Below are 137,427 nucleotides of genomic sequence, written 5' to 3' on the forward strand. Positions count from 1 at the left end.
CCAAACCACCGTAACCGATTTTCTCTCATCTTTCCTTCAATTTCGGCTACTCCTACTTTACCCCGGATATCCTCATTCCTAATCTTATCCTTTCTCGTGTGCCCACACATCCAACGAAGCATCCTCATCTCCGCTACACCCATTTTGTGTACGTGTTGATGTTTCACCGCCCAACATTCTGTGCCATACAGCATCGCCGGCCTTATTGCCGTCCTATAAAATTTTCCCTTGAGCTTCAGTGGCATACGGCGGTCACACAACACGCCGGATGCACTCTTCCACTTCATCCATCCAGCTTGTATTCTATGGTTGAGATCTCCATCTAATTCTCCGTTCTTTTGCAAGATAGATCCTAGGTAACGAAAACGGTCGCTCTTTGGTATTTCTTGATCTCCGATCCTCACCCCTAACTCGTTTTGGCCTCCATTTGCACTGAACTTGCACTCCATATATTCTGTCTTTGATCGGCTTAGGCGAAGACCTTTAGATTCCAACACTTCTCTCCAAAGGTTAAGCTTTGCATTTACCCCTTCCTGAGTTTCATCTATCAACACTATATCGTCTGCGAAAAGCATACACCAAGGAATATCATCTTGAATATGTCGTGTTAACTCATCCATTACCAACGCAAAAAGGTAAGGACTTAAGGATGAGCCTTGATGTAATCCTACAGTTATGGGAAAGCTTTCGGTTTGTCCTTCATGAGTTCTTACGGCAGTCTTTGCTCCTTCATACATATCCTTTATAGCTTGGATATATGCTACTCGTACTCCTTTCTTCTCTAAAATCCTCCAAAGAATGTCTCTTGGGACCCTATCATACGCTTTTTCCAAATCTATAAAGACCATGTGTAAATCCTTTTTCCCATCTCTATATCTTTCCATCAATCTTCGCAAGAGATAGATTGCCTCCATGGTTGAGCGCCCTGGCATGAACCCGAATTGGTTGTCCGAAACCCGTGTCTCTTGCCTCAATCTATGCTCAATGACTCTCTCCCAGAGCTTCATTGTATGACTCATTAGCTTAATACCCCTATAGTTCATGCAATTTTGTACGTCGCCCTTATTCTTGTAGATAGGCACCAAAGTGCTCATTCGCCACTCATTTGGCATCTTCTTCGTTTTCAAAATCCTATTGAAAAGGTCAGTGAGCCATGTTATACCTCAATAATTTGTGAAAAGGTCAGTGAGCTCATAAGGACTACAAATCACATATTAATTTGTGTAAATTTGGTTTTTGCCTCAATAATTTGGCCTACGCTAGGCTATAGCTAGTGCTACGGCATTTTGTTCAGCTATCCAAAAACGACCTTGATGATTGTAAGACTTGAAAACTGTATCAATTTTAAAAATGGTCGGTTCCGATCAGCAGATTTGGAGAGGTGCTATTTTTGTATTTTAGACAAATTAATATATAGAAAATTTATCTCCATTGGCATTGAGACGATTCTCATTAGTTAAAGTGCATCCATGCATTGGTTGGGGACTAAATATGGAAATATTCCAATATTCCAAAATCTTGTAATATGTAGGAATTAAGAAAAGGTCCACATTTTCTTCTCTCAGATGATTTCACATTTATTTCACAAAATTAATGAAGTATATAGGAAGAGGGGTGAACCATATATAATATCACATATGATCCAACGAGGCAATCAAATTAACGAGGGCTCGTTTCCTGCAAATTAATGTTAAAGGGAAAAATGGAGCTGTGTTGTGGTCTATTTTATCTGACAGAGGGACTAGGGCCGGCGGCAGAGAGAGAGAGGAGAGAGATGTGTGTTTGTAGAATTGTAGGGGAATGTGTGTGTTGTTATCCCTCCTACATTGTGCCTTTATTTATAGTAGTAAAGGGAGAGAAGATATTCCTTCTTCTCCAAGTAATACAAGTTGTAATAGGAAAGGATAACTAGAATATAATCTTATCTAGGATTTACACAATCATACTTAAACTAGGAATGTTTACAACACTCCCCCTTGAGTGGGTAAATACTCAAGGTAGATTCAGCATCATGCAGAAGTTAAGGAAGTCGACTCGTCGGCATTGATTCCAAGGAACAACGCTTATTCTCAATAAGGTAGGAACTTGCATAAGTAGTAAGTCTCACTAAAAAACCCTAAGGCTATGGCAAAAACCCAAGTAGGGACAAAATCCATAGACTAAGGAAAAATGCGTGAGAAATGCAAAGTCAAAAGAAACGTCTACAGGACGTCATCAGGGATATGACCAGCCCAAGGTGGGTGCCTCGTTAAAACCTAGTTAGGTAGCAAAAACCCAGTGGGAAAAATGCTCCTAATCGTAGGGAAAAAGAGTACATTAAGATCAAGCAAGTATCTAGAAGATACTCCCCCTGAGTTTGACATAATTCCACAGAGAAATAGCAAAGTTACAACTCAGAAAGTTTACGCACACCAATTCCATGAACAAGCTTCTGAAACGTCGCCTTCGGTAGTGATTTGGTGAAGAGGTCGGCCAGATTGTCTTGTGATCGGATTTGCGTGACTTCAATCTTCTGATGCTCTTGTTGTTGATGTGTAAAGAAGAACTTCGGCGCAATATGCTTGGTGTTGTCTCCTTTGATGTAACCCTTCTTGAGCTGTTCGATGCAAGCTGCGTTGTCTTCAAAAATCGTCGTCGGGGCATTAACGGCGGGATGAAGATCACAGGAGCTTCGAATATGGCCCACTATTGCTCTCAACCAAAAGCATTCCCGAGTTGCTTCATGTAAGGCGAGAATTTCAGCATGGTTAGACGAAGTGGCAACTAAGGTCTGTTTAGTTGACCTCCAAGATATTGCGGTGCCTCCAACGGTAAAGACATAACCCGTTTGAGAACGCGCCTTGTGCGGATCAGATAAGTATCCAGCGTCGGCATAACCAACAAGGCGAGAATCAACCTGATGAGCATAGGGTGCGGCATCACTCGAGGATTCGTAAGGATAGAATAAGCCCAAATCCGTAGTACCCTTAAGGTAACGGAAGATGTCTTTCACGCCAGTCCAATGTCTACGTGTTGGTTCATTGATGTATCTTGCCAAAAGATTAACAGCGAAGGAGATGTCGGGTCTAATGCATTGAGCTAAGTACAATAAAGCGCCTATCGCACTTAGATAAGGAACTTCAGGCTCCAAAATCTCTTCATCATCCTCCTTCGGACGGAAGGGATCTCGCTTTGCATCTAGCGTACGAACGACCATAGGAGTACTCGAAGACTTCGCTTTATCCTCATTAAAACGGCGCAACACCTTCTGGGTGTAGTTCGATTAATGTACTAGGATTCCATCCGAACAATGCTCTATCTCGAGACCGAGACAGTATCGAGTCTTACCTAGATCTTTCATCTCAAATTCCGACTTCAGGTGCGAAGCAGTTCTCGCGAGCTCTTCAGGAGTTCCGATGAGATTCATGTCATCGACATATACTGCAACAATCGCAAATCCGGAATGTGACTTCTTAATGAACACACAAGGGCATAGTTCGTTATTCACATATCCCTGACTAGTCAAATACTCACTTAAACGGTTATACCACATTCTTCCGGATTGTTTCAAACCGTATAGTGAACGCCTCAGCCGAATTGAGAGCGTGTTCCGGGGTTTGGAAATATTTGAACCAGTCAATGTAAGTCCTTCGGGAACTTTCATATAAATTTCCGTATCAAGATCCCCATAGAGATACGCGGTTACTACGTCCATCAGCTGCATATCCAGTTTTTCAGAAACTACCAAACTGATAAGGTATCGAAAAGTAATCACATCCATAACGGGTGAGTAAGTTTCGTCATAGTCAATCCCGGGGCGTTGTGAGAAACCTTGTGCTACAAGACGAGCTTTGTAACGCACAATTTCGTTCTTCTCATTACGCTTCCGAACGAAAACCCACTTGTAGCCAACGGGCTTCACATGTGGAGGAGTAGGAACTACAGGTCCAAACACCTTACGTTTCGCAAGTGAATCAAGTTCGACTTGGATTGCTTGTTTCCAGTTTGACCAATCAGCTCTACGTCGACATTCATCAACGGAACGCGGTTCAATGTCATCGCTCAACATGATCTCAGTAGCTACTGCAAATGCTAATGCATCGTCGACAATCATCTCATTTCTACGCCACACATCATCTAAGCTAGCATAATAGACCGAAATCTCACGATTCTCGGGAGGAGGATTCGTCTCTTCAATGACGCTTCCATAATCTAGAATTTCCTCATGAGTTGGGTAAAATGAGTAAGCGATAGTCGGATTCACGGTAGGCTCTTCAGGACCTTGTGCCGTGGTTTTCCTCTTCCGGGGGTGTGAATCCTTTGAACCAAGAGGTCTGCCACGCTTTTGTGTAGGGGCAGATGATTGGCTAGCCGCTAATGTACGTGGATCACCAGAATTGGCGTCCCGGGCTTCCAGGAGGGTAGTCCGTCGTACATTTGGTACATCCATCTTTGCAGGCGTATTCGCAGCTGGAATATGTGATCTTGTCACGCGCGCTAGATCGGTGAAAGCATCTGGCATGCTCTGAGCTATGCTCTGAAGATCTAATATGCGCTGCACTTCAGCTTCAGACTGAGCGGTGCGGGGATCTAAATGAGACAAAGTGGGAGTCGTCCACGATAATTCGCGTCGTTCATTAGGAACGTTGACGTTCTTATCTCCCCCTAACGACGGGAAGACTGTCTCATAGAAGTGACAATCCACGAAACGAGCGGTAAACAGATCGCCTGTCAAGGGTTCTAAGTAACGAATAATCGAAGGAGAATCATATCCGACATAGATTCCCATCCTTCGCTGAGGCCCCATTTTTGTACGTAAGGGCGGCGAGATCGGCACATAGACCGCACAACCAAAAACGCGCAGATGCGATATGTCGGGTTCTCATCCGGTGACCAACTGAAGGGCACTAAATGGTTGTGTCGCAACAGGCCTCAGGCGGACCAACTTTGCTGCGTGCAATATTGCATGGCCCCAAGCAGCGATCGGGAGCTTGGTACGTATGACCAACGATCGAGCAATCATTTGTAAACGCTTAATGAAAGCCTCTGCCAGGCCGTTCTGGGTGTGAACATGGGGTACAGGATGTTCAACTTCAACCCCAACCGACATGCAATAGTCATCAAAAGTTTTAGATGTGAATTCTCCAGCATTATCCAATCGAATAGATTTGATCGGATAATCAGGGTGGTGAGCCCTGAGCTTGATAACCTGAGCCAACAGTTTGGAGAATGCAGCGTTCCTTGTGGACAACAAGCACACGTGTGACCAACGTGTAGAAGCGTCAACCAAAACCATAAAATATCTAAATGGTCCGCAGGGAGGTTGAATCGGTCCACAAATGTCCCCCTGAATCCGTTGTAGAAAAATGGGAGGATTCGAACGAATCTTGTCATAAGAAGGCTTAGTAATAAGCTTTCCCATAGAACATGTTTGACATGCAATTTCATGGATCGAACCTAAGCTTCGGGTTAGTGGATGCCCGTGTGAAGTTTTGAGGATACGGCGCATCGCTATTCGTCCAGGATGTCCCAAACGATCATGCCAAAGTGTAATTTCGTGCGCGGTCCCTATGGTAGGGCCGGCCACATAGTGGCATTCTATGGGGCGTATGGTCGTAGTATACAGACCACTCGGGTTACGCTCCATCTTCTCTAGAATACGCTTCTGGCCATATTCGTAGGAAGTTACGCACAGAAATTCAACTCCGTTTTCTACGTGGGTTTCAGCGTGGTAATTGTTATCTCTAATGTCCTTGAAACTTAGTAACGTTCTTCCGGAACGTGGAGAATAGAGTGCCTCAGCAATGGTCAAGATTGTACCATTGGACAACATTATACGTGCCTTACCGTATCCTTCGATCAGGTTGGATGGGCCTGAGAGGGTTGTCAGAGGTGCATTCTTAGGTACGAAGTTAGTGAAATAGATGTGTTCACGCAAAACAGTATGCGTGGTTGCACTATCTGCCAGACAACTAACTTTCCCACTAGTCATACCTAGAATGAAAAATTAATTTGAATCGGTCACATGCATAAAAGTTTATAAAAACAAGTATCAATTCAAAATAATTTCATTTTTTCAAGGAAAAAACTTAATATCCAAAATAAATCGCCAACTAATAATCCAAAACATAAAGGAAAATTGTTCAAAATCAACCAAAAAAACAAGGTGGGGTTCGGCCACAAGGTGGAATTCGGCCCCAATTGTCTTATTTTAACTAAAAAATAAGTCTATGTCTAAGATTCTAATCTTCCATAGGAGTGGTATCCTCCTGAAAATCAGAAACCTCCATCTTTGTAGTCTCCGGTTCGTCCACTTGCAGGAAGTTTGATTCAAACTTCGTACGACGAGAATGATATGCATCCACAACCTTCTTGGGAGCACGGCAAATACGGGACCAATGGTCCTTGGAACCACAACGATAGCACATATCGTCATTCATTGTGGCAGGTGCTTTGCCATTATTTTTGAAGTTCGGGGCCTTGGGAGCGAGGTTTGGGCGCTTCTGGGCTTTGTTTCCTCCCTTGGATGGGCCTTGGCTCTGTTGACCTTGGTGGGATGGCTTCTGGCCGCCCTTACCACGCCTCTTTTGGCGTTTTGGGTGCTGATTAGTGCTATAATGTGCTTCAGGCACAGCAGTAGCCCCAGTAGGTCGAGCTTGATGATTCTTCATCAACAGCTGGTTCTGCTTTTCAGCAAGAAGTAAAACAGAGATCAAATCCGAGAACTTAGTGAACTTCTGAGCTCTATATTGTTACTGCAGGACAATATTAGAAGCAGAGAAGGTCGAGTAGGTCTTCTCCAGGAGATCCTCTTCAGTCAAAGTTTCATTGCAAAACTTGAGAAGTGATCGGATTCGACAAACTTCAGAATTATATTCATTCACAGACTTAAAGTCTTGGAAGCGCAAGTGCTGCCAGTCGTGTCTTGCTTCAGGCAAGAATATGTCCTTTTGGTGATCGAAACGATCAGCCAAAGCGACCCATAATGCACGTGGATCCTCCTCAGCAAGGTACTCAGTTTGTAGAGCGTCATGGATATGTCTTCGGATGAAGATCATAGCAGTGGCTTTTTCAGCCTCGCCAACAGGTTTATCTGTTGCTTCTTCAATAGCAGGACGCAAGTTCTTTGCAGTGAGGTGGAGCTTCACATCTTGAACCCACTTGAGGTAGTTCCTCCCAGAAACCTCCAAAGCGGTGAAGTCGAGTTTGTTCAAATTCGACATGGTCCTATCAAAATAGATGGACAAGATGTGGTTAGTGTAATGGAGAAAAATCAATCCATTCACATAGGAGTAGAACATACAGGTTCTAATAGACATGTATTGGTTTAATTTTGCATGAAAAACTTCGGGTTTTCATGGGTGATATGTTTAAGTGAAAACTTCGGGTTTTCAAACAAGGCATGTGTATAAGAAACTTCGGGTTTCAAAGTAATTATGAAATTCAGGTTCATATATTCCTGCAGGCAAACACAAATATATATGCAAACAAATATGCAAAGAATATATGCAAAAATATTGTATAATGATAAGTGAATTAATTTATTTTTGGTCTTCGGGGCCAAATTAAAGTGTGGGTGAAAATATAAAAACCCATATTATTTAAAAAAAATTAAATAATAAAATCTCGGGGCCTAAAAATATAGGCCAAGAACCCTCGGGTGGGATTACAGGCCCACGGGGTGAGAAGAGGGGAATGGGCTGCTGTGTGCAGCCCTAAAAATTTTTTTTTTTTTTTTTTTTTTTTAATTAGATGCATATATAATTCAATGAATCACATATTTACTTTGATGCATATGCAAATAATAGTTTCAATGCATGTACATATGTAAGATTCAATTCATGGCAAATATCAAATTCACATAATTGTAGCAATTTTGATGATGAAGCATACACAATTTATGTAGAATCTAAAATACGTTAAACGTAAAGTTGGGTCATGCATCATGGTGAATGTTCATGCTATCAGGGCTTGTAAAATATCGAGTTAAAAGCCGTTGTTTGGAAAGAACCTGATTGCGTGATGATATGGATGAACTGGTTTGATGCAGAAAAAATCTCCAACGTCAGATTCCTAAGCGCAACGGTAGGAGCGTGCTGATAACGTGTTGTGGTCTATTTTATCTGACAGAGGGACTAGGGCCGGCGGCAGAGAGAGAGAGGAGAGAGATGTGTGTTTGTAGAATTGTAGGGGAATGTGTGTGTTGTTATCCCTCCTACATTGTGCCTTTATTTATAGTAGTAAAGGGAGAGAAGATATTCCTTCTTCTCCAAGTAATACAAGTTGTAATAGGAAAAGATAACTAGAATCAAATCTTATCTAGGATTTACACAATCATACTTAAACTAGGAATGTTTACAACAAGCTGGTATTTGTAACCTAATCAAAGACCAAATATCTTCGTGGAAGATATAAAACCATTGTGCCACTTGGCATGGAATTTTTTTATTATAGTCTTGCTAGGTAAGACCATGGCCAAGATAGAGAGAGAGAGAGAGAGAGAGAGAGAGAGAGAGAGAGAATTGTAGAATACTGGGTAGGTTGAATTGCTGAACTGGTACGTATTAATTAGCTAGGGTTTTGTACTCTGATTTGCAACAAACATAAATATATCCAAAACTTAATTAAGAAACTTCATTCTAATCCTTCTTAAAGATGTTTTTTAGACTAAAATAATGAGTAAGATCAAAATCTAATTAATTTCAATTTTTTGATACATTAATCACCTCATTTATTAATTATATTTTGATGTTTTAATTATTTCTCTTTTTCTTTCTAATTTTAATGTATTAATTATTTTTCATTATAATTTTCATTTTCATTTCGTTTGTCATTATATATTTTGTTGTAAAAATTTAGATAAGCTAATTTACTTGTTTGGCTCGTGGATGTCGTTTTTGCTCTTTATGTAGATGCAGATGCAGGGGCGGAGCACTAAGAAAGAGAAAGTGTTATCACTATACAATATATTTCAATATACTTTGTCTTCTTCATTTGGGTGCATTAATCAATTAAGACATTTTAATATATTTATTTCGGTACACACATTTAAGTACATTAATTTAATATAATACATTTCGATACTAACATTTAAGTGTATTCAATATAATACATTTTGGTACAAACATTTAAGTACATTCATTGAGTCTTTCAAGTTTGAAGAATGTTAAATATAATGGGAAACATTGAAATAAATACACACTAATTAATTTGAATTAAGGATAAATCAAGAGACTACAATCAACATGTAATCTAATACTAAGTTTTTATTAAATTTCAATATTTTTTAAGAATTAAAGTTTAAAAAAACCCCTACTTATTGTAATATAATAATTAGTGATTCCAAATTCGCCTATGAACACGTTTTGTGAACCCCATATGGGTACCTTTTGGGACATAAGCCGTGTTGACTAATGTCTGCACAAAAAAATGCACTTTCTGTATTATCCTCATGGCTCTGCAGAAAATGCGATCAGCCTTACATTCTGTAGTTCTCTATACATTTTCTTATGTTGTTTCCTCTGGTTGTAAATAGTAAAATGTGATCAATGTGGAGTAAAAACTATAATCTAAAAAATTCAGAAGACAACACGTTAACTTTTTTTCAAGAAAGACAAGAATGCCCTTATTAAATGGGCAAATATTCTCACGTGTAACTTAGTATCTCTAGAGGTGACGACGATTGCTCAAACCTCCCCAACTTGTGCCGTGGAAAAATCAAAGGCATTAAAGATAGGATTAATTACTAAATTCTATCTTTAATACATTTTCAATTCAAGATAAACTCCATCAAGTAAAGAATCTCTAACACAATCAATTATGGATGCTTCCATTCCATCAATATCCCAAGATATTATCTCCTAAAAATACCTTGGGAATATTATTTCCTCATTTATCCAACGGATGACACTAATTGGCCAATCGGATGTCGCCATGTGCACTGGCGGATCCATATAGGGACCTGGGAGGTCCTGGGACCCTTCAGAAGCCCAAAGAAATACTTGTGATCAATCTTCGGGACCCTCCAACAATTTGGGCAGGTGCAGTGGAAAGGCTTGTTGCCTCCATGAATGTGCAAGTAGCAGTGTTTATAACAAAGAAGAAGAAGATGTTTTTAATTTTTGTTTTAAAAAACCTAGCCAAAACGACAACGTTTTTTAGCCAAGTAATTATAAAAAATTTAAAAACTAAAATATCTCTGTTTTCTCTAGAGAGCCCGAGAACCCCGGTCTTTTCCAGTATCCCCAAATTATATTTAAGAATTCCCAGCTCCAATCGTCTCAACCTTCCAACTTTAAACCCAAGTAACCCTATTCCCTACCACCATTTATCGTTCCACTGCCCTTAGCTGCCTAATTTTATTTCTTCCAAATTCATATAAGTTTTTTAATCCTAGACTCTAGTCCCAACTCCCAATTAATAATATATATGTTACATTAACAAATGTTATCTTTATAGAGTCACTAATTGCGTTATGTTGCTGAGAAGAATTTGTTGGTTTATTACCTTTTGAGATTAATCTTGATTTATTCAATGAACCAACTTCAGTAGAAAATAGTGATATGGAACCAAATTAGTCTTTTTTTTTTTGTTTGAGCTTTTAAGTTGGGACCCCCCGATCTTGAAATCATGGATCCGTCACTGGCCATGTGTAGGGCAAAACCCTGACCCTATGGTTGGCCACTCCTCCCTATAAATACCTCATTCTCCACTAAATTTTGGTAAGCTTTTGCTACGCATACAAGCCTAAAACTCACTCTTTTCAGAGATATTGACTTAGGCATCAGAGATTCCGGCTTTGGTCTTTTATCAAAGCGTAGGTATAAATTCGTCAAGACTGAAGACTGCGGATTTTTGCTACCACAAATTGGTGCTTCATTGAGGGCACCATGAAAGTACCAATTTGTGGTGGCAAAAATCCGCCGAGTTTGCTTCTGGAGAGTTCCATGCGATTTGTGTGCAGCTGAAGGCTGACTGCTTAAGGACATTGATGCTTGCGCCAAGTTTGTTGATAGTGTCGGGAAGGTAGTTTGTTTGGATGTCTTTGCAAAGCGTCCTGCTAGCAAAGTCTTATGCATAGTAGCGAGCAAAAAAATCTTTCTCGAGCTAGCAGGACGCTTCGCAAAATAATCCGAATGAACTACCTTCCCGACACTATCAATAAACTTGGAGCAAACATCAAAGTCCTTAAGTAGTCAGTCTTCAGCATCACACAAATCTCAAAGAACTCTTCAGAAGCAGACTCAGCAGATTTTTGCAACCACAATCCACTAGCGTCCACTTACACTCCCACTGATTTATCATATATGTCAAAAGCCATCAAGAAATCAATTTATTTTCTTTTCTGCATTTCATCAGTGTTGTATATTTATTTATGTTTTTTTTTCACCTCACTTGTATTTATTATTGAATGTGTTCAAATTAAATTATTTTTCTACATGCATTTATGTGACAAGAATGACCTTTTTGTGGAGGAATTTTCTGTTTTAACCGTGTGCCTTTTATTCTTCTCAAGTAAACGAATGTGATCTGTTTGGGTAAATAATAACGACTACATTTTTAAAAAAAAATTTGATTCATTCAATTTTATAATCATAAGTAAAGAAAAGTATGCGGAGAGAAAAAATGGTGTGTGATATGTAGGGGTGCAACTCGAACGAATTGGACGGTTGGAAGGTCAACCTAATCCTAACCCAACTTTTACAATTCGGGCTCGGGTTTAATTGGGTTAGGGTTTACTTGGGTTGGGTTCGGATTGCCCAATTTTTTCAAGTTTAATCTTGTAACAACTTAGTTTCCAATAATTCCTAAAAAAATTAAGCCAAGTAGCATCAAAGCTAGCTAGCTAACTTTAATTTTCATAAATCCATATATTATAAAGCTTTAGGATATAGAGACTACAAATATGGGCTAACTAATCAAAGTCTCTTATTCCCTAAAAGCTTAAGTAATTATAAAGGGTAATTTATTAAAAAAATATTAGAAAACGCGTTGATTTTTGGACTTGGCCCACTTGGGTGTAGTATGAGAATTAATTGATATGAGTTACAATCTGGTTAGATTGGGGTCGGGCGGGTTATAAGTAAAAAAAAAACCCGCTTGTTCGGGTTTAAAGTCGAGTTGGACATGGGCGGGTTCGGTTTAACCCAATCTAAGTTGCACCCCTACTGATATGACATGCATTTGTGAGTATGCTTTTCATATATGTATGTGTGTGTGTGTGTGTGTTTCAAGTTTGTGCTTCGAAGTGTGATTCAAGATGATGACCTTTACGCACACGGGCTTGACGGTAATTAGATATTATTATTTTTAAAGGGGATGAAAAGTTTCAATTTATTACAATATTTTATAAGATTGGAGAATTTCAAACCTATAACGTATGATTAGAAACTCAACATCTTATCCATTAATGTATTGAACCACATACAAAGATTATTGTAAGACACAAATTGATCAGTCACACAGCACCATGATTGTTTCTGGTTTAGAAATTCCTCTATAATTTAAATTTATTCCATTCTTTAAATTCCAATAATCGAATTATATACTCTTCCACCTCCTTGCCAGCCAAGCAACCGCACAGGCTCAACTGCATGCGCATAACTGTCACCTATTCATACATGCATGGGAACTCATGTAATGTTATATGTATAAATAAGACCTCGAAAATTGAATTTCACACATGATTGCATGCAAATATATATACATATGTGTGTGTATTATTAATAATCTAATACGTAGTTAAGAAGTCCAATATGAACTATTAAGAGTGACTTGTCTCAATTATTTTACATTTCTCAACCATTCGTATATTGTCCACAGTGCACACCATCATAGTTCATCCTAACTCTTTTTCCAAACTAAATAACCTACTTTTTCAAATTATTTGAGGAAATTGCTTTTAGTAACTATGTCCTAGAAATTGTGGATTTCCCAACAATGTTGTTGGTATCGGAGACACCCATTTTTCACTCATTTTATACTCCCACTTTGTAATTTTTTTTTAACGATCCAAACAGTCTATATTTAAATTCATCATTCATATATAAAATCATCCTTAAAAATAATTAAATAAACCCAAAATCATCATGACATTCATTTGTAGTAAAGAAAATGGAAGAATATTATTTGAAAAAGAAACACTAAAATGACTACCATTTAAAGGGTAAAAATATTTCGGATTTAGATGACCTTTGGTAGATATATTTTTGAGAAAAAAACCTAAAAGGTAGATGGTAGCATTCGCATAGTTAATCAAGCCAGGTTTTATGAGTATGACATGCAACGTCAAACTCAGCTCAAATTGTCGAAGGTTGGAAATTCTACCTCATATATACAATAAGGGTTCAAAGTGATTATATATGAATTAGCTGGAAAAATTAACAATTTGGTTTATAATACATACATGTTGGGGCATAATAATAAGAAGAAGAATTTGTAATCCATCTGTTTAGTTTTCTGGTTCTTCATTAATGTACGTTATCCCAACATTAATATGTTAATGCTTAAGTCCTTCACAGTTGATTGCAAGACAAGTCAAAGGTAAAATTAGTAGAACGCCAAAACAAATATTATATCCATCGATTATACAAACTGATTGTGTAAAAACTTGCTTTTTCAAGCAAGAAAAAAAGATGGAATTGTTACAATTCAGAAAGAGTAAATTGGGTTTTGTCCTCCAAAAGAATAAAAGATGGTCCACTGAAAAATAGAAGATAAAAGAGAAGAAACTTATTTCTAGCAAGCCCGCTCTCTCTTTTCCATGAAATTATGTATTCTTGTTAATGCAATCCCAAGTGTCTGCTCACTCATGTTGGCAAAGCACACCCTAAACCAGCCTGGCTCAGAGCAATGACAAGAAGAACCTGGAGATATATTTAGCTTCACTTCATGCAGCATGGAATCCCAAAGAGTCAGTTCACATTCTCTTGTTGGTTCGTCCAAAAATGGACTTAAATTCATCCAGCAAAACAACCCAGCATTTCCTTTCAAACACTCGATCCCCGATTTTTTCAAACCCTCGATGATCATATCATATCTCGTCCTCAGTCTCTCTCTATTTGTCTTTATGTAGTTTCCAGTGAATTCCTTGTCAGATAACATGGAAGCCAAGAGATGTTGTGTTTGAGAAGATATCAAGGTGAAGCTAGACATTCTTCTTGCTGTTGTCACAACCTTGTCATTGTAAGAGTACACAGTGCCAACTCGAAAGCCTGGAAGGCCAAGATCTTTGGATAGACTATAAACAATGTGAACTCTTTCTGCATCCTTGTACTGCCTGTCTTCAAGAATTTCTGCCACACTAATGAATTCGGAGGATGAGAAGGCAGATCCCGAGTAGATTTCATCAGAGACAAGATGGATGTTTTTTTGGGTGACGAAATCAAGAATCTCTTCAAGGACTGCCCTTTGGATTGTTGCACCAAGTGGGTTTGATGGATTTGTGATTAGTACCCCTCTCACTCTCATGTTCTTGGCTTCTGCCTCTTTGTATGCAGCTTCTAAAGCTTGAGGAGTAATCTGGAAGTTGTTTGAGCTTTCACAGTGAATTGGCACAATGTTCACACCAGTCCTCCACCTCAAATCTCTATCAAACCTGAAGAAGAAAATTTAAGCTGACATTAGTTTTTGATGATCAATATGGAAACAAGTCACAGAAAAATTGCATGAAATAATATAACTTCCAAATGATAGCATTCTTTTGTCAGAGAACAGTTGGCATGTTATGTCCAGACTCAATCTGACGTATAAACACTTTGAAAAGGAAAGACATGCGAGACTGTCTGACAAGAGAACGTTTAACTTCCAAGGTCAGTAAGTTTGAGTGATTTAGGAGTATTCTTACCCTGGATAATATGGGGTTGGAACAAGCAAAGCATCACCGGGATCAGCTATGATGAAAGTCAGTAGCTCATTTGCTGCAGTTGCACCTGCCGTTAAGACTACCCTAACAGGGTCAAATTTGGCTCTTCCTCCTCTAATTTGTTCCATAAAATTTGCCATTGCCTTTCTGAAAGACAAAAGGCCATGGTAGTCTTGAAATAAGGCATTTTCTCTAAAGCCAGACACTCCTTTTGATCCCTTTGAACCCCAGTTGGAGGCTTCTGAATTTTCTTCCAAGTGCTTTTCCAACAGATCAAACGAAACCTGTTCAACAAAAAAAGTTAAAATTAGATGAAAATTCTAAAAATTTAAAAAATCTGAATTTTTCTTCTGGATTTTGTTAACCAAATGATCGTTGTACGATCAAGAGAAACACGCACTTGATTTTCCGCAAGTCCCATTTGTATGACTCCAGATGGGTTGCTTGACTCATGATAAGGGTTTTCATCATAAGCTTTCCATCCTGCAAAGTATGGAGAGTCTTCTCCATGAGTATCAGAAACAGCTATTTTTGATAGCCCAGGAGAAGGCTGCTGCCGCTGCTCAATATCTATAGCCATAACTAGGTTTCTTGTAAAAGCACTTTGGCCTTCAAGAAAGCTGTGGGTGCGACTCAGATAGAGAGAGAAAAGAGTTGAATGCGAATTGTTTGAATGAAAAACCTTTGAAATCACCCACTTTTATATATAGGAACGCTTTGGCGAGCAATGGCATAAAACAATAATAAACAAAAATGGTACTCTCAACTTGCCTGTTCTGTATATTGAGAAAACAAAAAGAAGAAGAATCAATCGTTGATTCTGTGACATAGGCAAAATATAGATCAAAGCTGGCCTTTTACATACATAAAGTAGTTTTAATCTCATCACCTACATGTACCCAACAACTGTCAATAATTTTATGCTATGCTCTCAAAGCTTTCTTCTCTCTCTTAATCTTTCTAAGATCTGATTAAGATTAGTCAGAATATATGGTTAGGTTTCTCTCTCTCTCTCTCTCTCCAAATCCCAAAGTACTTCCCAACCTATGACAAGTCAAATCCTTGCTGAGCAAACCCTAAATCCCAAATGATGCTTGAAATTAAAATGCTTGTAAAAATTATTATTTGAAGAGATCTTATAGTGGTTAAGTTTGATTGCCGGACAAAGATACTGAGATTAAGATTCTGATTTGTGTGCAAGATATCTAGGGCTGCATACAATTGAAGCTCCATGAAGATCTGCTGACCCCACACATCACACATGCATCTGTATTAATACCTAGCAACAAAATTCATAACTAGGGTTTTGAGGTTTAAAGCAATAATAATCTCATAATCTAATTAAATTCTCTAAAGAAGTATGTGTTATACTTATAGGACAATGTTTTTTACTATATGTCCATATGTGTGTATTTGTGCAGACAAAATGGTTTCAATGGAAAAAAAATATATAGAGAATATATGGTTTTTTGGGGCTCAAGATGGTGAAAATCCATGTGCAAGAGATAACATGAGATTTGCAATTAATATGTGGAATCCTAATGCATACAACAGAGACAGAACGTGAATGGAATGATGAGATGACGACGACTGGATCAGCCACTTCAGCCTGTAAGGGAGAGACAAGTATCAACCAAAAAGTCTACATCAGATATGGAACTTCATTTATATGTGCATATGGCAATTAAATTAATTGTGATTATGGGTAATTACACTTCTTTCAGTGGAAGGTGCTTTTTATCCTTGGATATGTAAACTTAACAGCAATGGAAGAATGACTTCAAAATGAAAATAGAGGAATTAAAGAAAGGGTATCAAACTTCCTAGTTATCTGGTCTTGATTTTTTATGTGTTTGATTACGGATTTTAACTTATCTTCTCTATAAAAAAAAATTAAAAGCTAAACATAAATTAAGTCAAAATGACACTTATCACTCAAATAGATAGGATTTTTTAACATAAAATAGATAGGATTTTAAGTGTAGAAGTTTTTTTTTTTTTTTAGTACATAAACTCTATTAAATATGGAGAATAGTTAATAAGTAAAATGAATCTCATACTCATATATATTTTAGTAAACGCATAAAACTCAAGAATTTTGAATGACTCTAATTCTTATTCTCTCTATGTAAATCCCAATCAGCCATTGGTTTGGAAATCATTAAAATTATTGGTCATACAACAAATAAAATTAGAAAATGAACCCTCATGGACCACGACAAATATTACATCCCAACTAAAATATTGTTTTAGGATATGTGAAAACTTTCAAGAGCATGATTCCATTTTGTAAGATGTGAGATAGTTGGTGGATCAGATAATATTTCTATGTACAAGATACTCAATTTGTAAGAGAGAAAAGGGAAAAAACAGAGAGAAAATGGATGGTGGGGTTGTCTTTTACCAATTATTAATAAAATTATTTACATGTTTAAAAGAAAATTATTGGAAGCAAAGAGGTAGAACACTTCAAGTCTTCATGTGTGTGTGTTTTATGTATGAAAGTGAAAGTGTTCTTATTTGCATCAAGTTATCAGCTATAAAGTTAATCGATTAGGAACTAATTAAGAAGCTGCATTAGAAGCTCATTGCTGACAAAGTGTTCACATTTCTAAGTGCATTCCAACTGAGGAAAATGTCATGGAATGGAAGCACACCAGAAATTAGGACTGACACATATGAAAAGGACAGACCAATTGGCTGGAACAACTCCACAGTCTGTACTGTCGCAGATGGCCTTTTTGCAGCATCAATGTAGCCTTAACCTAATTTAATCAATTAATTAATTAAACAAGGAAAAAGGCTGTGGGGGTTATATAATTACTTTGATGATTAATGAGATTTTTGTAATCGCATTAGTAGCTACCGTGTCAACATCTTCTGAATACAGGGCCAAAGTTTGTCTTTCAATGTTGCTCTCAAGGACTACATGCAAGTAAGTCACTAAAAGCCAGTTCATTATATAATATGCATCTGCTTAGGTAACTAGTGGTAGGATTAATTTAGGGTTTCCCAAATTGTAAAAAGGAAAAAAAACAAGAGTTGGCATGTTTAATTGTAACCCAATTATCACAGCCCAAAAATCTGGACGTTGTTTTCCGTCCGTATCTCTGAGAAAATAAGAGTTTAAATATCCTAATCTCATTATCCCACATCGACCGTATCTCTGAGAAAAGAAAAGTTTATATATCCTAACCCCTCTCCAACTAACACCGAGGTCTTTTATGATAAAACCTCACTCCACACCTAACGGATTGTGAACTTGGTAAAGTTTACCAAATTGGGTGACAATATCAGTGTTGTTGGAATATCCTTTACCGCATTATATAATGTGCAAGTAGTCGCTAAAAGTCAGTTCATATCTACATTATATAATATGCATCTGCTTAGGTAACATGAGCACATGAAATATCCTTTACCGCATTAGTAGCTACTGTGTGTGTGTGCCTTCAACGTCAATGGGTTGTGTTTTCTTCTGCAACCATTCAAGGCAAATGAATGCAAGTGGTAGTGTGGCCCATGAGATCCCAAACGGTGGCCATTATTTCCCTCACCTCTTTTTTTACTTTCTTGAATTCATTTTTCGTCTAGATTTTTAGATTGCATGAGCACATGAAATATCCTTTACTGCATAGATTAATTTCGATGCAAGAAATTTTCAAGGAAATTTTATACTGTCGAACCAAAAACTAGGTTCAAAGTCGTGTATTACATCTCATTTATGTCTATGATGATCCTTTAGTTGAGGCCACAAACTATGCCCATGTCCACAACCTAATGTAATGAGCTAGCTTCTTTTGTATCTCAATGCTATATATGATTAATCCATGGATTACAAATAAAACAAAAATAAATCTAATGCTAATTTGGATAAGTTCAGACACAACAACTGCTGTATGAATATTTTAATTAGGGTTAAGAACACTTCCAAATTATCAAAATTGCTTTTATTAATATTTGGCTAAAATAGACATATTGCAACATGCAATATATACACATTGAAAACGTATTGATTTATTATAAAACAAGTCCAATTAGATAACACGTACGAATCAAGTTACCCTGTATGAAATTATGAATAATAAGTTAATAACACAAGTTATTTTTTTCTTTCTACATTCCTCACTAAACTTCTTAAACTAATTATTGGTCACTCAATCTTTTAGCTTACTTTCACTTCGTCAACTAGCTATTGGTATAATTATCGTCTCTAGTTTAAGAAGTGAAAAGTGTAACATGACTAGTGTTATTAACTTATTATTCTGTGTAAGATTAGTAAAGCGTTCTTCTTTATTCCTCACTTCTCAATGGTAGAAGAAGTCTCACGTTTAAATCCCCCTAACCTTTATTGATACAAAAAACGTTTCTTTCTTCTTTGTAAGAATACAGAGTTCTGCTTATTTAATTGTAACGAATTTTAATTACCAAATACGAAAGATGGAACTTAAATGACCTTATAAGAGATAAAAGGAAATAAAGAAAGAAGACTATGACATTATGGGTACAATTAGAAATTTGGTAAAGAACGAAAGAAGGCAATTAGGTTTCAAGAACCATCTTAAAAAGCTAATTACGTACTTAGGGAAATCAACAACACAAATTAAAGCATCTTTAAGCAAATGCACTTAGCTTAAATCTTAAAAACACAAAGTCGGCCTTTGTAAGTTTTGTATATCATCCACAAGCTCAATGATAGGGCAATTTAGGAGGTACGTACTACACATATATGATTCAGTTCACATGGCCCACCACTAAGGACCATCAATTAGTGGGCTTTAAAATGCCTTAATTTCTTGTCGTCCAAGTAATTGATTATCCCTAACGGTTCGACTTGTACTGATATGCATGGGATGGACCATTTCCAACCCTAAATTTATAAATGGACTGGCATGCACAAAGTCGGTATCATGATCAGATGGCAGGGAGTCATTAGTCAACAGAAATGGTTCACCAATCAGACAGTCCCTTTGGGCTCACTGTCTAATCATGATTAGTATTATTCCCCTGGGAATGTCTGTCACCAAAAATAGTAAAAAAATAAACCCAGATAAGAGAAAGATTGTGCCAATTCAACAAATTCGATAGTTTACTTTGAAAAAACGAATTTGAATTGTTGATGTTTCGATGTATTGGTGTGTCCCACTTATTGCCCTATCAACATTGTTCGTGTTTGTTCTTCGTGGAAACATTATGAACATTAATATATATCTTCCACGTATAATGTATGTGTTTGATACGATATATACACACACCACATCTTTGTAGTTATATATAGTTGTGTGATTATCTGGGAATATTTGTCACCAAAAATAGTAAAAAAATAAACCCAGATAAGAGAAAGATTGTGCCAATTCAACAAATTCGATAATTTACTTTGAAAAAACGAATTTGAATTGTTGATGTTTTGATGTCTCGGTGTGTCCCACTTATTGCCCTATCAACATTGTTCGTGTTTGTTCTTCGTGGAAACATTATGAAAATTAATATATATCTTCCACGTGTTTGTCCTGCATTTTCTGCTTCTGCATATAAATAAATCGTCAGCCTTGTATTTAGAACGTACACAAATATAATGCTGCCAATATAATCCCATATACCCCTTTGTATACATAATGCTGCCAATATAATCCCATTTTCTTAATGTTGTTTGCTTCGGTTCTAAAGCATGAAATGCGATCCACCGTCGTCCACATAGACTTTGACTCCCAATGCAAATAATAAAATCAAAGTTTTTTATTTGATATAATAGGGATAATTTGATATAGATCCAATTTTGTGAGTCATTACTAGAATTAGTCCACTGCATTGAAATAGGTCCAATAATTGATATTCCATGTAAGCTTATTTATAATTTGTACCATATTTATCCCTTAGACTTATAAATTGTAGTAAATATTCAAAATTTCTTAATTATATGATTATTTGTGGTTTAACTAATCCCTTAATTATAGGATTAGTTATAGCAATAAAATCTCAACCCCCAGTCCGTTTCATGCCTCTTTTTTTTTTTTCCTTCTTCTAAACAATTCCTTTTGTTAGATCATAGAATCAATTCTCCTCTTTCCTCTCTCATCTTTCATGGGTGATATTTTGTGTTCCTCCCTCCAAAATCTTTCATGACAATTTTAGTTTTTACATAGCTTTCACAATTTTTTTACATATTCATTCGGCAATACATTATCAATTGCAAGCAATAATACAATATCATGCATTTATATTTGCTCTATTATATTTTTGTGCATAGGTAAACTGAAACATAGTATTTGTTCCTTTTTTTTGTTTAGTATTTGTTCCTTTAATGGAGGTATATTATATCATATTTCTATTCTAATGTTCTGCCATGGAGGTTCAACATTTTTCTTCCTATACAATAGGTAGTTTATTTGTATTTTGTTGGTAGATTATATCTGTTTTGTAGGTATAAAGCATTTTTCTTCCTATACAATAGGTAGTTTATTTTTGTTTTGCAAGTAGATTACATCTGTTTTGTTGGTATAAAGTATTTTTCTTCCTATAGTTACTAAATTATATCGGTTTTGTAGGTAAACATCATTAGGTGGTTACTAGATAATATTTTAGTTTGAGTATTTAAATATTCAAAATTAAAAACATAATAAATGATACAAAAATTAAAGAATTTAAATATTTTTATCTAAAAGGGCAAAATTGGTATAAAAATATGTAATTGGATAACTGGACTTAGTTCAAAAACTACCTATGTTTTTGGACCTAGATTGAAAAGCCCATTTTTTATTTTCCCCTCAACTTGCAATTTTATTTTGGTTAATTTTTAAGCCTAATACATGTGCGATAACCTGCTTTAGTAGCATGAAGAAAATTGAGGTTCCACCATAAAACTAATTGGTAATATGAGGAGTAAGTTACCCAATTTCTTATAAGCCCTTGCGTAATTTTATCCCTTATCGCTGTGGACATTGTCCTCACATTCTCCTAGAATATATATTCTAAACAATGTCTCTTCATGTGCCAAGAATCATCGTTTTGTGAGAATTTTCTTTGTCCCAACCATGTGCTTTCCTACTAAATTCTCTCTAAAAAAAATGCATGTCTATGGCTATATTGTACGTCTGAGTTTTTCAAAATTATTGCGGGAGTACTAATTACGGGTATATATATAAAGGGGTGTGCTATCCACACACATCTTTTTACTTCTCACACATCTTGTATTAATTTATGTCCCTTGATCTTCTTCAATTTATTCGATCCGACGGTTGAAAATTAAAAGAGTGTGTGAGAAGTAAATATGCGTGTATGAATATCACACCCCGTATATAAATAGTGTATTGCTACGAATCGGTATTATTGAAGTTTCTTGTATTCCTAATTGTGATCCAAGAACCTCCATGCGCACACACAGGCTTAGAGATAAGATTTCTTTCTTGTTTTAAAGTCTTAATTAATTCGATAATACTAAACATGCATATATGATTGATCATTTGATCATATGCACGAATATTGAATGATCATATGCTCTAGTCACACTTTTTATACTCATTCGAGGAGTTTTTGGTTCAAATTTATAGATGAAAGTACTTTTGTATTGAATACTTGTAAAAAGCTAGCTACCTGGCTTGTGGCCTGTTTGAGAATACGTCGCCCAAAAATTAGCCAAACGTACCTTTGTCGCGCGAAGGCAGTGAAGGAAGGGTTTGCGCGACGCAGTGCCTACCTGCGTCGCGCAAAGATACTTTGCGCGACGCTACTTTGCGCGACGTAGGACCTGCGTCGCTCAAACTAGCTTTGCGCGACGTAGGTAGGCACTGCGTCGCGCAAACCTTTTTTTTTTTTTTGTCATTTATATTTTTTTTATTTAATTTTTAATAAATATTATAATTAAATTCTAAACAATAATTAATAAACCAAGAAAAAGTAATTAATTATAGAATATATGAAAATGTACGTTTGTCCGAACAAAAAAAATAAAAAACTACAAGTCTTCTAAGTTTAATACATCATGCTACTCGGTATCGTTTGGGCGAAATGGCTGGGAAGTCGAAGGTGGAGCAACATTAGGTGCTAGCATCGTCGGGATTTGGAGGCCGGACATCGCTAAGGCCTGAACAATCATATTCATCCTCTCGTCCTGGGCCCTAATATGGTCGCCCTGGGCCGCAACCTGACCTCTTAGGGTTGTCACTTCCTCCTTCAAGGAATTGACCTCTCCTGTGGACAATCTGGAAGAAGAGGCACCCGTTTCACGAACCCCCGCCTTCCCCGTACACCGAACAACCTTACCATGACGACGACCGAACTTCTGATCCAGGACCTCAGTCACGATCTGAACATCTGCATCCTTGGGTACAATGACATCCTCGATCGGGGTCTCTGGGGGAAGCTGCGATGTTGCTTCTTGGAGAATAGCAGTGCTCTTTTCCACCATATCACCCTGTAATAATAAAGAAAAAACATATAATGTTTAATAACAAAATATAAATAATATTTGAACGATTCATAAAAATAAGAAAAATAACAATTACATATACTTACATAAAGGTGGTCACTGTTCTCATTGTTGGGATGAACGTAAACATGCTTGAACAGGTCAATCTGTGGGAACTTAGAACCCTCCTAAAGAAAAAAAAAACATTAAGAAAATTTTATTAATCAATAATAAAAAATAAATTGTATAAAATTTCAAAATTAATATACTTTTACCTCACGTCGTGCCTCAACCCTATACGAAAAGGGCTTCGAACCGGAATGGTGGAGAAGTGTCTTTGAGTCCCGAGCTTTCTTGCCAGCAATAGATTTCTTATGTTAAACATACAATATATATGTTAGTGCGACTATTTGAAAGAAATTATTAAAAAAAACTTAAATAAAATAACAAAAACAATAAATTATTATTAAAGTATTATGTACATACCACAAATTTTGGATCTGTAAAATGTGTGCAGAGCCACTCCCAATCCTCTCGCCGCTCCTTATACTCGAGTGGGCAACCCTGTAGGCGAGCAATCTCCGGAGATTCCCATAGCTGAAAATGCTTGTGAAGAGCGCTCTTCCAATCTTTGTACCGGCTTGCTAAGGTCTCCTCTAAGTAGGCACTGACCTCAGGGGATATGTCCTCCATTTCAAAAACGACCTATAAATATGAAAAACAAAATGACAAACAAAATGATATTGATAAAGTTTGTCGGTTTACAATAATAACTAGAATCTTAATTTGTTAGGAAGCAAACAATATAATGTTTATGTTCTGAAAGATCTCAATAGTGGGGTTCTGATCTCCCATGCGAGCCTCTTTCCACCAGTACAGAGACTAAAGGTGGAAATTCAACATTTTATAGAGAGGTTGTAACTGCACTGACTGTAACTCAAGATCAACTATTCCAGTAGCATGCTAAATGATTTGTTAGGATGTAAGCCCACTACTATTATATATACTTTACCTAAAAAGAAAAAAAAAAGTCATGCATGTATAGTTTAATGCAATTCCATAAAGGTAACCGATCGCATACAAGCATTTCATATCCCACTTTAACAATCAGTTAATCACGTTGGCTTCCAAATAGCTGTTACTAAGGACATGCTCTAATTTTTACAACCAAAAACCAATTTACCCCTTAAGATGTGAGCTTCGTTAAAGTAATTTACAACATCATGCCTATTTAAACTGGTTGTGCTTACAATCCAAAAGTAGTAAAACTGACAGAACGAAAATTATGTTGCTGCAACTACAGAAATCAAATTGTGTAACATGTTTATGAGACTCTTGTCCAACTGCAACCCACTAAGAATAGCATGTAGTAAGCATCTCATTTCTGAATGACCCAACAAATATTAGCAGATTCGAAGAAAAACTTCATAAGAAGGTAAGTAAATGTGTAGAAAGTGGTTACAGTAATATATAGGAAGCTTACAAAATTATAAACAATTTTTATATACAGGATCATTGATACTAGTTCGGAAAGCAGTGTCAAACCTATATAATTATTATTTTAACAATGGATCACGGAATTATTTTTCAATTTCCTTCCCAGGAAGCATTCAGACAACAAAGAAGAGTGCCGCAAATCACTGAAATTAACCAAAACTAAAGGACCACACCTGCTCCCAATTATGAACAAAAGAAGAGTGCAAAATACATGACCAAATTATTCACCACAACAACACTCGGCTATCAGGTGCAAAACAATGAAATGCACCTGATTTCTCTTTCCCCCTACATTTTCTTAGGAACCAAACAGAAATTGAGAGAAAGATCTTGACTTTACTAATCAAGATGATGGCCCTGCACTAGTTTAAGCAGAGAAAGATGTTGACTGTGCTAAAAATTAATATGCTAACCTCCAAGTTGTCTCGCACCAGGGTCCTCGTCTCCTCCGGAATTTTTGCCCAACTCCCCCACCGCATAGGACAAAAATTCCTAATAATAAAACCACAGCAATTAACGACGCTGTTATGCTGCTGTGAGGAAACCGCTCCACGATGTCGCTCATCATACGCAATCTTGATCAAGGAGGCAGACATACGTACAAGCTGTAGCTCCTTCAACATTTGATTCGGCCCCCTGGTGTTTTTTTTAGCTGCCCAAAAAAACTTAAATGGTAAAAACCCTAAGCTTAAATTTGTACAAAAAATTCGGCAAAACCTCCCCTAATCATAAAAGTACCTTAAAACAATAATTCACAACCCACAACACATTTTCACAATCATAAAAGTAATAGTTTTGAAATGAAAAAAAATGCAACGTAGTGAGAATTAGAAAAAAAACTACCTGGTTAGGAGGCCCCATCCTCGACTCTGGAGGACGAGGAAGTGTGATCAGAAGGCTCCGGCTCGCGGCGGCACCGGTGAGGCCGCCGTGCACTGAGGAACTCAACTGACACTGATGATGTTGATGATACGGGCACCTGGGACGTCGTAGGAGTAGCCTCCATAAGGGGTGTAGGCTCCCCAATCAATGGAGCACTCACGCCTGGAGCACTAGATGTTGATAATGCAGGAGCTGCATTGGACACACTCCGACGACGAGTGATCAACTGCGACATCTATACAATTTATGAACCATAAAAATATAACATTAGAAACTAATCCTTTCTTACATTTGAAACTAATAAAATAGCAACCAAAGTAATATAAGTAATTAGAGCAATAATATCAATACAAGAATATTTAAACTAATCCTTTCTTGCATCTGAACAAACCCTAAAAAAGAATCACTATAGAAGGTTCAAATTAGTTAAACCGTGGCAGTATGTGTATTTTGTGAGCAAAAATGATAGATTTTTTCACTGATTTGTTCCACCTCATGAAAGGTTTAGAATAAACTTTACATGGGATATGTGGGTTATAATGCAACTGCTCAAAAGTATAGTATTTAAATGGTCGGGTCCTGCACTGCTTAAGTCTTTTCAAGTAAAATTCTCATCTAAGGTAATACCGTAATAGCTCGAGGCAGTGGGTTAAGCAGTCAGGCATATCATATATAAGTATGTGCATCAAATGTTTTCTAGTTTCAATCCCCTGTGAAAAGTTAACACTTCCTACAAATCTGGAAAAGCCATATGCAGGGCTCATTCTTCAGAACAAGAATACAGGTTTTTCACAACAACTATCTAAAAGAACAAGATTTTCCAGAATACATCTAACATGCATGAATACTATATGTAAGTCAATGCCAATTAAATAAGCAAAAGGAAAATTTCTGTTATGCAGAATAAAAATTAACAACATAAAATAAGATATAATAAGGAAATCTTTTACGAGAATAAAATGTTACAAGTTCTTACGTTCTGCAATAAACTAGCCGAAGAACAAAGTGCGATATTATGTCCTTGTTGACGACCTCAGATGCCTGAGGATGCCTCATATTTGTCTTCCATAGTTCTATTGCCTGTAAAATGCCAAAATGTTAATTTTCTAAAAGGGTGCAATAACGGAAATGAAAAGAATTTCAACCTGGAACTACGGTTTTACCAAACTAACAATTATATGAATCAAACTAACAATTATATATACTTCCCAATATACCATTTCGAATAGCAAACTCCCCAGAGCAATCATTTTCATAGACTAAAAAGCCAAAACCCATTTCGAATACCAAACTCCCCAGAGCAATCAAACTAACAATTATATGTACAATCGTGGTACACAACAGGTTTGACACCAGGATCTTTCAAAATCACTATAGCAGGTGTAGATTTTACCTCAAACCTGTTGGAAAGCATATAAGTTCCTATGAAATCAAAGATGCATAATTTTCGGTACCCAATTTATAGTAATAGTTCAAGTTTAAACTCACAATAGTAGTGTTTGTGTTATTTTAGACTCAAGTCACATAATATTTTGAAAATCTGGAGAACCTGGAGAACAGTACTCTTTCAAGAATTAAACCAAAAGGACAATTCCTCTTCTTACCATAGCACGAATGCAAAAGAATCATGACTCCAATAATTTTTAGCAGTTTGGCGTATGAATGGAGCAGCACGCATCCCTGTTTTTGAGAAGAAAATGACTTTTACCTGTGAACCAGAAGAACAAAACCATTATCCAAGCGACAGGTCGAAAGTATTAACAATAGATAGCAGCATGTTGCGAAGGCATCTATTTATACGTTGATCAATTAAAATGCATTAGCAAAATATTGAATCTGCAAGTACCTTGTGAAGACTAACTTTTGCTAGAAACTTTTGCCCCTGAAAATTGAAGTATGCATTCATATCATTTTCAGGTATGTTAAAAGGTGACAGAAAATAAAGAGCAGAAAAGCGAAAAAAGGAAAGGTGAAAATAACACGCGTAAATCAGCTAAGCAAAAATAAAATCATATGAGAAACCAGATTGGAATCATTGGATAACCTTATACTGGATCAACCTTGAGTTATCTTTTGAACAAATGCGTGACTGAATGCGTGACTGAATACGAGGCAAACCAAGTACGGTTGTTGCAAACCAATGCGTGACTGAATCAACTGAAAATAAACAAAAAGGTGCTGTTATCTAATATGAAAGAGTGCATTACAAAGCTTAGATAGGTTGGCAGTTGACCAAACCCAGTGAAGCTTAAGAACTAAAACCCAGATTTGCATCAGACCAACTAAATTCAGTAAATTAATTAAATCAATTCATCCTTAATTTTGCATCAGACCAACTAAATTCAGTAACCAGACCAACATTTGCATCAGAAACCCTTACCTTGATTTTGGGAGTTGATTCCCGTCGGTTTCGATCGTGTGGCTGCCCGTCGTTTAGAACGAGAGGGAAGAGATAGGTATACGGGAAAGAGAGAGGGAAGACAGGTCTGGGTTCAAGATTTGGGGATCAAGGTTGCGAAGAGGAGAGATAGAGGAGATGAGGACTATGGGAAGGGGAGATACGGGAAAGATAGAGGAGATGAAGTCAACAGGGTTCCCAAACGGGAAAGATGGAGCCAGAGGGAAAGATAGAGGAGATGAGGACTATGGGAAGAGGATATGCGTCTACTGGAAGAGAGATGAATACGGTAAAGATGGAAGGGTTCAAGGTTTTCAACTGGAAAGAAAGAGGTGAACGGGTTCAAGGTTCCCAAAATTAGAAAATTGAAAAAAAAAAGCGCCTAACTTTCACTATTTACCTCCAAAATTTTCAACTGGCGCGACGTGGGTATACAATTTGACGTTGCGCAAAGTGATTTTGCGCGACGATTACATTAAAGAGTCGCGCAAAGTAATTTGTTTTTTTAAGAAAATTATTAAAAAATTTATCGCATACGCCAAGTCCATCACTCTTCAGCATACTACCGTCAAACTTGTTTGTATATGCTTCGAGATCGCATACGCCAAAAATGGCAAAAAACAAATATGCAAAGATCAAGTAACGGGACAACAAATTTCGACGGTTATAAAGGAAAAATCACGATTTAACGTTAATTTTAACTCTGATTTTGATGATTTTTTACAACTACACTTCTGGATCCTATATGAATACAATTAACTAATTCGATCATCAATTTAAAGTATTAATACAAGTGGATACCACAAAATCTTATGTTATACTTAATGAAAGTATAAATAAACTCTAAGTGTTAGTGAATCTATCGTTTTGATGGGAAACGCATTGTACGAAACTAATTTGAACGATCCAACCGTCAAACTTGTTTGTATATGCTTCGAGATCACATACGCCAAAAATGGCAAAAAACAAACATGCAGAGATCAAGTAACAGGACAAAAAAAATTGACGGTTATAAAGGAAAAATCACGATTTAACGGTAGTTTTAACTCCGATTTTGATGATTTTTTACAGCTACACTCCTGGATCCTATATGAATACAATGAACTAATTCGATCGTCAATTTAAAGTATTAATACAAGTGGATACCACAAAATCTTATGTTATACTTAATGAAAGTATAAATAAACTCTAAGTGTTAGTGAATCTATCGTTTTGATGGGAAACGCATTGTACGAAACTAATTTGAACGATCCAACCGTCAAACGTGTTTGTATATGCTTCGAGATCGCATACGCCAAAAATGGCAAAAAAAAAATATGCAGAGATCAAGTAACGGGACAACAAATTTCGACGGTTATAAAGGAAAAATCACAATTTAACGGTAGTTTTAACTCCGATTTTGATGATTTTTTACAGCTACACTCCTGGATCCTATATGAATACAATGAACTAATTCGATCATCAATTTAAAGTATTAATACAAGTGGATACCACAAAATCTTATGTTATACTTAATGAAAGTATAAATAAACTCTAAGTGTTAGTGAATCTATCGTTTTGATGGGAAACGCATTGTACGAAACTAATTTGAACGATCCAACCGTCAAACTTGTTTGTATATGCTTCGAGATCGCATACGCCAAAAATGGCAAAAAACAAACATGCAGAGATCAAGTAACGGGACAAAAAATGTCGACGGTTATAAAGGAAAAATCACGATTTAACGGTAGTTTTAACTCCGATTTTGATGATTTTTTACAGCTACACTCCTGGATCATATATGAATACAATGAACTAATTCGATCGTCAATTTAAAGTATTAACACAAGTGGATACCACAAAATCTTATGTTATACTTAATGAAAGTATAAATAAACTTTAAGTTTGATTGCGCGACGCACATTCCTAATGTCACATAAAGTCTCTTTGCGCGACGCACATACGTCACGCAAAGATGTGCCTACGTCACGCAAAGTTTGATTGCGCGACGCACATTCCTAACGTCACACAAGGTCTCTTTGCGCGACGCACATTCCTAACGTCATGCAAGGTCTCTTTGCGCGACGTACATAAGTCATGCAAAGTTTGATTGCGCGACGCGCATGCCTAACGTCACGCAAGGTCTCTTTGCGCGACGTATATACGTCACGCAAACGTTTTTATTTTTATTTTTTACAAAACTATTTTTGATTTAATTTTTAATAAATATTGTAATTAAATTCTAAACAATAAATAATAAACCGAGAAAAAATATTTAATTATAAGCTATATGAAAATGTACATACAAGATGTCCTAACAAAAAAAAGAAAAAACTCAAACAGTCTTTGTGTGACGCATTGGCCCACTCTAGCCTCGCGCAAAGTTATATTTTTAAAAACTCAAAAAGGTGAACCAAAACTCAAAAGAAAAAGATAGCCAAGTTGAATTGGTCAACAACAAATCACTCCTACTTCAATTACTTGATGATTACATAAGAAAAATAGAAAGTAATTGAATCCTCAAATCCTCACTTTCGCCTATAAATAACCGTGTGCAACTTAAGTAGTATACCTTGTGCACGTTGGTTATTTCAACCATGTAAGTTAGTACTCTTAATTTCTTTTCATAGAGGTATTTGTATAAGTTGAAACTTACTAAGTGCCAACAATTCTTTTGGTATTTTCTTCAGTTTGATCATCAACTCCAAACATTATAGCCATCCCAAAATCTGATATTTTCGGATGCATGTTGATGTCTAATAAAATGTTGCTAGCTTTCAAATCATGATGTATAACTCTAAGCCTCGAATCTTCATGAAGATAAAAAATTCCTCGAGCAATTCCTCCAATTATCATGGTGCGGCTCAACCAATCTAGTTGTTCTCGTTTTTTATGTTCTGTAAATTTATCAAGTTCAAGTAGTACTTTTTGTAGTTAAGAACTACAAAGAATTATATATACTGACACAAACATATATGTATACTCATCAAATGATGTTCACATACCAAACAGAAAATAATCAAGGCTTTTGTTAGGCACATATTCATAAACAAGTAAGGTTTCTTCTCTTTCCAAGCAAAAACCTAAAAGCCTGACAAGATTTCTGTGTTGAAGCTTGGCAACCAACACTGCCTCGTTCTTAAATGAAGAAAATACCTTCAAATTCGTTCTTCAATGATAATTGTATACAAAAATCCTGTACAAAACAAATTTAGTAGTTTTAGTTTGAATTCTCAATTCAAAGTTACATATACAAAATCAAATTGCTTACCGGATAGAAAAAGATTGAGGAAGGGAGAGAATTGGAGAAGGTTTTGAAGAGATATGGGGGAGGGAGGTAGCTGCTGCAACTAGTTTGCAGTTTCTACCTCCCAAACTGATTAAAATATGGAAAAAAAGTCGTTGACTTTGCGCGACACTGGTAAACATGCGTCACGCAAAGCTGTTTTGCGTGACGTAGGTGGACCTGCGTCGTGCAAAGTCAACGAAAAATGTGGCAAACCAACTTGGGTTGGCGCCAAAATCTTGCGGGACGCACAAAACGTCGCGCAAACGGCTTTTGCGCGACGAAGACCTACGTCGCGCAAACCAGTTGTGTGCGACGTAGGTCAACTTACGTCGCGCAAAACTAGTTTGCGCGACGTAGGTCTCCGTCGCGCAAAGTGTCGTCGCGCAAAAGCCGTTTGCGCGACGTTTTGTGTTTAGCGTCGCGCAAACACACTTTGCACGACGAATTTTGCTGCGTCGCGCAAAGTGTTTTTTCTACTAGTGAATGGTCTTGTGGAGAATACTAGTACCAATGCTAAAGAATTATCAGCAAAAACTATTTTGCTAGAAACACAACAAAATTTCTATAAAAAAAGAAAAAAAAACAAGTGTTTTACGAAAATCCCTTTAGAAGCTCTTTCCGAATCTCAAAAAGCACTGAATATATATGTGCATCATTGAGACTTCAAAAGTACTTCTTAACCCTTTTAGTCATGCGTCGTAAAAATTATTTATAATTGTCTCAGTCATTTTGATCTTCCTAAAAGAATCTCAAACTAATTCTTAAAATAATAGTCTATCAACATAACAGGTCGAATTCATAGATACATGTAGCCATATGCTCCACCTCCTTGCCAACAAGGCAACCACGCAGGATCAGCTAGCTGATTGGCAATCATCTTATCTCATGTATACATATCCTTTATTTACATTGGAACTCATGAAATTGTTCATAATATTCTAATTCTAGCTAGTAAGGCCTCGTAAATTGAATTCAAACACATGCAAATGCATATATATGTATACCTAAAATTTCTATAGACTTCAGGCATTTTTCAACTATTCCTGAATAACTTGGAGTCAGACCTTTCGCACCATTGCAGATCCAATATTGGAAAGTATCAATTGTCCCCATCGGAAATAGGATTGACTACTGATTTGAACCTAGCACATTGTTTTATAAAACCGTACAATCTGCAATGAATGACATTATTTCATCATACATGCATGCATTATAATCGAATCCACTCATTCTCTTTATTATGATATGAAGATCATATATAGAACAATTTATTCCATTTTGAGGACATATTGTCATCCAATCAATCAAACAAATTAAAAGTTCACCATGAGGATGTTAAAATAACTGTGTCGATTTGTTCAACACATATAATAACTAAATAATATTTTTTCATTAAAATAAATATCTTCAAATTGAATGAATTTTTCTAGAGATGATTGTTAGATGATGATAAAGAAAAAAAAAGGGTTCGGCTTATAACACTTATACAGTGAAATATTTTCACGTCGTGGATAAGGAATGATTTCTCACATACAAGAAGTCAAGTATTGTTCTATATTATATACCACCCTGATGTTATCAACTAAATTGGTAAAATATATCATCAATTCTTGCATTTTATTAAAAACTGAAAAATGATAAACAAACAAGTTTTTAATTTTAAAAAATTGCATGATGGCGTGGGTTTGAACTTCTTTGGTGACTAATCTAACATCTAATATAACAAAATATATCGTTTCACAAAAAAAAAAATTGAAAAAAAAAAAAGTTTTCATACGGGCTCATATTATTAATTCATACAATAAATAAATAAACAAACAAACAAATAAATAGAAACCCTAGATTATTCAGCCTTGATGAGCTTGTAGTGGGCTTGAGTCTAGGCCCAAAATAGAGGAATAAAACTGTTGGGCTGAATCCATTTCAAATCCATATAAGTAAGTCTGTGGGTCCATTTGGCCTGGAAAGAAAAGCCATTTCCCATGGCTTCGCCGTCGTCTCTCACTCCTCCTCCAGTCCCACCGGAGCTCCACGTCACCAACCGCGAAACGCTCCTCAATTCACTTCGCCGCCACCTCTCTGAATCTTCCCGGCCCCTCTACGGCTTCGTTCTCCTCCAAGTAATCCACTTTCTCGTCGTTAATTTCAATTAAATATATTTTATAAAAAAAATTAATAAACTTTGGTTTTGATCAACTTCTTGTTCAGGGAGGCGAAGAGCAGAATCGCTATGACACTGATCACACCGAGCTCTTCAGGTACCCAGTTGAAATAATTAATATTATTAATCATGTTTCAAATTATTATTAATTTTCAGCGTAGCTTTCGGTTTTTGCATTGCATGATTAAGTATTATTTGATTTAATGGAATCCCAGTATGTAAAATGGACATTTTGATTATCCAGTGTGATTATATTTTAATATTAGAGATTAAAATTTTCCATTTAATTAACTTGGATAAGAAAGATCAATGCTTTTTATTTATTTATTTAATTTATTTTTATTGATGGATGATTTGTTTGTTTATTTTCTGATTAGTGATTGATTTTGTTACAGACAAGAGAGTTACTTTGCTTACTTGTTTGGAGTAAGAGAGCCTGGTTTCTATGGAGCTATAGTAAGTACATATAGTTGTGACATTCGGGTTGTTCTCGAATGTGAATATATCTTTGTTAGGTGTTTGTTTATGTAATGTTGAAGCTGAGATAGATAAGCTTTTGTGGGTCACACTTAATTTTTCTTCGGAACTGATCTTTTTGTTCCATTTTTCCCGAAGGACATTGCAACAGGGAAGTCTGTTCTCTTTGCTCCGAGATTGCCTGCTGAATATGCTGTTTGGTTGGGAGAGATAGAGCCTTTATCTTACTTCAAGGTGATTGTTAGTTTTAATACATTTCTCTGTCAACATAAGAAGCAGTCATTACTCATTAGCTCACATTTGTGTTGTTCTTTTGCAGGAAAGATATATGGTTAGCATGGTACACTATACTGATGAGATCGCAACAGTTTTGCATGATGAATACAAGGGATCCGGTAAACCTGTATTGTTTCTCTTGCATGGGATCAACACTGATAGTGATCTATTCTCGAAACCCGCGGAGTTTCAGGTATACGCCCCTTTTATATCAAATCATACTTTCATAATAAGACTTGCTACACAAGTTCATGGTTAGGATGGTTAAGAAGGCTGGCCTTGGAGAGTGATAGGTGTTAGGTTGAATAGTTAAACAAATTAATAACAACAATATATGGTAATGACATGCTACATTCTCCTTTTCAAGCACATTTTTCTATAATGCTTTACTGATAGCATGCCCCACTTAGTGGGATAAGGCTTTGTTGTTGTTGTTGCTTTATTGATAGCATAACTACCTTGAAATAGGTATATATATTTCTCTCAATAGTTTTGATGATTTTAAGGACTTGGTAACAAGCTTCATTGGTTTTATAAAGTAAGCTTCATACTTTAAGTAGATTCTTAAATTTTAATATATATTCTTAATCTTTGTATAGGGGATTGATAAGTTTGACACAGATTTGACTACCTTGCATCCAGTTTTGAGTGAATGCCGTGTTATAAAATCAGATCCGGAGCTTGCCCTTATCCAGTTTGCCAATGATATAAGCTCTGAAGCTCATGTGGAGGTAATCTTTTATGAAAATGTTCGATTGCACAAATGTGTTTGATATATACATCATATATGTATTTTAATTAATAAACGTCCATTTAACACTTCTGCATATAATCCTTGAAAGTATATCTGTGAGTACATGCCCTTTATGCACTTCTAATAGCAAGAAGCAGCTTAGGAATGGATCAGTTAGTTCACTACTGCATGAACTTTGTGCACATTTGAAATCCTGATTCTGGGCTCTTTCTCATCAGAATGTTTCAAAACTTGACTCTCTTTTTCTTAGTCATGTTTGCAATTTTCCATTTGACCAGGTTATGAGAAAAATTAGGGTAGGCATGTACGAGTATCAGCTGGAAAGCATGTTTCTTCACCACACCTACATGTATGGTGGCTGTAGACATTGCTCGTACACATGTATTTGTGCTACTGGTGATAATAGGTAGGCTTTTCGTCATCAAAAGTTATTGTTTTTGTTTCCATGAGGTAGTCCCAATAATCCAGTTGGTTCCAGTAATTAACAGATCATTTTTATTTCATTATAGGATATGAATATATTGATATTGAGGTTAAACCTCAACTGTAAAATATTGCTAAAAAATCTATTGTTTTGAAAAATACAGTGCTGTTCTCCATTATGGGCATGCAGCAGCTCCGAATGACAGGGTAAACTATACTTCACTACTGAGTATTTTGTCAAAATTATGAAAATTAGCTAAAACTCATAACATCTTTTGTGCAGATCTTGGAAGATGGAGATTTGGCATTGCTTGATATGGGAGCTGAATACAACTTCTATGGTTCTGACATCACTTGTTCTTATCCAGTGAGTATGTGCATTTTTGTTTAAAATTGTTCGTTTAGCTATGGTTGAGGTTCTCTGAACTGAGGGGTAATAAATAGAAGTAAGCAGGAGACTCTTCTTACGGTACTGTGGACAATGCCTATTTGTTTGAATTTTCCCTGAGGTTTTCTCAGAATTCTTTCAACTTTATCTGCAGGTGAACGGAAAGTTTACCCCTGACCAAGCACTTATATATAATGTAAGTGCATTAGTGTTATTGTCGCATTTTTTCGTTTCTATAATTTTTCTTTTTGCTCTTTGTTTTGGTTCACGAATGTGCACACATGCATGATGTGTGTGCTTATGGCTCCTGACTGGTGTGTAGCGCCTGCTTTAGTTTACACAACATTCATATTTCTGCGTCCAACGATTTATAGCATTTTTACATATTTACTTTTTGTGTCTAATTATCTTGCTTTTGCAGGCTGTCCTTGATGCTCACAATGCTGTTATATCTACAATGAAACCTGGAGTAAGCTGGCTTGGTATGCATAAGTATGTCTAAAGTCAACCATGTTCTACAAAAAATATTTAGGCTTTTGCAAATATCATTTAAATTCTGATTCTCTTTGCCTCCTTATAATTTGCAGACTAGCAGAAAAGGTTATTCTTGAATCATTGAAGAGAGGGAGGATCCTAGTCGGGTAACAATCATTGTATCTCGATTGTATCTCTAGTATTCCAATTATGTGCAAGTTTTCACTAGTTTCGGGAGGATAACTTAACATAACTTGCTCATGGTTGTTGGTTCTAGGAACGTTGATGATATGATGGTCAAACGACTGGGTGCTGTTTTTATGCCTCATGGTCTTGGGCATTTGCTTGGTATTGACACTCATGATACTGGTGGCTACCCAAAGGTTATTTTCAACAAGTTATTCTATACCTTTCTGGTTTATCTTTCATTATTTTTTTAAATAATTTTGGCATTACTCCTTGGGAGAACTTGGGAACAACTGCATAATTTGCAGGGAACGGAGAGATCAAAAGAACCTGGATTGAAGTCTTTACGTACAACAAGAGAACTCCAAGAGGGAATGGTTAGTATCAAATTTCGTGTGATTGATATTCTTATTCCTTTTTCCCCATTAATATATAAAGAATTAAATATCAAATCCTTTCACCGGTTTTCTGAATCTTTATTTTCTGAACCCTGGCGAAAATGAATTCTATTGCACTTGACGCTTTGTCTTGGTGGGTTGTTCTGTAGGTGATAACGGTAGAGCCTGGTTGCTACTTCATTGATGCTTTGTTGGTTCCAGCTATGGGAAACTCAAATACTACCAAGTTCTTCAATCATGAAGCAGTTAGTAGGTTTAAGGGTTTTGGTGGAGTTCGAATTGAAAGTGATGTGGTACCCCATTTTCTGAACCCTATGATTCCTTTTACTTCTTTCTGACCCGCGTTCCTTTTTCCGTTGGTCAAATTTGCATTGTGTACCGGAATTTACTTGTTCCTATGCTATGCCTAAAACTGTACATGCTGGCATGCTGCTGATCTCACTTCAACCTTCGTGATTTCATGCATATCTTATTTTCTCTGTACTGGTGATGTGTGTTTATACCTGCTTCTGCATTTTGTAGCTTGTCATGGCTAACGGTTGTAAGAACATGACAAACGTTCCTCGGGAAATATCGGAGATTGAAGCAGTAATGGCAGGGGCGCCATGGCCACTTGATAAATGACTTTGATGTGCTCTCCAAGAGCTTTGAATTCTTGTTGTAAACTTTCACTATACATGTGTGGTCGTTATTCCTCAACTTTTGTTTTGCTTTTTTTTTTTTTTTTTTTTTTTTTGGGGTCAAACAATAGATTTTGTAAGATTAGATGTTAGATTAGTCACCGATGAAGTTTGAACTCACATCATCATGCAATGGCTCAACATCTTTCCACCACTGTGATAAATGACCATTTGCTTGTTTTGCTTTGTTTTGCTTTGTTTTGCTTTTCAATATTTTCCCTGACTGAACGATAAAAGAATTCCAAAGTAAAACAAACACTTCTAGAATGTATATATAATTTTCACTACCGTAAATTTCTCCGTGACGTTTTTCTCACTTACGACAACTTTTGTACAATTTTGAATTAACTTATTAACAAAATGTTGATTATTTAGGGCACAAAATCAGCATTGAAAGCTTCACACGAGCGCTCAACCACTGATAGTTAAGTTGGTAGTTAGTAACTTGTTAAGGTAATAATCATTTAAAGAAAATTGATCACTATCATAAAATTAAATTGTGAAGTGAATTCAAACAAATGTCAAGTTTGGTAGTGTTGGCTTGCAAATTAGTACAGGCGGGTAACAGCGGGCATTAAAGTAATTATTGAGTCAGGTGGATGATTGATTCATTGTTACTTCATGTTGATGTCAAATTAAACACGTCATAAACTCTCAAGTTAGTAGTGCATTACCCTATCCCCTATATGCGGGTAACAGCTAAGAAAAGAAAAGAAAAACTAAAAATAATCCATTTAATTGACATGGTTGTCTGTCTATTGGAATTATTGCCGACGTCGTTTCATCAGCATGTACCAAAGTCTCCGGCCACTTGAAGAGGAAAAGGACCTCTTCCGCTAATTTTGGAAACAAAAAATAAAAGCTCAAATCTGCGAGCCCATTAAGTACCCAAAAACCCCTCGCAAAACCCTAAATCCGCCTGTCAATGGGTCGCCGAAAGAACACCAACAGCAGCAGCAGCAGCAACCAGGGCTCGGGGGCGGGCTTCGGCCACCCCGGCGAAGCCGTAAAAGACGTCCCCGAGAGCTCCAACCCCGACGAGTCCATGTGCGACCCCGAGCTCGACAAGGCCGTCGATGACTCCATGGGCGAGCCGGAGGTCTCCTTCGTCGAAGCCGATGGCAAGACCAGCGCTGACTATTACTTCGACTCCTACTCTCACTTCGGTAAAGAAAAAAAAAACTTACTTTCTTCGATTCTCTGTTTTTTGCTTCTGGGTTTTTGTTTGGATGGTTTGAAAACTTAGATAATGGGATTGGAAAAGGGGTTTTTTTAGTTTTCGTGATTAGGTTTTCGGTGTGGGTATCGCAAGTTCAGAACTTGGTTGCATTTTGTTTTGGAAGTTAGACTTTTGTGCTGGTTTTCGTTTGATTGGGAGCGTTGCTTTAAGGTGCAATGGAAGCAAGTAATAGAATGGTCTCGAATTGTTTGCGTTTGGTTTTGAGCTCAGGTGTGGTTTTGTAAAGTTCGAACTTGGTTGGATTTTGTTTTCGAAGTTAGATATTGTGCTAGTTTAGTTGATTGGGAGTTTTGATTTTAAGTGCTAATGGCACCAAGTAATAGAGCGAGTCGCAAAATTACGATGCTACTGAAAGGCTTATCTTTGTGTTTTCTTTTGATTGCAGGTATTCATGAAGTAAGTGCATTCCACTTGGATGCGAAACGGTTCTGTATTTCGTTCTTGTAATGCTGATTTGGTGCTTACTGACTATTGTTATGTTGCAGGAAATGTTGAAAGATTTAGTGAGGACTAAGACATATCAGAATGTTATCTATCAGAATAAGTTTCTAATAAAGGACAAGATTGTTCTTGACGTGGGAGCTGGGACTGGAATTTTGTCCCTATTTTGTGCAAAAGCGGGCGCAAAGCATGTTTATGCGGTATGTTTTTCCTAATGAAAGTTTGTTAAAAATTTATTTCTTGGAATGTATAGTATTTCCTATTTTGCAATGTAGTTTGTTTATGTCTCCTTAATATTATTGATTTAAAAAATTATTTTACCCACAGGTTGAGTGCTCCGACATGGCTGACATGGCAAAAGAGATTGTTGAAACAAACGGATATTCTAATCGTAAAGTTTTTGAAGTTCATACCTGCTTGTAGTTTCGTTCAGTCTCTTGACATTGGTTTGACAAACTGAGGATTATGCTTACACATTCGTTATTTGATAAATGCAGTAATAACCGTTCTGAAGGGGAAGATTGAAGAAATTGAGCTTCCAGTCCCTAAAGTGGATATTATTATCTCAGAATGGATGGGATATTTTTTGTTGTTTGAGAATATGTTAAATACAGTCCTCTATGCTCGTGATAAATGGCTTGTAAGTAGTATTTACATTCCAAATTTATTGTTTGTGGTATCTTGGTCAAGAATACCTAAACTTCATGCAAACTATCCATTCAGTTGGGTGGCCGATAGGTTCCTGTGACCCTTTTCCAGGGACAGTCATTGCAGTTGTAGTGTTCTAGGGTCCTATTAGTTGATTGCTACTTGCTGATTTTTGCATATAAACTATGGAGCCATGGCATAAACTTTTGAATGTGTTCTGTCTTTTCTTCTTTTAGGTAGATGATGGAATTCTACTACCAGACAAAGCGTCTCTCTTTTTGACAGCTATTGAGGATGCAGAGTACAAAGAGGACAAGATAGAATGTAAGCCTTTTGAATTTTTGTGCGTGTCCGGTTTAGCATCTGTGGAGGCTCAAATGTTCTTTAGTGTCACACAAATGAACGTGTAGCTTGCAGTGCATCTTGTTGATTTTTTGCTTCTTGCCTCTACTTTGCATGTTATTCCAGTTTGGAACAATGTTTATGGCTTTGACATGAGTTGCATCAAGAAGCAAGCCATGATGGAGCCCCTTGTGGACACCGTTGACCAAAACCAAATTGTTACAAACAGTCAGTTACTCAAGGTGGGAAACACATATCCTGTTTTCGCCCTGCTACACTACGTGAAATAAGTCTTTGCCCCCTTTGTGCTGTCAATTGTTTCCACTAATTTTCTTCAGTTTCCTTCGTTCAGACAATGGATATATCTAAGATGACTCCAGGAGATGCTTCCTTCACGGCCCCTTTCAAGCTTGTCGCTGAGCGTGATGATTTCATTCATGCTCTTGTAGCCTACTTTGATGTGTCATTTACGAAGTGTCATAAATTGATGGGCTTCTCCACAGGTCAATAATTTTGCTTATTTTTATTCATTTGTGGATCAAAGTTTGTCTTAGAAATAAGGCCATTTATAGCAACATAGAAATGGAAAAGAATAGATTGCTCATAGGTTTCCAGCGTTTTCTACAGCATTCATTTTAGTAAATTTGTTATAATTTCCTCAGTGGTGTTCCGCAACTCAATTTTTTCAGTAAACTACTGTATGGTGTTTTCGGATGAAGTGAATTGTTATTTTTGTATACAACCTGCTTCTCCGTAGGTAATCATATCTTTTCTGACAAAGTGAAATGTAATGCAGGGCCAAGATCACGGTCTACTCACTGGAAGCAAACAGTCCTGTACCTGGAAGATGTGCTAACAGTATGTCAAGGAGAGTCAATTGTCGGAAGCATGACTGTGGCGCAAAACAAAAAGAATCCCCGTGATATTGACATAATGCTCAAGTATTCGTTAAATGGCCGACGATGCACAGTCTCGAGGGTTCAATGCTACAAAATGCGCTAAGTTGCGTTTTGGTATTGCTCCATCAAGAAAGCAATCCATAATTGCAACAAACTCAGTGTTGTGGATTGTTGCCTCTCAGTAGACGTGTGCTAGGAGGCAGCATTGTAGCCTATGTACTTCGAATTATTCATTTCTTAACATTGTAATGTCAAAATTTTGATGCTAAAAGGTTTTGAATTGATCTATTTTCCTTGGATGTCTTGCAATTCTATAAATCTCATCTGTTCTTACTTCTTTCTTTAAGATTTTTCATTCGCATAAACTCGAAAGCTCGAGCAATGTAGCAGAAATTGCTACAATTGCAGTGAAAAACAACGTAGTATAAAACCTCAAGCAAATGTCTTCCAACTTTTGATCAAATTTTGTACCTAAAATGTCATAAGCATATTGATACAATTAACAAAAACCTGATAACTCTCTACTACAACTCCTATAACTCTGAGTGTGTGTTCTAAAGCTCTCCCTTGTTGCCCTTCGTACCCTTCTCTGAAGCCGTCTTTTTCACTCGCCGCCACGTTTGCCGGAACCAGTTAGAGACTTTGTTTGCATGCTTCTTTAGTGTCTCTCTGGTCTTCACAATTCCGGTGGTGATCTTCTGTTTCAAGTCATTCTTTGCACTCTCTTTTTCTCTCATGATTTTTCCCTGTTGAGTGAAAATTTTTAAATGTCAATAGAAATAATACGATTTTGGTTGGAGAATTTTAGAGTTAAAATTTTGTAATTACCAAATTCGAGGGTAACAGAGTCTCATCATTGTCATCATCATCTTCATCATCAGCATCTTTGCCGCCAAAATTATTTATGTTCATCAAATCATCTTTTGAGTACATCTTCATGCCTGGGGCTCCTGGCATACCCTGAAGAATGGTAAAGCAGAATATAGCTCAAAGTTCAGCACCACTAGAACGGCATGAAATTTCTCAGCGAAGTAAGGACAATTACCTCCATAGATTTCATTATCCTTTCCATTTCAGCTTCTTTCTCCGACTTGGCCACGAAAGCTTCCCCAGGAATCCTATTCTGGAACACACAAGAAACTATCATGAGTGTCAAAGTAAGTGTCTTGATCGTGGAACAAGTTGTGCAAAGCGAAACATCTAGAATACTATCTTATGTAACATAATGATACTAGAGACCTCCATAATAGTGGTAGAGACTGGAGATTAACATGCATGCGAGGCAGCAGCCACAAATCTCCATGTCAATCTTACTAGGGTCTCAAATTTTGTAGGTTATGGAATAAAAAGATACCGTCAGTGGTCACGCATGAGTGTAAAAAGAAATTTCAAGGCCAGCATCTTTTGTTTGCTTAAAAAACCAAATTTGCATACCTTTAAGTTCAAGACATACAGAAAGAAGTCGAAGATAAGAGTACGTAGATGGAAATGCACAATAGTTGCATGGATCATATCAAAAATAAAGTATGGAGACGCACAATAGAGCATGATCCTTGCAAACGCATTGCCGCAAAGAATGAACTGAATTGAATATCAAGTCAAAGAAAGCAGTTACCTTAGGAACTGGGGGAGGCTTGGTACTGCATGCTTTAGTGAGGTCTTTGCATAGATAATTCACCAATGAACCAAGGTCAGGCTTGGATGTATATAGATATTCTGCAACATCTGTATCAGAATACCCTAAAACCTGCAATATTCCGGATTCGAACTTAGTTCAATTGTAACAGATTAACTTCATCTCGATATGGAATGATCACTTGTTATTCTATTAAGAAATCATTCGGCAGTTGTCGACTTCCTCGGTCAACCAAAAGGAAAAGGCAGCGAATCTAACTAGATTGGCTTCAAGGAACAATTGTATTAGGAAGCAAATTTACCCAGAAAACCTCACCTCCTGACAAGCTCGCTCGATTGTCTTGCATTCGGAATTACATTGTCCTTCAGAACCTTGATCCACCAACTGAAAAGTAACAAATGATTTAGCAGGCGAGGACAATGAACAACAATGTGTCTATACAACAATACCCGACTGAAGTTTGTACAACTGCATCGACATTGTCATACTTGCGCTATACACCCGCAGAGAAACAGATGTTCTCCTTCATGAAACTAAAGCAATAATTTCTCTGATGAAAACACCGTATCAAGTAAAAGCACAGAAAACACCAATTCATACCTCCAAAGCAAAATCCAAAAACATCAAACAGCTCTAAAACCGAAATCAAACCCAAAGCAATTGCTATTCATACCTCCAGCTTATCTCCTTTCTCAACTATATCAATCTGCAAAATCCAATCAGCTTCCTGCTTCTTCAAATTACAGACATTCTCCGAAATCTCAATTATCTGATACTCCGAGATCTATCGCCAAAAAAATACAAACTACCCTCAATCAAATTCAACAAAAGGAACAAAACCCACTATTCGAAATCTCAAACAAAAGCACTTGGAAATCTCAATACCTTCTTTGGGGCGATCTCAGCTCGCTTCTTCTCGACTTGCCGGTGCAGCTGAGATGCGAGCTTCTCGCAGACTTGGCATTTGATGAAAGGAATGTCTTCCTTCCTGGCGCCTGCCGCTGGCTTCTTAACACACTCGGAGAATGGCACGGACGCTAACACCGCCAACAACACTGAGATAGCTACTAGAATTTGCTTCAGCTTCGCCATGATTCTCTCTCTTTGGAATTTGAACAAGAACGCAGAGATTGAATCGAACAGTGAGGAGGGCAGTTAAGTTGGTGGATCGTTATGAGGATTCTTCACCAGAAAAGAAACGATCTTTATATTTTGGCAGGTTCAATCTTTCGTTTTGTCAGTACAACGATGTAGTCGTGAAATCGATTTGCTTGGCTGCTGTACGTGTTTCTCAGCATCTGATTGGCTAGCCAGAGTAACGTATGTGGTGGTTCCACTTTTCAACCAATAGAGTACGAGACGACACGTCCATGGTCTGGTCGTCTTGAGAAGGAGAAGTTTTTCAAGGTGACGACGCAACTCATCGTTACGGTAGCGTATCATGTGTTTTTATGTAAATGGTGAAAAATTGTATTTTTTAAGTTATTAACTTTTTAACACACATATATTTCACTATTTGTATAATAACATGTGTTATACCACCTCGTATTCCAATTACATTGAAAAATCTCTTCTTGAAGAAGAAGGAAAAAAACAAAGCATATTTTTAGATATCGGCATTGAAATTCAAAAATCATCATTTATTCCTTAAAATCCAATATTTGCTTGGCTTTGGTTTGTTTTTGTGTATTTCATTAAATAACTGTTAAGTTTTGGCTTATATTTTGATTATACTCTCTAAAACTCGATTTTGGTTATACTTTATCTCTTGAAACTCAAAAGTCGATGCTTTATTCCTTAAAACTCAAAGTTCACTCTAAATTGTCTTGTTTCAATTTTGATATTGAATAGATTTGAGTTTCAGGGGCAAGTGGAAACGAAATCAAGTTTCAGAGAATGTAACTAAAAATAAGTCTTCTAAAAATGTAATTTTTAATCCACATCAGCATATTTGATGGTTTTCGGACGGAAATAATAGAAACAAGGTAATATGGAGCGAACTTTGAGCTTCAAGATGTAAAATAAGATCAAAATCAAATTACAGTGGGCGTAACTAAAAATAAGAAGAAAAAAAAAAGTAGTTTTTGAGTGTGTAAATGGATTTGTATCTAATTATCCTTTTTGTTGTCAAATAATATACCTTATTATCTAATGATCTAATTATCTTATTATCTAACTAATAATATACATTAAGTAAAAAGAGCGTTAACTATGTCGTTCACTTATTTTACGATAAATGAATTAGTAATACTACAAAATAATGTACCACTTACATTAAATTCTTGTATAAACATGGATAGCTGATAACTTTTATTTTTTATAGTGGGTAAATTAGGAACTAACTTAGAAGACATATTGAATCACTTTTAAAAAGAAGCACTCGAAAAGCTTTTGTAAAATCACTTAGCTTTATTGAGAATCATATAAAAATGCTTTTGGAACTAATTCTTAATAAAAATACAAGTGAATTTTGAAATAAGTAATAACGATTGGGTCTTTTAAAATGCACTTCAAAATGCTTCTAATACTAAAAAATATTTTCACTAAAATGCTTTCAATTATTTAAAGTACACTTTCAAATGAGGTGTTTTTCAATCATTTACCCCCCTTGGACCCTAGACCGTTGCATAGAATTAGGGTTTTTCTTCAGCTCATCTCCTTCTCTATCACATTCCTCACCGAAACACAAATTGGTCGCATTTCAGCATTCAACCATGGCTCTCGCTCTAATTGGCTCCACAAATTCTCCGGATACGCCAAACATGAAAACTCTAATCGGCAAAAACTACGACCTCAAGCTAACCCAATCAATCCAAAACCTTTATCCGAATTTGACAAGCAAAACCCCAAATTATCCGACTTTCTGAGGAATTCTACGAATTGATGCAAGCCCGAGTCGACCCGCATCTCGAATCCATTCGGTTCTACGCCGCATTGATCTTTCGGAGCCAGAATCATCCGAAAGACGACCCTTTGGATCGAGTGTCAGCCGCAGAGGACTTATTTCAGCTGCAGTCCATGTGCTCTGCTTCTTGCGGTTCTTCGAAGAGTGTCGCGCTGCTCGCTCCGGTGGTTCGCGAGGTGTACAATGTGTCTGTTGATTTGTTCAAGAGGGACTTGTCGTTGAAGAGAGAAGAAAGTGATGAGAAAGGTTAGGTATTTTGTGGGAACGATTCTTGGTTATATTAATATGTGTTCTTGCGAAGTTTCGTACCAAACTGGCTCTTGATATATCCAAATCAGACTCCTTGCAACCAGCAGCTTCTAAGTTGGATGGCAAGAAAGTGGATGATGAACTTCTTTTTTACATAGATAACAAGGGAGAAGATGAACACAAAGATGAGGAAGATGAAAAGGTGAACAGATCCACGAATGCTGCACATACAATGACATCGTCGCAGAAAAGGGGAAGCAAACGAAAAGGGAAAAACGCTGAGAAGAAAGAGAAGATAAAACTCGACAGCAGCCAATACGATGGTACCGTCTGGCTTTCCAACTTCACATAGCATAGACGCCGAGCAGCTGCAGTTTTATACTGCTGTTTCCGACTCCCCGTTCGGTCTACACGGCCCAGGATTTCCACTTGTAGAGGTACTGCACTTTCTTCTTTTACACAGATGAAGTAGAGACGTGCTTGGATGTGCCCCTGCTATCAACTTCACGAACAAGGCAACTCATTCTCTAGACAGGGTACTGCTTGCTCGAATCATATCTGATTCTGGAACTTCAGAAGAACGATGAACCTCCTATTGAGATGCATAGCATAATCATCACTCGGCCTACCAAGCTGGTGCTCTGCAGACAAAGAATATGTATCAAAGCCACGAGCTCGTTTGCCTTAACTCATGTACGGACCAAACGTGACTAATGAAGAGACAGTAGTAGTTGCACAACATAGTTGAGAACCACAAGGACTCTGCCATGTCATTAACAGAAGCACAAGATCATCAGGAGCGAAGCAGCTCTCAACAGCAAGAACTATTGTGAAGTCCTGAAGAGAAACGACTGAATAACAGCATTCAGATTCATAATATATTCTTCCCAAAAATTATAAGATTCTAGAAACAAAGATAATAGAAATGCACTCAACGAAAACCATCTACAGACCTTGTGGCAAGAAGAATTTGATATGATGTATGCAAATGTGGAGCATGAAAGCAGCCGCTTCAGGACAAAAAGGACTTTGAACGGGGCATACCTGCTCATTTTGTTCAACAGAGAAAGAAAAAAAAATTTAATCAGGAAACACAATTTTTTGAATTGTCTAGTTATGATATGAAAAAAAGAAGCACATAATATGTCGAGAAGAAGTACTCTGATAAGATTAGGGCGGAGTTCCTTTGGTACGAAACTGTGGCTCAGCTCGTAACGAGGAAAGTGTTTAGAATTTGCTGTGGGTGAACCCATATCCAGACCATAGAGCTTCTAATGCCATATCACCAGAAGTCCTTACAGGAGCAAGTTCCATTCTTAAAATGATGAAACCGCCTGATGTCACGAACAACTATTTCCCGATTTGTGACATCGGAGACAAGCTTCATAACGTCATGGCAGTCTCCACAGATGCGTAGATTTTTAAAGATCCGAATAGTTTTTGGATGACTGGTACTTATAAGGGCAAAACCAAGAGCCAACCTTTCACTGTGATATTGGAGATGTTCCTTTTTTTCTCTTTCAGTGATTCTATGAAGCACGTCTTCTGTTTCCGGTATATAATCTAATGAATATAGCTTTTCTCCTAGTTCCTCCAATTTCAAATGAATATCCCCAATTCTTGGATGCGTACCATCTTGAGAGACAAAAATGTTGACTTGACCATCAACCTCAACCCAGCTACAACCAGGTTCTTTTTTAACACCTTGACTCTGCATTAATTTCCTGACTTTGCTAACATCGTCCCACCTGCCTTTGACTGCAAAGATATTAGATAGCAAGATATATGTTGAATCCATCTCAGGTTTAAGCTCAAAAAGCCTTCTTGCTGCTGTTTCACCAAATTCAACATTTCCATGCATCTTACAAGCCCCAAGAACAGTCTCCCAAATAATGGCATACGGTGTTAGTTCCTTTGTCTCGATAAAGGTTTCAATCTCATTAAACTTTCCAGCCCTGCCGAGAATATCAACCATACAAGCATAATGCTCAATTGTAGGAGTGATCCCGAAAACATTGCTCAGTGAGTCGAAGTGCTTTTTCCCTTCTTCGACTAGACCCAGGTGGCTGCATGCAGAAAGAACACCAATGAAGGTGATCTCATTTGGTATGGCACCTTCATCCAACATTGTCGAAAAGGCTTCAAGAGCCTTCTCTCCTTGCCCATATTGGGAATATCCACACACCATGATATTCCATGACACTGTATCTCGTGAAACCAAGCCCTCAAAGATATCCTCAGCATCACTGATGCACCCACATTTTGCATACATATCAACAAGTGCACTAGTAACAAACAAATCTTCCAGATGCCCACTCTTAATTACCATTGAGTGGAGCTGCCGCCCATTTTCCAGCATAGCTGTACGGGAGCAAGCACTCAAACAGCCAGCGATGCTGAACTCATTTGGCTTCACGCCTTCTTGTTGCATCTTATTGAAGCAAGCAACAGATTCCTCTGCTTGATCAGTTTGGGCATAACCAGTAATGATGACTGTCCAAGTGAAGAGGTCTCGATTACTCAATCTATTGAAAGCTTTCACAGCATCTTCCACAAACCTGCCTTTGGCATACATGTCAATGAGAGCTGTCCCAACAAAGTCATTATCATCGAGGTTAGTTTTGATAATATGGGAATGTATTTGTTTTCCAAGGTCCACATCCAAAAGGCTAGAGCAACACCTTAAAACACTAATGAATGAGTACATGTTGGGCTTCAAACCTTCCACAAGCATTTGGTGGAACACTCTTGGCCCTAGGTCAGATAACTCATGATTGTGTGCTCCAGATAAAAGGGCATTCCATGAAATCAAATCAGGGTTTGTCATTGCCTCAAAAACCTGAGCACCATCTAGCAAACGCCCACTTTTCATATACATTGTGATTAGAGCATTGCTGACTGAAATATCAGCTTCACAACCATATTTCCATGCAAAAGCATGGATACTTTCACCAAAATGAAGGTCTCTGAGATCAGTGGCAGCACTAATGATACTAGAAAGGGTAAATTTATTTGGTGAGATGCCTGTACTTATCATTTCACGAAATAGCTGAGGCACTTCTTGCCATTGCCCTTGTTGATCAAGGCATGAGATAATTGCACTCCAGGCCACTACATCAGGATTTTCAATCGTCCTGAATGCTTTTACCGCATCGACTGCCATCCCACACTTTGAATACATATCAACAAGACTGCAACCCAAGAATTCATCTATCTGAAACCCAATTTTGACAACTAGAGAATGCAAAAACTGGCCTCCGCTCAAATTTCCCGAGTTTGCACAACCCTTGAGGACAGTGGACAAGGTGGACTTGCTCAACCTTATTTCTGATTCTGTCATTCTGCAGAACAATTCCAAAGATTTTTTTCCGTCACCTTCCTGAGCATACCCATTCAGCAGTGCATTCCATGATACCACATCCTGCTCAGGCATACAAAATAACACTCTATCTGCAAGTTCCATATCACCACATTTTGCATAAAGACCGACTAGAGCAGAACCAACAAAAGCATCCAATAACAACCCCTGTTTCACTGCTTCAGCATGCAACTGTTTCCCAAAACCTAAATCGGAGCACAAAGAACATGCTTTCAGCCCAGTTGCCAATGCAAAGTCATTTGCTTTTGTACCATCTTTCTTCATCTCACAGAACAATTTAACAGCGTCAACACCGGAACCTTCGACTACAAACCCCTGAATTAAAGAAGTCCACGACACAACATCTCTTTCCGGCATCACATCAAGCACTTTACGTGCATACCCGGAGTCCCCACACTTTGCATAAACATTAACCAATGAAACCCACAAATGCGAATCCGGATCAATCCCTTCTTTTATCACCTGTCCATGAATAGCCTTCCCCTCATTCAAAGACCTTAGCGAAACACAGGTACGAAGCATCCCAGAATAATGCATAAGCCTCTTTTTGGTATCGAAAACTAAAGGCCTGGTTTTCACATTGCTTCCTACAATTTCCTGATCAGGTGAATAGCCATTATCTAATCTTACTTGACGAAGCTGAGTCTCAGAGTTTGGGGCAAATTCGAGACACGACCCACTGATGGGATTCGAGTCAATCACATCCAAAGCAGCACAAGACAAAGGCTTTAATTGAACAGGGAGCAATAGTGACCTGGAAACTGGACTAAGCTTGTTATGCAATCGAAGCGAGGGATTTTGGCAAATGGGCAACAAGAGCCTCCGGAAAGCAGGTGACATTTCAACACCAATTAAGCCAAATTCCATCTATTTCAAACAGTTTTTAATCATCAAATATATCAAACAAACAAAACAAAAAATCATACCAAAACGTCAGTGCACCAGAAAACTTCCAAAATGAAGGAACTAAAATTCAAAAAATTCAAGTTTTCAGAAATAAAAAAAGTTAAAAATTGAAGCTTTTCACTTACAGGTGCAACCAAGACGGTGACGTATGAACGCCGGCAACGGTGGTTGCCGACTCTCGCAGCAGCAGCTGGTGCTCCCTCTCTTTCTCTCTCCTGGGTAGGGTAGGGTATGGGTTTTACTTGAAGTCTTAAACCCACGGCTGTTCTCGCGGGATTTTCGCCGGTCCGCTTCCTATTGTCTGGATAAAGATGAAGTGTGAGCTACGATGTCGTTTCTTTACGGAATGGTTTTAGTACGGATAACGGGAATGCAAAATGCTGCGGTATCGTCTTGACACCGTTAGATGAAATCCAACGGTTGTAAGTTCTATAAACAGGCTTATCCTAGAAACCCTACTATAGAGATATTTTTTTTTATTACTCGTTTGAAAATGCTTTTAAAATGATTAAAACTACTTTTAAAGAAAATATTTTTGAGTCTCAAAAGTACTTGAATTTCATGTGCAAGGATGAACACCCGTAACTATTCAAGCCACATATCACAAGCCAAAAGCCAACCATATTCATTTAGGTATGAATGATTGGAGAAAATTTTCATTATGATGAGAATACGAATGGATATACCACGTGTTTTTATGCTAGTAGTGAGAAATTTTATTTTTTAAGTTATTAACTTTTTAATATATATATTCTACTATTTATACGGTGACACGTGATATATCATTCCGTGTGCCGATCACGCTGAAAAATCTCGTGAATGATTGGATACTTTGCTTGAGAGAGAGAGAGAGAGAGAGAGAGAGAGAGAGATTGTGTGAATGAATGGGAAGAGTTGTCCCCCTTTGTTATTGATTTCTCGTCATCATAAATAAATGTCCATCCAATTTGTTTGAGTGACTACAAAAGAATGAATGAAAGTCTCCTTCCTACCATTTAATATAACATTTGATTATATTTAATAATATATTCATGACATCCACATATTCTTCCTCTTCTGTATCTACACCAACCTCTTCCCCCCTCCCTCCGGACGCTTCTTCTTCGGCTACCCTTCTCCTCCTTAAACAATGAAAATTTTAAAAGAACCAAAAAATCAAAGCAGATTTCGAATCCCAACATCCCCTTGCATTGTTTCCAATTTTTTGCCTGTCTTCCGACAATGTCATAGGCCAAGTGAAACACGGGTCTTTATCGGTTTTAGTTTCAAGCCCATGCTTTCTGGGGAGAGAAGCTCCGGGGAGATGCAAGACGGGCTGAGCGGGCTCCTAGGGCTGTCGCTGAAATGGCATGGCCGGTACAGGCCATACCCCATGAAGAAGTACTCCATTGGTATCAACATTGCGTGTGGCTGCTCCTCTGTCACCATGGATCCACAAGCCTGGACCTGCATTAACAACCCCATCCATCCTCTATTGAACACGCTCTTTCGCTTATTTTCACAACTGTATGCACGTCTACCAATGAACGTGTAAAAACATGCTAAACAGAAAAAAGTGGACGTACCTCTACTAAGGCACTATATCTCCTGTCCAACTTTGAGGTCATGTGGAGAGCCTCCGAATGGAAGGGAGAGCTATCCCCAACAAAAATAAGTGTGCGACACCTTAGAGATTTTAACCCTTCGGTTATGTCAGGTCTCCTGCAAGTAGGGAAAACAAAGTTAGAGCACAGCAAAATATATTGCACTCATCTCTGCGGAGGGAGAACAAGATAGCAACTCCAGCACTATTTACCGATTAATTGCATGAAGAAATCTCCAAACATTTAAGCTCTGCCTCTCTTCCAGCAACTGAAGAAGAAACTTTCCAAGTGAATCAAACAGATAAAACCATTTGAAAATCCAACACTTAAAAAAAACATAACAAACAAGAAGAAGGACAATCGAATTGCTATTGAGGTAAAAGAAATTTCAATAAGCTGAAGCACTGACTTTTCTGCATGCTTGAACTATATCCGACTCTGGAACTTCAACACTACCACGAACCTCCTGTCGAGATACATAACATACTCATCACTAAATCTACCAAATATAGTAGATGTGAAAGAGAACCGATACATTGTCGGAGCACAGCAGTACCTTACTGAAGTATCGCTGAAGCAAACACTCTTTTAGCAAACCACACATGCCATAGAAATAAAGCATATTCGACATCACCTACAGATTATGACTAATCATAGGTAAAATATTTGAAATTAATCATTTACTATAAACATAACAGCTACGTTTAGAAAAAGGAACCTTATTATAAAACCATTCTGTCCACGAGGGCGCTTTGCATAAAGGGGATACAAGTATCAATCCAAGGACACGCTCCCTATATTTCATCTATGATACAAACCCAGATCAGTGAACTGAGATAGATTTTTTTTAAATATAGTTGCAAATGGTTTAAGGAACTTACAGCAAATAGGGAAATGATATAAGCACCCGCTGTCACCCCCATGCACATAACTGCACCAAGCCTGCACAAAGAGATTTTAGTGCAATAAGAGAAAACAACATTAAAACATGATTAGCAAAAAAGGAAACACGCTTCTACACCATTTGAATGTTGGACGCAACAGCAAGGAGTTTCAAACACTCACATCTTGAAAATCAATTAAAATGAAGACTTAGTGTTGGTCGTTACCCAAAAAAATTGAGAACCTCAAGGATCTGATCTGCCAAGTCATCAACTGAAGGCACAGGATCCTCTGTACAAACTGAAGCAGCTCCTAACTGCAAGAACTCTTGTGAGAGTTCCATAGAGAAACTATGTGAATAATGGCTTTCAGTTACATAAAGTATTTTTCATAAAAGTTATATGATTTGATAAACAGATATAATAATAAAAATCCACTTGAAGCAAACCATTTACAGACCTCATGGCCAGGAGGACTGATATGATATATGCAGAAGTTGTGGAGCAGCAAAGAAGCCGCTTCCGGACAAAAGAATAACCCTTGGAAACAAGACACATCTGCTCAATTTGACAAAATAAACAGAAAAGTTAGCAATATATAGTCTAATTACGTCAAGAAGAAGCTAATAAACATAAATATATTTGAGCGCTTTGATGTCCATTGAGGAAATACTGTCTTGAGATTTTATCAGGAATAGCAAAGGGTAAATCTCAGATTGTCATTTCAAACAATGTAAAACGGAACCAGGACAATAGACTCTATCACACTTACGATTTAGAGCTAAATCAGGATAAGTGATAAGTGCAGGCTTCTCTTGGTCTCCATACACAATAACGGACACTGAACCACAGCCAGTTCGAATAAAATGTTCCTGAGGATGAAATATCATGATAAATGAGTTGCAGATTAACAACTAAACGTAATTGTCAAATAAAACATCAAAAAGCTGCAAATCAAACTATTTTACTACCATGATATTCTAAATATGATATAGTTAAAACATATAGCCATTTTCTCGAGATATCTACTGTGTTTTATCTATAATCAAAGAGGGAAAAAAACCCAGGAATCCAGGTGTTCCAGATAATTTTATTCCCTAAAGAGCTTCCCATGTGCACTTATACTTTTTCAAGGAACTCAAAACTCACCTGCCTCATCTTTGACATAACTTTGCTAAAAAAAAGATGAAACAAATAAGTGGTTCTGGGTATCAATCATTTAAATCTTTTGAATAAGGAAGGAAAGAAAGTGGTGACAGTTAAAAAGAGAAGCATGGAATCAAATATATTCAAGAAGAAAATGACTTTAAACTAATCAGAAACCGATAAAAAATAAAATAGGATACAGATGGCTTGTTAAAGCAACAGCTAGACTCGTTGATAGAGTTGAGAAGTAAGACAAAGGAAGGTATAACTTTGGTTTCGTCAATATAGGATAACAGACTTTGAATAAACCCCAGAGATGGACTCATCGAAGCAACCCGCTTCTTGCCAACAAAGAACGTCACATAAGAAGCAAAGAATCGAGAAACCGAAATAAGAAGAAAAAAAACATAGAAAACCAGAACAGCAAAAATGTGAATGAGAAAAGATAAAACCCCGCATCACTGAGTTGACGCTGAATTCCAAAGAAGTCAACAAAAGGGTCTAAATCAATAATCTGTACACTAATGATCCAATTTTATCCCAAACATTCATCTTTTCGCATAAAAGTTTGAAACTCGAACAATACCACAATGAGATTAAAATAAAAAGAGAATGGAAAAGAAAAGATACTTCACCAATACAACAAACCAGGTGAGATTGCAAATGCAGCAAGAAGATGTTAAATACAGAATTTGATGTACCCATAACGGTAAAAAACAGTGTAGAAAGAAAATTGAAATCAAGCAAATAAGTCACACGCAGATCTAGAATTACCATTTCTACATCTCCAGCATCCCAAAATTTAATTTTTCGCAAAACCGATATCAAGACAAATAAGTAGTCGCTGTCACATGCCACAGGCCCACAGAGGACTTGCGGCAATGGAACAACAAAGAACCCAGAATACAAAATTTACAAAAATGCAGCTTTCCCGTCCATCTTCCCCCGTTTTCTCGGAACCAAACAGTAAATAACTCCACAATTTCAACGGATTCTAACCCCGATTTTCCAGAATCCGAACCCAAGAAGCAAAATACAGAAAATTCAAAATTTCAAAAGATTAAACTCCAAAATCTTGACCCAATGCCAATCAATTACCCCAACCTCTCATCTCGCAAACCCAAAATCCAAAAACAAAAGGGTAATAAAAAGGATAGAAAAATTCAAAAAATTCAATCTTTGAAGTAAAAAGCTCGAACCTTTCCACCGAGATAGATCTTCTCCATATCGAGGGAGACGGCGTCGTTTGATTCAGCCATGAATTGCACTCCGCGCGTCTCCCAAACAGCCCTCCTTCTTTCTCCTCCTCTGAGTTTCTCTCTCCTTTCCTTCAAGAAATCGTAGGCCTCTGGCTTCGCTGTGGCTTATATACAAAGCGACTCCTCTCTCTCCCTCTCTCTCTCTCTCTAAACCGAAGAAAATAACCTGCGGTTAACCACCACCGACGCTCGCAACTCCCAATTCGTCCAAACGGAATTTTCAAGTCGTTAAAAACTTTATTACCCGCTGTCAAATTCTGGCGGGTGTCTCGATACGGCGCCGTTAGTGTTAACTTTCTCGCGGCTATTTATCGTAATTAGATGCTCGTTTTACGGATCCGGATTTACAGCTTCATTTTCTTTTACCTCAAAGGGAAATGATAGTGGCATTCCTCCTTACCTTATCATTGTGTGTTTGACTATTAGTGTTTGGTGTCTAGTGACGTGGAGACCTGTCGTTGGGCGAGCTTTGGTGTGGGTCCCATGTGGGCCATATCCTCTTCTTCTTTTTTTCTACATAAAAATTAATTTTGACAGATCAGCATACATAACATAAAAATCATATTTGGAAATGATGGACAATTAGCTAGAGTGCTGTAGCAAAACTGATTACAAAAGAGAGGAAATCGGCCAAATTAAAATTACCTTCTGGGGAGATCTTTAGTAATTTTTTATTAAATCATTTTTATTTTCATTTCCATTTCATTTCATTTAACGGTAAAAAATTAAAAGAAAGTATGAGAAGTAAAAATATATGTGCAGTTACATTACCGAAAAAATAAAGTTTTATATGGTTTTGGGGGACTTTGAAGTTACAATTGCTTTGCCTTTCATCTGACTCAATGATTAATCATGCCACCTTAATCATGATTACGATGGAATAACTCTTTTTATCACATTTATTGCATGGTGGGTTGCTCTTTTTCGATGAATTTTTTTTAGAGAAAATAGTTATTTTATTTTATTTTATTTATCTTAATTACAACCTAACACATGTGTATAAATTTTTTATGTAAAATTTGAGTTATTTCTTCTAGTGTGTTAAGAGTGTGATTCGCCCAAAAGATACATAACTACTTGCAAGGAATGAATCAAGTTGTTGCCTTTTTGGGTGTCAATGGAATTGGTTGGCATTAAAAGGAATATATTTAAAATTAGGGTAACAAATATTTGAAAGAATATTTGGCAGGTCTTTTTTATAGCAATTTGTTATGGACAAGAATCCTCTTATGAATGGAAACAAACCTACCATTGAGCTAATGAGCAGATGCAGGTTGCTATTAGTTATGGAAAGGAGTTTTCTTGTGGTCAAGAATTATGATTTGGAAGCAACAAATTTGCTAAACTGAAATTGTGTTGTTTGGGTCAATGAAGGAAAATGTTGTTTTATAGATCATTCCACTTTAGTTAGAGGATGGTCCCAATTTGGCTTGTGCTATGTATTAGTAGAGATCTCCAAGAATCGTCAAAATAATAACGGTTGTATCGGCTTCATAGTAAATATAAACTCTACTAAATATGTTTGGTTTCAATTGTGAATTCACGTAAGAGCAAATAAAGACTATTGCTCTTGATTCAATGATCCTGTTCGCTTTTTTGCTAACCATCTCAATCAATGACTAGTTCATTCAAAGTTTAAAAATTATTAATTAAAATACAAATCAATTTGATTCTTGTAAACCTAAAATTATTGGATGTGTTTGGATCATATTGTTTCTACATCACCTACAAGTCAAATAACTTATGATCGTTGAGGCCTGCCACTTTTTAATAGTACAATAAACCCAAAGACATTTTTTAGGATATTCCATTGTCCTCAAACAGACTGCTTAGTGCTTATTATGTTCTTGAAAATTCCAACAAGGCTCAAAATAATGTTTACTTAGAGACCTTTTGATAATTATTTTATTTTTATTTTTCAATTTTGAAGTTATAAAGTTTGAAATAGGTTTTTTTTTTTGGAACAAACAATATTATTTACATTAAAAATGAGGGGAGTTGACTCAGCCTCACGATGAGCTTACAATTGTGATTACAATTTTTTTGTAAACTAAAAAACCAAAATCAAGCCAGAACTTACCAAAGTATATTTCAGTTTTGATGAACATTGAAAACTAGTATTATTTTAATATAATGATATATCTACAATAAAAATAAAGAATTTGAGCCATATAATGAGTTAACTGTTATAAATAGGCAAAAGTAGAGAAATAACCTTTGGTAAGAACGAGGACAAAGTGGCGCAAAATATCACATTGACAAAAGTATTGCAGATATTAGAAAATGAGGGATACTGAGAGTATTATATTTCTTCATTTTCTCTTCTTGATGTACTCCCTCTTTGAACAATCAAAGTGCTCTATTTATAGAGCCACTTCAATAGAAAATTACAAAATGATTACTATTTAGCTTGTGAGTTTATACTATACACATGTGGGCAAACATACCCACTATTTACAACACTCCCCTTGGATGCCCACATATCAGTATCAGTTGCCTCGTTAAAACCTTGCTTGTAAAAACCCAGTGGGAAAAAACCATAGCGAAGGAAAAAAGAGTACAATTTTACCCGGATGGTGTTGAGCATGCTTATGTTGCCTCGTTAAAACCTTGATAGGAAAAACCCAGTAGGAAAAATCCTAATCAAAGGAAAAAGAGTACAACATGCATGTATCATGGATGCTCCCCCTGAATTGTATCTCTCCCTGATTCAGCATTCTTCAAATTTGTAAGCCGACGTAATCCGATTCCTTGCACCAACTTCTGAAATGTGCACTTTGGTAGAGATTTGGTGAACAAGTCTGCTAAATTTTCATTGGAACGGATTTGTCTGATTTCAATAACTTTACCCTTCTGAAGTTCATGTGCACTGAAAAATCTTCGAGATATGTGTTTAGTCTTATCACATTTGATGAATCCTTCCTTCATCTAGGCGACACAAGCTGCATTATCTTCATATATGACAGTTGGACTGTTTGTCTTTGAAGGTAGACCACATGAATTCCGGATGTGATGGATCATTGATCTTAACCAAGAACATTCACGACTTGCTTCATGTAAAGCAATTATTTCCGAGTGATTGGAAGATGTAGCAACTAGCGTTTGCTTTGTTGATCGCCATGAAATTACAGTATCTCCATAAGTGAACACATATCCATTTTGTGAGCGGACTTTATGCGGATCGGAGAGAAAACCAGCATCTGCGTATCCAACAAGGATCTGATCATTTGTGGGCTTGTCTAAGTAGAAGAGACCCATATCTATTGTCCCACGAAGGTATCGTAGAACATCTTTGACTCTCTTTCAATGATGAATTGTTGGAACAGAGTTGTACCTGGCTATCAAGTTAACTGAAAAAACTATATATGGTCTAGTACATTGTGCTAAATACAATAAAGCACCTATTGCGCTCAAATATGGTACTTCTTGACCAAGGACCAGTTCATCATCTTCTTTTGGACGGAATGGATCTTTCTTAATGTCCAAAGAACGAACGACCATTGGGGTGCTAAGTGGAAAAACCTTGTCCATGCCAAATCGCTTCAGTATTTTTTCAATGTAAGTTGATTGATTGACCAAAATTCCATTAGCATAATGCTCAATCTGCAGGCCGAGATAATATTTTGTTTTTCCAAGGTCTTTCATTTCAAATTCACTTTTCAGATAGTCAGCAGTTTTGTTGAGCTATTCAAGGGTTCCAACTAGGTTCATATCATCGACGTATACTGCCACTATAGCAAATCCAATATTTGATTTCTTAATGAACACACAAGGGCAGATGACATTGTTGGCATATCCTTCTTTAATCAAATAATCACTGAGACGATTATACCACATTCGCTCAGATTGTTTCAGCCCATATAGTGATCGCCTTAATTTGATTAAGAACATACCTCATGGTTTGTTAGTTGCTTCAGGCAACTTAAGTCCTTCTGGGACCTTCATATATATGTTAGTATCTAATTCTCCATATAGATACACGGTGATGACATCCATAATTCGCATGTCAAGTTTTTCTGAATTCACCAAACTTATTAAGTAATGGAACGTAATTGCGTCCATTACAGGATAGTATGTCTTTTCATAATCAATTCCAGGTTTTTGTGAAAAACTTTGTGCAACGAGTCGTGCTTTATATCTTGCAATCTCGTTTTTCTCGTTGTGTTTCCTTGTGAATGCTCATTTGTAACCTACGGGGTTCACACCAGGCGGGGTTTGGACTATTGGTCCAAAAACACTTCGTCTTTCCAAGGAATTTAATTCTGCCTGGATTGAATCTTTCCACTTAGGCCAATCTTGTCTCTGTCTGCATTCATCAACAGAGCGGGGCTCAATATCATCACTTAATATAATTTCAGTGGCTATTGCAAATGCAAAAATGTCGTCGATGATTATTTCATTTCGATCCCACAATTCATTAGTACATGCATAATTTATAGATATTTCTTTTCTTTCATGTACTTCTGTCTCTTCACGGACATGTGTCTCATCAAGGACATTTTCTTTTTCTTTTTCTGGAAGTATAGAATCATAAATTGTGGATTTATCATTCATTTTCTTTTCATGAATGATTTCATTTGGGTTCAACTGTGCCCTCATCTTTCTCTTTCGAGGGGCTGAATCTTTTGAACCTGGGGGTCTACCACGCTTCAGGCGTGCACTGGATGAATCATTCGCTGCCACTTTATTTTGTCCAACAGAAACATCAATTATTGCAGGTGCGTTTGCAGCTGGTATATGTGACTTTGTCACTTTCAAAGCATCATTAAATGCATCTGGCATTTGATTAGCAATACCTTGAAGATGAACGATCATTTTCACTTCATTTTCACATTGAGTGCTTCGCGGATCAAAATGAGATAATGTGGGAACAACCCATGTCAGTTCTTGCCGTTCTTCTGGAACGGTCTTTTCTCCCCTTAACGACGGGAAAACTGTCTCATCAAAATGACAATTAGCAAAACGAGCTGTAAATATATCACCAGTCAAAGGTTCCAAATATCTAATGATAGATGGTGAATCAAAACCCACATAAATTCCCAGTCTGCGCTGAGGTCCCATTTTAGTTCGTTGTGGCGGTGCAATAGGCACATAAACAACACAACCAAAAACTCGTAAATGTGAAATGTTTGGCTGATGTCCAAACACGAGTTGTATTGATGAATATTGGTGGTTGGCTATGGGTCTCAATCTAACCAATGATGCAGCATGTAATATGGCATGTCCCCATGCAGAGACTGGCAATTTCGTTTTCATGAGCAGAGTGCGGGCTATTAATTGAAGCCGCTTGATAAATGGCTCTGCTAAACCATTTTGAGTATGGACATGAGGAACATGGTGTTCAACATCAATACCTAGTGCCATACAGTAATCATTAAAGGTTTGAGATGTAAATTCACCAGCGTTATCAAGTCGGATTGACTTAATGGGATGATATGGGAACTGTGCTCGCAACTTAATTATCTGAACAAGAAGTCTCGCAAAAGCTACATTTCGAGTAGACAATAGGCAAACATGTGACCAACGGGTAGATGCATCAACCAAAACCATAAAATATCGAAATGGTCCACAAGGTGGTTGAATATGTCCACAAATATCCCCTTGAATTCTTTGCAAAAATGATGGGGATTCATCATCAACCTTTAGTTGTGATGGTCTAATTACCAACTTCCCTTGGGAACAAGCCTTGCAAAGGTTATCAATTGAGACATCAATGTTTCTGCTCAATAATGGATGTTCATTTGAGTTGGTAATGATTATACGCATCATGGTAGATCCTGGATGACCTAGACGGTCATGCTAAAGCATGTAAACCTTTGAATCAATGAACTTCTGGTTCATGACGGTATATGCCTCAACTGTCTTTATGTATGTATAATACAATCCACTCGATAAACCATGCAACTTCTCCAATATACGCTTCTGGGTATCATTGAAGGTAATGCATAAATATTCCACATTTTCTACACTTTTCATTTCAATGTGGTATCCATTTAAACGTATCTCTTTAAAACTCAACAAATTTCGAATGGATCGAGTAGCGTATAATGCATTCTTTATGGATAATATTGTTCCATTTGGTAACATAATCTGGGCTTTTCCTGAGCCTTCAATTACATTTGATTGCCCTGATATTGTTTTTACCATTACTTTTGCAAGTACCAAATTCAAGAAATATTTTCGATCTCGAAGTATTGAATGCGTGGTTGCGCTGTCTGCAAGACAAAAGTCTCCGCCATTGCTCTTGTTTTGAGAATAACCATAATTTTTATCCATATTCTCTGAGTAAAGAAAAAGCAGTTTATTCATACTTGAATACTACTTTTATTAAATTGAAAATGCGAGCATTAAACCACAAGTACAAATAACAAGAGTACATTAAATATAAATAATTCAATCGGACCCATAAACTTTATTCCCTCTTTCATTAATAAAGTCTGTAGTAGCCAGATGGGTTATGTTTAACTGTCCTGATAAATTGGTCACTGGATCAAGTGTTTCCATTGGTTGAGCCTGGTCGAAGAAATTGATCTCGACACCCTTCTCCTTGAAGGAGGCTTGATACAGCTCCACCAGATGCTTTGGGGTGCGACAAGTACGCGCCCAATGTCCGTTGCCACCACACCTATGGCAACCTCCTTCAGGATTTATAGGAGTGTTCATATGAGCTTTTCCTTTATGGCGATTTGCATTTTTAAAGTTCGGGCCTGGATTATGCCTTGGAACCTGGTTGTGAAACTGGACACCATGGTTCTTACATTTCCCTTTCCACCGGCCTTGCTTGTAGCCACGTCCTCGTTTATAATTATTGCCACGGGAGGATATGGTATTCCTTTCAAGGGAAACAGCATTCACTTATGGGAACGGTGCTGATCCAGTAGGTTGTGAATTATGGTTTTTCATCAGAAGCTCATTGTTCTGTTCAGCTACTAGGAGCACAGATATCAGCTGGTTGTATTCAGTGAAGCCTCGCGCTTTATACTACTGCTGCATGAGCATGTTAAAGGCGTGGAATGTGCTTAAAGTTTTTTCCAATAACATCTCCTCAGTAATAGTATCCCCACAGAGCTTCATCTGAGAGGTAATTCTGAACAACACCGAATTTTACTCAGCCACTGATTTGAAATCCTGGATCCTTAGGTGAGTTAAGTCATAGTCAGCTCTTGGAAGAATTACCGTTGTCTGGTGATTGTATCTGTTTCTCAAGGCCTTCCAGAGGGCTAATGGATCTTCAATCGTTAAGTACTCGCTCTTTAATGCCTCATCAAGATGGCGACGAATAAAAATCATAGCCTTTGCCCGATGTTAAGAGGATGAGCTGCTCTCTTCCCTGATGGTATCTCCAAGATTTGCTGCTTCCAGATGGATCTTGGTATCCAGTACCCATGTAAGGTAATTCTTTCCAGTAATGTCCAGGGCAGCAAAATCAAGCTTTGCCAAGTTTGTCATTTTCTTTTCTAAAAGAAAAATGAGGTGTGTAAGAACTTGCAATAATATGTGTTATGGATGAATATATTGTTAGAACTTCTGGTTCTTACAAAATTTTGATCTTCAGGGTAAAATGATAAGTACTCGAAACTTCAGGCTCAAGATTTACATTATTAATGAGAAGGGCAATTGTACCACACCATTCTCATCGAAACAAGTATAGGATGAGCGATTATTCCGCACTACTTTAAACAGCAGGAAAATTTAAATATGTAGAGTAAGGTGGACGATTATACCGCACCACCTAAAATTGCGATAAAATTTAAATATGCAAAGCATGGTGGACAATTATACCGCACCACCTAAAATTGCGATAAAATTTAAATATGCAAATCAGGGTGGACAATTATACCGCTCCACTTAAAATTTGCAGTAAAATTAGATTTGCAGTCCAAGATAGGCGATGATACCGCACCATCTTGGATTGCATAAATAAACATTGAGTTAATAGTCAAGAGTTACACCAAACAAAAAATCAAAGATATAAGTAACTGTTAGGTTGAGAACTAGAAGTAAACATGTTCCAAACAGTTCTTCGCGATGATATATTCAACAATTGAGGTAGAGGAAGAAGAAGAACAGTAAAAACCTTAGAGGAAACTGATGAGTAGATTTTATATTATATATTTTACCCTAATCTTAGTATATTTTGGTTAATATTTTGGAAGAATTTTGATGCTTTGAATTGTATTTTCAATATAGGACTTTTGATTTCCTCCAAAGCAAAACAGGAACAAATGGACGAATTTTGGAGTAATTTCAGTTGAAGGACGTTCGTGAGTCACTTAGCCTGATCATATCAAAATCTGGGATTTTTCCACCAAGCGGTTATTTTCTGACGATAAAATAAAGGAGCCATACACAATGCTGAAAAATGACGTTTTTGGGCTTAAATTACGTTTTTGGAGCCCAAGATGACATCGGATGAGTTTGTGGCCTTCTGGAGAAGTGTTCATAATATTCCAAACATTAAATCCAGCTATATTGTTCCAGTTTTGGAGCAGCTTATGGGTCTAAAACGTGGCTGTTCAAATTTTAGACGAATTTTACCATTTAATTTAGGATTATGTTTCCTATTTTATTTATTATTATTTTTAGTTTCCTAGTGGGAATAAAGGACCTATTTTTAGGGTTTGTGTGGGGGGGGGGGGGGCTTAGCAGATATATTGCTTGGCCGTCTACAGTTTTTCACTACGCTTTATTTTATGCAATTTTGGAGACAAATAGAATTGCTAGGGTTTTTGAGATTTTCTACTTGAAGGTGTTTTCAATCCTTTTCTTAATAATATTTTCTATGATTTCAATTATGAATATGCGTAACTAATTTCTTTTGCTAGGGCGAAACCTTGAGCCTTAGCATGAATATGTGATTTTTATTTGTTGATGCACAAAATCAGCGTGGACTTTGGTACAACAGAAAGTGTCAGGTTTTGTGACCTTCGCTTGGTTGCTTCGGTCACTAGTGAGGATAAGTACGTAAATGAATAGAGACAGAGAAGCAAACACAGGATGTACGTGGTTCACCCAGATTGGCTACGTCCACGGAGTAGAGGAGTTCTCATTAATTGTGAAGGGTTTACACAAATACATAGGTTCAAGCTCTGGTTTAGTGAGTTCTAGTGAATAGTTTAGTACAAAATGACATTAGAGATTATTGTGGGAGAATGATCCCTATTTATAGAAGAGAGTTTCTAGTTTTGTTCTAATATTGACACGTGTCGTGTTGTGATTGGCTTCTGATGTTGACACGTGTCGCGCTGTGATTGGCTTCTGATGTCAACACGTGTCGCATTGTGATTGGCCTCCTGGTTGAAGGGAAACTCTTCTGGGTCTTTGACGGTATAACGTTGACCGGTGCTCAGTAGTTTCGGGATTAGTCAAGTATGGTACAAACAGTGCTCCCCTAAGTTCCCGAGTGAGGGAAGATCCTCGGTTGGGGACTTGCAAGATCCAAGCCGCTGAGTAATCACGAAACTTCTAAGTACCGAGGTGTGGCATCGTCTTCACTTGCCTTATCTTTCTCATAAGTAGATGTGGTATCTTCTCTGGAAGTACGCTTCCTCCATCCAGGGGTGGTATCTTTAACCGATGAAGATGCACAAGGTAATGTATCAATTTCACTTGAAGCTTACTTGTAGTTTCGGGCTTGGTCAAGTGCGATACAAACCCTATAGTAAGAGTCCCCCAAGTCGCCGAGCTAGGAGATCTGCCGAAAGAGGTGACAGACAAGGTAAGCAGTCAAACTTCCAAGCAAGCAACCCAGGATCAGAGGTTTGACTTCGGCTTTCGGTTGATTGTTCTCCTTCTCCTTGTCTCTCATTCAACTGCCAGGATAATGAGAAGCAAATGGATAAGAGATGATATGAGATACTTTTGCTTTTGAAGAAGTAACTTTCCACAGGCTTATTCTTGAACTGTGTTGGAGGGTTTTCTAGTTCCCTCCAGAGTATAAGGCCGACTCAAGAATTTGAGGGTCAAAACAAGTCCATCAAATCTAGAGTACGTTCGACCTTGATGATATGGGATACTTTTGCTGTTGACGGAATAGTGAAGGTGGTATGGAAAAGTGTGGTGATGTAGTGATCTGTTTCAGCTCATCGTTGACCCTTCTGCTTCAATCTTTTGCATGGCAGAAGTGGTGTGCAACCTTTGCATTTAAATGGTTCTTCAGAACATTCCTTCATAGTGACTCATCCACGCTTGCCAGCTTCAGTGTAAAGAGCCAATATCTGATCAACTGTCATGAGGTATTTGCCGGTGGAATTCGTGACCTTGACAGCAGTTGAGGATGAGTACTCGAGAGCAATGCTAAGTAAGCAACCAGGCAAAGGTTCCAGGCAGTCAATTCCAGATTGGAGGTTTGATTTCAGGTTCCGACTGACTGCTCTCTTTCTCCTTGTCCTGCAGGTGTGGACAAGGACAAAGACAAAGACAGGGAGAAAGCATGATATGGGATACTCTTGCTTTCGACCCTGATGATATGAGATACTCTTGTTCTTGGTGTGGCTTATTTGCTGAGGTATTATCGGGGGGAAATAAAGCTGAGTATTTCGAGAGGTTATGTCGAGGGTGCCTTCTCGAATGCGAGAAATGGTTGAGCATTTTTGCAAGTTTGTCTGTCCGTGGAGGAGGGAGGTCGACATATATAGGAATTTCTCAATAGCAAGTAGTAATGCTATTCCTTTACTATTCTCGGTCACAGCAATGTAGTGGGAGCTGTCAGCTTCACGTGTTTTAACTTTGTCAGAGCACTTTGAAAAAGATGTATGTGGTATCTGTAAAGCTGATGTTGCGTGTGAAGATTACAGACAAGCTTTATCTAAGGAAATCTGGCTCTCGAAATTCTGAGAGCTGTGCCTCTTCGATTTTCGAACAAGCAATCCCGTCGGGGATCTGGCTCTCGAGATTCGGAAAGTGGTGCCGCTTCGGCTTTTGAGAAAGTAATTATGTTGGGAGTCTTTTCTCGAATGTGAGTAAAGGTTGGACGTTCTTGCCAACCTGTCTTGCCGCAAAACACAGAGGTCGACACACATAAGGACTTTCTAGTTGTCAAGCAGTGGTGCTGTTCCTTTACCCTTGTGGGTAATAGTAGGGTAGCTGGAACTTCAAAATTCTCGTGCCTAAACTTTGTCAGAGATCTTTGACAAAGTTATATGTGGTACCCGAGGAGTTGATGGTGCATGTGGAGAGCGGTGATTGAATAGTAAGATTCACGTGCTTTCTACTTCACCAGAAATCTTCGACAGATTGCCCGTAATTTCCGCAAAGCTGAGTGTGCATGTGACAGATGCTGACGAGACTGAAAAAGCAGGTGCTTCTTCGATTTCTGAGATCGGCCCTCGTGCCCTCTGAGCAGCCCAGCTTTTGAAAAAGCAAACGCCTCTTCGATTTCTGAAGCTCCGTCGATTGCAGATATTTATAGAGGCTGGCATTAAGTTCCACAGCACACTTGAATCTCTACCAGTAGAAGCTCCATTCTTGCACTTCTAAGATTTTGATTTGTCTGACCTCTTCCCTTTTCAACACATTTGAAAATGTCTGGACCCTCCGACCGTCGTTTTGACTTGAACCTTGGAGAAGAGACAGCCACGCCTTCTCCAGACAACATATGGCGCCCATCCTTCATATCCCCTACTGGTCATCTTATCGTTGGGGATTCTGTGATGAAGAATGATATGACCGCTGCAGTGGTGGCCAGGAACCTTCTCACTCCCAAAGATAACAGACTACTTTCCAAACGGTCTGATGAGTTGGCTGTTAAGGACTCTCTGGCTCTTAGTGTTCAGTGTGCAGGTTCTGTGTCTAATATGGCCCAACGCCTATTTGCTAGAACCCGCCAAGTTGAATCATTGGCTGCTGAAGTGATGAGTCTCAAACAGGAGATTAAAGGGCTCAAGCATGAGAATAAACAGTTGCACCGGCTCGCCCATGACTATGCTACAAACATGAAGAGGAAGCTTGACCAGATGAAGGAATCTGATGGTAAGGTTTTACTTGATCATCAGCGGTTTGTGGGTTTGTTCCAAAGGCATTTATTGCCTTCGTCTTCTGGAGCTGTACCTGGTAACGAAGCTTCAAATGATGAACCTCCAATGCCTCCTCCTTCTGGGGTTTTGTCAAGTACTGAGACTCCGGATAACCACCCTCCGGTGCTTTCTCTTTCTGGGGCTCTACCGACTGCTGACACTTCCCCTAAGCAATTTTTATGAAGGCTCCCTCTTGTTTGTTTATTTTGACTCATGTACATGTACATATTTGTAGCCTATCGGAAGTATTAATAAATAAGCTTTGCTTCATTTCAACATATTGTGTTAAATACACCAAAGCCTTCTTCAGAAAGTTCTTTGAATTTTTTCTTTTGTTGAAACTTGTATTGTTGGAGCTTTGTGAGTGAAGCGTGTAGTTTGAGGTAGTGTTCCCTTAATTTCCTGAGTGAGGAAAACTTCTCGGTTGGAGACTTGAAAAATCCAAGTCACTGAGTGGTTGTGAGACTTCCGAGTATCAAGGTGCAGTAGCATATGGTGGGAGTCCCCCAAGTCTTCAGGCGAGGAGAGTTGCCGAATGAGGTGTCTGGCTTGCTACTAATTTGTCAAAGTAACGAAGCCGTGTTTTGATGTCACACCTTCATATATGCCTTATCTAAAAATATTTCCAACTTTTGTGTGTTTGATGCTGCATGCTATTGACTAGACAAGATCAAGTGCAATTAGTAGCTTTTCTCTCTTTTTCATCTTTTCTTTGGTGGAATTGCTTTTCGTTTCCACTAATCAGCCTGAGTGGAAGCAAGATAACACCATTCTCTATAGCTCAGATCGCAAAGTCGTCTTCATGAAAGTTGTTCCTTATCTTGTGAACTACAACATATCCAAATTTGAGATCCATCAGAGTAATACAACTTCAGAAATTCAGGTATGATGAGTAACTGTTCATCAATTTTCTGTTAACCCGTCAGACTTGTTGTGAGCTTCTAAACTCCATTTTGTCTTGTTCAGCTCAACATACTTTCTTCATCGAAGTTGTTCCTCACCTTGTCAGCTACAACATATCCAAATTTGAGATCCATCGGAGCAGTACAATTCCAGAAATTCAGGTATGATGAGTGACTGTTCATCATTTTTCTGTCAACCTGTCAGACTTTTTGTGAACTTCGAAACTCCATTTTCTCTTGTTCAGATCAACATACTTTCTTCATCGAAGTTGTTCCTTAGCTGGTGAACTACAACATATCCAATTTTGAGATTCATCGGAGTAATACAACTCCAGATATTCAGGTATGATGAGTAACTGTGCATCATTTTGCTGTTAATCCGTCAGACATATTGTGAGCTTCGAAACTTCATTTTTTCTTGTTCAGATCAACATACTTTCTTCAAAAAAGTTGTTCCTTATCATCTCTTTCATGATATATCAAAAATTCAGAATGAACTAACGGTTAAATATTTCCAGATCTTCGAAACATCACAGCAGTCTTTAAATTTGCGGGAATCCGACTGTCGTGTTTGGAGCCTCAACACTTTAATTTCCGTCGCTCAAACAGAAACGATTCCTTCTTGAAAGTTGTTCATCTGCTCAAGAACTATAGGGTGTCCAAAATTCAGCTCCACTGGAGAAGAGCAAAGGTTGCAGAAATTTGATAGATGAAAGGAGGCGGAAGAGGAAGAGAGGGAAAAAGGTTGCTTGGGTTGGATTTGTAGTTAAACTTGGGATTTTGGCTTGTTGTTTGATTTATTATAATATGTTTGGAAACATATACATAATTGCTTGTTTGGTTATGACAGGGATGTTGTGGGTGTAGAACAAAACAAATGTTTGTGTTGACCCGTGTTTTTGTACAAGTTCAAGGGAATCTTGGTTTTGTGAACAAAATTTGTTTATTTGTCACAAGGTTTTGTGTTTGGGAAATAGTTTAATAGGTAAGGTTTATTGACTATAGATTTTTGCTTGGGTATATAGCGTGACTAGTTGAAGCTTTTTTTTTAGGATACAAAACTTGAATGAGCTTTGCACTATCTTGATGAATAGTGTGCGAAGCTTTTATATGTTTTGGTGTTGAAATTTTGTATTGTAGGTGAAACATTGGGGTTGAAGCTTGATAGGTGAAGCTTTATAGGTGAAGCTTTGGTGTTGAAGCTTTATAGGTGAAGCTTTGTGTTTGAAGCTTTATAGGTGAAGCTTTGGGGTTGAAGCTTTATAGGTGAAGCTTTAGTATTGAAGCTTTACAGGTGAAGCTTTTATTGGCACCATAAATTGATTGTGCTTCGCACTATCTTGATGAACATAGTGCGAAGCTTTTGAGATTGATATTTGTCCTCCATTGATGAAGCTTTTGTTGGCACCATAAATTGATTGTGCTTCGCACTATCTTGATGAACATAGTGCGAAACTTTTGAGATTGATACTTGTCCTCCATGGATGAAGCTTTTGTTGGCACCATAAATTGATTGTGCTTCGCACTATCTTGATGAACATAGTGCGAAGCTTTTGAGATTTATACTTGTCCTCCATGGATGAAGCTTTTGTTGGCACCATAAATTGATTGTGCTTCGCACTATCTTGATGAACATAGTGCGAAGCTTTTGAGATTGGGAGTTGAATCCCATTGATGAAGCTGCTGTGTTCCCCCTTCCCTTTTTTTTTTTATTTTTTTTATTTTTTTTAATTTTTTTAATTTATTATTATTATTATTATTATATATATATATATATATATATTTTTTTTTTTTCGGATTTTTTTTTTTTTTTTTTTTGGTTGGAGGGGGGAACTGAAACATTTGAAATTTGAAACGCCCTAATGTTAGAGGTTTGAAGATTTTCCATGTGGGGCTTTCTCATGGTTTGAATTTGAATTTTGAATGTTAATAGTCATGTTGAACTATATATAAGAATGATAAGTTTCCATTCTTTACCTTACCTTCATTTGCTCATCTTGTAGTGATTTTTGAAGACCGAGTGCTTTTTCCTTGAGAGGGATTCTAGCATTGCTTTGCTGCACCATCTTCAGGTTGGTAGTCTTCTCCACAACATTGGATGTTTTCCTTTTTTGTTGAATTGTTGGAATGTTCATGTATTTTGTGAAGAACATAATGAACTGGTTGAGCTGTTCTTGATGCCCTGTGAGCTTCCTTATGTTTTGATCCTTCATGTAGTGATAGAGTTTGTTTCTGTTTGTTGTAGATGTCGGAGTCTGGAAGTCTAAGTGATGAGGGCTCCCCTAGCTCGGGCTCTAGGTTTGAGCCTGCAATGTCGGGGTCTTCATGGCCTTTGTTAGAGTCTTGTACAAAAGAAACGTTGGATGATCCTCACAATTGTCAAACCTTAGCCAATATTGGTTCTTCCTCCATGTTAGTGGGTGAGGGGGTTGTTTGTGACGCCATACCCATATGTCGTTCTGATCCTCACAATTGTCAAACCTTAGCCGAGATTGGTTCTTCCTCCATACGAGTGGGTGAGGGGGTTGTTTGTGATGCCATACCCATATTTCGCTCTGAGTTCACAGCGGACCATTTAGAAAATAACTTGTTAGATAGCGAAAAGCAGCTTGAGGCCCTAAGGCAATCATGTAGTATCCCCCGTAGTGTAGGAATACGTTTGGTGCGTTGTGAAGAATTGCCTTCGGAGCCGCCCAAGGGTCATGTTATGTTCTATACCCAGACATTAGTGACCTTGGGGGTAAATTTACCTTTGCATCCATGGTTGCAACGAATGCTGGCTTTTATTGGTTATGCACCTGGGCAACTCAACCCTGGTTTCTGGGATACCCTGATCGGGTTTTATATTATTTGGATGGAGTGTGGATTAGGTGAGCCTTCCTTCCATCAGTGGCGCTACTGTTATAAGATGCGCCCGGTGAAAGCATGTACTGGTTATGCTGAATGTGCATGTCGGAGCGAGAGAGAGCGTGTTGTCTTTAATAAGAGAAAGTCGTACTGCACATGGAAGAAACGTTGGTGCTTTCTTTATAATGATTGGGAGAGCATGCTAAGGGTGTCACGCCTGAGCGACGTGTTCCTACTCACTTCCAGACTGTAGGTTGTAATGTATCCATTTTCTCATTATTTGCTATTGTTGTGATTTTCTCTTGCTTCTAAGATTTTTCTTCATGCAGTGACACGAGGCACCATCAAACTCTCCGGACAGGAGCTAGCTGATGTAGAGAAAGTGCTGAGGGTGCCTAAAGAAGATAGACACTTGGGTAAACTACGACCCTTGTTTCGGAAGTACGATTTCCAGCCCTTAGTTTCAGAGTGCCAGAGACGAGCGAGTAAGTTGTATCCTTACTTGATCCTTGTTCTTCCCCTCTTTTTTTTTATATAGATATATAATGTGGTATTCCTTACTTTGATTTTCCTTGTTCAGTGGAGAAGGTGGGCAAGAAAGTGGAGACTAGCACCAAGAAAAGGAGAGTGCCCATGTTAGTTCCTTCAGAAGACATACTGTTTCACAAGGAAGCTCGCAAGCACCGAGTGAGACCAATCATTAAAACTAAGTCTCGAGAAGAAGTCCTCAAGGTTGCTGCCTCGAAGAAAGCTGAAGCTGAGGCCATTGGATGTGCTGCTGCCATAGTTGCCGGGGAAGATAGGCGATTGTTGCCTCCTCTTCCTACTATTAATCCCATATTTCCTTCAGTTAGGGAACACATTGGGCAGGAAGGTGATCCTAGTTCTAGCAGCAAGGGTAAAGATAAGGAAGAGGTTGGCAGTGTCCTTTGGAAGGATTTGAAGGTTGTCATGCGGCCAAAGGACTTTGGGTATATCAACAATTGCCTGGCAGGGCGTCGATTCACTTTCGATGAGCTCGGAGAGCCCTTAGCTAAAGATGAATGGGATTGCGACCGGATGTTGAAGCTGTCTTCATATGTGAGTGTTACTTTGTCATTCCCTTGTTTTCTCCTCTTTATTAGCATTATTTTAGTGGTGATGATCGTCTTGTCATGCAGGTCATGGCTGAGTATCACGACAGACTGCGAGAGGCTGAACGGTGCAAGGTGAAATTGAAAGAGAATAAGCAGCTTGTGAATGATGCCAGGAAGACGAGCAAAGCTTTAGCTGAGGCCATTGAAGTCAGGGATCAACATTTTGAGAGTTTGAAGAGGCGGAATGGTGAGAACTTGAGACTCAAAGTACAGTTGGAGGCGACTAAGAAACAGTTGGAGACAACTATGCTCGAGGTTTCCAAGGCTAAAGAGGAGTTGGATAGTGCCTTGGTTGAGGTTTCTGAGCTGAAGAGTAGTATCCCGACTGAGAAGGAAGCTGCTGTGAATGAATTCTTGGGTTCCCCGGCCTTTCTCCATGTCCTTAGACCTCGCTGTACCCGGGAAGTTCACTTTGAAAAAAGGAAATGGATGGCTGTCCTTGATCGTTATGATGATGGAAGCGTTCTTCGAAAATACCATGAAGAAATAGATGAGCATCATCGAAAAGGCGAAACCTTCAAACTTGCCGTTTATTCTAGCAGTGCAGATGAGTCTGGTGATGAGGCTAGTGCTGATGAGCAGAGTCATCAGGGTGATGACGAGTTTGGAAATGCAGAAAATGGCGGTAGGACTCATAGTGATATGATCAGGGGTTCAACCTCAGATGAGGATGACTAGAAGTGCTTTCACTTTCTGCATGTACTCTACCTGCACTAGTTTGTTGTTTGTATGGCATGTGCCATGTTATAAGCCTGAGAGTTTTTTTTTGTTTTGTATGTTTATGAGTGTTTGCATTATCAAGCAAGTGTTTGTATTATCAAGTTTCAAGTGTTTGCCCTATCATTGATGAATGTTTGGCTATGTTTGCATAGATCCTTTGTATAGTCTTGTTGACATATACTTTGGATTTTATTTTGTATTGGAAACATGTGCGTTGAAGCTTCAACACTTGAGTGTTTCATTGCTCAGAATGTAAAAGAGTTTAGGGCCGAGTTGGCTGAATCATCTCTTTATTGAATTCATACCAAATGGTCTTTGTTACATAGGATGTCGAACGGCTGTAGCTTAACACTTGTACAATATGAGTCTATTTGTAATAGTACTTCAAGTGGTCAGCATTCCATGGATGGCCAAGGGTCTTGCCGTCGGAGCTTCTGAGCTTGTAGGAGCCAGGGCGGCTGATGCCGACGATCTCGAACGGTCCGTCCCAGTTAGGACTGAGTGTTCCTTCACTCGGGACTCTATCACAGAGTAATCTTTTCTTCAGTACCCAATCTCCCATCTTGAAAGAGCGAGGTTTGACCCTTGAGTCATAGTAGTTGGAGATGCGCTGCTTGTAGGCGACATTCCTCAGGTGAGCCTGATTTCTGTGTTCCTCGACTAGATCCAGGTTGAGGGTGAGTTGCTTGTCGTTCTCCCTCTGTATGTAGTTCTGGATTCGGTATGTTGCTTGCTCAAGCTCAACTGGGACAACTGCTTCTGTACCAAAAGCAAGTGAGAACGGAGTTTCTCCTGTGGAAGTCCGATATGAAGTGCGGTATGACCAAAGAACTTGGGGTACGAATTCTGGCCAACAAGCTTTAGCTTTGTCCAAGCTAGTTTTCAGAGTGCGCTTGATTATTTTGTTAACGGCCTCGACTTGTCCGTTAGACTGGGGATGGGCTGGAGAGGCAAAACATAAGTTGATGTTGAACTTAGAGCAGAACATCTTGAACTTCTTGTTGTCGAACTGCCGCCCATTGTCCGTGACTATCGCATTGGGAATGCCGAATCTGCAGAGGATGTTCTTCCATACGAAGTCTTCTATTTTTCCCTCAGTAATGGTTGCCAAGGGTTCTACTTCAGCCCACTTTGTGAAGTAGTCAACTGCAACGATTGCATAGCGGACTTTGCCCTTCCCTGCAGGCATTGGGCCGATCAAATCAAGTCCCCATTGGGCGAAGGGCCAAGGGCTGATCATAGGAGTGAGCGGCTCGGGAGAGGAGTGAGGGATAGTGGCGTAGCGTTGACACTTATCACAGGAGCGAGATATTCTGATGGCATCTTGGTGAAGTGTTGGCCAATAGTATCCTTGGCGAAAAGTCTTGTGTACTAGGGATCGAGACCCAGCATGATCTCCGCAGACTCCTTCATGTATTTCCCGAAGGACAATTTCCGCCTCCGCAGGTGTAAGGCATCTTAGGTATGGCAGGGTGAAACCGCGCTTGTAGAGTTGGTCATTAATGATCAGGTAGCGGGCAGACTTGTATCGAATCTGCTTAGCTTGGACTTTGTCAATTGGGAGGGTGCCATGAGCAAGGAATTTATAAATTTGGGTGATCCAACTATCTTCTTGTTGTAAATTGCACACCTCCGCAACCATGGTGCTTGGTTCTGCCAACAATTCGACATGAATTTTTCTCCCAATCTTGTCTTCCACTGCCGAGGCGAGGCGAGCCAAAGCGTCTGCATGACTGTTTGCCGTTCGAGGAACTTGGGCGATCTGGTAGTGGAAGTGCTTGAGCAAAAGTCGCGTTTGCGCAAGATATGCTGCCATGGAGCTATCCTTAGCATCAAAGTTGTTTGTGACTTGATTGACCACTAATTGAGAGTCACTGAAGATATCAATTCGTTTAACCCCAAGGTGTCTGGCCAAACGCAAGCCTGCTAGAAGGGCTTCGTATTCGGCCTCGTTGTTCGATGCCCTGAATTTGAAACGAAGAGCGTATTCCATCGCCACTTTGTCGGGGGTAGTGAGGACTAATCCTGCTCCGCAGCCCTGTTGGTTGGATGAGCCATCAACATACAGACTCCATGCTGGGGTCGTTGATTCTACTTTCTGAGCTTCCGATGGTAATAAAGCTACTGCTTCAGGTGTGGAAGCAATGTCAACAGGATATGTGAAGTCGGCGATGAAATCTGCTATAGCCTAACCTTTTTCGGCTGGTTTTGGTTGGTAGGAGATGTCAAACTCACCCAATGATATCGCCCATTTGATCATTCGCCCAGACGTGTCAGGACTCTGGAGTATCTGTCGAAGAGGGTGATTGGTAAGCACAATGATGGCGTGTGCTTGGAAATAAGGGCGAAGTTTTCGAGCAGACATAACCAATGCTAGAGCTAATTTCTCAATGTTGGAGTATCGTGTCTCTGCATCTTGTAGAGCCTTGCTAGCGTAGTAGACGGGTCTTTCAACCCCACTGTCCTTTCGAATAAGAACAGAACTGACTGCTGAAGCCGAAACCGATAGATAGATAATGAGAGTGTCACCAACTTCTGGTTTGGAGAGCAGAGGGGCTTTACTCATGTACTCTTTGAGGTTCCTGAATGCCTTAGCACATTCTTCTGTCCATGTAATGTACTTTTTATTGCCCTTGAGTGCTTTGAAGAAAGGAGCACATCTGTCTGTGGCCTTAGAGATGAATCTGGTTAAGGCTGCCACCTTGCCAGTAAGGCTTTGGATATCCTTTGAAGTTACGGGCTCTTTCATGTCGAGGATTGCTTTGATCTTTTCGGGGTTAGCTTCAATACCTCGTTGGCTAATCATGAAGCCTAAGAATTTGCCAGAACCCACGCCGAAGGCACATTTATTGGGGTTCAACCTCATTCGATACCTCTTTAGAATGGTGAAAGTTTCAGATAGGTTGGTGATGTGTTGGTCAGCATGTTTGCTCTTGACTAGCATATCATCAACGTAAACTTCCATGCTCTTCCTAATCTGTTCGGCGAACATTGAATTGACCAGTCTCTGATCAGTTGCTCCTGCATTCTTTAGGCCGAAAAGCATGACTTTATAGCAATACAGTCATCTGTCAGTAGTGAAAGCCGTGTGTTCTTGGTCTGAGGGGTTCATGAGGATTTGGTTGTATCCTGAATAAGCGTCCATGAAGCTCAAGAGCTCACACCCTGCCGTAGAGTCTATAAGTCTATCAATGAGAGGAAGAGGGAAACTATCCTTCGGGCATCCTTTGTTTAGGTCGGTGTAGTCGACACACATTCTCCACAAGACCTTTTGAAGCAGGAGACTTTCCTTGGTCGGATTTTTCTTAACAAGGACAACATTTGCTACCCATGTTGGGTAATTGACTTCACGGACGAAGCCTATGTCCTTGAGTTTTTCAACTTCTGCTTTCATCGCCTCGTATCGCTCAATATCATAAGATCTTCGCTTCTGTTTTACTGGTTTGGTCTTGGGATCAATACTCAAGTGGTGACAGATGATATCGGGAGAGATGCCCGGCATATCCTTATATGACCAAGCGAAGACCTCGGCGTTCTCTTGCAAAAAGGAGATCAGCGACAACCGAAGGGGTGGTGACAAAGTAGTGCCAATCTTCACCATGCGGTCTGGATGGTCTTTGGAGATAGAGACCTTCTCTAACTCTTCAGCGGGTTGTGCTTGCTGGGTGAATGAGTCATCTCGAGGGTCGTCGGGCTGACTGTTGCCATCCTGAAGACCCGAGTTGGATTCATCTGGACTGATCTTTACGACCTGGTTATGTATAGAGAGAGTCTCCTTGGGGACAGACAGGTGTTGTTGTTTGACTGAAGTGTTGTAACATGATCGAGCACTAAGTTGATCTCCCCTGATGTACCCATTGCCGAAAGGGGTTGGAAACTTCATCAACAACATATGTGTGGATACCATGGCCTTGAGATCATTGATGCCTGTGCGCCCAAAGATGACATTGTATGCCGTCGGGCAATTGACCACTAAGAAGTTAGTGGTAATAGTAGCTGTGTAGGGGCCTGTACCAATGGTGAAGGGTAAGTGTATACTCCCTAAAGGTTGCACGATATCGCCAGAGAAGCTTATCAGAGGAGAAATCGAGCGATCGAGCAAATGTTCAGCTACATTAAGTGCCTTGAAAGCTTCAACAAACATGATATTGACTGAAGCACCTATGTCTATCAGGATTCGTTTCACATCAAAATTTGCTATGTAAGCTTCCACGATCAGCGGGTCATTGTGAGGGTAGATGATACCTCTCTCTTCCTCAGGGTAGAAACATATTGGATCCCAGTTAGGCTTTTGATACTTGCCTCCTCTGATGTCTTCCACGTGAAACACTTGATGGCCAGGTCTCAAAGTTCGTTCACTGTTTTTCATGGCCCTATTGGAAGATTCAGACATGGGTGTGCCGCCGCTTATGGAATATATCACATTCACCTGGCGTTGGTTACGGTTATCCCTTGGAGGGTGAAGGAGGAACTGATCAATTTTTCCTTCACGTGCCAAAGCTTCAATATGGTCACGGAGGATAATGCACTTCTCACTATCATGGCCATTATACTCGTGGTAGCAGCAAAACATGCCCGTGTTCTTCGTGGACTTGTAATCTGGCTGTCTTGGCTTTGGCTTTGGTATCAGGTGAGCTATACTGGGGTAGATGGCAGCACATGTAGCATTCAAAGAGGTGTATGTCTCATACCTCGGGGTAGGGCCTGTCTTGACACGTGATTGGCCCACTGCGTTGACTGCCTGGGGGCGGGCATTATTGTGACGATATCCTGAGTTATCGCGATAGTGCCCTTTATTCTTTTTATTAAAATGAGATTGGTGAGGATGGAAGTCTTTCCTTTTGCCCTGAGATTGATATGTCTGCTGACTTGGCGAAGCATTAAATGAGGCAGGGGGGTGTGCTGCTGCCATTTGGAAGGTTGAGGTCTTTTCATTCGGTTGGATCTGGCCTCCATTCCCTACTTGCTGATAAGGGGTGACTGTAGGGGGTTTCCCTTGATATGTCCTTGCCTCGGCGGAGGCATGGTTGTAAGCTTGTGTCATCACCTCAGAGTAAGTCTTCCAAGTGTTGGCATTGATCATGTACTTAAAGAAACAGTCACGTAAGCCTGCAGTGAAAGCCTTGAGGGCGGTCTTGTCATCTGCCTCAGCGCAGCGAGAATACTCATGGCTGAAGCGGCCAGCGTACTTTCGTAATGACTCGTCCGGCTTCTAGCGAATAGTGTACAAGTCATCTGCGGAATGCAAGCGATCGGTCTGGAAGATGTGTTGAGAGACAAACAGCTTCCTCAACTCTTCAAATGAGTCTACTGTCTCAGGTGGAAGACGACAATACCAGTTTAAAGCTCCGCCAGAGAGGGTGGAGGGGAAGAGAAGGCACCGTTCTTCGTCGGTGTGTCCCCGGTATACCATGGTGGACTCAAAGAGGTTAAGGTGTTCAATCGGGTCTTCCTTTCCAGTATAGAGTTGTAAGTCAAGCTTCTGCTTTGTCTTCGCTTGGAGGGGAGTGTTGAGGATCCTTCTTGTGAGAGGGCCTGGCCTGGGTTGGTTCCAGTCAGGTATCTCGGCTTGACGTTCAGCCTTCAGCTTGTTTACTTCCTCAAGGAGCTGCAGGACAAGGGGGTCCTGAGTGGAGTCGTGCACCACCGAAGTTTTCTTCTTTAAGTTCTCATCGCCTCTTGGAAGTAGGAAAGTTTGATCAAGATAGCGTGATCGTTCTTTGGACTCGCCACACTGACTTCTAGAGTGAGTATGTCGGAATGTTTCCGAGTCCCCAGTACCCTCATATTCTTCTGGGACTTGCTGCCCATTCCCTAGATTGGCGGCTGGCCTGGGTCGTGGAAGAGGACCGAGTCTTTCAGAAACTCTTGGGTCATTGATCTTCGAGCTTATGTGGATGGGATTCTCTCGACGTTGCTTTAGGAAGTCTCGACAATCGCGATAGACAGCTTTTGATCCTTCCACACCCTCTGTGAGGAGGTGTTTTCCTCTACTTCTCCTGCTTCGGGTTGAAGCAGCTGGGTTGAGAGAAGTCTCATGTTGATTATCACATTGATGTGTAGCTCGATCCCTATCAGGGATGTCCGTGTCGGATATCGGCGACCCTCCGTGTTGGGGGGCATTCAGTTGATTGTTGACCTCAACAGGGGCGACGAGCTTATGTGTTTAAGCCTGCCTAGCCTCGTGAAGCATCTCGAAAAGTTTTTCATATTGTTCCTGGAGGACTTCATTCTTCATCGCTATCTTGTTGTTCTGAACCTCTAGCTCATCGACTTTAGCCTGAAGAGTAACTCTATTTCCTTCCTGCTTTCGTTGCTTCATACTAGGTCCAGCGGGGGTGTCATTCTGTGTGCTGTGGCTTCTTTCGCTCCCCATATCGGAGAGAGATGCTTGGCCAAAAGAGAGTGTACGAGCGGTGGAAACCAGCTTGACAAAGCTGAAGAGAGTGGGAATAAGTGTCGTTTCCCACAGACGGCGCCAAATGTTGATGCACAAAATCAGCGTGGACTTTGGTACAACAGAAAGTGTCAGGTTTTGTGACATTCGCTTGGTTGCTTCGGTCACTAGTGAGGATAAGTACGTAAATGAATAGAGACAGAGAAGCAAACACAGGATGTACGTGGTTCACCCAGATTGGCTACGTCCACGGAGTAGAGGAGTTCTCATTAATTGTGAAGGGTTTACACAAATACATAGGTTCAAGCTCTGGTTTAGTGAGTTCTAGTGAATAATTTAGTACAAAATGACATTAGAGATTATTGTGGGAGAATGATCCCTATTTATAGAAGAGAGTTTCTAGTTTTGTTCTAATATTGACACGTGTCGTGTTGTGATTGGCTTCTGATGTTGACACGTGTCGCGCTGTGATTGGCTTCTGATGTCAACACGTGTCGCATTGTGATTGGCCTCCTGGTTGAAGGGAAACTCTTATGGGTCTTTGACGGTATAACGTTGACCGGTGCTCAGTAGTTTCGGGATTAGTCAAGTATGGTACAAACATTATTTAATTGCTTATGATTGATTGCATGCATACTTTGAATTGTTAATCACCGGGATAAAAACTATCTAATTGTCTTAATGCCTGGTCACCATTAGGATTTTTAGAAAAGTAATTTGATGCAATTTTGGTCAGAAGGTTCCCTGAAATTTACGTTGGCTTCTTGTGATTAATAATTGTAATTTCACTTAGGATGAACATCACGTCTTAAGGATTGCATGGTTTTTCAAAGCGTTTTCATAAAACATAATGAGTCTTTCATGTTCAGATTTGATGTTCAGATTTGATCTGAACATCCGGACGGGTTGCATGTTAGATATACGTTATATGTTGGAGGTTCCAAATAGAATATGAATTAAGAAAATCTAACCTTCAAAGTGACATGTGTAGATCATGAGTAATTGGTAAAAGTTCATAGGATTGTTAGGTGATGGTGGAACCCTAATGCTTTCTTAATTTGATTTCTCCCAAAACTGTTTTATTTTCCCTCTAGTTTTAATATTGCAAATTGTCTTATTTTTATTAATTAAATTCATTTTTAATTTAAGTAGGTTATAAAATCAATCACCTCAATTTCTACTTTACAATAATTAATTGGAATTTGATTTGTTTCGAATTATTTAATAATCCCTGTGAAGAACGACCTTGCGAAATCCATTTATACTACAACAACCTTGTGATTCTTGCAAGTATAATAGGAGTTTTTAGCCTGTTCACATGAGTAGTAAAATCCCTATCAGAAACATTTTTTTTTCTTTTGGTGAAGGGAAATGAGAAATGGTTAGAGAGTCATGCTGATAACGTGTTATAAATAGGAAAAAGTAGAGAAATAACCTTTGGTAAGAATGAGGACGAAGTGGTGCAAAATATCACACTGACAAAAGTATTGCAGATATTAGAAAATGAGGGATACTGTGAATATTATATTTCTTCATTTTCTCTTCTTGATGTACTCCCTCTTTGAACAATCAAATTGCTTTATTTATAAACGGCACTTTGGATGCAATCCCTAACTATCAATATTCTTTGATTGAAACCTTGTTACTTTTTAGTTTTTTATTGAGGTCCCTGACATTAATGTAATAATGTAAGTTACTATATTTTTTAAATTAAAAATAAAAAATTGAAAATTGTAATTGTTTATATTAATGAGATTTTAAATAAAACTCATAATTTAATAAAATATAAATTATACTCTCTATTATATTGTGTGTGTGTGTGTGTGTACATATATGTATGGGTACATTAACCAAAATTAACAAAAAAAGTTATTGTACCAAAACATGGATACATTCTCAAATCAACGAAAAAGAATGTACCCATATAAGTTTAAACATGGATTAAAAATTTTGAAAGGATTTTATATTAAAAAAAAAGGGGTACATTTTAAATATAACAAATTGATATATTTGAGAATGGGTACATTTAAGATTAAAAGAATTGAAAAATTTATATGAATGGGTACATTTAAGATTAAAAAATTGAGAATCTTTTTATATATATAAAAAAAAACTAATAGGTACAAACTTAATTTAATTTAATTTAGTATTATTTTGGAAATGTTTGAATTGAAAATTAATTAGAAGTTTAATAGAGGTGTGAGTATTAAACCCTAAATTAATTACTAATTTTTATATTAAAAAATTATATAATAAACATGTAAATTCATTATCACATTAATGCTAGGGACTTGAATCAAAATTTGAGAACTAATAAGGTCTTAGTCAATGAACAGTAAGAATTAGGGACCGGATACTAATTTTTCCATTTATAAACCCACTTCAATGGAAAATTACAAAATGATTACTATTTAGCTTGTGAGTTTATACTATACACATATGGGCAAACATATCCACTATTTACAACATTAACCATAGACTATGATCATGGCCATAAATTTAAACTTAATAAACATCACGGTGTGGCTTAGTAGTTCATGATGAATTTTTCGGCTCGTATTCCACACAACACGATATGAATTCGATTCCTAATGTTGGTGAATGAAATAATGATGGTAAGATTGGTGAAAAAAAAAAATAATGATGGTAAGGGAATAGTGAAATATATCTGTAAATCTTCCCGTCTTCGAAAGGAAGAATTGCCATGATAAAACCACCCATTAATCTCTTTTGAAAGAAGAAAAAGAAAAATTGAACTTAACAATCCTAGTTTACAAATTAAGAGGAAAATCGTGTGTGAGGATGAATAGTTTTGTATAACGAGAAAAAAAAACACACGCAACAAAGTATCAAGACTCCCGACAACAATAAAGCAGAAGCCGTCGCCGCTTAACTCTTGACTGACGGTCGGCGCGTTCAGCTGTTAACCGTGAAACCGCTTTTCTGGGTCGCCGGGAAACTACCTCCGCCGAGCATAATGGCGGGAATAGTGGTGGTTTTTGACTTTGACCGGACCCTAATCGACGGTGACAGCGATAGGTGGGTGGTGACGGAGATGGGTCTCACTCAGCTCTTCAATGAGCTTCGCTCTACTCTTCCATGGAACTCACTCATGGTCTGTACTCTCTCTCTCTCTCTCTCTCTCTAGATTTACATAAAAATGGTGTTTTTAGTGATATTTTATCCTCTGATTGGTTGCTAAGAATTGGGGAAATAAAAGAAAGGAAAGATTATATTTTGAACATTTAGCCTGATAAGAACATGAAAAAAGATTGAGAATTTATATGCAAATCACTGAGTGTGGCTATTTTGGATTGAATTACTATTTGGGTTTGCATTATTGCTGAGAGATCCTTGCATTTGTGGGATTTAACATTGATCATGGACGCAAGGTGCTTGTAGCTCAGTTTGCAACATTCACTTCTGCACCCGAAGTCCCGAGTTTGATCCCCCTTCAACAATATTGCTTGTACAAAAGAAAATGCATTGATCATGGACTTATTGGGTTTTTTTTTTATGTTCAATTTTCCCACCCTCTTTTGGCAAATTGGGAATATTCACAACTTAAAAGTTTACAACTATGATCGAAAACATGTTACGATGCCGAAAGACTCTAGGCTTGTTAATGTTTATTGTTAAACCTAGTAGGATAGAATGACGAAGGAGCTGCATTTACAAGGAAAAACTTCTGAAGATATTAAGGAGTGTCTTAAAAGAATTCCAATGCATCCGGGGGTAACTGCAGCTATTAAGTCAGCTCACGCCTCGGGGTAAGTATTTCATCCAAATCTTTATGCTCGATTGTAAGTTAGTTATGTTTTTCTTATGGATTGGTGGTGACTGAATGTTGTGGTGTTCAATGTCATTGTTTCAGATGTGATTTGAGGATAGTTAGTGATGCGAATCAGTTCTTTATTGAGGCTATCTTGGAATGTCATGGTCTGTTAGGATGCTTCTCACAGATCGTCACAAACCCAACCTCTGTAGAACAAGATGGAAGACTCAGAATATTCCCACACTGTGACTTAGGTTCATCGTCTCATGGCTGCAATCTATGCCCTCCAAATTTGTGCAAGGTAAATTTTCTTTACATACCAATATGCATTTGTGTCCTGTTTGATGCTTGTGTATTCAGAGTCTGAGTATCATCCATTTTTCTGTTATATATTACTTGCATGTCTCTGGTGTCATACTGCTTCACGAGTACTGGTTGGTTCGGATGATTCAAGCTTCTCTTTCGATTCAAATTACGCACTATCATTGAGGTACTGATATACATAGGGTTATCGAGGAATATGGTTTTAATGGCTTTCCGAGGACTCTATTTTTGCCATCATATGCTTTGGACCAGAAACAAATAACAACAAAACGGAGACAGACTCAGTTTGTAATTTCTTTTTCTTTTGTGAAGAATTGTTTCAAGAACAACAGATGGACACTTCTATTGTATTATTGTCTGGTTTCTAGAAAAGATCATATTTCATCTAGGAGCCACATTGTAGTGTGGTACACATTTCTTTCCAAACTGTTTCCACTGGCATTTAGAAAACACACAACTTGGATGCCGTTTTGGCTGCGTGATAGGTTTGTGATAGAGGTATCAATATCATACCCCCAGTCCTTCCATGCTAGCCCTTAAGGTAAGTGTGTTGTTTCTGTAGAATATGCAGGACAAAATGATTTGATTTCTTTTCTATCACTCACCATCCTAACTATTTCACACTAAACATAAAACTAAAAACTTATACCGATTCTGGTATGGGGGTGAACGGATGGTTTTTTGAGGACAAAAGTTTTGGAGCGGGTCTAATTGAAGTTTTGCTTCAATTCTATTGAGGCTTATTTCCCTTTCAATATGTTTTACTGCATAACTTTTCTCCTCCTCGTTATAGTAGCTTTCTTCGATATAAAACTGAGGTTCTGATTATGATTTCCTTCTTAGGGTGTGGTGATTGACCAAATCCGAGCTTCTGTTTCTGCCAATGGGAGGAAAAGGTTTGTCTACTTAGGAGATGGTAGAAATGATTATTGCCCGAGTTTGAGGCTTGTAGAAGGAGACCATGTAATGCCGAGGAGGGACTACGCTCTATGGAAGCGCATTTGCAGCAACCCGGTGCTTATCAAGGCTGACATCCATGAATGGAGTGATGGAGAGGAGCTCGGGAAGACATTACTTCACCTCATCCACAGAATTTCTTCTGAAGAAAATCAAAATCAAATGTAGTGACCCCATATGCCTGATGAAGCCTTCAAACTCGTAATAGAACTTCCTACAACGGGTATGCCATTGTGTCAGCGTCCCAAGCCATTCATACACTATCATATATGCAAGCTATAAATTAAAAATTGGCACTGCATGATTAGTTTGAGATATCGCCAAATTTAAACCAAAACTATTGTATCACCAGCTGTAGAAGGCACAAAATCCCCTCTGATAGAATGTTTCCTTTTAGATTTTCTTTTTAATAAACTATGAAAAAATGATTCCTTAGATTGTTTTTTATTTTCTAGACAAGTAGATATGAAATTCCTTTATTTTCTTTAATATTCTCATCGGCTGCCACGTGTTACACGCATCATTGTTGCAACTTGGTAGTAGAATAATTAGAATAAATCATGTTGTTTTGTACTGAAAAGAGAACCATATAATATCCGTTGTTCATTTAGCATATACCATAAAACAACAGAACATGTGTGATTAGAAGGCCCAATCGACTGATGACACTGAGACAATAAGAACTCAAGTCAAAATTGACCGAAGATGTAGTCTTTGATTTGTAGCTGAGAAAGTAGATGCACTTGTTTTCAATTTTGATACACAGATATATTTATATTAAAGGTGAGATGAAGGTGTAAATGGTTTCAAACCGTGGTTCATGAGATTGAAATATAAGACTTCATACTAATAAGTGAGGAGGAATACAGTTAAAACATAGTAATAAGTGACAACTTGTTTTCTATTTTGTGTGTAAATTTTTGGGTAAATGGTTATTGAAGACAAAATAGGGGTCATTTAGAGTGGAGAAAATAAAAATAAAAATGCAAAAATTTGACAAGAAACTACAAAAGAAATAAGTATGTTGTCACGAACTGTATCGTTAAAATTTTCGAGTTGCTTGAGCTGCTTTGAAGAAGGATAATATGTACACTTTATTTTTTTATCTTCATGTTGAACTTTTAAGATGGGGTTACTTAGATTAGGGGTGGGCAAACGGGTCCTGGACCTGCGGGTAGGGATGGGTCCTATACATTTTATACATAAAACGGGACTGGGCGGAGACAAGGGCCCTCGACCCAAACCTATCCACCGTCCAATATTGAGATTTAGACCTCTCAACTCTTGACTCTCTTAGTCTCTTGACTTCGTCCATTCGTTGTCGATTGGTCCATTTGTCATCAGTCTGTTCGTCGTTTCTCCATTCCGTATATGTTTGTATTTATCCGTTATTTGTCGATCGAGTTCCTTCCCCATCTCTGTCGATCAAGGTCGCCGTCGACCCTCGTTTGCTATTTTGTAGTTTGAGATTCTTCAAGAAAGTCTCTAAGGAAATCCGTCGAGTTTTACTTGATTTGGTTCTGATTTGGGCTTTTTTTTGTTGTTCTTTCTCTAATTTGGGTTTTTCTGCATTTGGTTCTAGTTAGGAACTTAGTTGGATACGAATTCTAGATTTGGGAGTTTGCATTTTGGTTCTAGTTAGGAATTTGTATAGTGAGGAAATAGAACATAAACATAAGCATTATTGACACGCTACCTTCATAAAATTTGCATAAGGTTTTTCACGTTAGATTAGGAAATAGATCATTGGACCTCTTGGAATTGGCATGTATCAAACGGGCCGGGTTAGGTCCAATTTTATTTTTGAAAATATGACGACCCGCCCGCCACATTTCATTTCCAAACAGGTCCGTTCTGGTTCCACTAAATTTGAACCCGGTTCGGCCCGTGCCCGCCCCTAACGTAGATATCCTAGTCAATTGTGTTTTAGGTACTCTTAATATTTAATAATCTTGTCATTATTTAAAATAAAAAATCGAATTCGATTCCTTATTTTTTTTATAAATAAAATATATTGATGAGAAAAAGAGAACACAAGCAGCATAAAGTGGCTAAAAATACAAACACGCAACAAAGAGTTGCAGCTAAAAGAAAAATAGACAGCAAAGCTAACAACGTTGCATCAAAGTAGCAAAAATAAACACTAACTATTCATAGTTATATTCATTTCCCATAAAGTATAGTCATTAGCAGCGGAATGAGCGATTTTCAAAGAACTCAATCAAAGTCTAATGATGGACTTAATTGAGTTGAGAACTACCGCAGCAGGTTGACATGAGTTCTTAAATCTACAGTTGTTCCGCTCCCTCCAAACATAATACATATTAGCATGACTTAACTTCAAAACTATCGATGATAGAGATTTTCCCTTGCAACAACTAGTAGCTCACATGACAAAAAGAGGCCAAGGGAGCCTTAGCCAAGGGACACCAAACTTGAATAGCATCGAAGACCAAATACCATCGGTAAAAAGACACTCAAAGAAGAGGTGTCAATAGGACTCCGTAGCAATAGAGCAGAGTACGCAAATGACAAGAATCGACGGAGCGAAGGTCAAAATTCTATCCATAGTAAAAAGTTTTCATTTAATAGCCAACCAAAGAATGAAGCTCATCTTGAGAATATTTGGATTATACCAAACAAGCTTAGACCAACCTATCGTAGGCTTGGATTGCCGAAACTTATCCCAAGCAGAAGCAGCATAGTAGATGCCAGACAATGAAGGAGTCCATCGAATCATATCACCCAAGCTAGGATTTGGCACAATATTAGACATAGAAATTTGAATTTCCAACAACTCATGAGAAGAATTATTAGACCAGTACCAATTAGAACCATGCAAAATATTGCAAACCAAAGCAGTTTTTGGAAGCCTGGAATTAGCAATGATATGGCAACCCTAATTGACAACATGAGAACCTAAAGGATGCCAAGTATCATACCAAAGAGATGTTCCCCTACCATCTCCAATTTTGTGGAAAAAAGAAAAGCCGAACATAATCTCTCAATCGGAGAAGCTTGCTCCAATTCCACAAGCAATTTTGAAGGGTCTTAATCTGCCAAAAGTTCATATTTCTCAAAACATAGATTCTAGCCTAGATAGACCAAATATTGTCTTTATCGATGAGCAAGCTCTAGATGTGTTTAATCATAAACGCTTTATTCCAGTCAATCAATTTTTTAATCCCAAGACCTCCTTCATATTTAGGAAGACACACATCATCCCAAGCAACTTTGGCAACTTAATGACTAGAAAGCTTACCATACCATAAGAATTTTTGGACTCTTTGCTCAATATTGCAGAGACTTTCTTAGGGAGCATGAGGTGTGAGGCCCAAAGAACTTGCATACTACAGAGAACAGATTGAACAAGTTGTAAACGATTGGCAAAAGAGAGGACCTTGTTCTCTTGAAGCTCTAATTCTAGCCTCAACGCGCTCGGTAAGAATGGAGCAATCTTGGAAATTAAGCTTTGTTGAAATGAGAGGCACACCAAGGTAGCGAATAGGCAACATTCCTATGGCAAAATTGAAAAGAAGCATAATTCTGGAAGATCATCTCATCCACACCCGCAAGAAAAATTGAGCTTTTTGTTGGGTTGGCATTAAGACCAAACAAAGAATTAAAGCCGCATAAAGAGACCTTCAAGATCTTAGTTGAATGATAATCCCTTCCACGAAACATAAAGAGTTCATCAACAAAACAAATATGAGCAAACTGGACTGCTCACAACGCCAATAGTATTTGAAAGAAAGGCTAACATTTATATTAGAGGTAATTAATAAAAAAAGCTCCTCCATAGCAATAATGAAAAGGTAAGGGGACAAAGGATTCCCTTGTCTCAAACCTCTCTTACTAGCAAAAAATCCGGTCAATTCACCATTCACATAAATGGAGAATTTGAGGGACGAGGTGCAGCAATGGATCCAATTGATCATGACAGGAGGGAAGTTGAACGCCACCACTTAAGTAAATGCTCTTACTCAATTAAATTACAAGTTCTTTACTAATTTAATCATAATTTAATGTTTTATAAAATAGGGTGCATTTTTGCTCACCACCATTTAGAGTGGTGTATGGTCACCACCATATTTATCACCGTTAGATGAGTTTGAATTTTGAGATTTGTGCTTATCCACTACACGAATCTCGAAATTCAAACTCATCTAACGGTAATTAATAAGGTGGTAAGCATACACCACATTAAATGGTGGTGAGCAAAAATGCTCCTTATAAAATAAAAGGAAAACTAATGAAAATGGCTTGAAAACTTTGAGTTTTAATGATAAGGACAAAATAAAGGGTAAAGTGAATAGTACCAGGTTTGACTTTTTAGTGTAAAAATGTGGCTTTTCGTTAAAGTGAACAGTACCGTGGGTTTTTCGTAAAAACTCCCTAAAATAAATGCTTTAACTAGGCTTTACCACTTTTGTTAAATTTGATGTTTGTCAATCCTTCCACTGCATCGAACTCTTTTGAGTGCCCAAGTACTATCGTCAAAGGGCCATAATTCAAAACTAGCCCACTAATTGGACGGTCCTGATCTAAACAAATAAAATAGAACTGAAAGCAGCTGAACAAAAACTCCGCACCCAATAATTCTTCTCTATCTCTCTATCTCTCTCTCTCTTACATTAAAAAAAGGGGAATCTTTAAGTCAATTGTGTACTTCTCTGACTTGAAGAAACGTTTTCTTCTTCACCCGATACATATAAAATCCACAGCACAAAAGGAGACGTTTCGATTCTTCAACCCATTCCTTCCTCTCTGCTCCAACTCTTCCTTCAATCACAAACCCAGAATCTCTCTCTCTTTCTCTCTCTCTCTCTCTCTCTCTCTGTCTTCAAGTTTGCTACAATGTCAGAGAAGAGGGAAGAGAGAGAGATGAACGTGTACCTGGACGGGATGATAGAGTCCATGCCTGTGTTCACCAAGGAGCTGATCGCCGGTGGCGTCGCCGGCGGGGTTGCAAAAACAGTGGTTGCGCCACTCGAGCGCATCAAGATTTTGTTTCAGGTGACAATTGCGTTAAATTCTTCTGGAGATTTGAACATCAATTTGGTTCTTCCCTTCTTTTTGCCGGGGAAGTTACTGAAACTTTTGCTTCTTGATTTTGGGAACTGTAGAGATTAGTAATGCATTTTTAGTTTTAGTCTATTGGGTGTTTAAGTTTCTTGGATTTGTTCATTGGGTAGTTTGAGTTTTGATGAAAGATGATTGCTTTTGAGTGAAGTAGTACAAAATTGAATGGGTTGTGCAAATGGGTTTCTCTTGGCTGTTTGCTTCGATTGAGTAACAATGTGATCAAATAAATTGATTCGAGGGCTTGTTTTACCGATACTTGTTTTTTTTTTCCATGGTCAGTACACACTGTAAGGTTTTCGGATAACTTGTGGGTACATGCATGCCATTCAGTTCTCCTTCCCCTATCCGAAAACGAAGACAAAAGAAGAGAACTTGTATTTAGTACATATGTTAATTTCGATTGCAAGTTTTGTGGTTCGGATTTTTGTGTTCTTCCCTGAGGTGGGAAATTGAAGTTAAGATATTCCCTCTTCTTTCACATGGCAATCAGAAACAAGTTGCAAACTTTAATTGGACTTACCAATAAGTAAGTTGTCGTCGATAAGTACATGTGATAGCTTATTTGTTTATCTTTTGCAGACCAGAAGAGCAGAATACCAGAGCATCGGACTTTTTGGATCCGTTAAGAAAATTGCAAAGACAGAAGGGCCTATGGGTTTCTACAGGTGGATACTCGAGTAATGAGTCATTTATGTGAAGGTTGTTTTCAAGTTTTTGATCAACTAACTAATTTTCGTACAGGGGAAATGGAGCTAGTGTTGCAAGAATTGTTCCATATGCAGCCCTGCATTATATGACCTATGAACAATACCGCAGATGGATTATTCTCACCTTTCCTGACGTTGGGCGGGGACCTGGTCTTGATCTTGTGGCAGGATCTTTTGCTGGAGGAACAGCTGTGCTTTTTACTTATCCCCTTGATTTGGTTCGGACAAAGTTGGCCTATCAGGTAATTAATTGAATCCTGACAAACCTCCCCCAAGTGGAGGAGTTGGTTGTTCTTACACCCCAGAAAACGTTTTTTGAGTCCAGCCACGTCTTTTTTACTTTTCTGCAGGTCGTCGGTTCACAGAAGTTAAATGTTCAAGGGGTACTGAATTCTCAACAAATATATAAAGGAATTCTCGATTGTTTCTCAATGACGTACAGAGAGGCTGGACTTAGAGGCCTCTACCGTGGCGTTGGTAGGAATTTGAAAACTGCTTGTTTCATCCACTGCTGTCCTTGTGTGTTTCTATAGTTTTTGTGATCTTTGTAAGGATTCTGCATTTAATGCGTTAACATTATTATCAGCTCCGTCGCTTTATGGGATCTTCCCATATGCCGGTTTGAAGTTTTACTTCTACGAGGAGATGAAGCGCCATGTCCCTCCGGAGCACAAGAAGAGTATTGTGTTCAAACTCGTATGTGGTTCTGTTGCTGGTGTATTAGGCCAGACTTTTACGTATCCCCTTGATGTGGTGAGGAGGCAGATGCAGGTAATTTGCTTTTCAATGGTCCTCAAAATAATGTTTGAAATAAAAGAATTTGTGACATTAATGGGCGAAAATCCTACAAACAGGTTCAACGAATTATGGTATCAAGCAGTCCAGAGATGAAGGGAACAATCGAAACCCTTGTTATGATCGCTCAAAAGCAAGGATGGAAGCAATTGTTTTCAGGACTTAGCATCAATTACTTGAAGGTGGTAAAGTACCTAGTCATTCTTTTCAAACTTCCCATTGTCTTTCGTGTCTAATCACGTTTTTTATATGTGTAATTCAGGTCGTACCATCTGTGGCGATCGGGTTCACAGTTTACGATATAATGAAGTCCTGCCTTCGAGTTCCATCAAGGGACGAAGCTGAAGCTGTGAGAAAAGTGGTAACCAACAAAAGAAGTACCCATCCATCCTCCCTTGACTCCTAGTTACATTTTCTTTCGGAATTTTAACTTCAAACAGAAGTCCTACACAATGATTCGGAGCTTTTCTTCCCTTCTAAATAGTGAATTAGGTTGACTTCTTGTACCAACCATACCATTTTCAGCTGTACATTTCATTCTTTGAAGCTGAATAATAGTCCATCTGTAGGTTAAACCCTTCCCTTAGACATTGTAGAAGCTCTAGTTCCACCGATTTAAGGTAGGAGAAATCGTCGATTAGACTACTTTGTACAAGAGGTATCCAAACAGGGCAATGTATACTTATGACCTTACTTTTGTGATTCATCTTACTATATTTTCGCTTGAAGATACTGGTTCTAGAAACTCGAATTGCACCGAATCAATGTTTCACAATTATTCACCACTGCCATAGAACCAGATTCCATTTTTTCCCATTTTTCGGCGAAAAAGGAATTCATTCTATACATGATTCTTCACTATTTGCAGTCCCCATTAGCAGTTGCCACTTTTTCTTTCTTCTTTTCCAGGATAAAACAAAGGAAAGGAATCATACACGGCACCAGACACATGCTTTCAGAAATAAAACATAGAATTAATCGAGCAAACAAAACATCTTGTTTATTTGTTTTCTATTAAGTGTGAATGAATTTAAGTACTAGAATAATCTACAACGAACGACACTCATAAATTTTGACAAAGTTAATTTCCAGCCAAAAAACTTACTCTGAATTTTCGTGCTGCAGAGCATTCAACATTACTTAACTTTGCACCACAGCCTTGTCTCTTGAAAGCTTTATCAACTAACTGCGGATAAGTTTACCAGTAATCCCCACAGGTGCACTTCCCATCCCTGAAATGATGGAACCGCTTGTTATCCCTAACGATCAGCTCCCTCCCAACAATCTTCGACATGATTTTTATCGCATTATGGCAGTCGCCACAGATTCGAAGATTCTTAATTATCCTCAGAGTTTGCCTGGCTGGAGTACTAATCAGACCGTAAGCAATTGCCAAACGCTCACTATGATACTGCAAGGCTTGCTCTTTTGCCTCCTGATCAATGTCATGAAGCACGTATCTTGTATCGGGCACATAGCCTGCTTCCCTCATCTGTCCCTTCAAACCTTTCAATTTCTCATACGCCTCGTTTGTACTCCGATACTCACTCACCTTATTCTTATCCTCTAGCATGTTAAGCTCCGAGTGCTTCTTCCGCAGAGGCAATGGGATTTTGTCAGCATTGGCCTTAGAAGGATCAATATTAACCAACAATTCCTCCGCACGATCTTCAAGTTCAATATCTCCATGAATTCGCGCAGAGTTCCTAAGAGCCTCCCAAACTTCAACTGTAGGCTCAAATGGCATTTTGTCAATGAACTCCTTGACTTCATTCAAATGACCAGACTTCCCAAGAACATCAATAAGTCCTAAATAATGCTCAATCTCCGGTACAATCTCATACTCATTCTTCATTGATTCGAAGAGGGCGAACCCTTCTTCTACAGCTTCCGCACTAGCACACGCTGCCAACGCCACTAAAAAAGTCTCCTTATCGGGCTCCAACCCCGAATTCCTCATTTGTTCAAACAACAGCATCCCCTCGTCACCCTGCCGATTCACTGCATACCCAGTGATCATCGAATGCCACAAACCAATGCTCCGCTCGCGCATTCTATCAAACACCTTGCGCGCATCTCTCGTACTCCCACACCTCCCATACATTTGAACCAATTTAGTGTTCAACTCAATATCCCCGCGAAACGGCGACTGTCTCATGAACTCGTGGACCTTCCTCCCAATCTCAAGCGACTTCGATCCATCACACGATTCCAACAACGCACAGAAAACTCCGTAATCGGCGGAAACACCTCGACCCATAAACTCCAACGCTTCTCCGACCTTACCCTCCTCGCACAAACGCATCAAATCCACATCTTTTGAGTTCATACGAAGTGGGGCGCTCACATTTTGGGTATTCGATTCATTTCTGTCAACTTTTGGTTCATTTGGTTGCTGGGTCCTGTTGTACTTGCGTAAAGGTTGGGTCTTGTACTGGGAATTGGCGCCAGATGTTGTGGGTGGGGACGGAGAAGAGCCGTTGTTGCGGCGGCGGACTCTGGGATTGTTGGCGCTGTGGACGGCGGAGGTGCAGAGCCGGTTGAATGGGGTGGGGTTGAAGGAGGAAGAAGAAGGTTGGATTTTTAGGACGGAAGAAAGAGTGGGATTGAGAAAGAGCTGGTCGTGCGGATTCGGCTTGACCCGGGATTTGAAACGGGTATAGACGATATAGTTTCCGGTTGGGGGAAGAGAAGTTAGAGAAGCCATGGTTGTGGTAAAACTGCTACGACCAGTGAGAAGCGAAGAGAAGGAAGATGTGGAACTGATGGGGAAAATTGGGTCATTTTGTCGTTGTGTGCTTTGCACGTGGGCTTGGTCATCAAATATTCAACTATTGTCAAAAGTCCATGTGGGAGGATAAAATCCGGGTTTCGACTCCTGGGCCAATCCAAGTTATCTAAGGATGGTGTTATGCAAGGTAAACCGTAAGGAAAGCCCACGAGGAACAAGCAGGCGCACGTGTCCAGGTAACCGCCTCCATTACGGAGGATCACCGAGGAAGTGGGAAAGGAAAGTATGACGTTTACGGGTAAACTTACCTTCAATGAGTTTACCAAAGTCATTGTTTCGTGTGCTTGACTCTTGAAAGCCAGACAGGCTGCTTCGCTTACTTTACGAAAGTCACCTCACACCTTCACATAAAATATGGGCTGACTCCATCCACGAAAGCAGACTGATATTTACAAACGAGGATTTACGAGGACATTACGAAGGTGGACTGAGGACTGACATTACGAAAGACTGACATTAGGAAAGTGGAATGACACAACGGAAAAGACTGACATTACGAAAGTGGACTGACATTACGAAAGTGGACTGACGTTACGAAAGTGAATGACGAAAGATGACTGATATTACGAACTTGGACTAACATTACGGAAGAGGACTGACATTATGGAAGAGGACTGACATTACGAAAGTGGACTGACGTTACGAAAGTGGATGACGAAAGATGACTGACATTACGAACTTGGACTAACATTACGGAAGAGGACTGACATTACGAAAGTGGACTGACATGGCGAAAGTGGATGACGAAAGATGACTGACATTACACTAACATTACGGAAGAGGACCGACATGACGAAATAGGACTGATGAAATTTAACTGTGCAGTCTGACATGTCACACTTATGCGTACTATCTATAACTCATTGTCCTGTCCCGTCTTACCTTTATACATACATACATATATATATATATGCATACTTTTGAGGACCTCACGTTCTTGCCAGACTTTTGCACGTTTCCCTATATTTACTTTTGTGGACATCATGTCCCGGCCAAATTTTTGCATGCTTTTGCATGCCTTTCTATATGTATATTCGCCTATATATATTTATATATATATATATACCTATGTGGACATCAAATCCTGTTTAGATTCTTGCATGCTTTTCTATATATATATGTATATGCACTCTTGTGGACATCACGTCCTGTCCAGATTTTTTTTTTTTTTTTGCATGCTTTTCTATATATATATATATATATATATATATATGTATGTATGTATGTATATATATATGTATGTATGTATGTATGTATGTATATATATATGTATGTATGTATGTATATATATATGTATGTATATGTACTTTATGTGTGTATACATATATATGTTTGGATTCGTAGGCATATATAGGCAGACCTACGAGCAACTTATGTGTGCATATCTCTGCATACTGACATGCGGATCTCTGCACGTACTGTTCATATATTTGTGTACATCTTATGCACGTACTGTTCATATATATATATATATATATATATGTATATGTGCGTGTGCGTATCATTACCTTGTGTCTCTCCACCTTTGCTTGTCTTCACTTCTTCTGCTTAGTTTCTTCTCCAAGCCTGTGATTTCTTGCTCCAGAAACCTCTTAGTTTACAGGTAATTTTCATTTCAAACTCCTCTTGCGAGAATATTTCAAACATTACGAGCACAAACTCCCCTTCTGTCTTATCTAACCAAATTTTGGCCGGTAAGTCTCCCACCCGTTTATCATGTTGAGACGTACACCCTGGTCTAAATATGGTGGTACTCCACCACCCTTCGAAATTGTCAAGGCTTGTGACCTAGGTCATGTTCCAGATGACATACACCTTAGCCCATTTCCTGTCGGAGCCGACATGTATTCGGGCCTCGGTATCCCAGCTGGGTCTACCGTTTTGTCTCCGGACCATTTAGAGGTCATTAGTTTCCCGCTCCACCCTATGATTCATCTCATCTTATTCTTCACTAATACTCACCCTATGCAGCTGAACCCAAATTCTTACTTGATTATGTCGACCTTTCTGGCGTTGGGTTTGAAGCTAGGTGTATCCTTAGGTTTTAGGGATTTTCTCTATCTCTTTGACTTGACGGTTATTAAGGGCGAAACTAGCTTCTTTAATTTTAAACCTAGATATCGTAAGAAATTCTTGTCATTGGGCCCTTCGAGAGCCAGAGATTGGAAGCACCGTCATCTTCTAATTTGGGGGAACAAGAAGGCTCCTGAGCTGTCACAACTATCTATTCCTTCTGCTTTCGGTCCTAAACCTGGTATATATAAATTTACCTTTATTATTTTTTTATAAATATGCGGACTTTACTTACCGTGAATTTCTTTTGTAGCTTTATCAGATGGTCCCGAATAGATCATTTTTAAAGACTAAAAATGCTGGCTAAAGAAGTTTGTGACGAGGAAGATATGGAGCTCTAGAGAAGTTGCCGACACCCTCACTCAAATCACCTCTCTCCGCAACTCCATCATTTACTTCCCGTACTGTTTGGTCGACCGGTCGTTGCCCCCAGACAAGGATTTAAATATCGATAATATCGGCGAAATATCGCCGATATTATCATTTTTTTGAATATTCAAAATTTTTTAAACTATCCAAATGATTTTCGTCAAAATATCGCGATATTATCGATAATATCGCGATATTATCGATAATATCGCAATATTTTCGATATTTTCGCGATATTACGATAATATCGCGATATTTTCGATATTTTCGATAAATATCGATAATATCGCAACATAATACTAAAAAATACTTAAATATGTTAAGAAAACTCAACATATACTTCACTTGATCATAGCCCAAAGGCCAATCAAGTTAGGATTATCTCAGCTGGGGGAATGTGGATTTTATAGGAAAAATTGCTTGCTCACTGCCCTTACATGGGCGACGTGGGACTCCCCCAATGGGAGAGAAAATCAGAATTTTGGCCGAAATTTTACACCCACTTTAAACGGCCATAACTTTGTCAAAACTCAACTAAATCAAGCAAGACAAAAACGCAAGTTGTAGCCCTCGAAGAGACGAAGAGAATGGTACCTCACACGACGTCTAAATCGTCGTGGTTTTGCCGGAAAATGCCTCGAAAGTCACTGAGATCGGCGGAAACTGGGTAAGATTCAAATGAGTATAACTTTTTTAATACTTAACGAAATTGAGTGAAACAAAAAGGAAAGTTGTACTACTCGACGAGACGAAGAGATTGATACCTTGCACGCCGGCCAAATCGCCGTGGTTTGGCCGGAAATTGCCTCGAAAGCCACTGAGGTCGCCGGAAATTGGGTAAGATTCAAATGAGTATAACTTTTTCAATACGCAACGACATTGAGTGAAACAAAAAGGAAAGTTGTAGCACTCGAAGAGACGAAGAGAATGGTACCTTACACAACGTCTGACTCGTTGTGGTTTGGCCGGAAATTACCTCGAAAGCCACTGAGGTCGCCGGAATCTGGGTAAGATTCAAATGAGTATAACTTTTTCAATACTCAACGAAATTGAGTGAAATAAAAAGGAAAGTTGTACTACTCGACGAGACGAAGAGATTGATACCTTGCACGCCGGCCAAAATTCAATTGACACACTCCTGGCTTCCAAAATTCAATTCTTTTACTTTATATAAACTTGAAAAAACATAATCGGCATCCAAATTAAAGTTTAGTCTTATTCTTATGTGTAAGAAATTTAAAGTATCAAATTCGGCACATTATTCTTCATCATTTTATTCACTTCCCTTTTTTTTTTAATATCCTAAATAAAACCTCCAAATATTGTACTAATTAATTATATATAAATGATTATGGTGTGTTTAAACTTCTTTCATTAATTACTACATATTTTCTATACTCACAATGTTTGCCAGCTCGCTATATAATCAACTTAAATCAGTTAAATCCATCATGTAATGCATTTCCTTCCAATTTTTTGTGATAAACTAATAGATAATTGACTAAATAAACATCCTACAAAGTTTCATTAAAAATTTCCAAGTTTTTCTTACAATTTCCGTGGTTTCCATGTAATTTTTATCGATATCGATATTTTACCGATATTTCCATCGATATTTCCGTGTTTTCGGACTACCGATATTTCCGATATTACCGATATTTTCTTCCTTGCCCCCAGACCCCCTACTCAAATCTATCTTCGCTCTCGATCTTGACCTTCAGTTCAGCGCAAAGTCTTCCTTACTTGTGGCCGACTCTCGAACGGAGGGCTCAGAAGAAGAAGACGAAGGAGGAAAAGACGAAGAGTCAGGGCAATCGGACACAAATTCTGACTCAAATTATTCTCCTGCGATGGCTTCACCACCCTCTGACATTCCACCGTCTCGCTGCGTTACGTCGCCTCCACGTGATCTTCCTGTACCCAGAATTGCAGGCAGGTCGGATAAGCGTCCTCTGGCAGATAGGCCCAAAAAGTCTAGGCGTGGTTCGCCGACTATCTTCGGCACAGCCCCAAGATCCATGCTATGGCAATCGGCTCCTCCCACATTCGGCTCGGCTAGTGGTGATGGTTCCAGCAATTCATCTCAAGCTTGGAGGCCTGAGTCAAGACGTGATGTCGACATGGGTATATATATATATATATAGGCGAATATACATATAGAAAGGCATGCAAAAGCATGCAAAAATTTGGCCGGGACATGATGTCCACAAAAGTAAATATAGGGAAACGTGCAAAAGTCTGGCAAGAACGTGAGGTCCTCAAAAGTATGCATATATATATATATATATGTATGTATGTATAAAGGTAAGACGGGACAGGACAATGAGTTATAGATAGTACGCATAAGTGTGACATGTCAGACTGCACAGTTAAATTTTGTCAGTCCTCTTTCGTCATGTCAGTCCACTTTCGCAATGTCAGTCCTCTTCCGTAATGTTAGTGCAATGTCAGTCATCTTTCGTCATCCACTTTCGCCATGTCAGTCCACTTTCGTAATGTCAGTCCTCTTCCGTAATGTTAGTCCAAGTTCGTAATGTCAGTCATCTTTCGTCATCCACTTTCGTAACGTCAGTCCACTTTCGTAATGTCAGTCCTCTTCCGTAATGTCAGTCCACTTTCGTAATGTCAGTCCTCTTCCGTAATGTTAGTCCAAGTTCGTAATATCAGTCCTCTTTCGTCATCCACTTTCGTAACGTCAGTCCACTTTCGTAATGTCAGTCCTCTTCCGTAATGTCAGTCTTTTACGTTGTGTCATTCCACTTTCCTAATGTCAGTCTTTCGTAATGTCAGTCCTCAGTCCACCTTCGTAATGTCCTCGTAAATCCTCGTTCGTAGATCTTTGTTCGTAAATCCTCGTTTGTAAATATCAGTCTGCTTTCGTGGATGGTGTCAGCCCATATTTTATGTGAAGTTGTGAGGTGACTTTCGTAAAGTAAGAGAAGCAGCCTGTTTGGCTTTCGAGAGTCAAGCACACGAAACAATGACTTTGGTAAACTCACTGAAGGTAAGTTTACCCGTAGAAAAACAACTCCCACAAATGTTGGTCTTAGTAAGAAATGCTAAAAGTTTAGCTAGGTTCAAAAAACATAGTTTCAAGGCCACATGTGATCGAAAAACTTAGTTTTCCCCTATTTTACATACGTAAAAAAGGGAAAAAAGGGGCATTGTGGGAGGATAAAATCCGGGTTTTGACTCATGGGCCAATCCAAGTCACCTAAGGATGGTGTTATGCAAGGTAAACCGTAAGGAAAGCCCACGAGGAACAAGCAGGCGCACGTGTCCAGGTAACCACCTCAATTACGGAGGATCATCGAGGAAGTGGGAAAGGAAAGTATGACGTGGTGCTTGTTCCCGAAGCATGCAGTCATATTACGATGACCACTAAGGAAGTGGGAAGGAGAGAGAGATCGTGGTACTTGCTCTCCAGGCATGCAATCCTATAAAGATGGAGTGGAGCCAAAGAGCAAAGGAGGTGAGGAGAACCCGAGAGAATCCAAAGAGTAGAAATCAATCGACTGACTTGAGCGTCGGAGTATCTTTTGCAGGTACCCGCTCGCCAAACTGCGGAGGAAGATTATTTTGGGACATCTCGAAGAAGGATTCGGCGAACGTGAGGATTGCGGTCAACAAGTCTGTGGAGGTATTTCTTCTTGTAGGAAATCTCACTCCAACAGTCCATTTACTTCACATTAGCATCTTGTTCAACAAGGTTTTCTCCAATTTGGTACAAATCTTGCAGGATGGTTGCGGAATGTGAGTGGTCGGTCGACGAGTTGTTCAAATTTATCATTAAAGTCTATTTACTTCATATTAGCATCTTGTTCGACGAGGTCCTTGATGTAGGACAAATCTTGTTAGATAATTGCAAGATAAGAATAATATCAAATGTTACAAGAAACTGACATTGACGAACTGAACCAATTAATCTAAAATGTTATCATTCTAACTTAATTGAACCAATATCCTTCCACATACAACATCTTTGTAATTAATATTCTCCTTTTTAATTGAAAAAAAAAATTACAAAACAAAGGATTATTGCATTGTTGAAACATTAGAGGCGGGGAAATAACTAACATAACCGTCGAAAAGAAATTAATTTTTAAAATTCTATATAATATAGTCGGACCACTCGGAGATAAAGGAGGTGTGATACATGGACTGCCCAGGCACATCCTCGTGCTTCGATGATCGTTCCTTCCCGCCAACCAACCTTGCCGGATTTCCCACTGCCGTCATCCTCACCGGCACATCAATCAGCACCACCGACCTCGCCCTGATCTTCACGCCCTCCCCAATCTTCACATTTCCCAAATTCGTCGCGCTCGCGCCAATCAAAACTCCATCCCTGATTTTCGGGTGCCTATATCCGCCGGCCTTCCCTGTCCCTCCCAGCGTCACGTGGTGAAGTATCGACACATTGTTTCCGATCACCGCCGTCTCCCCCACCACCACCCATGTCGCGTGGTCGAACAGCACCCCCTTTTCGATTCTCGCCGTCGGGTGAATGTCCACCGCGAACACGTCCACGATCCGCGAGTGCAACACAAGCGCCAACGGCCTGCGGTTTTGGATCCACAGCTTGTGCGCCACTCGGTGCGCCTATAAATCAAATCAATGCGTTACAATTTTTTTTCAATTGAAACAGAAAATGAACTACCTGACTCAATGCGCACCTAGAAATAAAATCAATTCATGCATTTTTTCTTACATTTTCTCGGACGCCAAACAAAAAACTACCTCCTCACTCGATTCACGCCAAAAAAAATTAAATCATTTCTTTCAATTCACTTTCTCGAAATCCAAACAGGAAATTAACTAACCTGACTCGATGCGCCTAAAGATTAAGCCAATTCCTTTATTTTTCCTCATATTTTATCGGCATTCAACAGAAAATTAAATTACCAGCCCTAAATATTAAATCAATTACATGACAGGCCAAGAAGCCTTTGTAATTGAGTAGGCAGTAGGAAAACGAGATGCAGGCGGGGTCGCGTTCGTGGGCGGCGTAGAGATCGGCGACGGCGGCGACGCGTAGGGAGGGGTCTGAGGAGAAGGTGTTGAAGAAGAGATCGTAAAGGAGCGTGGAGAAGGGGTGAGGGAGCAGAGCTTGTTTCCCAGGTGAAACGAAAACGATCTCTCCAGTGACGAGTGCGAGAGTATCGTCGAGTAGAGGTAGCTGGCCAGAGCCAGCTCCAATTCGGCGTCGCGGCGCGCCTCGGCTTTGATCTAGGTCCACACCCAGGCCTCGCCCTCGGCGTCCGAGGACCACTCTGCGCACCTGAGGTCACCGGCGGGCATCGTATCGGAAATGGCTACCGCTTCTGCTGCGCACAATAGTGGAGGGCTAGCAGTGAAATGGGGCGATGTATGTGCGCATGTTAAATGGTTGCTGTATCTTATGTGGTTTAAGAATATTATCTCTTCTTTTTTGTTCAATTATTTATTTTTAAGTGGGATGGATTGTAATATGCCACATCGACCAACGGAGAGAGGATGATGTGCCTTATATGTACATGTTCACCTCTATATAGCACGAGACCTTTTGGGAATTCATGGCTTTGGATTCCATCAGAACTCCGAAGTTAAGCGAATTCGGATGAGAGCAATCCTAGGATGGGTGACCCACTGGAAAATTCTCGTTCCTAGAAACAAAACCGTGAGGGCATGGCCGAAACCCAAAGCTGACAATATATCGTGCTACGGCGGAGTCGAGTCTGTGATGTAACATTTTGACAATTCAATTCTTTTGTCATTTATTCGATATTACATAAATTCTCCCACTCACCATATTTTTTTGACATCTCTCGAAAATAATCGACACTTTAAAACAACAAAAAATATTTATGGTTTTGTTTGGTGTGAGATTTAGAGCGTTTAAGCTTTTATGTGAATCAAACTTTTTATTAAAAGTTTGGAGGAAATTTGAAAAAATTTAATGAATAGTGATTTTTTTTTTTTTGGTCGACATAACCGAATAGTGATTGAAATGGCTCCAAAGATATCAAATTTATCCTCAAATTCAAGATTAAAGTTAATTAACAAAAATTACAATTTCATAAGAAAGGCAGAAAATTTACCTCCCAATTGGATAAGTGAGAGTCGTGTTTGCTCGCGCTTGCAATCTTTCTCTTCAACCTTGACACGGCAACGGTCGATTTGCCGGCTACCATTTGAGATTCCGTGCCTTCTTTTCAGAAAACGACAGTTAATAGCGCCCTTGATCAGCGCTGAGATTATCGCCTCGCAAAAGACCATTTTGCCCATATAAAATGGAATAAAGAAAACCGGCCCGCCTGAACTGGGCTCAACTCAAGGCTTGGCCAATCGCCCATACTCACTATGACTCTTTCTCTTTAACAAAATAAAATTTGAAAAATACCAAAAAACCACCCTTAATTCAAAAATATTTAGAGAGAAAAAAAAAATCTAATATAAGAGCATCTCCAACAATAGTAATTAAATTTTTGCTATTGTAGCTGGTCAAACGACACAAATGTTAATTTTCCTTAAACTCAACAACCCAATCATTTTTCTTCTCTTGGAGCCTATAAGCGGTGCAATTTTATAGTTTTTAATGTTTCACAAAAATTTACCTTTCTCTTCCTAACTAAATCTAGCTAGTTATTGTTCACAAGCTTAAGATGGGTAAATTACTATTCTTTAACTAGCCTGATGGAGATGCTCTAACAGGGCAAATTAGGCAACCTAAACAAAAATCAATCCCTCAGTATCACACTCTATGTCGTATGTCGTAGACTAAAAAGCCAATGAAAGTGTGTGTCAAAAAGTTAACTTTGAATAAGGATAACAATTTTGAAGCTTGCATCTGCATTCTAATTTGAATAATTTATAATTTTGTATGCACTTAAAAGAAAGAGTACAGGAGATTAAAAAACTAATGTGATAATCACAAGGGCAAACACTTCGACTTGATAAAATACCTTGCTTGAAGCCCTAAATTCAACCTACTTTGGTAACGAAAATGAATAATGGTCAGCAAAGAAATAGGAATATGATACTGGTCAATGAGAGCATCTTTATAAATTAATCACCCCTGTTGGAGATAAGATGACAGCAAAAGCTTGTGTATTTTGAAAGTCAGTGCATGCACCGTCTTCGTTCACTAATCATGAAGCTGAAAGCTTTGGGCCTAGGTTGATAACGTTGTCTTGAAAGGTAATTTCATGAGCGGATACAGATTTAATCGAGTTGGTTAGAGCGGTGTGTTTCATTTTTTATATGCAAGTTTGAATTTCTCTTCCTGTATTTAGATAAACAGTGTAATTATTCTACTGTTCTTATTTTAACGTATATTTCTTGACTGATGACATATGTATATATCTCAAGATCAAAGTTGTAATCAAGCATGCATGCATGTTTGTTGCTTCCTCGATATATCTCTCGTCATGGCCAACTTTATCAAGCAAAAGTTAACGCACCAAAGTTTTGCATATTGAAAACTCCTTTGGATAAAGGGAAAAGCAAATCTATCACATCCCGGTCCAGACCCCATCATATTCTGGACTTGATTTCACCGTAGCACGATATTGTCCGTTTTGAGCCCCGACCACGCCCTCACGGTTTTGTTTCTGGGAATTCAGAACCCGAAACTAGTGAGCTCTAAAAAAGCCTCGTGGTAGGTAGAGATGAGAATATACATATAAAGCTTAGATGATCCACTCATCTGAACGATGTGGGATGTTACAAAATCGATTGAGACTTTAATTAAATTTAAGATTCCAGGTCTACAAAGTTCATTACTTGCCAATTGTTTACCTGCCTAGGATACCCAACATTTTACTTTTTTTGGAGAAAGAGAGAATAATTTTATTTTTTTCAGAAAGAAGGAATAATATAAGCCAGATACTTATCGACTGATAAGATAATATTTAATGCGTTTCTTACCGACTGATACAATAATACTTCATTCGTTTCATATCTAGCTTGGTTGAATTTTCATACCCAAAGTTTGGTATAGAATAAGTTGATGTTTATAGTATTATTGGTCAATGTTTTTGACTATGATCAAAAGTAAGAACCTCATGATTTTTAACTTTTTATGAAGAAGGCTACAAAAAAACGTGCCAATGTTTCCCATACATGTACAAATCACTAGCTACTTTAAAGAAAGGCTTAAATGTTAAAATGGTTCATGTGTTTTAGTTATCGTGTCAATTTAGTCCATGTGTTTCCAATTTGATCATTGTATTTATATCTATTAGCCAATTAATGACATTTCAATTTAATTTCTTAAAAAAAAAAAAATTATTATAAACTTATTTATAAAATTATAATTTATTTGATTTAAAATGAAATAAAATTAAAAATTAAAAGAAAAAATTATTCTCCTCCTAACTCTCCGACCTCCTCCCTAACATTACTAGGGATGAGCAAAATACCCAAGGGTTTGGGTAACCGTGGTTACCCATCCATTTAAAGTTCACAGTTACGATTATGGGTAACCGTTTAGATGAACTAACGGTTATGGGTATAACCGTTTATCCGTGAAATTTAAATAGAAGGTTATGGGTATTACCCGCGGTTATAACGGGTATCCATCGGTTATGGGTATTACCCGCGGTTATAACGGGTATCTATTTACCCATTTAATTTAATATATGTAAAATTAAAAAAAAAAAGTTAAACACTCTAAATTTTCAATTTTTATGCCAAACTCAAAGTCTCAACCCGCGGTATTACCAGCATACCTTTTTCTTTAATTTATTTGCTTGCTTGCTGGATGGTGGGGGTTAGGGAGTTGGGGTGTGGTTCAGACAACATAGATTTGCTGCTAAACTTGAAAGTCAGTGCACCATTTTTTGTTTTTTACTTTGGATGTAACAGAAAAATATCGTTCGTAAACTATTATATCAATTATTGGAATTGTATGAGGACTTAAATGATTAAAATAGGGAAATGCATACTAAAATGTACTTATAACGGTGCTGAATTGTCAGAAAACGAAAATTATGACAAATTTTTCTTTTGTAATTTTCAAGTTGTTAAAAAAAAACATCTAGACAAGTGAAAAAGGGGTAAATGGGTAAAAAAATGATAAACGGGTTCAAAAAATGGTAAACGGGTAAACGGTTATGGTTAAATGGGTAAACAGTTATGGTTAAATGGGTACACGGTTATGGGTATGGTTAACCATTTATAAACGGTTATGGGTATGGGTATAACCGTTTATGCAATTACCCAATGGGTAAACGGTTATGCGGATATGAACATAAACGGTTATGGGTAAATAACCGCGGTTACCCGCCCGCCATAACCGTTGCCCATCCCTAAACATTACCCCTCTATTTTCTAATTCACAACCTTAATCATTTTTCACATTGAAATTTTTATTTCTTATATGTGTTATTTCTCATTGATTTGCATTTTTCTATAATGAGAGAGGGTAATTATTTCTCATATGAATTTTCTTATGAATTTTTTAAAAGAGATTGAATGAACTGTTCTGAATTGATTAACATAGACAAACACAAGAACTAAATTAGCCAAATAGAAAACACGGGGACTAAATTGGCCATATAGCTATAACACAAAAACCATTTTGACATTTAAACCTTAAAAGAAAACCAAAAGCAAGTCTTTTATTTCTGACTTGAAGAAAAGGAAGGCACTGGAAACATGTTACCTCTAAGGTCCTAATCCTTGAAGAAACTCTAGGGTAGAGAGGAGACATGATTTAGGATGCCCTTCCAATGTTCAACCCTTTAGGGTTTGAGTGTGGTCCTATTCCTATATAAGCTTAAATGATAGTTGTTTTTTGTTTTTTGTTTCGTTTTTTGTTGATTTTTGAAAATAGAAGGTATATTAAGAAACCTCAAGCGAAAATTATGTTACATTTTGGATGAGGAGATCCAATAATATTAAGTGGGTCATCAAACCAAACTACTTCGTTGCTAATTGAAACAGGCTACCCCAATATAGTTAATTAAAAAGCGTAATGAGGTTTGAATGATTAATATGATCTTCCAACCAAACCTAGAGGGATAACAAAACAGATCAACACGTAATTTCACGATTGCTTTGCGATAAAATATTACACTTGTAAACAAAAATTCACCAATAACTTCTTCCTTCAAATAAAAAAAACAATTAAAAGAGGTGGTGAGAAGACGCAAATATATCATATCCACGAAATTGTCACTCATCAATGTCTATTATCCCTTGTTATTACGGACTCGTTGGAAGTAAGTGCTTTTGTTTTTGTTTTTTGTTTTTTTTTTTCTGTATTCACTTGCATTTTTACTAAAAATTAGTTTTAATTATTTTAAAAGCGCTTCCAAATAAGATTATTTGTTAGAAAAACGAACATTAATCAAACAATAAATCAAATGATGAGAATTAACTAATCACTTTCTCATATAATTTAATTAATCAACCAATAAATCAAATGTTCGAGAGTGCAAGAATGAGAAGCTTCCACCTCTACTCCAATCATTGATCAATTTAAGGTCTCTTGTTTTTACATATTTATAAACCATCCATTGTCGTTTAACCTAAAATCTAGTCTTTCCCTCTGTCGTTTTACATGCTTTCTCCTTGGTGCTTCTCTTACAATTATGCCAAGTCCTAAGTAGGAATCTACCGGCAGAAAAATCCAACTTAGGCCACCTGCTTACTCTCTCTCTCTCTCTCTCTCTCTCTCTGAGACATAAAATTCATGCAAAAATATTAAAAATAAAATAAAAATCCAAACTTTTTTGTTTGAAACTATTTGCTCTGTATTGGCAATAATCCCAAAGCTCGTGGCTTTAGCGGCAGGGTGAGTCAGTGACTTGTTAAAGTACACTTTGAAGACAGTGCGCGTCGTCTTCCTACTTTCATGCATCTTTTGTGTGCCTATTTTTTCCCTCATCTGCGTAAAAACTCGAAAAGCTGATTCATTTGGTTTTTGTTCCTGTCATGATATAATCGTTTCTGCTTTTTCCCATAGTGATTAATGCGTGTTTCTGCTTCTAGGTTTTGTCTCTTGTGAACTGTACTGGTAATTTGGATTTGGGTTTTGGTTGTTGGGGTGTAGTAGTATTTCAGATCTCTGCTTATTCCCTCAGTGATTATGCACGCTTGTTCTGCTTCTGGGTATGTCTTTTCTTTATGAAGTGTACGGCTTGTGAGGGAGATTTTTGGATATGGGTTTTGATTTTGGGGTGTGTTGAGTGAGTGCCGGGGTGCAGTCAGTGATTGTGCATGTTTTCTGCTTCTGCGTTGGCTTTTTAATGAACTGTACGGTCTGTGATGAAGAATTTGGATGTGGGTTTTGATTGTGGGGTGTGCTGAGGAATTGTGGGGGTGTCGGATTTCAGAACTTCTGGGTGCGCTGAGTTATGAAAGAGAAGGGTGATGGGAAAGTTGTGGTGGTGGCTGTGAAAGCATTGAAGGAGATTTCAAGTACTGTTCTGGTGTGGGCTTTGACTCATGTTGTGCAGCCTGGTGATTATGTCAAGCTTTTGGCTGTCATTCCTTCTCACTCAAGTAAGTAATCTTCCTTTTATTTCGATCGAAGAAATTGCATATCTGGGTTAGACCAGTTGGTATTGTGTCCGTCCCTTGCACCCAAGTTCGAATCCCCCTCTCCGTAGGTTGACAAGCAAACTGTTTAGTGTGGCATGTCTAAGATTGGTGTTCTAATTCATTTCTTGACATATATTGTTCTCCTGTGAATGTAAGAAGTTTTTATCTTTAGGGAACTTTTTCGTGAACTGGAAATATGTTACGGTTAACTCTTCCTCTGGATTTGGATTTGTCTATTGGGTACTAATTCTGATAGAGGGTTCTTCACAAATTCGAAGCTTAGATATCGGTTTCAAAACCAAGTTGAATTATGCCTAATGCGTATCTGATTTGTGCTTAGTGAAATTTTAACTCTTCTGTTTGTGCTCGAGTTTATATCAACTCGGGTGGCCAAAATTGATGGTTGATTGATGAAAACACCATGTGTCTAGGTAAAAGGATATGGGATTTTGCAAGATTTACCAACGATTGCACGACAAGTCACCGGAGGTCTTTCTCAGGAACCATGTTAGATGACAGGGATGACATTGTGGACTCATGCTCTCAGATGGTGCTGCAACTCCGAGATGTCTATGATCCAGAGAAGGTCAGTGCATCAATGTCGTTTCGTTCCCAATGTTTAGCCCTTAAATGCATTACAACTAATACTAGTTCCATATTTTTCTTCACAGATAAAGGTCCGGGTAAAGATTGTTTCTGGCACACCGTGTGGTGTTGTGGCTTCCGAAGCAAAGAAAGCTCAATCAAACTGGGTTATATTGGACAAGTAATACATTCAATGTAACCTTAATATCTACCATGAAATGCCATAGCATAACGTTAAATCCTCATCCGAAAAAAATTTGAGCACGAAAGCTTTTTCTCCAGAATATTGTTTCATTTCCTTACTTCCGGTTAAAGTTATCAATCTTATTTCAATCTTTTGCAGAAACTTGAAATGTGAAAAGAAACACTGTTTGGAGAAGCTGCAATGCAATGTCGTGATTATGAAACGATCTGGGCCAAAGGTTCTTCGGTTGAATTTGGTTAATTCTCCAAAGATGGAACCTGAAGCGCCCTTCTGTTCCTTGTCTGAATCAGGATCTTATCCAAAACTTCTGAAAAGCCAGTTTGAAGAGTGGAATATGATTAGAGGGCCGACTGTGACTCCAACTAGTAGTTTCGACCGCGAGTCACCTCTGACTGCTACGGATATTGGAACATCATCTATATCAAGCTCAGATGCAGGGACTGAATCATGCTTGAATTCTGAAATTTTGGGGAGGTTAAAGCAAGAGTATCAGCATGCGAATGATTCTGACAGTGAGGCAAACCATGAAAACCGGAGTTCTTGTCATGTGAGCTCATATTGCCGGCCATGGATGACAACAGATTACCTAAGTTCCAGTGGTGAATTTTCAAGATATGTGGCAGAAGGTTCAGAGAGACATTACAATAAGGCTTTGATTTCAACATATGGAACCTTGCTGGATAAGTTAGCCAACTTAAATCGACAACCTGATGTTGGAGTATTGAATTGTAGGCTTGATTTGAACTTAAGCAGAAGTGTACGTGAAGCAATCTCGCTATCCAGACACTCACCTCCCAACCCTCCTCCATTGTGTTCGATATGTCTGCACAAGGCACCTGCATTTGGAAATCCACCTAGGTGGTTCACTTACGCTGAGCTGGAACTTGCTACAGGTGGATTTTCAGAAGCAAATTTCTTGGCTGAAGGTGGATATGGCTCCGTACACAGAGGCGTCTTACCACATGGTCAGGTTGTTGCTGTCAAGCAACATAAATTGGCTAGTTCTCAAGGTGATAAGGAATTCTGCTCAGAAGTAGAGGTCTTAAGCTGCGCGCAGCATCGCAATGTTGTAATGTTGATTGGATTCTGTGTGGAGAATGGTAAAAGGTTGCTAGTTTACGAATATGTGTGCAATGGATCTTTGGATTCTCATCTATATGGTAAGTTCAACATCCCTTTTGTCAAAAGAGCGGATACATAACCGCGAACACTCTCTGTAGAAGTTTGTTTCACCTTTACTTCTGAGACCTACCTAATTAAGGGGAATGCTAAAAATTTTCAGGGAAAGACAGTCGCCCGTTAAAATGGTCTGCACGACAAAGAATTGCAGTTGGAGCAGCTCGAGGGCTGAGATACCTTCATGAAGAGTGCAGAGTGGGTTGCATTGTCCACCGGGATATGAGGCCGAACAATATCCTTCTGACCCATGATTTTGAACCATTGGTATGGCATCCTCTCCTCATCACTTCAAATAAATTTCAAGTACTCTCTTCACCAAGTTTAACGTTTTCCTTGACGAATCTCACTGCGTATGAGTGTTTATGCAAAATGCATCACTTGGAGAAAAATCAACTGACTTCTGGATTTTCAGGTAGGAGATTTTGGACTCGCACGGTGGCAACCAGATGGAGATATTGGGATGCAAACAAGAGTACTTGGAAGATTCGGGTAAGACCATACGACTTGAGAGGTCTTAATTAAAATAAAATTACCAATGGATAAATTTTTTAGACTAAATCAGAAACCTTGTGTTAATGTAGTTACTTGGCTCCAGAATATGCTCAAAGTGGACAAATCACAGAAAAAGCTGATGTGTATTCGTTCGGAGTAGTATTAGTAGAGCTCGTTACAGGACGGAAAGCTATGGACATAAACCGCCCGAGAGGCCAGCAATGCCTCACTGAATGGGTATGTATGAGTAAGGCAACTTTACTTTGAGATAGCTGATGTCTATAATGGCCGTTGCTTACACTCATTTCTGCGGAGCAGGCACGCCCCTTGCTCGAAAAGAAGGCCACTTTCGAACTGTTAGACCCGCGGTTAAGGAACTGCTATTCGAAGCAACAGGTTTGCAACATGATGCAATGTGCTTCCTTGTGCATCAGGCGTGACCCTCGTTCGAGGCCCCGAATGTCTCAGGTATGTGTTGCTGTCATGTAACCCTCACTCACTGCTGGTGTACGTGTTGTGAACTTGTTTCTTGTCCAATTTGTATCCGCAGGTGCTTCGGATTTTGGAAGGCGATGACATTCCGGAGAATTCGCCAAATCATTCTTGCTTGAAGGAGGCCTTATGAGGACATTCTGTAGACATCCCGGAGAGATAGATATGCCTGTAATCAAGTTGAATATATGTGGAGATTTTGTAGACAAATGTCATCTTCCTGTTACTATAGTAAAATTAGTGTAAGATTTTGAAATAATGGGCTTCTTTACTGTCATTTGGGGAGTAAGATGGCACAATATTACTTTACCTGTCACATAATTTATCGCAAAATAATGCTCGGAAGATTACATAACTCCATTTAAAAAAAAAAGAAAAGAAAAAAAATCACATAACTCCACATTATTCTCAACTCTTGTTCTAAGGGCTGGTTTGGAATTGCTTATTTTAAAAAAAAAAGTAGCTTCTTAAATAAGTTGGGAGTTAAAATTGTGTTTGATAAAAGAATTTTTCTTTCTTTTTTGTTTTTCAAAATTATGAATCTAAAACAGCAAAAAAAAACAGAAGCAACTATAGCTGTGCTTCTCAAAAAAAGTGCTTCTTTCGTAGGAAGCGGGTGAACAATAATCTTTAATAAAACTTTCAGGGCGTGTTTGTTTGACCTTCTTAGGGGGGACTGGACTAGACTACACTAATTGGTATTGTAGTCTGATGTTTGGTAGGGGCAAGGATTACGTTTAATGGGATTAGATCCGACTCGCACGGATTAAACCCTTCGCTAGCAGTTCTTAGCGAACCACCCCAAAAACGTCCGGATTCGTAAGACCTCCTCCCTCACGTCGTCCTCCTCATCCTCATCTCTACGTCCTGCTCGCCGTCAGCTGCATCCTGGTCGCCCTCATCTGCATCCTGCTCCTCATCTGTTCCTCTCGTCGTCCGCTCCCTCGTCTTCACGTAACAGATCTGCTCCGAGAGTTCTCCAAGGACAGCATTCGCCTCGTCAAGCGCTGCCACAAGCCCGATCGCAAAGGTAATTCAGCATTCGGGTCGGATCTGTGTTTTCTCACAAGTTATATTCTTTGATATGCATGTGTAATTGATGAGATTTGATGGTTGATTGTCGTGTAGAATTCTCCAAGGTCGCGCTCCGGACAGCGATCGGGTTCGTCGTGATGGGTTTCGTCGGGTTCTTCGTCAAGCTGATCTTCATCCCCATCAACAATATCATCGTTGGATCTGTTTAGGTATTTATTGGATCTAATCAAATCCATTGATTGAAAATTATTGATGGAAATTGTGGAGATTTGATTGGTTTGCTTGATCGATGTATGATTTGATTAGGTTGTTTATTAGTTGGAATTCGGATTAATTTGATTTTGGTAATTGTTGTTTGTTCAATTTTATAAACGAATCAAAAGTTTCGATGAGGAATGTAGTGGTTGAGTTGCATATGTATACACACACACAGACGTTTGGTTTTTCTTCTATGCCAATATAGTTGAAATGGTTCTTTAATGTTGAGATTTTTATCAACTTTATGTTTAGATGTGTGCATTGCTCTTGGTTTTGAGTGTTTCATTCGGATTACGTTAATGGTTTGGAACGGATAGTCTGCATCGTGATATTTGGTAGAAATGGATGTGGTGAATCTGGTGATATGATCTAAATAGGGAGATCTTCTTGAGGCACGATTGATTAGTTTGAGTTCTGGTTTTACTCTGTTGCTCTATTATTCTGCTTTATGTGTCTTAGGAAATTGATACCGAATCAAGGACGTTTAACAGAATATTGATTCATAAAATTGGTCCAAAGATCTTGTATCTTGAATTTATTCGATTCGTATGTAATAATATAAGATTACGGTGTCATTTGTGTACTGTGTGTGCAAGGTGTATACAGTGTGTGTTTGTGTACTGTGTATGCAGTGTGTATGTATGCAGGATGTATGCATGGTGTATGCAGTGTGTGTATGTATGTATGCACTGTGTGTGTATTGCAGGGTGTGTGTGTAATGTATGCAGTGTGTGTGTGTAGTGTATGTAGTGTGTGTGTGTGTGTGTAGTGTATGTAGTGTATGTATGTATGTACTGTGTTTGCAGTGTGTATGTATGCAGTGTGTGTGTGTAGTGTATGTAGTGTGTGTGTAGTGTATGCAGTGTATGTAGTGTGTGTATGTATGTACTGTGTTTGCAGTGTGTATGTATGCAGGGTGTATGCAGTGTGTGTGTACTTGCAGGGTGTGTGTGTAGTGTATGCAGTGTGTGTGTGCAGTGTATGTAGTGTGTGTGTGTAGTGTACTGTGTTTGCAGTGTGTATGTATGCAGTGTGTGTGTAGTGTATGTAGTGTGTGTGTAGTGTATGAAGTGTATGTAGTGTGTGTAGTGTACTGTGTTTGCAGTGTGTATGTATGCAGTGTGTGTGTGTAGTGTATGTAGTGAGTGTGAGTGAGTGTGAGTGTGAGTGTGTGTGCAGTGTGTAAGCAGTGTGTGTGTGTGTGCAGTGTGTGTGTGAATAAGTGTGTATGCAGTGTGTGTGTGTGTGTAGTGTATGCAGTGTATGTAGTGTGTGTAGTGTACTGTGTTTGCAGTGTGTATGTATGCAGTGTGTGTGTGTAGTGTATGTAGTGAGTGTGAGTGAGTGTGAGTGTGAGTGTGTGTGTAGTGTGTGTGTGTGCAGTGTGTGTGTGTGCAGTGTGTGTGTGAATGAGTGTGTATGCAGTGTGTGTGTGTGTGCAGTGTGTGTGTACTGTGTGTGCAAGGTGTATGCAGTGTGTGTGTTTGTGTACTGTGTATGCAGTGTGTATGTATGCAGGGTGTATGCAGGGTGTATGCAGTGTGTGTATGTATGTATGCAGGGTGTATGCAGGGTGTATGTAGTGTGTGTATGTATGTACTGTGTTTGCAGTGTGTATGTATGTAGTGTGTATACAATGTGAATGTTTTGTATTGTGTGGGGTTGATGCTGAATTGCAATTTGTTGTGGTTGTTGGTTGCAGAGAAGAGGAGCATAAACGGAAGGCTAAGGCTAAGGCTACTGCATTACAGGTGTCCTTTAATTTCCCTTTTCACATGCAATGCCTAGCAATGATAGCAATCCTCATACTAGTGTTCTTAGACACATGTTTATAGATGTATAAGAGTAGAACATTTTGAATATGATGCCTCGGGTTAATGAAAAGTTTTTTTTTTTCAACGCCACCTGTATATTTGTTGCCTCGGGTTAATGAAAACTTTTTTTTTTTCAACGCCACCTGTATATTTGTTGCCTTGGGTTAATGATTTTTTTTTTTTTCAACGCCACCTGTATATTTGTTGCCTCGGGTTAATGAAAAGTTTTTTTTTTTCAACGCCACCTGTATATTTGTTGCCTCGGGTTAATGAAAACTTTTTTTTTTTCAACGCCACCTGTATATTTGTTGCCTTGGGTTAATGAAATTTTTTTTTTCAACGCCACCTGTATATTTGTTGCCTCGGGTTAATGAAATTTTGTTTTTTTCAACGCCACCTGTATATTTGTTGCCTCGGGTTAATGATAACTTTTTTTTTTCAACGCCATATGTATATTTGTTGCCTCGGGTTAATGATTTAGTTAATTTGTTTATTGTTTTTTTGTTTTGTTTGGATAGATATGGATCGAAGGAAGCTTTTATTGATCTTATTGTTAGAGATGTCTTATTTGGAGACAATTTGTATTTGTACGATTCTTGTGGTGATGATGCTACGTGGCAAACAGAGACATGTTGAACGACCCACATTGACTAACCGTTCACTTATTAGACGAGAGATTAGTTTGTGTTATCTGAATGGTATAATAGGGAATACTGATACTGAATGTGTTAACGAATTGAGAATGGATAGAAGGACTTTTGGCATATTATGCGACTTACTTCGTCAAGATGGGAGGGTAAAAACTGATGGTTTGGTGTCTGTAGAGGAACAAGTGTGTATGACTTTACAAATATTAGCACATCATACTAAGAATCGTAGTGTTGGCGGTAGATTTTATAGGTCAGGAGAGACTATAAGTAGGTATTTCAATAGCGTATTGCAAGGAATTTTGCGATTACAAGGTATCCTACAAAAAGTCCCCCAGCCTGTGCCTATTGATTCTACAGATGCTAGGTGGCGATGTTTTAAGGTATGATGAGAAAAATTTTTCATTTTCCCTAAGCTTTAACTCTTCATTCCCTTTGTATAAATTAACAAAAAGTTTATTATTTTTGGTTTTTAAGAATTGCTTGGGAGCATTGGATGGAACACACATTGATGTGCATGTACCTGAAATTGACAAACCAAGATATCGAACAAGAAAGGGTCGAGTCGCAACTAATGTGTTAGGTGTGTGTTCAGGAGATATGCAGTTCATATATGTGTTTCCGGGGTGGGAGGGTTCCGCATCAGACTCTAGAGTGCTACATGATGCGATTAGTAGGCCTAATGGTTTTAAGGTACCAGCGGGTAAGACTATTACTTAGTCTCAACTTTGTAAGTTAGGTTTAGTTCTGTTTGTCAACTACAAAACACTAATAAGGTCTGTTTTTTTTTATCATTAGGTTGTTATTACCTTGTAGATGGTGGTTATACAAATGGTGAAGGATTCCTTGCACCCTATAGAGGAATACCTTATCATTTATCTGAATGGGAGGGACGAACACCTTCTAATAAGGAAGAATATTTTAACATGAAGCATTCTAAGGCAAGGAATGTAATTGAACGCTGTTTTGGCTTGCTAAAAGGAAGGTGGTCGATACTAAGGAGTCCATCTTTCTATCCGATAAGGACACAAGGTCGAATAATTACCGCTTGTTGCCTACTACACAATCTTATTAGGCAAGAGATGTCAGTAGATCCAATGGAGAATTTGCCAATAATAGAAGATGGACAAAATACAGAAGAAGGTGAATATGTTGGTAGTGTTCAAACATCGGACCAGTGGACTGCAATGAGGAATGATATGGCTCAGGAAATGTATAATGAGTGGAGAGCAATTAGGAACCAGCAACCGAACTAGCTATATGTTTTAATGATAACATTTTATTTTAGTATTCCTTTTTATCATGCATTTGTTAGATATTAGCACAATGATTGGATGGTATGCAAATTAATTGGATATTATGCAAGTTGATTGGATATTATGCAAGTTGATTGGATATTATGCAAATTGATTATTTGTATGGTATTTTCCTTCATTAAAATATTTTTTGTTTAGGTATGGATAACGATAATATTTTGAATGCTACTCAAGAGCCAAAAGGAAGAAGGCGTAAATGGGAAGCATTTGAGGAAGAAGTATTACTAGGAGTTCTTGAGGATTTTGTTGCTCGGAAGCAACGGTGTGACACCGGTGCTTTCAAACAAGGTACTTTGGTTGAAATAGCAAAAGCTGTCAATGTTTTATGTCCTCATTCAAATATAAAGGCAAATCCACATATTGAGTCCAAGTTGAAGAAATGGAAAAAAACATATAGTATGGTCGTTGACATGATAAACACAAGTGGATTTGCATGGAATGATGTCAAAAAGTGCGTTGAAGTTGACAGTGATGACGCATGGCAAACTTATGTGCAGGTTCATATCCTATTTTATTTATGCATTAGTTATATTCTTGCTGCTATATTTGTTACGCATGCTAAATTTTAGTTTTGCTATGTTGATATAATCTTAGAGAAATAAAGAAGCCGATGGATGGAGAAGCAAACATTTTCCACTGTTTGATAGATTTGCATATATATTTGGAAAAGATCGGGCTACGGGTAATGTAGCCGAAACCCCTGCTCAAATGGTGGAGGAACAAAGTCATGATCATGTTGGTGAAAGTGATATTGGAGGTGAAAATTTTGTTTCTTCAATGAACCAACAAAGCCAACAAAGCACCCCATCTGAAAATAGCCAAAGAAAGAGGAAAAGAGCTGTGGGAAGTTCAAGTGATGGAACCGAGGCACTTATCAGTGGACTGAAAGATTTTTATGTTGAAAGTGGGAAGAGGATACAAATGGTAACTGAAGCTTTAGTTCAAGGTACTGCAGATCATACTGACATAGCTAATGAACTTGAAGCAATGGGTCTCTCTCCTATGGATCAAATTGATGCATTGTCTCTTATTTTGGATAAACCAAAAAATGTGGGAGTGTTCAGGGCAATCAAACCGGAACTCAAGAAAGTGTTCGTCCAAAGGCTTTTAAGCGACAACGCAAGCGGATGAGGATTTTGGCTAATGTTAACATGGATGTATTTTATTAACGTTAACATGGATGTATTTTATTAATCATACAATCTTATGTTATGACTTATAACTTAGCTTTGCACTAGTATTTTGGCTTATGTTAACTAGCCATTTTGTAAATTATGGAGATCTATTTTGGCTAATGTTAACTAATGTTAACTAGGATTTTCTAAATTATGGAGATCTTATGTACTTGTATTTGTTGAAGTTGCATGTATTGGCCACTATTATGGCGCGTTTACTAATCCGTAATCAAATTGAGAGGAATCGAATTGAGGAGGAATTTGATTGAGGAGGAATTGAAATGAGGTGGAATCAGAATCAGATTCTTGTTGAAATTGTTTACTAAAACTGTCTGGAATCGGAATACAATTCCATAAAGCTGTTTACTAATTCAGCAGAATCGGAATATAAACCAGTATGATTACTAAAATGCCCTTGTCCCAAATCAAATATTTTATATACTTTTTTTTAATAAAATTTGATATAGTATATAATAGTAACAAACTGATTTTGCATTGAGTAACAAACTGATTCTGCATGAAGTAACAAATTGATTTTGCATTGAGTAACAAACTAATTCTGCATGAAGTAACAAACTGATTATGCATTGAGTAACAAAATGATTCTGTATGTATTTAGGAGTTACTTTAGATCGATTGAATTTACTCTAGGTCGACTGATAAATAAAATGGGTCGACTGATAAATAGAATGGGTCGATAAATAGAATGGGTCGACTGATAAATAGAATGGGTCGACTGATAAAGGCAACAGTCAACCCTTTTACACAGAATTAGTTCAATACATAAGCCGACTGAAGTAATTGGGTCGACTGATAAATAGAATGGGTCGACTGATAAAGGCAACAGTCAGCCCTTTTACACAGAATTAGTTCAATACATAAGCCGACTGAAGTAATTGGGTCGACTGATAAATAGAATGGGTCGACTGATAAAGGCAACAGTCAGCCCTTTTACACAGAATTAGTTCAATACATAAGCCGACTGAAGTAATTGGGTCGACTGATAAATAGAATGGGTCGACTGATAAATAGAATGGGTCGACTAATAAAGGCAACAGTCAGCCCTTTTACACATAATTAGTTCAATACATAAGCCGACTGAAGTAATTGGGTCGACTGATAAATAGAATGGGTCGACTGATAAATAGAATAGGTCGACTAATAAAGGCAACAGTCAGCCCTTTTACACATAATCAGTTTAAGTAAAGCATTAACTTTAACATTTCCATCCTAAATTTTTTTTCTGGACTTTTACACTACGACCCCTTGTGGTAAGATTCCTGGCTCCGCCACTGGTTGTGCATAATGTGAATGAGCATAGAATTATGCTTAATGAGCAAGAAGGACATGGAAAGAAATTGTTAGGAGCATTTTCAGTCTTAACTCTTCAAGAATATATTTTGCTACATAATGTCAAGGAGTAGAAGAAATTTTGTTTTACCATTTCAAATCAAAAAACTTGATTCCCCTTGAACTAAAGTGATCTTCAAGAGGTGGATTTTGTATAATAGTAAATAAATGAAGAAAAAAATATTAGTAACAAACAAAGAGTAGGAAATAACTTCATTAAAGTTAATATTTTACATTAAAGTACATCTATCTAACCACCATAACCAACCTAAGCAAACTTGTCATACCCTGCGTATGCATCATATTATCAAATATTCATAACCTGCCTACACATCAGATTGTCAACAAAATATTCTTAACCTGCCTAAACATCATAATATCAACAAAAAGTAGTTCTTCACCATTATGGTGTCATCTAATAAGTCATTAGATTTACAAAACATTCACAATTTTCCCTGATATGTCATTATGGCAGTAAGCACGTCATAGCAAAAAACTAGCATTCACATTATTTGGACCATCACTTAGATGTCGTTATGCATCCAAGTCTGCAACAAAGTAGTCACATATGCACTCTTCCTTTCATCAGACATGTTGAAAAACACCCTCAAAAGGTCATGTTCTTTGGCCAAGAAGTTAGTGACTTTAAATAAATCCATGGGAGACAAAAACTCCATTTTGGTCAACTCACTGTCAAGTTTTTGTTGCATTTCGGTCAGATTTATATCGGTTGACAGTGCATGAACTAGACCATCAATCTTAGGTCCCACATCGGCTATAGCTTTAGCCATAATAGAGAATTGCTTGGCCATTTCATCCGCTACTCTTGTCCTTTTGCGACTAATGTTTGATGTGTTACTTTCTGCATTCCTTTGTTGTTGGGTATTTGGTACTGAGAAAGAAGTATCAAAGTCATTTCCACTTTCATCCTCACCTTCATGTTGATTGACATTGGCATCTTCAAGTCTAACTTCTTCTTCATCGTCATCAGCGTTACCAGCATTTGCACCCATAGCACGATCTTTTGCATAAATCTCTCCCAAACTGTGGTAGTGCGGAAAAGGCTTATCGTACAATCCACTTGCATCCTTTTTACCCTACAAAAAAAAAACACAAAACACAAGGCGTGTAATACAATATATTAATTCTTGGTCTATTACAAGATGAAGAGGGCAGCGTAAAGAGGAAGAAGTGAAAAATCGATCTTTGAAGAAAGGACAAGAGGCAGAACAATTAATAATGGACAGGGCAGGATGTTTTGACGTGTGCTAGCTATGGAAAACAAAAAAACAATGTTAAGTTTTTCCTTTTTTCAGAGGGATGATGGGTGAACCTTTCCGAAAAGATATACATATATATATATATATATACTCTTTTATGTTGCCACACAAGCTGGCAGATCAACAGATCATCTATAAGTTTGTCATAACTCTTTTTTCTTTACAGTATGAAAGAGCTGGTATTTAAAAAGCTATGTCTTTCATACAAGTCTCAGTTTTTGTTTATGTGCACTGTAATCCTTCTAATATCTAGCTTCAAGTGGTTTCTGAGTGTATGGTGATGGTGTCAGTAAAGAACTTGGAATTACCTCCCATGGAGGTTTTTCTTTTTCTATGTATGTTGTTAGTGCATTATCCTGATTCGTAATTAAGAAGATGATGATATTAACTCTGAGATTTTGAACTCAGTGTAATTAATCAAGGAACTGAGATTCTAAAAACAAAACACAATCAGATAAAACAAAAAATACAATCAGATATACGCAAACCTTCGTAGCCTCGTCATACGCACTTTTCTCACAAGCCAACATCATTTTCTCTTCATTCCACTCAAACCCACTGAGAGCTAGCAATTCAGTTAAGGCAAAATATTTCTTCTGTTGGGTGATAGAGTTTAAATCAAGCTACATTTGCAAATTAAACCCAATTCTATTAGCAGGTAATAGAAACAAAACAATTGTCAATTTTTTTTAAGATTCATAATATACATGGCAAAAATATGCTCCAATTAACCCATATCATGAGATTTGTAGCATTACTCTATTACACAATGGCAAAAATTTGTAGTCCTAGTCTAAGCAAACACAAATCTGGTGAACAGTACTGTTTTTCTTATCCTGCTTCTTAGTCCGAGACTGCACCAAACGCTTCACTAAGTTAGTCCAGCTTAGTCCAGTCTAAGCCAGTCCAGCTTAGTCCCGGCAGCTAGTCCAGTCCGAGACAGTCCGGCGCAACAAACGCACCCTCATAGTAACAATAGTACGCGGTTTTCTTTTGCTAAAAACAATTTTAGCACTATATAGGTAACCAAACATTACATTACACCACAGCTGTTTACTTCTGCTAAATGAAGTACACCCGCCTCAGATTGGTGGATTATTGACGGTAAATGGTGAAGTTGGGCCTACAAAGTGAAAAAAAGGTATAAATCGAGAAAAGCAGAGTATGAGTCTGAGTGAGGCCACGGGACGAACACCATGCGTGCGTTGGTGAAAGTTGGCGGCAAACGCTTAAGCTCTGCGCTGAGCAGCCTCAGCTCGCCGTATATCCGCCGCTTCTGCAGCAGCCTTAACTCCGGCTCCGTTCATCCCAGTTCAAACGTTCACCCCAATGCCGTTTTGGGTCAGGTACTCCACCTATCAATGCTCGACTAAATTAGCTTACTTTTAGTGGCGAAACTCATAGTGTCGTTGCGGTTTGGTGTTTCTGCGACAGGGTGTTTCAATTGGACCCTTTTGTACTGTTGGGTCGTCGGCGAAGATTGGCAATGGCTGCCGATTATACCCCGGAAGCCATATTTTTGGAAATACAGAAGTTGGGGAGCGTTGTGTTTTGTTGACGTGAGTTTCGTGTATATAAATATATACATGTATATAGACATTTTTGATAACTTGATAAAGGTTTCGAATTTGATTTCAAGCTTTGAACTTTTCATTGGTGTGGTGCAAAATTTGTCAGGCAGTGGTGCCATTGTTGGTGATGATCTTCCAGGGCGTACCGTGCTCGGGTGTGATAATGTTATTGGACACCATGCCGTGGTTGGTGTCAAATGCCAAGATTTGAAGTACAAGGTCAGTTTCGATATGTTAACGAATTCACTACAATACTATAACTTTTAAGACAAAGTTCACTAGTTTGTGTTTGTTTTGTGATTTAGTCAGGGGATGAATGTTTCCTTGATGTTGGGGACAACAACGATATCAGAGAGCATACTTCAATCCACCGATCTTCGAAGTCGAGTGATATAACAGTATGTGGATATGTTAATTAATTTCAAATTTGAGTTTCATGCTCTCATTGTTGTTATGCGATCAGGCTATTGGGAATAACAATCTTATCATGGGATCTTGTCATATTGCCCACGATTGCAAGATCGGAAACAACATCATTTTTGCAAATAATACATTGCTGGCAGGCCATGTTGTGGTGGAAGTAAGCCCTTACGCTCTCTTTGGATTATGAAATTTCAAATTTCAGGATATTGGCTGAGTTTTCATAGAAAGATGTGTTCTTTTGCTCAATATACAGATTACATATGATACGTCATACGGTATATTTGTTGTAATCCACAGTGTTACATCGTGTCTTGCATTTCAAACTCCTCTTCTACATCAAATGTAACGTTAGTCTGTTTTGCAAACTTCAAGTAAGAATATATCCTGATATATACTTCTATTCTACTTGTAGTATCTGATATTTAGTTGCGTTTCAAATGTAGGATTATGCTCACACTGCAGGGGCTGTCGTCGTTCATCAATTCTGCCATGTTGGCTCTTTCTCATTTATTGGTGGTGGCTCTGTGGTATGACAGTCTTACTTTTTACCATTTTTATGCAACGTGGAAACTTGAACAATTGCTTCAGAGTCTCAGACTAGCGAATTGTGAGATTGGTGCCAGTACATGAATTTGGCTCAAAAATTTTCACCGTGAAATCTTTGATTTAACATGTTCTTTTTTATATCCTTGAAGATCACACAGGATGTTCCAAAGTACATGATGGTTGCAGGAGAAAGAGCTGTGCTTCGTGGTTTAAACCTTGAAGGTCTACGGCGTAATGGATTCACAGCCGCAGAGGTTTTGATTAATCAATGTTTCGTCTTAATTTTTGACATTTTTCATTTCATTTTATTTAGTTGCAAATCTAAAAGAGCTTTATACCTCTGGGCAAGGATCTAGATCAGAAGCCTGAGAACAGCTTACCAAAAGATATTCATGCCTGCTGATGAAAATTCCGGGGATTTTGAAGAACGTCTTTCCCACGTGGTATCACATTCAACCTCATATCTACCCTCTGACATCTAAGCTTTTAAATTGCTGGTCATGGAGCGAAATTCATTTTGCAGGAGCTGCATGCTGAATTGGCTCATATACCTGCAGTCCGTTCCATGGTGCAGTCTATCCGTGACTCTTTTGAAGGAAAGCGACGTGGAATATGTAAATTCAGACATTGGAATGGCTCTTAAAAGCATGTAACAGGTCAGTTTCTTTGTTCTGTAAAGATATTATTCACATATTACAAACATCTGTGCTTCCTAGTGTCACGGGATGACTCTTTAAGCCTTCCGCCCGTGCGGCACTTAGACTTGAATACCTCGATGAACAAGCTAAGTAAGCCTTCGAAGCCTCGCTTCCCCGGATCGAATCACAAAGAAAGCTAAGATAGCTTGGAGAATGCTAAAATCACTTAGAAGATGGGAGAAATGAAGCTTTGTATTGAAACTTAAGAGAGCTTTACAATTGCTTACAACTCTTGGATTCTTGGATGGTTTGGCCAAATGGCCTTGCCTCCTATTTATAGGCCTAAGTCACCTCCTCAATGGAGGGTTCTAGAATCCCCTACTTACATCCAAAAATATCTAGCATAGTTCTAGATACAACTTGCCTAATCTAGATTATTCTAGGTGAGGCTTAAATATGTACACTTGTGTGGAATGTTCCGGAATGCTCTAGATTATCTTGAATGCTCCGCCACGTTCTTGATTTCTCCGGGACGTTCCAGAAGCTTCCATGAAGACATGGCTTCATGGGCTTAGATATATGATGTCTTGGGCATTTTCTTTGTTTTTAACATGCGGCCCGTGACACTAGGAATCGCTAGAGTTATACCTATGAATTCTGGCAGTTAATTTGGTTTTCTGTTTCATCTTTTCGCAGTGACCTAACTGCTAGTGTATTTACAAAACCGCTGAGGATGTGCTCCGGTATGTAGTATGAAGAACTTGCCAGGCAGCTCGTGGTTGTGCCGAGGAAACAATGGAATACAACAAGAAGTCGCAGATGCATAACAGAATGTAGAATCTTTTTCAACTAGTGAATTGTTTGAAGGAAATTACTTGTGCAATTTCTTTGAAGTTAGAAAAAACAAACATTCCTTTGAATTTTTGTGCAAGAACATTGACCTCAAATTCACAGAAATGCTAGGAATTCATTTGATGCTTTAAAAATGTTTGTTTTTTAATTACTTTTTATTATTCTTTGATTACCAGAATAAATTATTAATTTAAGGTATTCTTTGATGCTTCAAAAATCAAATCAACATAAAATATGTTGCAAGACAATCTTGGAGTTTTTCTTAGTTTTCAAAGTTCTTTGTTTTCCTTGTTGATTTTGATTGTTGAAAATGGAAGCAATTCAAGTCCATCAAAAGGCATATTAAATTTGATTTAAAATTTTGTTCTTATTGTGATACCTTTGACTACATAATCGTTGAATACTGTTCTTCATTTCTTTTTCTTTGGGGATGTATATATCTACTGTCCAATATTAACAAAATCTTATATATGAAACTATTATTAGTACTGTAAAAGAGTTATTATGCACTCAAAATCTGTAAACACGAGAAAAATTATATAAGAAAGAGAGCAAAATGTCATTTTTTAAGTGGCAATTCAGTGACAAATGGTCCTTCGTGCTTGCATAACTCACAACTTTGGCCCCTAATGTTCAAAACCAACCAACGTCATCCTCTACATTTAAGTCCGTGCGCCCGTCAATGTTGCCGTCATCGTGATAGTTTTTCTGCTGTATGAACTTCAGCCATTCATTTGCAGTTTCCGATACTTAATAATTAATCCACCAGGGCAGGATAAATTGTGATAACAAAAATGAACTGATGGTTTAGAGACAATTGACCTCATTTTTTCAAAACGAGATATTTTGGTTTTAAGAATGATTTGAACTCTTTTTTAAGTGCGGTCCAATTACTTCGCAAATAGGGAGGAAGATGATTTTTGAGTTCGTCATAAGAAATAGTGGTCTTGATTATCTCGTTTTAATCAAGATATATTGTTGTGATATATATCCAGACATTATCAAAATTTGGTTGATCTTTCTCAATGGAATATTGAACTAGTTAGGATCAAATTGTGATTTTCTATGTTTCCTCATCTGCATAGGAAATATTCTTTCTCCACTTTGACTTTGAAGCCATGACTTGAAATATGTTTGATCACCTCAATTTGCAGTTAGAACAAAAATATTCTCGTTATGACCAGGTGACCAAATAATGCATGAGTGTTCACCTCATTGAGGATGAAAAACCAGTGGTGATTTTAGTGTTTTAATCTCAATTTTTGATATTAAATTCAAAAGTAGATCACCATGAATTTGAAGAAAATTGAGGTTCTACCATAAAACCAATTGAAAATATAGGGAGTGACCCAATTTCTTATAAGTATATGCAAGATCCCTTCTTTCACCGATGTGAAATTAATACTCTCAACATACCCTCACGTATGACGAATTTTCAAGCCTAACACATGGACAACACATATCGAGTGACAAGTGTGGCCGTTGGGCTTCACACTTAGGATAATTTGCTCTGATACTATAGAGAAAATTAGAATTTCACTATAAAACCAATTGGCTCATAGTTTGAGAAAAACATCTTCTTCCTAGAGTCAGATTTTATTTTGTTGCAGCAACAAATAAATAAAATTAAGTCGGAAATAAACAATAATCTTATTCTACACTGTTTCAAATCATTCCCCCTTCATAAAATTAATGAAACAGACAAAGTGATAATAATATCACTTCTTTTGTGGCTGCTGATATGAGATTGTCTACTTGTTTTGATAGGAAAAAAAAATGCCGATGAGTGCTTGTACATTGGATCTTCCTCTACTTAGTCATTTGTAGTTGCAACTAATAATACTGGATTATGGCATGTGCTGTAATCTTCAGCACTAATGGAAAATATAATGATTAAAATATTAGGATAAGGATATGAACATGAGATTTAAAGGCATTACGCCGCAGTTCCTAAATAAAGATTAAAGAGAGCAGTTGAGTTCTTGGGGATTGAATGTGACCCATCTTGAAGCCTCGTCCGTTCTTTTAACCTTTTCTTTTTCTTCCATGTTTGAACCAATTCGAACGTTGTGCTCCTTTTCCATGTTATATATCTGGACACTCAATTTTCTTGGTCGCCTAGTGATCACGAATTTAGGGTTACTCGCCGTTGAATTTGATAGCAAGAATTGAGATTAAACCACTAAACATACATCCATTTAATTAACCTCTACAGTTAATATTATATCTAATGGTGAATGACCATACATTTCTTGATGACACGTTGCCGAGGAACATTTTTTTTTTTTTGGGGGGGGGGAACACAAGGATTTTATACTTGTCAGTGGATGGAAGTTAGTGTTTTACAACCTTAATAATTTGTTAGTAGACCCCAAAAGCAGATATAGTTAGCTTTTGTACTTCAGCAACTCAGGCTGATGGCTACATTTGGATATATTTTATGCCCATTTAATTTTCATAAAGTTGATGCCTTTTGAGTTTGTGTGGAGGCCATTACGGAAAACAAGCAATGATTTTCAATCAATCTACATCGGATTTTGTATAATTTAACAGGAACATGATTTAGCAAGTACACCAAAGTTTATAGTTAAAGTTGGAGAGAATTATATCTAGGAGGAATATATGCTTTAATATTCAATGTGTTCATCAACTTGGCACTTGATAAATATTCCGTTTGAGTTACATCTATAAAAGAAGTATTTTCAGTTGAAGCTGAGATCTCAAGCTCACCATTCTCGCAGCACTAGCTCATAGACCAGAACTCAAACCACCTACCCTTTGATAAAGGGGGAGAAGTATAACAATGCAAGGGAATTTAATTGAGGGGGATACACATGTTTTGCATTTGTTTTGAGTAGTTATTAAAGTAGATGAGAGAAAGTGAGTGGCTTAATAACTGTTAATGCTAGTGAAAAACATTTTACGAATCGTTGTATATAGATAAAAACGCCTCACATAACATTTATTAATGTCTGGAGCAATAACAGTTGGGTTCCAAAAACATTTCTTCAAAAAAAATTTAGGTTGTTAATTATTTATTTTTATTACTATGAAAAGAGTTTTGAGGAGTTTATTTTGTGAAGAGCACCACTTAAAATCACTATTTAATAACATATTAATTTTGATAAAACAGCATCACATTTCAATACATTGAAGTGTCAATTTATTTGGGTCCTATCCTATGGCAATGATGCAGACAAATTAGGGACACATATGTGACACAACTTTTTTTATACTATATTCGGATTAAGAGTTTAGTGTCTAATTTTTTGCAAGGATGATTTATGAATGATGCTCTAAAAGATAGACAGTTCAGATCGTGTCAATACATTATAAAATAAACCCCACAAAAATATGTGTCAAAATGTAGTGCAACAAATCCGTCCCGAAAATTTAAATTGACGTTGAGAGGCCTCATGATCACAGTTAATTGATCAAATAATTAGAAAAAGTAAGCTTCAAGATATCAACTCCTCGTGAATTACTGCCTTATATATAAAATATAGATTAAAAGAATAAGAAAGTGACTTAATACTTAGTCAAAACAAGATTAGAAAACTTCCCCAATGACCATTATCTTCTAGTTTCATACGAGGGAAGATTGCTTTCTACAAAGAATGCCAAATGCATAAAAAATAGTTTGAATAAGTACTGGAACTTGGAAGCGTTTCATGGTTTTAGACATAGAAGAGACTAACCAATCTTCAAATTGGCCTCCTCTCTAGAGAAATTGGATTATATATTTTTCTCCAACTAGCTTAATTAAAAATCTTAATAATAACCTTAAGACAAAAGCAGTTGGTACCTTAGCTAAATAATATTAATTAAATTGTATATATTAAATAATATCTTTGAGTCCCTATCTAGATTTTGAAGTGCTCTTGTAATATATAGTTTGCCAATATAGAAATCAGAATATATATACTATTTCCTTAAATCAGAACTGGGGATTCTAATATATGTATATTCTGAGTGACAATTATGGTACCTTTGCTAAAGTCATTAGCCATGAATATATATATATATATATATATATATATATATATATATATATGTGTGTGTGTGTGTGTGTGTGTGTGTGTGTGTGTGTGTATTATGTGTGTGTGTGTATATAAATAATCGTAAAAACAAGTGATATGATAGGTCAATGCAAACAGTGAAGTGTTCATTATCTTAGATTCAAGGATAACGAGAGAGTTAGGTAAGACTTGATATAATTTAGGTAGATTTAGATTTGATCATCTAGATTTTTAGTGATTGGGTTGCTTTGAAGTTTGAAATCAAATCAAATCATTAATTTGTAGTTCAATTTGATTTGAACATTTGGTCCAATAATCTGAATCGTTGAATGAAGAGGGCATGACATTTTGGTTTCTTCTTCCCTGAAAATATTGGCATTAGTCTCTTAAGCGTAACATTTAAGCATATATATAGCTGTTGACTTATCAAAAGAACCTGTATGTGAAGAAGTTACTGAAATGTACGAGTTAAATTCCTAAGAAACTGCAACATGAAACATGTCAACTTTCAAACGGGGTTCTTCCTTTTCTGTGATATTTTCTCATCTACCTACTTCCAAGATATTTCTTATATATCTACCTAATTCCAAGTATCGAGCATTGCATGATGGCCAAGGCATGTACACAATAACATATAAACAAATATTGCTCTTAATAAGTGATATATTTATCAGCTTAACATGATTGGGTGTTTCAAGTTCGACTATTTTTCCCTTGATACAAAAGTAGGAAAATATTATATTATTGACTCTTAAAAAACCATCCTGCAATACTTCTCTCAAATGTATTTTCTCTCTTCTGTCTTTGCATACTTAAAGTGAGAAATAATTTTTTTGAAGTGCTAATAACAACTATACTCGTGATTTATCTACCTAATTATGATTATACGCATACAATTGCTTTTATTAAAAATGAAAAAACGCTATAGGTCCCCTACAATATTAATATATTGTACTTAGAATATTCCTACAAATTCCAGAAGACAAAGTTCCTGTATAGGATGAGACTTAAATATATATATTCCTCTTATATATATATATATATATGAAGTGAAAAGAAGAGCGAGGTAGTTATACAACTGGTTTTAACTTGTTTTGTTTAGAACCCAAGTAGAAAAATATTCAAACAATAAACAATGTCCATCCAATCATCTTCTCTTGGTGTGCATCCATTTTCATAAGCCCCACACCCCTCACCTCTATCATCATATATACCACCAAACGCCTTGCTCATTCGTCCTTTCTCTCTCTCTCTCTCTCTCTCTCTCTCTCTGTGAATTTAGTTGGAATTGTGGTGGTGTCGGCTTAATATATTTCGAGAATTAAGTTGCAAGAAGCACTTAATACAGAAGCGCTTAATATTATTGCCTGGCTGAAGATGGGCAGAAAGTGCTCACATTGTGGAAACATAGGCCACAACTCTAGGACCTGCACAAATTTCAGAGGCACTCCTAGTAGTACTAGTTTTGTTGGATTTAGGCTCTTCGGTGTCCAACTTCACCATGATCACCATCATATCGTGATGTCTTCATCTAACATGAACAGTAATTCTGCTAATCATCATGTTGCCATGTCCATGAAGAAAAGTTACAGCACGGATTGCTTGCCGACAACGTCGTCAGCCTCTTCATCTTCCCCATCTAACTCTTCATTGTCTCCTTCAAGACTTTCCATGGAGGAAAATATTTGTGCAGCAGATAAAGCCTCCATCGGCTATCTCTCCGACGGTCTCATATGCCGAGCCCAAGAAAGGAAGAAGGGTATAGTTCCAAATTAATCGTATTATTTATTATTGCTTTGTCAATTTTTGAAAAAAAAAATTTCAATATCATGTGTGTTTTTACTTTAAAATTGTGTACTTGAGCATGCATCATATTTACGATTCTTGTTTTCCAATCTGTTATTTCAAGACCGAGGAGAACTTATATGCAATTAAGATGTCGGTATGGTGGTATTTCAAGTTAATTGACTCTTGTCATGTCTTTCATGACAATGCTTAATTTGCTTAGAATACCGCCGTATATAGCACCTCCAGAGTAGTTTGTAGGAGTTTTCTTTCACATTTTCTGAAAATTAACACCTTACATACTCATTATTCATGTATGTTATTAGGAGTTCCATGGACGGAAGAGGAGCACCGGACGTTCCTAATCGGACTCGAGAAGTTAGGAAAGGGTGACTGGAGAGGCATCTCTAGGAATTATGTGACCACAAGAACCCCAACCCAAGTTGCAAGTCATGCTCAGAAGTATTTTCTCAGGCAAGCAAGCCTCACCAAAAAGAAGCGACGTTCTAGCCTCTTCGATATGGTACGTACTTAACTAATCATTTCAGTTGTTTCCGTTTTCATTTTTTATTTTCACTTATTTTTAAATACCAAAAACTAAATATTGAAAACTGTTTCTGTGAGTTTTCAAATTTTGGTATATGATTTTGGTTTTCAATTTTCAAAAAAAAATTAAAACTAAAAACTGAAAAAATTGAAATGCTTATCAAAGGGGACGCACGTTAACTACTTATGAAATGGAATTGGACTTGAATTTTAATTTTAATTTTGTGTTAATCATGTTCATGACAGTTTGGGAGCAGCAACAATATAAATATGGCAACTTATGATCCAATTCCTACTCAACGTGACAATATTATTCATGGTGACATGGCCATTGATACCAGCACACTGCCTCCGCTTCAACGTAGCACTGCAGCAAAAAATCTAAAATCAGATCACAATCAAAAACCTCCAGTCAGTAGGACTACTACTCAGCAGCTGCCGGCTTGGATTTACGGGTTGATCGATTCCCAGATGAAATCGAGTTCATCTTCGAGTGAAGCGTCAGTAGTACCGGATCTAGAGCTCACGCTTGCCGCGCCAACTAGTCCTAATTTGGAACAACAAAATAATTCATCCCCAACCCCAGCAGGTCCCCTCCTTAATCTTGGAAGAATTAGTGTCACATAAAAAAAAGTAAAATGAGATGGACTGGCATGGCGATACGATATACAGAAAGGATCGTGATTTTGACTTTAACCCAAGCAGCTCAAGAGGGATCTCAAGGAACTATATAATTAATTATTATGTATTAATTATTAACGTTCTTTCCTTTTACTTTTTTTTCCTTTTCTCTTGATGAATAAAACGAGGATGAAACCCATATTACATCTATACAACATCTCCCTATCGCTTGTTGGGTTTTCTCACTAGGTTTGTTTTAAGCCACGGCCTCATTAAGTATTGATCAGCAAATTAAAATAACAAATTAACGATGTTTTCTTTCTACCAGTTTGCAGCTGGCTCATTTGTGAGATTTTATTGGTTCTGAATTTATATTTATTTGTGAGATGTTATTGGTCTTGAATTTCTTTTCAATATTTTAACGAAAGGTATAAATATTACTTGGAATCTAATAAAGTCTTTATCTTTTTTTTTTTTTCTAAAACAAAACACAAAAGGAGATGCACAAACATAATCTGCACGAATGATAAGTGACAAAAATGTGTAGACAACTGGATCAACTGCTCAAATACAGTTTGTTGATTAATGGTATATAATAATAATTAAAAAGTTCTATTGGTATTTAACATTCTTTCACAAGTTTCCCCTCTTACCAAAAGAAATATATTCATGGTTACATAGAAATATTAGGGTAACTCTCCAACAAAAAAGAACTAGATAGTGTAAGTGGTGGATTATCCTGATGGTTATAATTTTTTTCGTTAATCCATTACGTTTCAGATTCAAATCCACTTCTATGCCCTTAAAAGTAGTTTAAAGTAGAAATATATTTAAAAGAAAAAAGCTAAATAGCCAAAATTGTCTTTGAGATTTGCATAACTCATCACTTTGGTCCCTAACATTTCAAATCGATAAAAGTGGTCCCTGAGATTGTCCACCATCTATCATTTTGGTCATTCCGTTAAAAACTCCGTTAAGTGTCCCGGAGCTCTTGGCCGGAAGTTCGGGTAATTTTCAAGGCTTCGTAACTCAATCGTTTCTTAACCAAATTCGACCCATAATATATAAAAATGAAGATAGGAAAGTGTAGAATAATATTATACCTATTTGGAAGCCCAATGTATGCCGGAGATGGCCGGAAAATAGCCTCAAAGTTGACTGGTCCGAGGGAAAACTGAAAAACTCGCCGGAAACTGAGTAAACTTTAAACGTTCATAACTTCCTCAATACTCAACGAAATCAAGCGATTCAAAAAAAAAAATCATACTTCTTGCCGATACGAAGAGAATGGTACCTTTTTTGAAGGCTAAATAGCCGTGATTTGGGCGAAAAACGGCTCGAAAGTGGCTGTCTTTGTCTCGAGTTAGCCACTTTCGAGCCGTTTTTTTGGAAAAACCACGGCGATTTAGCTGTCTAAAAAGGTACCATTCTCTTTGTATCGTCGAGAAGTATGATTTTAAATTTTGAATCACTTGATTTCGTTGAGTATTGAAGAAGTTATGAACGTTTAAAGTTTACCTAGTTTCCAGCGAGTTTTCCAGTTTTCCCTCGGACCAGTCAACTTTGAAGCTATTTTCCGGATATCTCTGACAGCCATTGGGCTTCCAAATAGGTATAATCTTATTCTAAACTTTCCTATCTTCATTTTGATATATTATGGGTCGAATTTGGTTAAGAAACGATTGAGTTACGAAACCTTGAAAAGTGTCCAAACTTCCGGTTAAGAGCTCTAGGACACTTGACGGAGTTTTTAACGGAATGACCAAAATGATAAATGGTGGACAATCTCAGGGACCACTTTTATCGATTTGAAATGTTAGGGACAAAAGTGATGAGTTATGCAAATCTCATGGACCATTTTGGCTATTTACCCAAAGAAAAACTAGCTAGCTTTACAGACAGCAGTAGTTGAGCATCATCACTCCAATTTTAGCAGAAAGGGAACCACATACTTTTCAATGACAAGCTTACTTGTAGCACATGATAAATAAGGTACGTTAATAGATTGTGAAATGCATTAATGCAGACATAAGTAAAACAAGGCATGCATTCTTTTGTCGGAGCATCAAGGATAAAATGGGGGGACTACTACTGCACTTGTATAATGAAATAGTATGATGTATCTGAGTAATTGGGACAATTTAAAATAAATATTCTGAGCAATTGGTTGGACATACCCCCAGTATTAAATTTCTAGGTCCTGTAGTACATACAACATTAAGATTGTGCAGGATAACTTGATCAGGTATGCCAGGTTTTGGAGAACAATTTCGATCAATGATATGAGTATATTATTATCCCGACATCTTAGATCAATAATTTAACATTACGTTGAAAGAAAACTCACACATAATATTATATTGTTAGAAATGGACGTCTCAGCAATAGTGTAACAGAGCCATTAATTGGTCTAGTACTAACTTAACTAAAAAGCCCACAGCTTGACTTGACTCTTGTAATTTCCTTGTAATTTCTTCCTAATAGTTTATTGTCTGCTCCATCACAAAAAGGTTCTTGACTATTAAGTCAATGTAATATAAATTAATGAGGAAACTAATGCATCAGTCGAAATTCAACCCTGATATTATTCGAAATAGGAAATACAATGCATGCTAGGAAGCAGAAAGCAAACTTCTGGAACCTGGAGAAACGTGGACGCATAAGTTTTGACAACATTAAACTTTCCCAAAACCCCAAGACATTTGTGTGAAAGTTTGATTTTGTCAGAAGTCTTAACCCCAGCATAGTAAACACCTTCAATTCCTTGACCACAATTAAGAATAATTTTCCAAATTAATCTCTTGTTTTATTATTTTGTTTTCTGATGGGGGTCCAATATCTTGGGTTGTTCATTTCCCTGTCTTGACTGGCAGTTGCACAATCTACATAGATTTTGAGAGACATGAAGAAAATTCCATTTTATGAAGATTACAAAGGCAAACAAAGTTCTTGATAATTTTGTGTGACCACAAAGCTGACACATATATATCTGTATGTATTCTAACTATACCGTTCTTAAAGATAAGGAAGAAAGAAACCAGTCCACATGCTCAAAAGAAAATCGATGCTATATCCAATTATCTACGAGTTACAATTAAAAGTAATGCCATTCCTATTAACAATTGATTTTTGGTAAAACTGCAACTTCCTTTACTATTCCTATTACGCTATAGCACTCATCATTTGAGCTACCTACGTAGCTACGGTATATATAATCACGGTGTCAGTGAAACTTTTACCTTATCTTTAGGATATTTTACACATTATCATTTTACAGCATTATATTTCTGGTTACACCGAAGACTCTATCCACTTTTAAACCAATATATATGTCTCTATATGTTTTTAATCTGTAAGAGTTGTCAAGTTTGTAATCTTTTCCCCTCGACCTGCCGTGGGAACTTTGTGCCTGTAGGGAAAACTGGGTCCTTAATAGTACAACTGAAATAATATAATGTCCCTTGATATCTAGATATCTAGATCTTTGTGTCTAAATGTCTCATGGTATTTTGTCTTGCTTGATTCAACACAACCTGCAAATTTATACTCACTTTTAAATTACAGTGACATTTCAACAAACTTGTATTGTCTTGTTTAATATCTGTTTCTATCTATGTGGTGTCAAATTGTTTTGGAATCTTATTAATCTACTCAAATCATCAAAAGCCCACATATCCACTTTCATGTTCACATGAATCTTGTGGACGATAGGAATTTGTTTCTTGTATCAAACACAACCCTCGTTATCTTGTTTTGATATCATGATTAATAAACTAAGGATTCGTCCAATAACCACTTAGTTTCTTAGAATTTAGTTTTCACTTTTATGTGCATGAGATATAAGGAAAATATATAGGAGAAAAGAGGGTGGAAGAAGGGTGATGGACAGGAAGAAAGTATACAAAGAAGAATAATGAATGGAAACAAAATCTTAAAAGTGAAAGAAACTTAAAAATATACATCTTCTACATATCTTCGACCTTTCTTCCTCCACTCTCTAATCTCTATATCTCTAATGTTATGTATTTTTCTACTTCTTACACAAAATTGAAAATTGAAAATGAAATGTGGTAGGTATGAAATTAAGAAAAATGAAGAATTTTTTTTTAAGATCTTATTAAAACATAAATACTTGAAGTTAACAGAAGATTTGATACAAAATTAAATACAATTATAACGTTCTAAGATTCATACAATTAACCCTACTTAATAGCCTAAAGTTTTATTGTCGTTGTCATCTTATCAGCAGCAACTGGCAAGCTTTATTTATATAGCCAATAAGCATATGACATCACCAGGTGACAACTGAAGGCATAGAATTCTGTAGAACCATCATCACATGTTATGCAAAACTATATTATATACATGTAGCATAAAGAAAAGTTAAAGTATCTTATATAATATGATAATCAGGTGATGGTGATGATCAGCCTCTTAATCACAATAAATTAAGACTGGCTTAATTATAAACTAGTGAGCAATCTTTATCAGTAAAACGTGGATTAACCAATTAGGGATTAATTAGTATAATACTGCAGTGTTCACGCGATTACATATGCAGCATATTTGGTTCGAATGATTATATATAAACAGTTAAAATATCATTTAAACCTACTTCTTATCTTGATTGGTCAGTGTTTTACACCTACTTAATATTGTACTAAGTCCTGAGGAATACATGGATACATAATTACACACACGCATACATATATATATGAACTGGAAGATGGTTAACTTTTGCTTTCATATATAAGTAGGTCAACTTTGGCCGGATTTCTTTAAGGGTCGAAGACCTAGCTACTATTATTACTTTTTATAAAATGTAATTATCAGCGAGGTTAACACTTTATCTTTCCTCGTGGTTCTGCCTAATTCATATTGATAGTTGAATATTCATACTAAGGTTGTTAAAGATTCACAAGACGTTAAGAACAGACGTGTTGAGAAATCATAATTTCTACTCAACTTTCTCCAGCTTTTGTTCCATTATTTACAAGGTTGAGTGTTTTAGACTTAAAATTTTAGGATTCTGGTACTGGATTGGTTAACCACTTCATGTTTAGGTTTTAAGTTTCAGATTTTGAACTATCGAAGTTCTAAAAGCAGTGATACTATACTTATATCAAAATTGTAAATAAATAAGATCGACGTTGAAAAACTAGATTTTTGGCAATATCTATTGATGCAGGCTAAGGACTAAAGACATTATTACATAAAATTACTGGCAGCTGGAATTTACGTTTTATAATATAATACATGCATTTTTAGAGTTATAATGCATGTATCTAGGTTTAAATTTGTGGCTTATGAAATTCCTAGGTTAATGATATTTTATGAAATCATTTAGTTTTTTAGGAGTTATATTGTAAGCCTTTATTTTTTTTTTTTATGTCTTTTCATATTTTTCACTTTAAGTTGTAAGCCTATAAATACTTGCATTTGTAAAGAAGGGGAGAAGTTGTTTGAATTATCATATTGATATTTGAGTTGTAAACTCGTTTTTATGTGCCTTTCTCTTTGTAAGAGTTTGCTGCTTTGTTTATTCTAATGTCTACGTTGTAGGCTGGTACTAGAACCAAAGTTTATAGGGTTTTCAGGCCTCTCCTCGCACTAGGAGATAGTGGACCCTACCTATCCATTATATCTATCATTTTAATTTGTTTCTGTCCGTTACACCATGCATCAGTTGGTATCAGAGAGTCAACTTGATCCAAGAGTGACGTTATATTCAGCATGTCATAGATGCTAGTAGATGAAGATCTTAATCTGGACCTTCCTCCAATGTTTGATCGTTGCTTGGATAGTTCATCTCCAATATGCTGTGAAAATAATTCAGGTGATTGTCTCATAAATCTTGATCTTCCTCCTGAGTTTGATCGTTCTCCATATGCTACTTATCACGTTTGCTGTCAAAGTTCTTGTGTGGTTCAACGAAATGTTGATATGGAATCTTGTCTAATTATTAAAAATGTTGATTATAAAGAATTTTTGAAGTTGGAGTTTCATGATTTAATGAGTTCACTGGAAACTTCTAGATATGTTGATTTAATTGGGGTTGATGTCTTCTACTTCAGAATTTCCAAAGTTTTGGTTGACATTATAAATCAAATGAAAGAGAATTACAAGGTTGCGAGGTATGCTATTAAGGGTGCTTTTCACACTTCAACAATCAATATTAAATGCTCCAAATATCTATTTGTTTGGACTGGTAGATTTCAGTTATATCACTTCAAATCAGATGATGATCCAAAATTCGAGGACGAATTCTCTCCAACCCCACGAGAATGATGCAAACCAAGGACTAAAGGCGTTATTACATAAATTACTGGCAACTGGGATTTAAGTTTTATAATATAATACATGCATTTTTAGAGTTATAATGCATGTATCTGGCTTTAAATTTGTGGCTTATGGAATTCCTAGGTTAATGACATTTTATGAAATCATTTAGTTTTTTAGGAGTTATATTGTAAGCCTTTATTTTTTGTGTCTTTTCATATTTTTCACTTTAAGTTGTAAGCCTATAAATACTTGTATTTGTAAAGAAGAAGGGGAGAAGTTGTTTGAATTATCATATTGATATTTGAGTTGTAAACTGGTTTTTAGGTGACTTTCTCTTTGTAAGAGTCTGCTGCTTTGTTCTTTCAAGTGTTTACGTTGTAGGTTGGTACTAGGATCAAAGTTTATAGGGTTTTCAGGTCTTTCCTCGCACTAGGAGATAGTGAACCCTACCTATATCATTTTAAATCGTACCCTGCATCATCCATCCTTTTAACTTTTTGAGGGGTGGACGTTTAGAATCTTAAGTCTGTGCATAGTATATCACTGTAACAGCTTTGGTTTGAAATCTCATCAAATGAGTTAGAGTAATTAAGCAAGAAAAAAAAGAAGTGAAGAGATGCATTTCACATTTTAAAGCCTCACTTTCAGGTTTCAACCTTGACATCAAAGATCTGACTTTAACCACTACCAATAGATAAAAATATAAAATGATGTGTAAAACTTTCACCACTAGATTTTATTTTTATTTCTTGGATTTTACCATCCCAGCTAGATTGATTTCATTTTCATGACATCTTTAAGAGGACACAAGGTTGGAGAGATTCTGTATTGCAACCAAGACAATCTTAATGACGTCGCCCATTCACTAGATGTTTG

The 137,427-nt window shown here is 37.9% G+C and overlaps 15 protein-coding genes, 1 long non-coding RNA gene and 3 pseudogenes across 22 annotated transcripts; 11 read left to right on the top strand and 8 right to left on the bottom strand.

Moving 5' to 3' along the window:
• Positions 1 to 13,527: 13,527 nt before the first annotated feature.
• LOC126601565 (1-aminocyclopropane-1-carboxylate synthase 7-like) lies at positions 13,528 to 16,197 on the bottom strand. Its single transcript, XM_050268294.1, has 3 exons — positions 15,243 to 16,197; positions 14,825 to 15,126; positions 13,528 to 14,575 (listed from the first exon to the last, which is right to left on the bottom strand). Exons 1-3 carry the CDS (start codon positions 15,420 to 15,422, stop codon positions 13,717 to 13,719), a joined length of 1,341 nt encoding a protein of 446 aa, XP_050124251.1. The 5' UTR covers positions 15,423 to 16,197; the 3' UTR covers positions 13,528 to 13,716.
• A 6,521-nt stretch (positions 16,198 to 22,718) lies between these two features.
• On the bottom strand, positions 22,719 to 28,363 carry LOC126601129 (uncharacterized; annotated as a pseudogene).
• Positions 28,364 to 33,236: 4,873 nt separating this feature from the next.
• On the top strand, positions 33,237 to 37,691 carry LOC126605056 (uncharacterized). The gene is made up of 16 exons (XM_050272404.1): positions 33,237 to 33,408; positions 33,497 to 33,546; positions 33,845 to 33,905; positions 34,065 to 34,160; positions 34,246 to 34,395; positions 34,802 to 34,933; positions 35,235 to 35,362; positions 35,544 to 35,586; positions 35,663 to 35,746; positions 35,922 to 35,963; positions 36,189 to 36,259; positions 36,355 to 36,408; positions 36,519 to 36,624; positions 36,736 to 36,804; positions 36,975 to 37,118; positions 37,348 to 37,691. The coding sequence occupies exons 1-16, from the start codon at positions 33,271 to 33,273 to the stop codon at positions 37,447 to 37,449; spliced, it is 1,470 nt and encodes a 489-aa protein (XP_050128361.1). The 5' UTR covers positions 33,237 to 33,270; the 3' UTR covers positions 37,450 to 37,691.
• A 607-nt stretch (positions 37,692 to 38,298) lies between these two features.
• On the top strand, positions 38,299 to 41,374 carry LOC126605057 (probable protein arginine N-methyltransferase 1). Of its 2 annotated transcripts, none has more exons than XM_050272405.1 (8): positions 38,299 to 38,666; positions 39,215 to 39,386; positions 39,514 to 39,577; positions 39,684 to 39,826; positions 40,071 to 40,158; positions 40,303 to 40,418; positions 40,529 to 40,679; positions 40,973 to 41,374. In XM_050272405.1, the coding sequence occupies exons 1-8, from the start codon at positions 38,431 to 38,433 to the stop codon at positions 41,176 to 41,178; spliced, it is 1,176 nt and encodes a 391-aa protein (XP_050128362.1). In that variant the 5' UTR covers positions 38,299 to 38,430; the 3' UTR covers positions 41,179 to 41,374. The 2 variants fall into 2 exon arrangements, with proteins under 2 accessions (XP_050128362.1, XP_050128363.1); XM_050272406.1 differs by lacking the exon at positions 38,299 to 38,666 and adding an exon at positions 38,808 to 39,141 and having other exon boundaries at positions 39,231 to 39,386.
• Positions 41,375 to 41,500: 126 nt separating this feature from the next.
• Positions 41,501 to 44,070, bottom strand: LOC126605058 (uncharacterized). Its single transcript, XM_050272407.1, has 7 exons — positions 43,597 to 44,070; positions 43,385 to 43,495; positions 43,027 to 43,095; positions 42,691 to 42,822; positions 42,121 to 42,198; positions 41,904 to 42,035; positions 41,501 to 41,821 (listed from the first exon to the last, which is right to left on the bottom strand). The coding sequence occupies exons 1-7, from the start codon at positions 43,801 to 43,803 to the stop codon at positions 41,630 to 41,632; spliced, it is 921 nt and encodes a 306-aa protein (XP_050128364.1). The 5' UTR covers positions 43,804 to 44,070; the 3' UTR covers positions 41,501 to 41,629.
• Positions 44,071 to 45,100: 1,030 nt separating this feature from the next.
• Positions 45,101 to 50,481, bottom strand: LOC126605059 (pentatricopeptide repeat-containing protein At3g24000, mitochondrial-like). Of its 2 annotated transcripts, none has more exons than XM_050272409.1 (4): positions 50,276 to 50,481; positions 47,026 to 50,111; positions 46,819 to 46,909; positions 45,101 to 46,702 (listed from the first exon to the last, which is right to left on the bottom strand). In XM_050272409.1, exon 2 carries the CDS (start codon positions 50,109 to 50,111, stop codon positions 47,148 to 47,150), a length of 2,964 nt encoding a protein of 987 aa, XP_050128366.1. In that variant the 5' UTR covers positions 50,276 to 50,481; the 3' UTR covers positions 45,101 to 46,702; positions 46,819 to 46,909; positions 47,026 to 47,147. The 2 variants fall into 2 exon arrangements, with proteins under 2 accessions (XP_050128366.1, XP_050128365.1); XM_050272408.1 differs by having other exon boundaries at positions 45,101 to 46,716.
• Positions 50,482 to 51,022: 541 nt separating this feature from the next.
• LOC126605060 (protein NDL1-like) lies at positions 51,023 to 55,173 on the bottom strand. Its single transcript, XM_050272410.1, has 11 exons — positions 54,960 to 55,173; positions 53,387 to 53,486; positions 53,075 to 53,172; positions 52,843 to 52,931; positions 52,615 to 52,675; positions 52,452 to 52,538; positions 52,290 to 52,367; positions 52,143 to 52,199; positions 51,946 to 52,001; positions 51,716 to 51,851; positions 51,023 to 51,596 (listed from the first exon to the last, which is right to left on the bottom strand). The coding sequence occupies exons 1-11, from the start codon at positions 55,017 to 55,019 to the stop codon at positions 51,375 to 51,377; spliced, it is 1,044 nt and encodes a 347-aa protein (XP_050128367.1). The 5' UTR covers positions 55,020 to 55,173; the 3' UTR covers positions 51,023 to 51,374.
• Positions 55,174 to 70,108: 14,935 nt separating this feature from the next.
• On the top strand, positions 70,109 to 72,734 carry LOC126605061 (uncharacterized; annotated as a pseudogene).
• Positions 72,735 to 81,785: 9,051 nt separating this feature from the next.
• Positions 81,786 to 84,526, top strand: LOC126605062 (thiamine phosphate phosphatase-like protein). Its single transcript, XM_050272411.1, has 4 exons — positions 81,786 to 82,150; positions 82,684 to 82,805; positions 82,910 to 83,111; positions 83,978 to 84,526. Exons 1-4 carry the CDS (start codon positions 82,013 to 82,015, stop codon positions 84,257 to 84,259), a joined length of 744 nt encoding a protein of 247 aa, XP_050128368.1. The 5' UTR covers positions 81,786 to 82,012; the 3' UTR covers positions 84,260 to 84,526.
• Positions 84,527 to 88,743: 4,217 nt separating this feature from the next.
• Positions 88,744 to 91,406, top strand: LOC126605064 (mitochondrial carrier protein CoAc2). Its single transcript, XM_050272413.1, has 7 exons — positions 88,744 to 89,107; positions 89,756 to 89,841; positions 89,918 to 90,125; positions 90,234 to 90,360; positions 90,470 to 90,654; positions 90,738 to 90,860; positions 90,941 to 91,406. Exons 1-7 carry the CDS (start codon positions 88,949 to 88,951, stop codon positions 91,082 to 91,084), a joined length of 1,032 nt encoding a protein of 343 aa, XP_050128370.1. The 5' UTR covers positions 88,744 to 88,948; the 3' UTR covers positions 91,085 to 91,406.
• Positions 91,407 to 91,631: 225 nt separating this feature from the next.
• Positions 91,632 to 93,454, bottom strand: LOC126605063 (pentatricopeptide repeat-containing protein At2g15690, mitochondrial-like). The gene has a single exon (XM_050272412.1). It carries the CDS (start codon positions 93,383 to 93,385, stop codon positions 91,877 to 91,879), a length of 1,509 nt encoding a protein of 502 aa, XP_050128369.1. The 5' UTR covers positions 93,386 to 93,454; the 3' UTR covers positions 91,632 to 91,876.
• A 6,458-nt stretch (positions 93,455 to 99,912) lies between these two features.
• On the bottom strand, positions 99,913 to 101,286 carry LOC126605065 (serine acetyltransferase 5-like; annotated as a pseudogene).
• Positions 101,287 to 106,527: 5,241 nt separating this feature from the next.
• On the top strand, positions 106,528 to 110,670 carry LOC126605066 (inactive protein kinase SELMODRAFT_444075-like). Of its 3 annotated transcripts, XM_050272414.1 has the most exons (10): positions 106,528 to 106,691; positions 106,889 to 107,401; positions 107,872 to 108,026; positions 108,112 to 108,206; positions 108,369 to 109,390; positions 109,513 to 109,673; positions 109,822 to 109,898; positions 109,991 to 110,138; positions 110,220 to 110,369; positions 110,452 to 110,670. In XM_050272414.1, the coding sequence occupies exons 2-10, from the start codon at positions 107,254 to 107,256 to the stop codon at positions 110,524 to 110,526; spliced, it is 2,031 nt and encodes a 676-aa protein (XP_050128371.1). In that variant the 5' UTR covers positions 106,528 to 106,691; positions 106,889 to 107,253; the 3' UTR covers positions 110,527 to 110,670. The 3 variants fall into 3 exon arrangements, 2 of the variants coding, with proteins under 2 accessions (XP_050128371.1, XP_050128372.1); XM_050272415.1 differs by lacking the exon at positions 106,528 to 106,691 and having other exon boundaries at positions 106,698 to 107,401; positions 107,941 to 108,026; XR_007616835.1 differs by lacking the exons at positions 106,528 to 106,691; positions 110,452 to 110,670 and having other exon boundaries at positions 106,698 to 107,401; positions 110,005 to 110,138; positions 110,220 to 110,367.
• Positions 110,559 to 111,828, top strand: LOC126602721 (uncharacterized). Its single transcript, XM_050269612.1, has 3 exons — positions 110,559 to 110,635; positions 111,218 to 111,423; positions 111,522 to 111,828. Exons 1-3 carry the CDS (start codon positions 110,559 to 110,561, stop codon positions 111,635 to 111,637), a joined length of 399 nt encoding a protein of 132 aa, XP_050125569.1. The 3' UTR covers positions 111,638 to 111,828.
• A 1,559-nt stretch (positions 111,829 to 113,387) lies between these two features.
• LOC126605069 (uncharacterized) lies at positions 113,388 to 116,338 on the top strand. Its single transcript, XR_007616836.1, has 3 exons — positions 113,388 to 113,437; positions 115,638 to 115,960; positions 116,058 to 116,338. It is a non-coding gene; the product is annotated as an uncharacterized LOC126605069 (long non-coding RNA).
• Positions 114,704 to 115,553, top strand: LOC126605068 (protein ALP1-like). Its single transcript, XM_050272416.1, has 2 exons — positions 114,704 to 114,850; positions 114,946 to 115,553. The coding sequence occupies exons 1-2, from the start codon at positions 114,748 to 114,750 to the stop codon at positions 115,401 to 115,403; spliced, it is 561 nt and encodes a 186-aa protein (XP_050128373.1). The 5' UTR covers positions 114,704 to 114,747; the 3' UTR covers positions 115,404 to 115,553.
• Positions 116,339 to 118,187: 1,849 nt separating the features above from the next.
• LOC126605071 (uncharacterized) lies at positions 118,188 to 120,227 on the bottom strand. The gene is made up of 2 exons (XM_050272421.1): positions 119,757 to 120,227; positions 118,188 to 119,085 (listed from the first exon to the last, which is right to left on the bottom strand). Exons 1-2 carry the CDS (start codon positions 119,799 to 119,801, stop codon positions 118,513 to 118,515), a joined length of 618 nt encoding a protein of 205 aa, XP_050128378.1. The 5' UTR covers positions 119,802 to 120,227; the 3' UTR covers positions 118,188 to 118,512.
• Positions 120,228 to 120,279: 52 nt separating this feature from the next.
• LOC126605070 (probable acyl-[acyl-carrier-protein]--UDP-N-acetylglucosamine O-acyltransferase, mitochondrial) lies at positions 120,280 to 123,432 on the top strand. Of its 3 annotated transcripts, XM_050272417.1 has the most exons (11): positions 120,288 to 120,614; positions 120,703 to 120,827; positions 120,950 to 121,058; positions 121,145 to 121,237; positions 121,303 to 121,419; positions 121,560 to 121,604; positions 121,706 to 121,789; positions 121,958 to 122,062; positions 122,165 to 122,251; positions 122,332 to 122,464; positions 123,143 to 123,432. In XM_050272417.1, exons 1-10 carry the CDS (start codon positions 120,465 to 120,467, stop codon positions 122,449 to 122,451), a joined length of 1,035 nt encoding a protein of 344 aa, XP_050128374.1. In that variant the 5' UTR covers positions 120,288 to 120,464; the 3' UTR covers positions 122,452 to 122,464; positions 123,143 to 123,432. The 3 variants fall into 3 exon arrangements, with proteins under 3 accessions (XP_050128377.1, XP_050128374.1, XP_050128376.1); XM_050272420.1 differs by lacking the exon at positions 123,143 to 123,432 and having other exon boundaries at positions 120,280 to 120,614; positions 122,158 to 122,251; XM_050272419.1 differs by lacking the exon at positions 121,560 to 121,604 and having other exon boundaries at positions 120,293 to 120,614.
• Positions 123,433 to 128,427: 4,995 nt separating this feature from the next.
• LOC126605072 (transcription factor MYBS3-like) lies at positions 128,428 to 130,612 on the top strand. Its single transcript, XM_050272422.1, has 3 exons — positions 128,428 to 129,076; positions 129,429 to 129,625; positions 129,895 to 130,612. The coding sequence occupies exons 1-3, from the start codon at positions 128,695 to 128,697 to the stop codon at positions 130,273 to 130,275; spliced, it is 960 nt and encodes a 319-aa protein (XP_050128379.1). The 5' UTR covers positions 128,428 to 128,694; the 3' UTR covers positions 130,276 to 130,612.
• The last annotated feature ends 6,815 nt before the right edge of the window (positions 130,613 to 137,427 follow it).

The sequence above is a fragment of the Malus sylvestris genome, chromosome 15 (assembly GCF_916048215.2).
Source record: "Malus sylvestris chromosome 15, drMalSylv7.2, whole genome shotgun sequence".
Taxonomy (NCBI): Eukaryota; Viridiplantae; Streptophyta; class Magnoliopsida; order Rosales; family Rosaceae; genus Malus; species Malus sylvestris.

Bases quoted from the DNA above. Each gene is read 5' to 3' on its own strand.
- LOC126605071 (XM_050272421.1), bottom strand. From the start codon at position 119,801: ATGATGTTGGCTTGTGAGAAAAGTGCGTATGACGAGGCTACGAAG. The intron at 119,086-119,756 runs GTTTGCGTATAT...TTTTTTTTGTAG, and splicing joins CGTATGACGAGGCTACGAAG to GGTAAAAAGGATGCAAGTGG.
- LOC126605064 (XM_050272413.1), top strand. From the start codon at position 88,949: ATGTCAGAGAAGAGGGAAGAGAGAGAGATGAACGTGTACCTGGACGGG. The intron at 90,126-90,233 runs GTAATTAATTGA...ACTTTTCTGCAG, and splicing joins GGACAAAGTTGGCCTATCAG to GTCGTCGGTTCACAGAAGTT. The intron at 90,361-90,469 runs GTAGGAATTTGA...CATTATTATCAG, and splicing joins AGGCCTCTACCGTGGCGTTG to CTCCGTCGCTTTATGGGATC.
- LOC126605063 (XM_050272412.1), bottom strand. From the start codon at position 93,385: ATGGCTTCTCTAACTTCTCTTCCCCCAACCGGAAACTATATCGTCTAT.
- LOC126605070 (XM_050272417.1), top strand. From the start codon at position 120,465: ATGCGTGCGTTGGTGAAAGTTGGCGGCAAACGCTTAAGCTCTGCGCTG. The intron at 121,238-121,302 runs GTATGTGGATAT...TTATGCGATCAG, and splicing joins CGAAGTCGAGTGATATAACA to GCTATTGGGAATAACAATCT. The intron at 121,605-121,705 runs GTAACGTTAGTC...TTTCAAATGTAG, and splicing joins ACTCCTCTTCTACATCAAAT to GATTATGCTCACACTGCAGG.
- LOC126605057 (XM_050272405.1), top strand. From the start codon at position 38,431: ATGGGTCGCCGAAAGAACACCAACAGCAGCAGCAGCAGCAACCAGGGC. The intron at 39,578-39,683 runs GTAAAGTTTTTG...TGATAAATGCAG, and splicing joins AACAAACGGATATTCTAATC to TAATAACCGTTCTGAAGGGG. The intron at 39,827-40,070 runs GTAAGTAGTATT...TTCTTCTTTTAG, and splicing joins ATGCTCGTGATAAATGGCTT to GTAGATGATGGAATTCTACT.
- LOC126602721 (XM_050269612.1), top strand. From the start codon at position 110,559: ATGCCTGTAATCAAGTTGAATATATGTGGAGATTTTGTAGACAAATGT. The intron at 110,636-111,217 runs GTAAGATTTTGA...CGGATTCGTAAG, and splicing joins GTTACTATAGTAAAATTAGT to ACCTCCTCCCTCACGTCGTC. The intron at 111,424-111,521 runs GTAATTCAGCAT...ATTGTCGTGTAG, and splicing joins CCACAAGCCCGATCGCAAAG to AATTCTCCAAGGTCGCGCTC.
- LOC126605068 (XM_050272416.1), top strand. From the start codon at position 114,748: ATGCAGTTCATATATGTGTTTCCGGGGTGGGAGGGTTCCGCATCAGAC. The intron at 114,851-114,945 runs GTAAGACTATTA...TTTTATCATTAG, and splicing joins TGGTTTTAAGGTACCAGCGG to GTTGTTATTACCTTGTAGAT.
- LOC126605059 (XM_050272409.1), bottom strand. From the start codon at position 50,111: ATGGAATTTGGCTTAATTGGTGTTGAAATGTCACCTGCTTTCCGGAGG.
- LOC126605060 (XM_050272410.1), bottom strand. From the start codon at position 55,019: ATGGCTGAATCAAACGACGCCGTCTCCCTCGATATGGAGAAGATCTAT. The intron at 53,487-54,959 runs GTTCGAGCTTTT...TTTCATCCTCAG, and splicing joins AGATCTATCTCGGTGGAAAG to GAACATTTTATTCGAACTGG. The intron at 52,932-53,074 runs GTCTGTAAATGG...GAGTTCTTGCAG, and splicing joins TCAGTCCTCCTGGCCATGAG to TTAGGAGCTGCTTCAGTTTG.
- LOC126605072 (XM_050272422.1), top strand. From the start codon at position 128,695: ATGGGCAGAAAGTGCTCACATTGTGGAAACATAGGCCACAACTCTAGG. The intron at 129,077-129,428 runs GTATAGTTCCAA...GTATGTTATTAG, and splicing joins AGCCCAAGAAAGGAAGAAGG to GAGTTCCATGGACGGAAGAG. The intron at 129,626-129,894 runs GTACGTACTTAA...TGTTCATGACAG, and splicing joins GTTCTAGCCTCTTCGATATG to TTTGGGAGCAGCAACAATAT.
- LOC126605056 (XM_050272404.1), top strand. From the start codon at position 33,271: ATGGCTTCGCCGTCGTCTCTCACTCCTCCTCCAGTCCCACCGGAGCTC. The intron at 35,363-35,543 runs GTAGGCTTTTCG...TGAAAAATACAG, and splicing joins TGTGCTACTGGTGATAATAG to TGCTGTTCTCCATTATGGGC. The intron at 36,409-36,518 runs GTAACAATCATT...TGTTGGTTCTAG, and splicing joins AGAGGGAGGATCCTAGTCGG to GAACGTTGATGATATGATGG.
- LOC126605062 (XM_050272411.1), top strand. From the start codon at position 82,013: ATGGCGGGAATAGTGGTGGTTTTTGACTTTGACCGGACCCTAATCGAC. The intron at 82,151-82,683 runs GTCTGTACTCTC...TAAACCTAGTAG, and splicing joins TTCCATGGAACTCACTCATG to GATAGAATGACGAAGGAGCT. The intron at 82,806-82,909 runs GTAAGTATTTCA...TCATTGTTTCAG, and splicing joins AAGTCAGCTCACGCCTCGGG to ATGTGATTTGAGGATAGTTA.
- LOC126605066 (XM_050272414.1), top strand. From the start codon at position 107,254: ATGAAAGAGAAGGGTGATGGGAAAGTTGTGGTGGTGGCTGTGAAAGCA. The intron at 109,391-109,512 runs GTAAGTTCAACA...AAAAATTTTCAG, and splicing joins TTTGGATTCTCATCTATATG to GGAAAGACAGTCGCCCGTTA. The intron at 109,899-109,990 runs GTAAGACCATAC...GTGTTAATGTAG, and splicing joins AGAGTACTTGGAAGATTCGG to TTACTTGGCTCCAGAATATG.
- LOC126605058 (XM_050272407.1), bottom strand. From the start codon at position 43,803: ATGGCGAAGCTGAAGCAAATTCTAGTAGCTATCTCAGTGTTGTTGGCG. The intron at 42,823-43,026 runs GTGAGGTTTTCT...GGAATATTGCAG, and splicing joins TCGAGCGAGCTTGTCAGGAG to GTTTTAGGGTATTCTGATAC. The intron at 41,822-41,903 runs GTAATTACAAAA...TTCACTCAACAG, and splicing joins CTCTGTTACCCTCGAATTTG to GGAAAAATCATGAGAGAAAA.
- LOC126601565 (XM_050268294.1), bottom strand. From the start codon at position 15,422: ATGGCTATAGATATTGAGCAGCGGCAGCAGCCTTCTCCTGGGCTATCA. The intron at 15,127-15,242 runs GTGCGTGTTTCT...TTTGTTGAACAG, and splicing joins TGGGACTTGCGGAAAATCAA to GTTTCGTTTGATCTGTTGGA. The intron at 14,576-14,824 runs GTAAGAATACTC...TTTCTTCTTCAG, and splicing joins CCAACCCCATATTATCCAGG to GTTTGATAGAGATTTGAGGT.